General features: G+C 35.1%; 1 protein-coding gene across 1 annotated transcript; it reads right to left on the minus strand.

Annotated features, from left to right (window-relative positions):
* Window positions 1–37,771: 37,771 nt before the first annotated feature.
* Window positions 37,772–118,989, minus strand: ST8SIA4 (ST8 alpha-N-acetyl-neuraminide alpha-2,8-sialyltransferase 4). Its single transcript, XM_019727928.3, has 5 exons — window positions 118,555–118,989; window positions 111,022–111,153; window positions 100,920–101,177; window positions 80,416–80,709; window positions 37,772–38,734 (listed from the first exon to the last, which is right to left on the minus strand). Exons 1-5 carry the CDS (start codon window positions 118,665–118,667, stop codon window positions 38,452–38,454), a joined length of 1,080 nt encoding a protein of 359 aa, XP_019583487.1. The 5' UTR covers window positions 118,668–118,989; the 3' UTR covers window positions 37,772–38,451.
* Window positions 118,990–144,179: the final 25,190 nt, after the last annotated feature.

The following is a 144,179-nucleotide window of genomic DNA, read 5'->3' on the forward strand; positions in this document are numbered from 1 at the left end:
AAGGACAAAGAGGACTAATAGTCTGAAAGGCCAAGTTCTGAAGAGAGATTCTGAGAGTAACGACCCCCACCCCCACAGTATGCCATGCCTTCATAGAATGTTAGATGGAATACCTAGGCAAAGATCTTAAGCCAAACAAAGGAAATCTTCACAGTTTGGTCTTCATTTTCTGGATATTTTAGACAAATTCATTTCAAGAGGGCTGGGAAAGAGAACGGGAAAATGGACGGACTGTTCTTAAATGAATGGGCTAGCATAACACTATTTCGGAGTCCATAGCCCTGTCAGAAGGATAAAAGAAGGACTAACCTATCAGGATAAAGATGAGTGGGGACTATGTCCTTTCATGGAAAAAGAGTTATGGTTGCAAACTTTCCAGGTTAAAATCAGACAACCATTTGATTGTCCAGGATATTACGAAGTTGAGCCATATTACCGGCTTCTAAACATTGTGAGCATATACTATGCCCCAAGCACAGTTCTAAGCAGCTTACACGTGCTCTCTTAATCTATCCAATAACCTAGTGAGGGAGGTAGAATTCTATCCCTATTTCAAGGAGGAGAAACTGAGATCCAGCGTCTGAATAGCTTGTCATAGATAACACAGCTGGTGGTAGGCACAGGATGTAAACCCAGGACTTGAATTCAGAGCCTCAGCCCAGGTACCTCCCTCACTAACCTTCTGGACCCCTGTGTCTAATACTCACCATCTTCCCTGTTCTGATCTAGAATGCCTGAGAACATTTCCTTTCTCAAAAGTTATATAATTAATATTGGGAGAGCTAGAATCAGTCGTTAGAAGTACTTCTAAAGTGAGGGGACGCCTGCTTCTCACGTTTCGTTTTACCCATGGAGAAACAGGAGCCGCACTCACAGTCTAACACTGAGGTAAGTCACAGAGAAGGAAATAGGACCCAGGACCCAATCGTACCTCAAGATGCTCAGTGGTCCCTACACTTGATCCCTATCGATTGATTTTTATTTTTACTATTTTCCAGGCACGGTGTCAATAGAATATGCTTGATCTCATCACATTTCCTCTCAAAACACCAAGTATATCTTCAGACAAGCTTTATGCACTGTAATGCTTCATGGAAATCTCTTCATCAAAGAAAAGGAACCACGTTTTTAGGCCCATCATTTTTTAGAGCAGTCATCAGAGTGGGTGGATGGGGATCCTAGGTGGAGGGAGTGAAAAGTTATTGGAAGGAAACACACAAGTCAGTCTGGCACACACGTCTTGGCTCTTGCCTTGCTCTGACAGTACAGTCAACAGAGTTGAGATTCAATTTGATCCTCTTCGTTTCAATCCTTTTTCTTGCCTTCTTACTCTACCCTCTTTTTTGCAACAGCAATAAAATGTATCCAGAGTGAATTTTCCATGTTTTAAACATCTCTCAAAATACCCCTAATAATATAATCATCATGCCCCCCATTGTCCCAGTTTGTTTGTGATTACTGTCTTTATTGTATAATATTACATAGTTTCTCATATCCTTGAATAGACTAGAAACTCTCCAACAAATTGTTGTGATAGCATTATAGAATTTTCTAAATATACTATACAATTGAAAAGCTTGGGTATACTCACAGGTGTTTGACAGTAAAATATCTATTTGCACGATTGCCTTTTCCTTGACTTGTTTGTACCCCGAGGAATAATAGTCTGATGGCTTGGACTGAAATGTATTCATTTTATTAACTAACAATCACAGTGAATGCACTTGACATTAAAATATAAAGTAATAACTTGAAGAAAGCATATTGTCATTACTAGTGGAAAAATTACATTGATGTAAGTATTAAAAGATAAAATGCATTTTTTTCACAAGATTTCCTTTAAAGGAAATTGTTTCCTTTTTGAAAACAATCTTAAAAGCACCCTTTGGATTTTCTTTGTTATTCTCTTTGTTATTTACCTTTACAAGGTTCTTTCAGAAAGTACCAATTCTATTTTAAAGTTTTAGTCAATATTTCACATAGTGAAATCTTTTTCTTTGACACAATGAGTTATCACAGCATTGTTTCTTCCCCAGGCAGCAGCTTTGAGCTGTGACTGACAACAGGTCTCATGGATACTGTCCATGTCAAGATTAGATCAGACACCATGGGGATTCTTTTTCACATTGGTAACTCTTAAATCAGCATAAGCAACACAAATTCCTCCACTCGAAAGGTGAGTTTTCCTCAGCGGAATGACTATTGCTGATCTCATTTGACTTTTATTAATTAATAAACAACTTACAGTTTACAATTGGAAATTGTAACTGGGTATATACTTAACTGACTCTTTTCCTTTTCTTTGAAAGTAGTCGTCTCCAAAAACCACAGTTAGATTTCCTTCTAGATATATTGTTACACTTTAAATGTCATATGCAATTAAGAATTTCAGGTAAAAAATGTAGTCCTCTTTCTACACAAACTCCTTTCTTACATTAAAAAAAAAAAAAAAAAAAGGAAAAAAGAGGTGAATTACCAACTGCTCTTGGATGCAGAAGTGGCAACTTGGGGTGCTCTTTACACCTAAAAATAATTTCTCTCTCTCTTTTTCTGTGCATATTAGTGCTGTTTTCTAGTTAGACGTACCAATAGAAAGGTTTTTCTCCAATAAGACACTGAGAAGAGTTATGGTATCCTGGTTAAGTGCAGTCTGACATCAGACTTTCGTGGACTTGAATTCTGTCTCTGCCACTTGTAGTATTTGATGTGAGACATTAGACAAGTCACTTAAGTTCTCTGAGTCTCATTTTTCTTACATGTCACAGTGCGTGACTCACTGACCGGGTAGAAGGACTTAATGATATAATCCCCACAAGCACTTAACCCTGTTTTTGACACATAATGGGTGTTTTATATATATATATATATATATATACATATACATATATCAGCATCATTATTATTTATGTAGTAAGTCTGATGTGTACAGAGACAAAACATTTGCCTAAAAATGGCTCATACTTATTTAAAAAATGAAGGAGAATATATTTTCACCACATTTCCCTCAATTCCTGTCTTTGAGTACCTTATTAGTTTTTTTTGTTTTTTGTTTTTTTTTCCCCAATGAGGTTTAAGAGGTAAAATAATGTTATTTCCTAAAAGTAGAAAGCAATTGGGTTAAAATGAATATGACCTTCTGGGGGTAACATTTTAAACATGGATTCTCTTATGCAGCCAATATTCTTTTAATATTAGATAGCCTTAGACTTTTCATGATTTGAATATTCTGTGACCAGCCAACCAGAGGATTCTTAAAGAAAGATGCTGAACCTGGTAGGTTCCAAGAAAAATGGAGTTGGGTGCTGAGGGAAATTTGTTTCTGATTCAGTTAATACACATTAGGCTCATGTAAAGGAGGCAGGGGCTGTCTCAGTTATTGATGACCACCTGGATTCTTCCTTGCTTTGGAAGAATTCGGTAAGTTAAAGATGAAGTCATTTTCTAAATCTTGGGCTATTGCCCTGCATTCTCTTTTCACTCTGACCATTCAGATGGTGACCACATATGAGCAAGAAACGGAATGTGATGCTGACATGAAAAATGGAGTTAATTAACCACAAAGATGCATAATACAAACAAAATCATTTTAACAAAGCAGAGTTTGCATCTTTTGCTCCATAAACAATGAGTACGCACTCCAGAAATTAGCCAGCTTTTAAAGTTTTAATTAATTTGAAATGTTAAGTGGATTGTAGACATCTACTTTTTTTGTTGAAGCCTGGAGGGGAGTTAATCATCAATCGATCTTGTGGGAAAGGGAATTTTTCCACATCCAGGGAATTCTCATGCATAGGAAATTTTCATAGATGATTTTAATACTTTTGACAAGGGTCTAAATCATTCATTTACGTACTCCGATAATTAAGCCATTCTATACTATCATTTTCTACACAATGATTCAGAAAATATTCAGGGGAGTTACTGATATCCTAACTACATGAATGACATAAATCTATTTTTAAAAAGTATATAATACAAGTATTTGGAGAATTAAATGTGTATAGAGAAGGACTAAAAGGGTGTTTTAAGTAAGACCCCTATCTCTCCCCTGGCTAAAATTCTTCCCAGAATTTCTCTTCCATGGGACTTATTATATCCAAAGTCACACTTGCATTTTCTGAATGAAGATATTTCTTTAAGGATGTGCAAGTGTATTAGAGAATGGCCCTCTTTACTCACCAAAAGCCCCTGACACTACGGCTTATTCCTAGCATGCATTATCACCTGCAGGTGAAGAACAGCCACCTGTCCAGGTAGGTCAAGCCAGATGAATGCCACTCAAAGAGAAATTTTGTTTGATTCTAAACTAATTAACTAAAGACAAACTCCTAAGCTATTGGTAATCAGAAATTTGATTTTAAAAAACAACAAAAACAAGAAACAAAAAACTCTTTACCATTTGCCCTCATCCTCATCTGTCTGAAGAGTGTGTTTTTAATTTACAGTCTAAGGTCAGCAAGGTGATATCCTTTTATGGGGAACACATGCAAGTTTATGCCACAGGATCAGGTGCCCACAAAGGTGAGCAATTGCCTTCAAACTGTGATGCTAAAATGTAACTGCCATCTTCCATCTGCAGTTTTTCCCATGGAGACTGTTCTCAGAGAAATGTTACTAAAGCTTGGAGTGTAATGGCTTGTAAAAGAGATGTCCTGGAATAAACTGAAAAGCTTTTTATCCTCCTTGCTGCCAAGCATAACTATCACATTTTCTTAGTCGAGGGATAACTATTTTTCAACCACAGTCCACCAGCTCCTAAAAAAAAAAAAAAAAAAAAAAAAAAGAAAAGAAAAGAATACTACCCAATATAATGTTATGAATCATGTTAATAAAAGTTCAAGAATCGTTGTCTTCAATCCAAAATGTTATTTTGAAAATATTTAGAATAAATTACTAAGAGGAAACTCTAGATGTATAAACTTATTAAGTATTCTTTATGAGAGAGTATTATACTTTTATCTTTGAAAGAAAGGAAACCTTCAGAAATGTGATAGTATCTGATAAAGATAAATTTTTTATGGGCTTTTTGGTGTGGAACACATGTATTGAGGCATATGAGCAACTTCTCTGTGTATACATACAATGATATTGCTTTCAGTGTCAGATATGATGGATTGCTATAGCTCTGTAAAGTCATGCTTTGTGTCTTTGTGAAATGCATCATAAGTCAAAAAGCCAGTGACTCCTTTTTTTACACATGCCTGAAATTATAGTGACATGTTTGAAATATGGTGATGTGATGATGTTACATTAAAGGAATCTTGTATATTAAATAATATCTAATAACCATATATAGAAGATTCAAGTGTATATACTATATGTATCTTGGTATCTTACCTTTGTCAATATTTTTTAAGACATGTGCACCTCTGAGTTCATTTACTATTTCCTTTATAATAAAGTATGCTAAAGTTATAAAAATGCTAAAGTCCGCATAAGCAATGAGGCCAAGTACCTTTTAATTGGTTTGGAGATACTGGATTTTTTTAATTATTTTATCTGCAACCGGTGATGTGTTGGCATTGCTCCTTCCCTGGGTTCCTGCTTCACTGGGCAGCTTTCCTGATAATCATCTGCTAGGGAACCGATTGCTTTGTGCTGGTCCACTTTCACGCTTACAGTAGCATTTATAAAAACATATTATTTGCCATTCTACTCAGTCTGAGGGTCGGGACCATGACTCTTTTATTTATCAGTTTATACCCTAGAGACTCACATCATTCCTGGCACTTAGTAGGTGCTCAAAGCCTATTTTGAGTACCTAAGAGGAAGTATGAGTGCCACCCTGGTGGCTGATCCCTGAGAGGCCTACATGTCCCCCAATTTATGAAGAGGTTACAGAGATGACTTTCTTGCCGGCCTTGCAGCAGCTCCATCTGCCATTCCTCAAGTTCTTTGATTGCCATCCAAGAGGGAATCCTTCTGGTCATCTCTCTTCTCCCATATTTCAGCTGACTCAGTTTTGTATTCTCTTTAGCATGACACATCCTTTTTCAGCTTTCTGATTTCTTAACCCTCTGCTCTGACTTTTGAAATCTACAGTCTATGATTAACAAACACTCGTATAATCACAATCACAGTCTAATCAAAGAAAGTTATCTTCACTTGTTTCCTTTAACTGACAATGACTCTCCCCTTAAACCATTATTTTTCCTTTTAGATGGAGAACTGCAATATCACACAGCTCACCTTTCTCAGTGTTGAGAATGGACTAGATAGTCTCCTCATCTCCCACTTTCAGATAAGTACTCCTCCCTTCTCATTGAACACCTTTCATCTGTGGTTGTAGACATACTATAAAAGATTATGTAAAAATTTATGGTGGAAATCTCCACATGATTAGATTTTTATTTTTTCCCTCTGTAAATTTCTTCTTTGAATTTTAAATAATATGCATGTATTATTTTGCTACCCCCAAAAGCTACTTTTTCAGGTTTTTCTTCCGTTTATTGAGATATAATTGCACATATAGCATTAAGTTTGAGGTGTATGTGTTGAATTGATACACTTACATATTGCAAAACACAATAGTGTTAACTAACAGCTCTATAATGTCACATAATTACCATTTCTTTTTTTGTTGAGAATATTTAAGATCTACTCTCTTCTTGACTTTTCAGCACACAATATAATATTATTAATTATAATCACTATATTGTACATTAGATCTCTAGAACTTATAACTGGAAGTTTATACTTTTGACCAATTACTCCCCATTTCTCCACCCTCAGCCTCTAGTAAAAGCAACTCTACTCTGTCTTTTTATGAGTATAACTTTTTAGATTCCTTATATAAGTGAAATTATACAGTATTTGTCTTTATCTGATTTATGTAGCATAATGCCCTTAAGTTTCATCCACGTTGTCACAAATGGCAGGATATCCTTCTTTCTCATGGCTGAATAATATTCCAGTGTGTGTGTGTGTGTGTGTGTGTGTGTGTGTCACATTTTTAAATATCCATTCATCCCTTGGCAGTCACTTAGGTTGTTTCCATATCTTTTTATAAATAATGTTGCAGTGAACATGGAAGTACAGTTATCTCTTTGATATCCTGTATTAATTTTTGTTGGATATGTGCTTAGAAGTAGGACTTTTGGATCATATGTTCTTTCCATTTTCAATTTTTTAAGGAACTGTTTTCCATAGTGGCTGTACCAATTTACAATACCGTCAACAGTGTATGAGGGTTATATTTTTCTCCACATACTTACCAACACTTGTTATTGCTTGTCTTTTTGATGACAACCATTCTAACATGTGTGAGGTGAGGTGTCATTGTGGTTTTGATCTGCATTTCCCTGATGAGTAGTGATGTCCAGCACTGTCTCATGTACTTGTTGGCTATTTGTATATATTCTTTGGAAAAACAACTATTCCATTCCTCTGCCCATTATTTAATTGGATTTTTTTCCTATTGAGTTGTATGAGTTTTTAAATATTTTTTGGGTATTAACCCCTTATAAGATATATGGTTTTCAAATATTTTCTCACATTCTATAGGTTGCCTTCTTTTGCTGTGCAAAAGCTTTTTAGTTTGATAATGTCCTACTTGTAAATTTTTACTTTTGTTGCTCATGCTTTTGGTGTCATATATATATATATATATATATATATATATATATATATATACATATATATATATATATTTCAATATATATATATTGCTAAGACTAATGTCACAGAGTTTTTTTTCTATGTTTTCCTACAAGAGTTTTAGGGTTTCAGGTCTTATGTTTAAGTCATTAATCCATTTTGAGTTGATTTTTGTGAGTGGTTTAAAATAGGGATCTACTTTTATTCTTTTGGGTATGGTTATCCAGTTTTTCCAACACCATTTATCACAGAGACTATCATTTCTCCATTGAGTATTTTTGGATCCCTCATCAAATATTAGCTGCCTATATATAAAAGGATCTATTTCTGGGCTCGCTAGTCCATTCCATTGATATATATGTCCATTTTTATGCCAGCACCATACTATTCTGATTACTGTAGTTTTGTAGTATTGTTTGAAATGCAGAATTATGATGCCTTCAGCTTTATTGTTCTTTCTCAGAATTGTTCTACTTTGGTTTCTAGTCACTGCACAATCTCACCTAGGTGTGCACAGCAGTGGAGGCTGGGGGCAGGGCTCCAGTTGTGCTGGGGCATGCAGAGGCACAGCTGGGGGTGGGGATAGCTACATGTGAGTGTAGTGGTACGTGCCAGTGACAGAAGACAGGGCCTGATCCAGGTCCACAAGCAGCTGTGAGGTTCCTGGCTATTGGCCTGCTCTACTAGGGCTGCATGATTTCCCTTGGGTGTTTGCACTGCAGAGACCAGTGACGGGTATCATGCCAGTGGTGTGCAAGTGCACAGCTGGAGGGGCTAGTGTGCACGTGACAGCAGGGATGTGTCACAGAATTCTAGGTGGTATCTTATACCACACAGAGGTCTGAGCTAGCCACTGTGGTTCCTTGGTTTCCCAAACGGGTGGGAAGAAGACCTGGGGAGGGACTCAGGTGGCTGGAATCAGAGAATGTGAATACCTGTGAAGCCAAAGCTGGGGAAATCCACAGTGTGTCTTGGGCAGCTATGCTGGCACATGGTTCCTTCTGCAGTGGTGAAGCTGCTGGTTTGTCTCTAGAATAGATCACTGTGAACCACATATGCTCACACTGTGGGGCTACTATTGATAGCCCCTATTTTCCTTCCTTGTTTCTGGCTGTCTTTGTAAATCTCAGCTTTTTCTGTTTTGGGAATTAAAAGTAGTACATAGTTTTCATTCATTCAAAACCCCATGTACAGAGGGTGCCAAAAACATGTATACACATTTTAAGAAAGGAAAAAAACTATTAAAATTGTAATACTCAATATATACCAATAACAAAAGATGAATACAAGTCACGTTTGACTTCTGCAATTCCAAAAGGTGCTCAAAGTGGTTACCATCAGCATCCAGACACTTCTGATTATGGTGAACTACTGCTTGAGCAATGTTGACCAAAGTGTCCACTTGTATACATTTTTTTGGCGCCCCCGGTGTATGTAAAGAGCACCTATGTTATAGCAGGCACTATTGTAGGTAAAGGAGATCCAGTGGTGAACATGGCTGAAAAGAAAGTCTCACTTTCATGTAACACACATTATGATAGATAATAAATAATTTAAAAAATAAATTTTAAAATAAATAATGTTGAATAATGATAAGCGGCAGGAAGAAAATTCAAGCAAGACAATGAGATAGAGAAAATGCTGTTTTACATTAAGATGGTCAGGAAAAGAGTTCTTTGATGAGGTGAAGAGGCAATTAGTGAAGTTGTTCAGACATAGGTGAATACATAAGAAAGACACGTATGAGCAGACTTTAAACAGACTATAAGCCAAGTCCTTGATACAACTTGTGTTTTGGAGCTTCTTAGGACTAGTGGACAAGCACACAACAAGCAACCCTCACTCCCACCCTCAGAAAAACACCGACAAATATGATAGACATTACATTATTTTGTTTACTATAAAATTATAGACTTTATAAGAATAGGTCTATGAGCAAATGTAATTATTTATATAGTCTTTCAGCAGTCTCTGGTTTGTAGCATTTAGCTATGGAAAAATAATGCCCTCTCTGTCAAGACATTATTATATTTCAAGATTCCTCTTTCTTACCATCGCCAACAAAAACCCCATATGATTTACTATGATCAGTTATAATTCTCAGTAAAAAAAAGACAGTATTATGTTCTAAAATGGCCGCATATGTTTGACTATTTGATTCACCAAAAGAGGTACATATTAATTCCCGGGCAGTAATGCTAAGTTACATTTTAGTTATTGTAGTCAAACAGCATGAGTGTCCTTGGACAAAAGAGCAGAAACCAGCAAACCAGAAAAGAAATTCTGTCTAACATAGAGGGGAAAAATAACAGACATTGTTTGTCTTTTTTTATTTAGTATAGATTACAATTTGGCTTTAGACAGCCTCATTAATAAAATATTGTTGCAGACACGTTAGAAAGGTGATTTTCTGTAAATCATTGGAAAAATAAAAAAATGCTGTAACTACAGCTTCCATGCTTGCATTATATCATCTATATGCCAAGGGAAGCAAGAACTGATTAGAGCCCCTCTAAATGGGTCATTAGTTAGGCAGAAGGCATCTGGCTAGGAAAGCTGTTTATTATTTTTCTGGTAGAATGTTTTGTCAATGCGTGGTACAACCTAGGTGACACAATGGGGTAAAGCAAAGCTTTAAGATCTGTCATTAAAAAAAATAAAAAATAAAAAATAAGTTAAGCCCACAGTTATTCAGAAATAGTCTATCATAATCGTTAACTAGAAAGGGAAATCCACTAGCTAACAAAGAGATGCGCTAAATCCAAACTGATTACTTTATAAACACAATGTACCTTAAATCCTGAAAGAACAAAGGCAATTTTGTTGGATAAAGTATGCTTTCTTTCAGAATGATTTTTTAAATTGCTTCTGGTTTGACAGATAAATAGGGTGAAAAAAAAATCAAAACAAAAACCCTGATGGATTTGTTTATTAGACTTTCTCATAACTGCAAAAACAATAATAAATGTTTGAAACTGAATCATATTAGCTGTATTAAAGTTCAATGCACGCCTGTTATGGAAAAGTGTTTACTAGGTTATCAGGGCATAGTTCCTTTTTTTTTTTTTTAACTTTCAGATAAAAATACTTTTGGCATAATTCTAGTCAATTCAGTTCAAGCCAGAGCAATAAGCCTGGATTAAGTACTTATTCTTTATAAAGCACGGTACTACGTGAAATATGGGACATGAAGGTACTAAGACTTGACAGCAGGCCTCTAAGGGATCGAAATCTAGTGTGGGAGAAAGGAGTTTAAAGCAATTAACCATAAAGTAAGACATAATGTATTAAGTGCTATAATATAGATACCACGTGACAGGCGAGTAGAGCAAAAGGAAGAATTAATTCTGACGAGGGTAGGAAAAAGATTCCTGAAAGTGGTTTTTCAGCTCTTTCTGTTTGAAAAATTCATATTTTTATGGGTATATGTCTTCCTTCCCTGTTTCTCTAGCTATTCTTTTTTATATACAGATGGTGCCAAAAAAATGTATACACATTTTAAGAAAGGAAAACTGTATTAAAATTGTAATAATATATACTGATAACAAAAGATGAATGCAAGTCACGTTTGACTTCTGTAATTCCAAGAGGTGCTCAAAGTGGTTACCATCAGTGTCCAGACACTTCTGATTACGGTGAACTACTTACTGCTTGAGCAACGTTGACCAAAGTGTCCACTTGTATACATTTTTTTGGCACCCTCAGTATTTGTCCAGTCAGTCCAATCAGTAATGTGCTAGGTATTGTTTAAGTAATTTGGAGTACAACATTGACTGGAACATAACTGTTACTTATAGTGAATGGCTTGCAACGATCATATTTTATGACTTTAACTATCACATCTTTATGCTTAACTCTTAAATTATAGTTGCTAGTCCATTTCCAATTTGCTTTCTGGATGTCTCATCCTGGATGTTCTACTGCAACCACAAACTCAATATTTCAACATTAAAATTTATTTTCCCTTCAAATCTACATCACTAACTTTACAAATATAAAATAAACATCTAGCATACATCTTGTTGATGCAAAATCATTCATCTACTCATTCAGATTTAGCTTCCAGAGTCATTTAGCCTCTCATCCCAGTGAGAATCTCATCTGGGCTCCCTGTGGTCGTATACAGCACAGGATTGTTACCAATTAACATTTCCCCAGGTTTTTCACAGGACACAAGATCCACAATTCAGGACCACTTTTGAGACACCTCAATTGGCAGGATTTTTCTCTAGTCTTTATGGTAGGGCATCCTCTTACTCCCTAATTTTAATATTTGTCCTCAAAGGTACAATTTCTAATGTGATATTTTTCTCCAACACCATATTACTTAATTTAGGTTTGGAGATACACACAAGCCAGAGACTGGCTATTTCTTTTTCTCAAATCCCTTCCCAGGATGATGAACACATTTCTTGGTTTGGAATATTAAGGTAGAGTTTACAGGAAGGAAAAAAATTCTGCTAATAATATTGTACTCTTCCTGTATTTTAACCATTTTGTGCTCTACTTCCTCATTAATAAAATAAGAATAGTTGTATCTGCCATGATTATCGTAAAGATCAAATGTGAAAAATGAATAAACAACACTTATTAACTATTACCATTGTTTTTTCTGATGGTCAAAGACTTCACTTTTCACATCTAACTAGATCAGGCAGGGAATATGAATGTTTAGATAAAAATATCAGTTATGAGTAGAGTTGCCACAAAGATCATCACCAAAAAGCATCTCTTGCCATACATATTAGTGAATAGTACTTTCTCTGGAGCTGGGGGCACAGGTGATTCTGGGAAACAAGATGTTCTAAAGCGATCCTGGAGGACTTGTCAGACATCTTGATTCATTGCCATTTTTGAAGCAGAAGGAAGAACATCACAAAACCGTAAACAAACACCAGACTTCCCAGTCAGCACCCTGTCCACCAAGGTACTCAACTGTAAACTGGAGGTACTTAGTTGCCTTCTAAAATCGTCAAAGAGCTTAGCCAGCCAGCAAATGATTACAATAAGCAGCTAACCATGCATGAAACAAGAAATCAGAATTTTCTACTTGTATGCATGTTTCAGCTAGGAGAGATGTCAATGAGCTTAAAAAAGCAAAAAAAACAAAAAACAAAAAAACAAAACAAAAAAACAAGCAAACAACAACAACAAAATAAACGGAGGCAACCATAGGATGGCATTTAGAATCTCCATCAATATGCAAAAGATGCAGGAAACCTCTCTCAGTGCTTTATTTACATAGTGGAGGGAAGCTATGGCTCTGAGAAATGAGCTTCCTGCTAGAAGCAGGGCAATTAACCTAAAGCGGATTCTGGCTGCTAAGTGGGGTAGAAGTGCCTTGTTTGGTCAAGCAGAGACTTCCCTGGAGTGCTCCTGCTGGGATTGTTCGCACAAATTTGAGTTGCCTGAATTCAACAGCCCCTTCTTGGAAAAAGAATTCTAGAGGTCTCACTTATGTCGTTCTGAGTGCCCAGCTGTGTTGAGAGAACAGAGAGGACTATGGGAGTGGCTTGGAGAAGAGGCACCTCGCTCACTTGGGGAGAGTGGAGTGTGGCTCTGAGCCCTTCCAGATTCTGCATTTAACTCACAGTTCAATTATTCACTGAAAGTGAGAAACAAAATCATGTGTTTTAGCCATCGATTAAAGGGAAGATAATGTTTCGTTAGAAAAGTCAGCTGCACAGATTCAGTCTGAGTGTAGCTGCCACTGCTGCTGAAAGGTTTTGACGTGGCTAATCACAGAGGTCTTTTTCAAATACTAACTAAAGATTCCAAGCAGAACAAATTCATTCCTGATGAAGTCTCACAGCCCACAATGTGGAATAATTTGAATCACAGACCTGTAAAATTTGATCAGGAAGGAATTAAACGACTCTCCTGACGTGATTTGGCACGTCTGTTTTCACCAAGGCATTGCAGTGAAAATGGGTAGTCAATGAAGGGTCATGTTCACCTGCCGTCTTGATTGGTGTCCTGCTGCCAAAGGGATTCGGAGAGTCATGCCATGGGAATATGCTTGCCAGCCTGGGCCAGACCTAAAGATATAGCACCCCTTCTCTTCGTCACTTCTTCAGGGTGGTGATACTTTTACATTTATTGTCATATGAAATATATATTTCCCGATTTCTCTTATATTTTACACCTCATACAGTTTAAAGAGTATAAAATACTTGGAGAAAAAATTAGAAAGTAGCATAAAAACATCAACTCCAACCTTGGTCGATACTGACCCCAAGGTAGAAATTTTCTTGAAGTGGTCTTGGCAAAATACATTGACTAATTCACTTCTGTTCTCATAGCTTACTGTTCAGGCACTATCAGCTTGACCTTGTGAGGTTAGGGCAGGGGTGAGGGGATGGAGCCAAAGAGGAGACACAGACTCCTCAGATTCCAGTGTAGTGGCCGTGAATTCTGCTGTTGAAAAGAAGCAATTTGTACCATGCTGATAAAAGAGTTTCTTTTGTGTTTGCAAGAATATGTTAAAAATCAGTATTAGAACATTTTCCTACAAAAAGGTGAGACGTTTGAAAAGATTTCTTTTAATGTTATGGTCTCCTACTTTGTCTCTTTGATACAAGGCATGATGAGAGAAATTTCTGAAAAGGATATATAGGGCACAGCTACCGTAATCCAATTGTAGAGGTCCTGTGGTGATGAGGTGAGGATTCAGGATGGCAGTTGCTTGCAAAGGAAAGGAAAGTGGGGAAAAAAGGAGTATCCAAGATAGATAGCATAACAAAAAACTACTGAGAGTCAGAGAAATGAGGTGAATAGGAGATTTTTAAGAAGACTGTAAAGTGAAGGTGATCCAAGAAAACCCAGTATAAAAATTGTTACATTTTTGCCACAAGCATATTTTATTGATTCATCTTAAAATTTGCTAAATGCTTGGTAACAAAGAAAATATTATTGCTAGAGCCAGGAGTCAAGCGCTTGACTTCTCACAGTAATGAACAGGCCCTCAGTTCAAGGTATTTCTCCAATGGGATCTCTTCTGCGTGTTCGCTGAGATATGCATGGGGGACACGGTCTATATCTATGTTTTGGATATATATAGATACATATCTATATGTATCTATATCTATCTATCTATCTATCTATCTATCTATCTATCTATCTATCTATCTATCTATCTATCTATCTATATATCTATATCTATATCTATATCTATATCTATATATATATATGTATCTATGTATCTATCTATCTACCCATTTATATGTGTGAAATAGAAGACTCATACCGGAGATGCTGAATGAGGAAGTGTTTATTCTGAGTAATGTAGTATCAGAATGCAAAAATAACTTTGTCTCCTCTATAAGAATTCTATGTCAGCATTGATTAAAGGGAAAGAAAGATGCTTTTGCCAAGTTTGGAAGCAATTTTTTTGCATGTATTTTACTTAACAAATCAGTTTTTATTTGCTGCAATTTATTTTAAAAATAAATTCTGAAAAAATGCACTGAAATGAAAATCTTTTAGGCAAATTGGAAGGCATTCCAAGTACTATTCATATAAAACAACAGGCCCATTTTGTCTCTGATTTACTGAAACAAATATGACAAGTCACTTTATATCTCTGCTTGGGTTTATAATATCCAGCCGGAAATGGAGATACTAATTTTGATGCAATTTAGAGAATTACTAACATCTATAACAAATATCATGTATGTCTATAACATTTTCATTTACACACGATATCATAATGGCAAATTTTTAAAGAATATTTTGTTTTTATGATATTTTCAGGTTCAACCCAGAATTAAAGACATATTGATTATTAAAAAGGTCTTGAATCTTTTGGAAAAGAGTCAGTAAATATTTTGAGAAATATTTATAGACTTTACATATTCCTGGTAGATTGACTCTAACCTCTGTACTGCCTACAGTCATGATAAAATTGCCTGTTTTATGTCATCTATCTCTTCTCTTTGGTTTCTCTGTGGTGCTTGAAACTGTTCGCAGGCCCTTTGTTAAAACTCTCTTCCTTCAATTCCAGTGAAGTTGTACTTCGTTTTTCTCCCACAGACATGCTGTCTTCATTTCCTGTTTCAGCCACCCTCCCCCCTCCTGCTACACAAATGGGGCGGTCTGCAAAATTTCTGTTCTCTTTCTGTGTTTTTCGCTTATACTTTTCATAGACTCCTATGGCTTCAAATTTCATATATCCCTAGGGCTTCAGACTAAGTAGAAATTTTCTTAACCTATTGCTGTAGCAGCAGGCCTCTCTTATGATTCCGTTCCAATTTCAGCCCCCCATCCACAAGCTCCATAAATGTATCTTGTGTAATTATTCTGGCATCCATCCCTGTCTAATCATCTAGACTTGAGCAATATCTCTTTCTTGGTGCACTTGCTTCTAGATTCACCTCCTTAATACAAATCACCTCTCTAATTAGAACTTGTAGGCTCCAGATCAATACATGCAATATATTCAACTAACTCCTTAGTAGGTCTATGTTAATATAAAAAAAAAATCTATAGCAATTCAATTTATCACACACAGAGTTCTTGATTTACCAATCTCCCAGTCTGATCCTTTTCTGGTGTCTTTTGTCTCAGTGAATTGTCTCACTCCTCACCTTGTTTCACAAACTAGAAACATGGCACTATCTGTGACTCATCCCCATATGCAACAAAGTCCAACCATCCCTGTTGATTTAATCAAAGCTACCATTGTCTTTCCCATACTACCACCATGGCCTCCTAACTATGTTCTCCACATAAGCGCTGTTTCTTCTCTACTTTGTTTTCTTTACTGCAACAACAATCAAGCTTCATTTTCATTCTCTTCAGTTACCTGAAATTTCAGTGATTTTTTTTTTTAATCTTAAATTACAGTTGTCTTCTTCAAACTCTTCCATGATTCCTGCCAGCCCTCAAATTTTATTTAAGTTTCAAAGCAGCCATGTGATGGCAAACTATGTACTTTGGTTATACCTATTTCACAGGTATGGCAGCTAAGGTTTAAAATGAGAAATGACATACCCAAAGCCACCTAACTTGTTGGTAACAGAGGAGGACTTTGAAACCTGGTCTATGTGACTTAAAATTCATCCTTGTCTGCAATACCACCTCCCTCAATGTTGTTTTTCCCCCTAATACTTTAATGTTACTAAAATGACATTACTCTCGTGGTTCCAATCTTTCATATTCCCAATAAAACAAGGACATAGGCATGCAGGGCTGACATGTCAGATTTAACAAATAAATACCTGTCTCCCACATAAAACATCCTGCTTCAGAAGATCATAATAATTATTAACAAGCTATGAATATGCCCTATTTTGATTTCAACACTATTAATAATCTTCCTAAGATACAGGATTTCATGAGTTTAGTTATTGCAATCTTGAAAACATTATTGTTAACCATGATATAATTCAGGGTTTAGAAGATATAAACACATTCCTTCAAATAAGTGTCCTTAAAAAATACCCAGAGGTGCAATTTGTATACACCCTTTAAAATATTACGTAGATTTCAAAATAGATAATGTATTTAATGGTATGCATTATAGAAATTCACACAGTCCAGAAGTGCTTAAGTAAATAAATGTTGAAATTTGTGAAATAATAGGCATAGCTTTCCCGTGATTACTAGAAAGTAGGTAGTGGGTTCTGTGGCTCCAATGTTCAATAAAAAACACCACTGTTAACCTTGGGGAAAATACGGGGGCATGATATGGACTTCTGTATATTCTGGATGACATAAGCTCCTCATTAACCATTGCCCATGGGCAGCTGGGCAGAACAGATAGGAGTAATCTAGGTGCTAGGCTCAGGTAGGGGAGTATAAATTAGTTCAGAGTAGTTGGTATATCTGGAACTGTGAATCTCTCTAGGGAGGTCAATATATCCTCTATGGCCAAACAGTCCATGCTTCAATACTCCATAGTCCAAAAAAAAGCAGTCAGTATGTCCAGAGCAGTTATGTCTGTGCTGTCAGACTGTCACTAGTGGCCAACCTGTCCAGAATGATCTATCTGTCTGGGCCACATGTATAAATAAATAATGTATTTATTTACATTGGTCATTGCATTTGGGAGATGTTGTCCTGGTAATTCTTTCTTGGCCAAGGGTTATTTATGCCTTTGTGTTTGTTTTACACTTTATTTTGTTGTTGGGGAGACGTGGCTCAAAAGAGGCCCTTTCCTGTTTGAACATCAGTGTCAGGATGGAGGTGAGAGTACGTGGACTCTTTGACGCCTGTTGAGAATCTGGCTCAAGCTACATAAGCAACGTCCCTCAGATCTGGTCACTCTGATCCTGTGGAGAAATTGATCAACAACCATGGCAAAGGGATCAGATGAACCTGATCCCCGAATATCGAAAGGTGAGAATGGGAAACCAGGGCCACCTCAGGGATCATGACCCCGTCTGGGCTCCTGGTAACCTCTTTGGCAGATTCTTCTTCACCATCATCTAAGACCTTTCACAGATTCTCAGCCACCTACAGTCCTTTCTCTCTCTGACTCTTGCATCTTCAACTACTGTTCTTTGCTGTGCTCAGGCTCCTTTCTAAACGAGGCCTATAGAGTGAGCACAACTCATTCATGAAGGAGTGTGACCTTAGGACTGAAGCACGTTTTCTGCTTCACTCTTTGTAATGTAACCTCAGATTCCTTGTCAGTAAAATGAGATAATATTAATAACAAAGTCTTGAGTCATTGATGTGAAGCACTTAGCAGTAACATAGCACCAAGTGAACTTGCAGCAAATGGAAAGAAGTTATGTTCTTTCATTTTCTTTGAAAAATAATTTAGAGATGATTTAACTGTTTTTACTTGGGTATGGTTTTCACACACACACACACAAATGGTTTTGTGTTAATTGCCTATCATTAGCTCAAAACTTCTCCAGAGGTTCGTAATGTATCATAGGAAGATATGGAAAATGTTACAAGGAGAATGATATTTAGACAGTTTTGGGTGATAAACAAGAGTATGCAAATTGAAGGGATGGGATGCAGCATAGAAAGAGAATAAATAGCATGTGGAGTTGAGAGTGAATTTGGCACTGTTTAGAAATTACTGTTAGAAATATAAACATGGATTTCTGAAGGAGAAAACAAACTGCGGTGGGAAAGGTACTTGGGCCAGATAATGGAGGGTTTTGCAAGACAGGTTAAGGAGTCTTGGATTTTGTCTGAAGGTTACTGATGTTATAAACAAGGGGTGGACATAGCGTTTCCTTTGGGTCTGCCTCTGTGTGAAAATGGAGCAGTAGGGTCAGGGAGATAGGCATGAAATATAGTTTTCCAAAATATTAGTGTCTCAGACTATTATAATGGTAAAGGGATCGGAGAGCAATGTGTGTATTTGGGAGGTACTTGCAGTTCTAATGAATGACATTTGATTATTTGTGGGGACTGAAGAAAACAGATGACTGCATTTTGGCCATAGTAACTGGGTTGATGATGATGCCATTTGTTAAGATAGAAAACATCAGATGAAGAAAATGTGCAGGAATGGGGGAAAATGTTTAGATTTAAGTATGTTATACTCGCCAATAAGCAGTCGTCTATCTGAGTCTGGAGGGGAGGCTACAGGTCTGGGCTGAAAGAGCAACTTAAATATATTGGTATAAAGAAGCCGCAAAAGCCATGAGAGTAGAGGAGATTAACTGTGCGGAATTTCTAGTGGAAAATAGTCGAGGATTGCAGCTTGCCCCTATTCAGTGCATTGAACAGTGCGCCCTGCGTGTGGTGGATAATCAACAAATCCAAAATTAAGATTTAACAAAAAAATAAATAGAGGCTTCTAATTTTAATATTCTCAGTGCAAAAAGAGACTTCCGCAAATTAAAAATGTTAACGTTTCTTTGGTTGGTGCTTTTGATTTGCTTTGGTTTGTTCCTGCCATTATAAGTTAGCTGGTGATGGCCTGACTTCCTGCCATGGCTTTATGGAAAGGGCACTGTGGCTTTTCCCCCGTGGCCTGGGCCACAAGATCCTGGCAATCGGTATCTCCAGGAGTGGTTATTCAGAGAAGATCTGTCTTCCGAAAAATAACAAGCTTCCAATACACTTATTATATAAACCTTAACAGGAGCTTACTGACTAAATGGATACCTGAGAAATTTTCTTTTTCTTCTTAGGTACTGGAGTGGTGGTAGGGAAAAAAAGGAAAAAAAGAAAAAAAAAAGACCCTCAAAATTTATGGAAAACAGAGGAAAGATAAATTGTGTGAGACAGAAATGATAAGGTAAATAGGTCCCTTAGACCTGAAATAAAATGTGAATCACTGCCTTTGAGGCTATCCATATTTTAGCAATATTGATACCATTATCATAACAACAAATGTTTGTTTAGTTGTGATCCAATGCTTCATTGCACATTAATTTTAAACATAATTCATATTACCTATATATTAACGTCTTTTAAAATATTAGAAACCAATTAATATTTAAATGCTGCCAGGTTTATAAGTCGTCCTAGGACATGTGTGGCCTATTGATTACCCATCAGAATCACACCCTTCCCATGTGATTGCATCCTTTTTGACCCGACTCAATGCAGCAGAAGACCTCCTCCAAGAACTGGCTTATCCCCAGAGCGTGGCTAAGCAGTGTGCTCACAGATACGTCACCTACTGAAGGTAGTTTTACCTCACAGAATCACCTATTCGGGATCTCTCAGACCCTCGGGTGCACTGAGGTGTAGCTTTGAAAGGGTAGGTGACATTCTGCAGCTTATTGTGTTTTCACACAACGCAGCCCTCGATCATGTTGTCACTTCAGGAGACTCAGAGGACAACTTGACTTTTGCGGTCTTCTCAGCAATGAACAAAGAGTCACGTCTTGAATTTTCTGCCTTGATTGAGCAATATTTCACCTGGCTGCAAAGCTACCATATGCTACACACTTTCCAATTGCCTTTAGATTTGTTAAATGCATTTATAGACTGAGAACAAACAGAAGGAAAAAATGTGGTAGATGAAATGAAGTCTTTTTCACACTGCCCCTTTTATTATTGTGTTAGAAGAACCCAGGCTTAAAATAGATTGAGGTAGATTTATCTTTTAATGAAAATCGCCAGGAGGTTTGATGTCAAATATTCTTATCTGTTTCTCACTGTGTTTCCAATGCAAGACTCGTTTGCAGCGCTGACCTTGCAGTGTGGTCCTGGAGGGAGCTACAAGGACGTTGTGGACTGACTGCCTTCAGAGGGACTTTTAGAAGAGACAATGAAGGCAGCATGCCTCCTCTTAGGCTCCATTGTCCAAGGTTGTGCATGTCAGCTTTTCCAGAGAGCAAAAGGCTGAAAAGTTCAAGGGCATCACGTATGGCAGAAAGGAGCAACTTCTCAGGGCATGGCTAGGAAACTGGCCTCAGCTGCTCAAGGCCATCTGACGCACTTGCAGGCTTCGGGGCTCACCTGAACTGCAGGTTGGAGGTCAGGTGGGTTGATAGCCCTGGGTCCTTCCATACATTCCCACTGCCTGGCATTGTGCAGAGCAGCCCTGGAGGAACTCACTGCCACGGCTCCTCACGGCACAGCACAGCCACGCAAATGCCTCTTCTTCTGTAATCAAAGCCTCCTGACACCTGAATGGGCAATCAGAAACCTGGTTAGCAGTACAACTGAAGCTGAAGTAGAGACTAATATTGTATCTCAATTGTAAGTGATGCTGTACTCTACCTTTCTTATGCTGTACTCTACCTGTATATATATATATAGTCATGGGAGGTAGAGTACAGCATAAGGAAGATAGTCAGTGGAACTGTATCAGCTATATAAGATGTCAGAGGGGTGTTAGCATGGGCAAGGGGGCTTATCACTTTCTGAGAGGTGTAAATGTCTAACCATTATGTCGCTTTGTATACCTGACACTAGTAAAAAAAAATAAAAAAATAAAAAAAACAACACCTGTTTAGTGACTTCACCAATTGTTTCTTGTCTTAGCGTTTCATTACATAAACCACTGGGGTTTCTTTTTGTTTTTAATTCCTTCTTACATGAACGTCAAGGTTCATAACAGAGAAGAGGTTGGTGTTAATAGGAATGAAAGCAGAGGTAAGAAGTAAAAGTAGGCAAAGGAATGGCATTTAAAGAACAACTGTTGTCAGTCAGCATTTCAACAAATATCTGTAAAAAAAATCAAACTGGATAAATACAGTAATGAGGATTTAATGTAAAAATAATTGTAATGTTATGCTTAAATACACTCAATATTACAAAGAATTCTCTTAATCTTAATCAGGAAATAGGTGAGGGCATTTTAGTTTTATTCTATAAACTGCATAACTCCTGGAAATAACTGTCTTCCAAGAGCAATAGCTAATAGAAAAACATGATGGCATCAGATGTCCTGGAGAACATAAATAGCATCACACTTATTTCTTAATCTCTCAACTGGAGCAGTGTGTCAATCTAGCTGGTCGTAATTAAAATACCATATATCTATCTATTCAAATGGAAGATTTTCCATTTTATGTATATTACTGTACAGTCACCTTACTATAAATGGATTCCATGAGCAAGTGGCAAAGCAAGCTTGAAGAACTGACGTGGGTGAGTACTTTGTAATCTATTACTCCCGAAAGAAAGGCTCAATGAAATTGTGCACTGCTGAACATTTTAAGGATTTTTGTAAATCAGTGAAACAAATAAATCTTCTGTATAGATATGCTTGTCTGGCTTGTACTTATTGTAGTAAAATCTACCCCTACCTTACTCCCGCCCTCCTTTTTTAATGATTCACAGAACCACTTAGCATCCAGCCAAGGATGGCTGAACAAGCTGGATTAAATTTTAACTCTTTTCCACTCACATGAAACTGGCAGCCCCCACATCCTCTCAAAACCTACTGAAGCCTCCCTGAAACTCATCATTGTCTAAAGAAAAAAAGGTGCCTTTATAGAGATGAAAAATAATGTTTTCTTTCCTCCTCTTACTTTATTTCTTCCTATTCTAAGACACACTCTAACTTCAATGCAATTGTGCCATAAAAATTATGTTCGTAGCTGGATCTGGTTCAAAAAATGTACTTCTATCCATATTAGTTGAAAACATATGAAGATCTTTTCATAGTGAAAACTTAAAATCCAGAACAATAAAACAGAAACTAGAAAAGAAACGCAGCCAAAATGATCAGGCCGGGCACAGATTTTCTACCCGTGTAAGCTGGTGTGGAATGCAGCATGCATGCTGTCCCCAGAGCTGAGAAGCATGCTTGTGTTCTATTCTTTGGAGGCAGGTCTATTAACAGTTAGAAGACCCCTATATCTTAGAAATACATAAAGGATCAGATCTGACATTATGAATGAAGAAAATATAGGCATTGCTGAAGTTATCAAACTTTATTTTGTCTTATTTGCAGAGTGAACTTTTGTAACTAAGATTAGAAAGTCTACATTCCCCATTTGTTGTTGTTTTGTTTTAAAAGGTGACCCACAGTAAGCCAGACTGACTAGTGGCACCATAAGGTGGTTGTAAATGTTTGACACAAAGGCCTTTTATAATCCTATGTTAACAGAGTGAACAAATGAATGAATGGTACCTTGAATTTAATTTATGATTATGGTGTGAGAAATGTAAGAAAATGTGAAGGGTGAGCTCCACATTTTAAAGTTTACAACTTTGGATACTTTTTTGAATCAATACTCAACATTACACTGAATTCAAAGTACACAATTATGAGTTTTAGTCGTAAAGAATCGTTTGTTGAATTAGACATGGGACGTTTTCCCACTTTCATTTCTTCATTGGCATTCAAAATTATGGATTTGAAGATCACAGTAACTATGAGTCTTCAAATATTTTTTTAATGCTTCTTTTCCTCAAAAACTATTTTTGAGTACCTTCTGTGTGCCAGACACTGTTTTAAATGCTGAGAATATAGAAGTAAATAATGGGAGCAAGACTTTCCACCTTCACGAAGCTAACATTCTAATAAAGGAAAGCAGACGATAAGTAAAAAGTAAGTAATATATAGACATCAGACGGTGATGAGTGTTTGGCGACAAAAATAAAGCAGAAAAGAGATAGGTATACATTTAATATAACACAATTAGGAAAGGCCCACTGAGAATGTGACATTTGGAAAAAGAACAGAAGAGTGAGTGAGCCATACAGGTATCCAGAGGTAGAGGGAACACTAGGAAGAGGATACAGTAGTACAAAGACTGAAGCAGAAGCGTGAGTGATATGTCAGAAGAATAGCAAGGAGACCAATGTGACAGGAATAGAGTGAAAGAGGGGCATCATCACATGTGAGTGGTTCAGTGCTGCAGACCAGGTAGGGGCATGTTAGGACTATGTCAGAGTGAGATGGGAAGCTTAATACTCTCACATGGATACAGAAATTTTATTTTAGCATCAAGGCTTATTTGACAGTTACTCTTCTGGAACATGAGTTCAAAACAAGGATAATCCCCATGACTTCAGCTTTCTGCCTAAGTCAGGAAGGAGGGTTTTATTGTATTTTGCCATATAACTGTCTATATTGTCAAAAGCTCTGGGAGTAGGAATGTTTGATGAAGGGCACTGGAAATGTAAGTGAGGTCTAAATTGGGCCCAGAAGACCTAGATGTATTCCTGATCCTGAAAATCCTGAGATGTCTCCTCAGTGCAGTAGGCTGATCACAGGGTGGGGTGAAGAAGTGGGTGGCAGCCAATGCCTCTGTGTCCAGGCCTTCTGCCCAGAGCCAGAATCAGGGCTGAACACCTGGTATGTGAGTCATCAGGCAAATCGGAGACCAAGGGGGAGCAGCACTTGCTTGGTGGTGATCTAATAATTCCGAACAAAGGAGACCAGCACTTCCTGCCCACTGAGCCCCAGGAGTCTGGATCTTAGAACAGGGCTTTGCCAAGGGCCTCTGTGTCCTGGTGTAGCTACTAGATCAATATGGACTAGCAGTATTCTTCCTGAAAAGGAGGACCCCACACCTCCTCTTCCAATGAAATGATATCCATTCTGGACCATTTGAAGTTTCCTTTTTCTTTTCTTTTTTTTTTTTTCTTTTAACTCATAATTGCAAATAAAACAGCTGAGATTTAAACACATGATGAAACATCTGCTGTCCTTTCAGACAGAAATAACAATGTTTGTGGCCTGAGAATGTGTGGTCAATGCTAGATTATTCAATAGGAAGACAACAAGCCTGATAGAGACACAACATATTTTTTTTTTAAAGAATTTCATAATTGATTTAAAAATATAAACTCATCTTGGAGACTTGTTTTCCTTCTTACAATGATTTTACTACATAGTGGTAATTCTATTTTTGATTATATGTGGAAGGTCATTATACATTTTTAGGGTTAATGTCTCTAAAGAATTTACTTCTTGCCTCACTACAGCTAAGTCTCTTTCTCAAGCTGGAGAGATGTTCTTTGTGGATAACCTGGTGATATTATCATATAATGTTTATCAACAACGTATTTGGAGATCCTGCTGATCAAATTTTGGATTGCAGTAATTTGTGGTATAAGAACAAGCTAACGCAGCATGAAAGAAATAGTTCAGCAACTTCTCTTTAGAATAAAAATGTGACAGAAAGATTCTGGTCAACACTAATTTATGGTTAATAATTAATTTTCATATTAGTAGTATACTTGCTATTTATTAAATATCAAACACTACAGTGAAAAATAATTTCAAATTTCAAGCATTTTCATCATTAATTGTCATCTTTTTGTAGAATCAAATACATTGTAAGACTATTGTTTAGGTGAAATTAAAACAAAACAAATAATTAATTTATAAACACTACAAATGCTAAAGAACACTCTGATTTTAGAGATGTTAGAACATTAAAAGGTGTGCTTTAGAATCCATGAAACAGTCAAATTAAATACATTCATCCAACTAAAAGTATCATGGACCTACTATCTACCAGGTACTGTAAGAGACCCTCTAGTCATAACAGACAGAAGCAATACCACTGTGCTTCGATATGGGAAATATATATTGATGTTTGAACTGAGGCCAAAATGATAACTAGATGCTAGCCACATAGTATGCAGTGAGTGGCAGGAAGAGTATTCTAGCTAAAAGGATTAGGCTAGAGGGAATAGAAATAGAAGGGTGCTTTAAAAAATTTAGCATCGTCAGAGCATACTCTTTGGTCCATAAAGTTGAAGTGTCAAAAAATGCGATTAAAGAGACAAAGAGAAGGGGGGTGATAAGCAAAGAATACTGAAAAACTACATTTAGTCTATAATAGCTATCATTTGAATTCAGCCAGGATCCTGGTCACCCTGAGTGCACCTTCTCTTTTAGATATATCCTATTTCCTTGGGAATTAATAGAATTAAATATCTATGTTAAGGAAAATGTTTGCTTGAGGATCAACCTGTAATTAACAAAACTTTTTTACTTGAGACATACAGGTGTGCCCGTTGAGTAGTACCTCCTGACACACGCAGAGAAACTTGGGTTTTGCATCTGAAAAGCTGGAGGTAGGATGTGATCTGAAAATTATTCTTTCATCTGAGTATTCCAATAGCCAGAATTTTAAAATTTACTTTTATACAATAGAATACTAAATAGTAGTGAAAATGAATCAAATAAGGCTACGTGCATTGATATCAACATAGTCCATAAATATTATGCTAAGAGAAAACTCCAGTGGTAAAATGATACATAGAGTATGATTCTACTTTTATTATTGAGCGTAAGCCATGCATAATAAACTATATGTCATTTAATGATATAAACATGTGGTGAAATTATCATGGAAAAATCAAGAATTCTATATTGTACTTTGTTAAGAATATAGGGTAAATTTTCTGTAATTTGTTTGTTATGACAAACTCGTTCCTTTGCAACATTTCTTTTACCCTCAATACATAATATGTCACAAATTCTTCTCACCATTAAAATTATTTTCTATTACTGATTACATCTTCGTATATCAGACTTAAGAGGGTAATATTCTTCTCTCCAGTTAACAGATAATTTGAAATTCAGAGATTTTTTTGAAAATCTGAAAATCAGCAAAATAAGTTAGGGGAACCAGGACTAGACCAGGCCTTTTTGTCTGCAGCCCCGGGCTTCTTCCTGCATAGACGTAACCTAATTCTTGTCAGTAAAAGCCTTCCCACGCTCTATTAGAGAAGCAGTGTCTTAAGCTGCACTGCCCAAGTTAATAGTCATTAGGTTTATGTTGCTATTGAACACTTTAAACATGGTTCAGGAAAATGTAGGAAATCCATATTTTGGGAGGTGTCAACTTAGGTGTCCCTGATTTTTTTTTTTCCCCAACAAGGGAAAAAAAACAAGCTTCCTTGGTTGAGAGTTTTACCTTCTTTGGAGCTGGATTATTCAATGAGTAAGTTTTGGGCCTGGTCCTCTGCTCTCTCTGTCTTCCCATTTCAGAGGAAGAATATATGTATCTATGTGAGCTCCCAGGGAGTCTCTTTCTTTATCTTTCATATTGCTCTTCAATTGCCTGTTAATTAACAATAGGCTTTCATTATAGTTTTCTAGGGCATCAGTTGTGGTGCTTAATAATAGCCATTCAACCTAATTGTCCTTAAAATGACTATTTTTCCTATACCTGTTATATGGCACCCATATACCATCTGAATTCATTGGGTGACAATGGAGCCTAAGTCAGCGTAGGGTGCACACATAAGTTACACAAATAGGTGGCCCAAATTCCATGTCAACTACTTCTAGCGGACCTTTGTTTGCTTCTCTGCTCACATCTATGGCCTCCTAGGGGATTCCATAGGACCAAGTGACAGAGAGGGAAAATTCAGGTCTGGTTCTCAGATAGGTCAGCTTTATATGTTGATATAAGCTGAAAATGTATACCGGCTATACTTCAGCCCAGTGCAGGTATGGTCCTGTAAGAGAGCGGTGAAGGGAAATTGTCCCAGTTAGCAGAGTTTGGAGTAGTATGCTTGGCCATTCACTTTGTATCAGAGAGGCAAATGATCTCACGAGTTGAATAGGGACATAGACAGATAAAGATTGGAAGTTAGAAAAAAGGAAATCTGGAGTATTACATGCAGATGGATTTGGGAGAAGGCACAAAATTTGTATATTATTGTGCATCTCACATTAATGTCTGACAGAGACAGAAAATCTCTATCACAGAAGAAAATGTCAACCACTAGGGAGACATGATGGTCCTTGCTGCTGATGGCAGTCAGTTCATTTCTCAGCCAACACAGTGTTTGTACAACAGACCCGTGAACAGATAGTCAGTGGTGGCCAAGATGGAACTATGCATGGGCCCAACAGTGTGGGTTCCCTCTCACTAAGGCTGGGCGGGCTATTGTCATGGCTGAATGTCCAATCTGTTAATGGCAGCAACCAATGTGGACCCTCAATATGGTACCAACTCAAGTTGAACAATGTGGAAACATGTTGAAATGGTACAAGGTAAAATTTCTGTATCCTTTCAAATTAGACCCTTCCAACCCGAGAAGAGGCAGCAATTTAACCTTACCAAAACTAATATAATTCTGGATATGGATTTGCTTTCTTACACACAATGCTTCTACCAAACTTACCATGCAGGCTCTCACAAAATCCCTAATTCACTGGAATGGGATCCTGAAATTTTCCTCAGACTAACAAGAAAATGTTGTGGCAAACAAGGTAAGGCAATGGGTGCCTTACCAGTACTGTGGCTCATTACACACCTTATCACCACAAAGTGCTAACCTAATATGATAATGAATGACCTCTTAACTGCTCAGTAGAATAACAGCTCAGAGCCAAGATACACAGGTTTTGTATTCTGTCCTTTATGACGTGTAATATGCATTAAACCGAATGGCTAGTATATGGCTGTGTTCCTAATATCTAGAATTCCAATCCCCTGACTAACAAAGGTACCATTGGCTCTTCTTCCCATTTCTCTCCTCAGTCCATTTTGGAAATTTCTGTTTCCTGTATTCACAATTTAGACTCTGTTAGATTATAAATTCTGATTTCTAGTGGGGAAAAGGTTTCTTCCAGGGACTCAATAAAGATCCCACTGAACTTGGAACTAAGATTCCTACCTTATCAATTGGGGTGCTTATGCCAGTGAGCCAATAGGCAAGGAAAGGGGTTATCATACTGGCAGGGATAATTGACGCTGGTCATGATAAAGAGTTAGAGTTAGTGCTATATGATGGGGAAAGGGAAGAGGATGTCTAGGACACAGAAAATTCATTGGGTATCTCTTGGTGCTTCAGTGCCCAGAAATAAATCTGAGTGGACCACTGCAGCAATCAAGGTCTACCACAGACAAGTCAACTACGTTCTCAGATTCCTTGAAGATTTCAATCACCCCTTAGGCAAGAAACCCACACCAGCTGAAGTAAGGGGGCTTCCAGAAAGAAGGAGATGGTAAATACCAGTTATGACTTGAAATGAGAATTCACAGATGATGGGGCTATAGTTTCCAAACTAACTCTCTTATAGGAACTCTTCTATACATTTCACAGAAATCAACCAAGTTGGAGAGTTTGTTGTGGATTGGAATTAACGGAAGGCATCAACCTATGCCACTAGTGGCACTAGAAGAACCATATTACACACCTTAAGCACTGCCTCAACTTTTCTCTGCCTCACCCCTCATTCCAGTCACTGGTCCATCCAACAATACTGTGCAGATGGCACCTCATGTCCAGCTGCATTGCCTCTTTTGCACATTGCTTGGGTGCTTCTCTGGCACATGCTCTGGGATACCTATGGGAGCTAGCTTAGAATTCACATACATAACTCAGAAGTTCAGGGAATTTATGACTCATAGGTAAACTCTCAGTTCTGGATAGGGACTGATGAAAAATTGCTTCCTCTTACCGTCCCTTGAATCCTGAGACCCTTATCATAAATTTCCTCAGTTAGTCCACATGGGATTGAGCCTCCACTATTCACAGAAGCAGCTAATTTGAAAGCATATCTCTGTGTAGGCTTTCTCTCCTTTTATGTTATAGACTCCCTGTGTCTTAGTACATTCAGGCAGCTATAACAAAATATAAAGGACTAGGTGGCTCATAAACAACAAACATTTATTTCTCATAGTTCTGGAGACTGGGAAGTCCCAAATCAAACACCAGCAGATTTGGTGTTTGGTGAGAGCCTGCTTCCCGGTTCAAAGTCAGCTACTATCTTGCTGGGTCCCCACATGGTGTAGGGCGTGTGGGAGTGATTGGGGGTCTCTTCTATAAATGCACTAATCCCATTCATGAGTTTTCCACCTCATGACCTAGTTACCTCCTAAAGGCCCCACCTCCAAATGTTCTCACTTTGGGGATTAGGTTTCAACATATGAGTTTGGGAGGGGCACAGACATCCCATGTATGGCAACTTGGTTCCCCACTTCTGCTTTCTGGAAGCATTGTCCCAGTAGCCTATTTTCATTAAAACCCCGTCGAGCTGTGTTTTTGAGGGACTCTGAACTATGAGTATGACATGAATATATACCTGCTTCTACGAAAAGATTCCTTCATTTGATTATTATCTCCACCTGTCCATGTCTCTGCCAGTTTAAAAGCATCAGAACAGATAAGATATCTAGAATTGTGGAGATATAAGAAAACTAAAGAAAAGTCCTACAGAAACACGGTTTAGATGAGGACATAAAAGAAGGAATCTGCAGAGGAGATAGAAGATGTGTCATTGAATGAGAAGTAATATTAGAAGGTTAACAATCTATATCTTAGAAATTTGGGGCAGGTGCATTTTCAAATTCTCAGATCATCCCAAAATGAAACTTAAAAGTTATGACAATTTGGTAGCATGTATTAAAGTGACAGAAATAAATCATGTTAAAAGTCATTACTTGGAAGCAAGTCCAAGACATTTTCTTTTACGGTGCATTCCTTCAAGCTGGAAACATAAAGTAAATACTAAAACAGAAATATTTAGAAGTGAAGGATATTGTACAATGGATAATTTCAACAGGCCTGCAGTTTTGTGGTTTTAGTGGTAAGTGTTCGGGGTAGTCTAGACTGCAGTTTTATTTAAACTTGTAATTCAACAATGATTCAGGGGAAGTGTGGTCAGGAGTACATACGGGGGTGCCAAAAAATGTATACATGTTGCTCAAGCAGTAGTTTGCTGTAATCAGATGTCTAGATGCTGATGGTAACCACTTTGAGCACCTCTGGTAATTGCAGAAGTCAGATGTGACTTCTATTCGTCTTTCATTATCAATATATGTTGAGTATTACAATTTTAATACAGTTTTCCTTTCTTAAAATGTGTATATATATTTTTTGGCACTCTCTCTCTTTCTCTCTCTGTCTCTGTCTCTCTCTGTCTCTCTGTCTCTCTGACTCTCTCTCTCTCTCTCTCTCTATATATATATATATATATATATATATATACAAATATATATATATATATATATACAAATATATATATATATATACAGAAATATATATACAGAAATATATACATATATACATATATAAATACAGAAATATATATATATATATATATATATATATATATATATATATATATATACAGAAATACAGCTAATACCTGCTCTTTGGGTTTCATGTGTTAATGGAGTATTGCTTGCTTTCATTTTACCACCTGAGTACAAACCATGCTCTTTGTACCTAGTCCTCTGCCTGGCCTCCTCTATGCTCCCCTAACACTCTGTACACTCTAGGGACAGAATACTGTCACCAAAGGATATGATTATTTTCCTGTATGTGATTTCCATCTAAGTTTTGATAACTGTGAGGAAAGGTATTCTTCAAGTTTAATAAAGTGCCTAGTAGGTACTATTACTTTATAAATGTTGAATAAATGTAATCATTTATAAGGTGAAATATTTTTAGATTTTATATTCTATCAGGATTTGCAAATATATCCTGAAAATGAGTTTATACATTCATATAAGTAAAACGTGTCATCATCGTCTATAGAATTAAATAAAATTACCCCATAAATGAATACAGAATTTATTGATATAAAGTAGGACTAAGAATTATGAATATAATTATTATAACAACTCACAAGAACACTAGCAGTCTCAACGATGGCCATAGAACATCAGAGAGTATACTTATTTTTCTTTCGCTCAGCTCGTATTTTACTTTTGAAGAGCTCAGCAAATAAAGACTTATAAAGGCTCATATTTTTAAAAAGAACAATATTGACATTCAGAGAGCCTTCAGAGGCATTTCTGTGTATAAGCACATGGTAAATATCAAAATGTCGAGTCTGCAACTACCTTGTGACTGTTCTGTACCCGAGAGACAAATAATCTGTGTGAACACAACGACCTTCTGCCCAATCATGGAGATCAACTAACAGAGAATCAGAAGTGGAACAACTCCTGTGGTAGCGATCTTTCCTGGAAAACATCTGCTACCAGCTGAGTGTGTTTACGTTGTGGCAGCGCTGGCAGATGTGCTCATAGACAGCCCATCTGTGTGGTGATGGGAGGCTGGAGCTAAGGAAGCTGGGCTGGACCGACAGTGGGGAGAGAGCGCACTGTAATATACTGCGAGGTTCTGGAAATGCAAATTAGGACCTCACTGCATGTTTTTTCTTTTTTCTTCCTGTGCTATTAATGCCTTAAAGCTAACTAATCTGTGTGCACCGTTTAGAATGAGCAATAAAGTTTAGTTTTGGGACTATTAGGAGTTTAGCCATGGTATGATTAATATTTTAGAAAAGAGTAGTTGTTACTGTAAGAGTTACTATGAAAAGTTGAAAGAATAAATGAATATGTCAGTTTAAAATAATTTCATATTTCAAAAGATTGGGTCTACGGGAAAATAAAACACTGAATATAGTCAGCATCAGCCTTTCCAACGGAAGCTCTTACCTGTTTTCTTGTATTGTTTGTTATATTCAGACATGTTATCCAAAGTATGTTCTGTAGAACATAATTTCATACTTGATGGAAGTTATATACAAAATTATCTATGACTTTTTAAACAATAGAAATGTCTTTCTTTATTGCAAAATTTCTCAGATCGTTTTCTATGTCAGTATATTTTCTGAATCTCCAGGGGAGAGAAATACAGAATTGTTATCCTCTGAGCACATTTTTGTTGAGTATGTCCTGGATTGATATTCTCTTACGTTTACTTGAGAAATTCTACTTTGGTGATTGAATCAGAAATCAGCAGTCTGGAAACAAAAATAAAAAAGAGACACAGAGAGAGATTTTTATTGGTATTCAATTCTTTCACATACTTTCAGATTCCAGAAATTAAGCAACTCAACTGAAATCTATATTTTAGGAATGGATCAAACAATAATTTTATTCTTATATTCGAGATTTTTTTTTTTTCCCTTTCACAGGGTCCTGCAAAATGAAGCTAGTATATAAGGGCAAAACATTAAGCTGCCCCCTTCATTTGAAGATCAACTTACTCTGATTTTCATGAAGAGAAGGAAACTATTAGGTTGGTGCAAAAGTAATTATTTTTAACCTTTTAAACCACAATTACTTTTGCAGCAACCTAATGGTTTTCAAAAATTAATGTGAAATGGATGAATTTAGCCATCTGCATAAGTTCAATCTTAAATATTTCTGTAAATAGTTGCTAATGGAAATGATTGAAATACCCAAATTCAATAAAAATATCTGTACAGGAAACTCACAATTACACTTTATAATAGTTGTAATATAATAATTTTTGTGATACATAAAGTCAGATTCTAACACAAGCATAATCCAGCTTATATGAAAAAAATTAAAATAATTTGAGGCAACAATTGGCAGTTTATGCAGCACCATCAGGAGAAAGCTACTGACCTGGAAGGCACACATCTCATCATCAGAGATGATTTACTATTTGGGGTAGGGGTCATTTATTAGACTTTTCCAAAGCCTAAATTGTATATCTCTCCTAGATACTCACCTATAAGCTTGATCTATGCTCATTAAAATATAATGTATTTGCAAATTTAAGTTTCCTGGGGAATGTATTGCCAGTTAAAAACAGGCAGCATCAAAATGTGATGGGTAAGATAGAGGACACTGAAGTCAGCCTGCTACCTGGTTGCAATCCTGATTATCTCGCTCCTGAGTTGTGTGACCTTTGGTGCAAGTCACATAAACGCTCATTTACTCTCATCTCTAAAATTGGGATATTTTCAATATCCATTTCATAGGCTTATGATGAGGTCTGATTATATCCCAAGAATAGATAGGAATGACCAACAATATATGGCTCTTTGAAAGTAAAAGTTAATTATGCAAATATAAATAAAATCTATATTCATCAACCATTGTTAATGGTTCACCGTTGGTCTCTAGCAAACGTTTCAAAATTGCAGGATGCTAAAAGTGACCTCATGTACGAAATTTTGGAGAAAATAGTGAAAAGATTTAGAACGTCATTGAAGAAGATTTGAACATGTAGTTTTCCAGGATCACCTCCTGGAGGGTAAACTTGCCAACAATAGCCAGAGGATGTAATGGCAATTGAAATCGCAAAAAATCTAAGGCTAGCCTGAAGAATGTGCGGTGTGTTAATAAGCCATTGGCCTCTCCAGCCATGAAGCTGGTGTTACCACCAACAGCAGTCAGTAGGAGTATAAATTGGATACAAATTTGGACACTCCATTCCTTCAGCTACAAACAGAATGCACCACACAAATACATTGTTAAGGATTTCCTGATGTTCACTGGGCTTTTGATATTGTTCATATTCCTGTGCATACGCTTTAAATAATTTGCCAAATTGCCAATGGCTGTGGCTCAGAGGTAGAGAAGACAAAATCACTAGCCAAAGCTTGGTAAAGACTATCACCATACATTGATGTATGAAGTGGAGCGAGGGTTTGGATATAAGAGATAAGAGAACAGTTGAAAAAAAAAATTAGTTTATTTTACAATTTTACAAATGATAAAACAGTAACATCCAATTGCTATACATAAACAATAGGGAAACAGTGTTGAACAGAATGAACTTGACTGAATAAACCTCCTATGTCAATTCCACAAATTATATAAGAAATATTCAGTAGCAATTATTCTGTGCAGCAATCCTATCTCTGTAAACTCTTTTTTTTTTTTTTTTTTCCTGCTATATACATTTGAACCACTTGTGCTTTTGCCTACACGAAGAAACAATATGCATTAAAAGGTGCTACTCAAATGGGAGACACAGGACCTGGGGCCACAATCTCAAAACTGTATTTCAAATACATTGCTTGAAAGAAGCTTGAAGACATATTTTTTAATCTTTCTCTTTCTTTCTTTCTTTTTTTCTTTCTTTCATTTTTTTTTTTTTTTTTTTTAATGATTTGGTCAGACTGGACCCTTATTAGGTATGAACAATGTGGAATTCACTTTCAAAGTAGATTCCTCTTAAAGCACATTAGTAACTGAAGTCTCAAAAGAACTTCTTTACTCTAAAGTGGTCTTATCTCCAGAGTGCTTCACAGTGCAACCCCGGAAGATGTTAGCATAACACAAATCTAATGTGTGCATATTGCAGACCCAGTGTGTATACACACAAACACACATATACAACATTGTATATATGCATCACACATGTCTATTTGTACTATATAGATATACCTATAGCACATATATAATAAAATTATTTCCAGGTGGGCTTTATTTGGACTTTCTTTCATTAAATGTGAACAATAACCCTCTCTCACTCAATTTTTAAAACAATGGTATATTGATAATGTCTGTGGGGAAACTTTCAAACTTGTAGAGGTAACAACTAACTCTATTTAGCTCTTCCTACACCCCTTCCATAATTATAGCTACTCCCAATAACCACGTGAAAACAACTCTTTTATGAACCAAATACCACATTGTGTGCATTAGGACTAACTGGCTCAATTAGAAATAAATTATTTTGTTCACCCTTTTCCTGTGTAGTAGCTTAATAACTAGTTGGTATGTACACTACCCATAGCATTATTTAGAAGGCAGCTATGCTCACTTCTATACCACCAATGCAAACATAGCATTATTTAAATAAATTGCTTTTGTAAGCATGTATGCAGAAATTCCCATTAGCAATTGATCTACATTTTGTATGATATAGACTACATAAAGACATTTAAATGCCCCGCACCTTCTTTCAGATAGAAAAACTTCCACAGTAATTTCATCAGTCCTGTGGGCTGAATCATTAGATTTGCCCAGAAAAATATGATACTTGATTTTTTTTTTTTTTCAATTCCAGCAACTTAATATTAAGTATAGGACAGGCTGGGTAATTATGACGAAAATGTTTCCATGGCCTATTCATGTCAACAGCACAGTAACAATCACGTTTTCTGAAGGACAGGAATACTTCACAATCAGCTGCCTGAACATTGCCAGGTACCCGGTTAAATCGTAAAGAAAAAATAAAAAATTAAAGTTGTGAACATATAATAGTTTCAAAAGAAAACAAAACAAAAACAAAAACAAAAAACAACCCAGATAGTTCAAGTATGTATTTATAATTTGATTTCATCACGATCCCTTTTGCCCCCTTCTTGGTTAAACTTCGATGCTTTTCCTTATTCTTGCTGTTAGTTAGCCTTCAGTGCGCTCCCTGCCCCATCCCAGTGGGAAGGCCACCGCCGACTGTGGAGGGGGATAGATGGGAAGATATTCAACAAGGAATGAAATGATCTTGGACAGTTTGCGTTCTTTGAACACTAAATGCCTTTCATTGAATTCACCCTTGAGTATTGAAAGTTCCCTGAGATGAACAAAAGTAGTCTCAGTCGATACTGAAGCCCTTTTTAGATGCCAAACATTTTCAGAACTGGGCAACGTATTTAGAGAACACAAAGCACAGGGTAACAAAGCAATGTGAAGCTAGCAAGGCACTACTCAATGTGTCTATGAGATAAACTTCAACACACAGAACAGTGAGTGGCCGGGATGCCTTTGCTGTGGCCTTAAAATTGTTTAGACATTTGTTGAAAATGCAGTAAAAATGGCAAGGTACGTGGCTGCTGCTTTTAAAGACATACTTTGAATGAGTTCTGAGATGGATTTGCCTATAAGAATTTACTTGTGATTCAAACATCTATTAAATTCAAATTAAAGGCTCCTCAAAAAAACGTATCCCCAACTAATCGAAATTAAGGATCTACAAATTACCTACCTCTGACCTGTTAAGTAAATCAGGCTTTTCAGTTTTAAGTTCAAGATATATGCCCAATTCTTTTTAAAATTCCAGTAAATAAGAGATTAACAATTAAAGTACATCATGTTTTCTCCGTTTTTAGCTATGTATCTCCTTTATGCATTGTATTTTGTTTCTTAGACACATGAATTCTCAAAAAATAGTCTTCTCTACCCCATGATTTACCGTATTTTAAAAATAATATACATATCATTAATTGAGAACTGTACTACGGTGAAACCCTTTTGCATATATATATATATATATATATATATATATATATATATATATTCTCCATGTTATTTTTCTTTACTCAGATTGCCTTGCCTAAGAAATAAGAAGTCATCTAAGTTGTTTCAAGCCAGGAGTAGAAGTGGGTGCACAGCACTTCTGCTTTCCAAAGAAACAATTTACCATCACAATGACCTACCTATCATAAGTCACCAGAAAACTGGCCTATGGGTCAATTCATATATGCTAAAACATTTTAAATCACTTTATTAATAATTTCATGTGCTTCTTTGAAAACACATTAATATGATACTGTGAATAAATTTAACCACAGAAAAAATACTGGTCAGTTTAATCCATTCAAAGTGCAAAATACTGACAGTTTCACTGTTAAACCTCTTAAAGTGAACCATCTCTGTCATGGAAACAACACTCTATAAGTCATCTTATTTCTGCACTAAGAAAATTTACTGATGGCATGAAGAACATGCCAGTCTTTTCATTTGAATAATAAGGGAGACTATCAAAGAATTGGAAGTCATAGCTCAGTCCTACCAGTCAAACACTTATTCTAAAGGGCAAAATGCTTCCACAAAATTATTATGAAATGTAAAAGCCGTGAAAATTTTCCTTCAAATAAGAATAAAGTTTGAGTTTGGAAAATTTAAAATAGAGACAACGTTTCCATTAGTAGTATAATGTACGAATATACTATTTTCATGAAAGGAGAATGTTTTGTTGTGTAGAAACATCAGTATAATCTTTGGTACCAAAAGTATATATTTTTTCCGCTAATTTTACCATCTCAGATGACACAGGACATCTTTCCTTTAGAATGGCTCAAGATTACTGAGTAGTACAGGTTAGCTGGTACCTTCTACACCACTGGAAAAAAATCTGGAGGTTTAGAGTTGTGCAAAATACATTTTTTTTTTACAAAGTCATTGGGGTGATTGCTCTTTAAAAATATAAGAACTTTAAAAATGTTTACTTGAAGATCATTTGTCTGATTCACATGTGTCTTAGGATTTCTAAGCACCCCAATTCTCAAATCAAAAGATTGCAGAGGACAAACAAAAACAGGAACAGAAACATAAAATTCATGATCAGACTCAGAGTCCTGACTGAAGGCATTTACTTGAGTTGTTTAATCTTATGAGTTTCACTGCTCAAATCGTTTCCATCTTCATATCTGCTGACAAGGATGGTTAATGCCCCCATGGGCGGAGTTGTATTCCTGGGTTCCTCTTCTCATGTGCTTGTTGTTGCAGTGGCAGCCCAACAGCGATGAACATATTTGCTTCGTTAACTAATGACGAGTGCATTGTTGGATCTTGTAAACACTACTAATTATACATTCAAACTGTGTTCTTAGTGGAAGTGGCACTTACTAGGACCCTTGAAGTCAAAATGTTTAATTTTCAGAGCACTTTGCAGGTATCTCATCAGCTGGTAGTGGATTTCTCACGGATGTCCTTTATCACCTTTCAGGTAATTGGCGGATGCTGAAACCCAGTCTTGTTTTGGATCCTATTTTCAAATCTTAGGAAGCATCTTCAGAAAAGAAGTGCATATTCAGTTTGTTTGTCTGTTTTCAAATGTGCTTTATTGCTTTACACACTTTCCTGTTGTCAGTTTCAGAGCGCCTCTGTTATGCAGCACATTTAATGTTTTAAATTCTAATGGCATTCTGTGAGGACTTGCATTAGAAAAGTACCTATATTTTAAGTCATCATAGTAGTGATATTTGACAGCTTTTCCATTCAAATCCTTAGGGAATGGCCAGAATCCATACAGGTGAATTTCATCACAGAATCTCGTGGCAAGTGTATACATGAGGAGACCTGTGCTGGGTCTTTTGATGGGAACTTTGTTCGTCAGCCAGTAACTGGAAAAACACACACACACACACAAGGAGAAGAGAAAGATTTAGAGAAACATACCAACCACTCTACACCAAGTATACTATGTGGAATTAAAGTAAATAACATTTGAAAAGTATCTTTATGAACAACATTCAAAAGATTGCTGAAGACAATATACAGAGGGTGCCAAAAAATGTATATAAATTTTAAGAAAGGAAAAAACTGTGTTAAATCTGTAATAGTCAATAATGTGAATACAAGTCACATTTGACTTCTGCAATTACAAGAGGTGCTCAAAATGGTTACCATTAGCGTCCAGACACTTCCGATTACGGTGAACTACTGCTTGAGCAACGTTGACCAAAGTGACAACTTTCTTAAAATGTGTATATATTTTTTGGCATTCTCTGTATTTCTTAAGCACTCAGAAAACGTAATGCATTTATTTCCATTATACTCATTTTCTTGCTCAGTTTTGAGGTCAGATAAATAGCCAGGTCTTGGAATGTAGGGATATTACTGTATAATTTCATATTCATAATGAATTAGCAGTAATATTGATGTAATATACAGAGTAGACACTCAGAAAAGGTTAAATATGACTGCAAAAATCACAATAATTAGGCAGAAATTAAGTAATTCTCCTAGAAAAACAGAATTTGAAACTAAGCCTATAGTTTTTCAAAACTTCTAATATTTCGATTAAAAATGCAAACAAATATATGCTTTAGCTGTATTATACCGACGTGTTCAACTTCAGTTGTCCAAATCACATTGTACTTAAGTAATTAAAACTATTGCCTGAACCTATAGAAGAACAACATAAAACACATATATTATTTGTAAATAGTTCACCATTTAGGCAGTTTAATATTTTGTTAAATTGGTGAAATATATTTCAATGCTGATAAGTACTTTATGCTATTTATTTTAAAAGGCAATAAAATATTTCAAAATGTTCAGATCCATCATTGTTACCAAACTTTGTTCACCTGAAAAGCCTGAAAATTCAGAAGTTAATCATCACCTCTGACGTGAAAGGTGGTTTCCAATACTTCTTGGCATATTCATTATCTTATGTGGAAACTGCTAAAAGAGGAAGGGTGTAGGTTTTCTCTGACTTTCAAAGTTGTCCACTTAAAAACAGACTAAATTTAATAAATTATTATTTTATTTTTGTTTTTATTATTATCTTCTATTCAGGAAAATATATACCCTGCCATCCAAAAGTAAGGAGAAGATTATTACCTTCTGGTTCTTGCTGTATTTAAACACCTGCCTTAGATTTTACATAATCTTATTCCTTTTATAAAATAATTTATGAAGCTTTTCAGGGGAGACCAAATATATTGAGATTATTGAATATGCAACAAATACAATTTTATTTTATTTCATTTGGTAGAGAAATATTGGACTTTCAAACCTCACGACAAACATCTAAAACAGGGAACATATACTTAGCCATTATTATCCCCCTTTTTTTTCTTCTTCGTCCCCCTCCTTCAAACCAGGATTGATTGTTCACATTTTTAATTTTTTCTTATTGGGTGAAGACCACATGCTGAATATGTTAAACAATGTAAATACATTATTAACCTTTTGTTATGACAGTGTTCTAAGAAACCCTATTCTCAGTAAGAAGGGTCATACGGAATTTTCAGAGAACATTTATTTTTTCACAGCAAAAGATAGCTGGATGAGCCCAAACCAGAGCACACACATTGGTGACATCATGACAAAACCACAAACACTGATTCTGTGCTGGGAGCATAAACTACAGTTTGAAGGCCTGAAGCTCTCTCAGCTTTGAACAAGCAGATGTTCTTAACATGAAATGATTATTATTAGAAAGTCTTATGTTTGTGGTATGTGTGTGGTTACAAATGTCAGTAGATGCAGTTGGTTAATTTTAAAAAGCGCGTTTACTTTTAAATGTTTAAAGTGGGTGAAGTTCAAACTCAGTGGAAAAGTGTCTATTTTCATCAGGGAGTGTCAATGATTGGAAATAGTTTGACTGTATGAAGGTCGTGCTGAGTTATCTTACTCTAAGGTGAGAAAAAAATAACTACCAGTAAATAATATAATGCTATATTATTTGTATGGGACTGCCGGGTCACATTAAATGTGACTCCATGATGACATTATAAATAAATGCTTTCCATTTCCTAATTCTGGAGAGATCTGATGGAAATCCACTTTACTATGGACAGTCAAAGACAAAATACCAAAGCAACTTCAATATGTAATACAAATAAGCAACTCATGTTAGGAAAAATACAGAAGGGAAAATTATTGGCCTAAATATCTTAAAACAGTGTCAGAGATGTACAAATCACTCAACATTTTTAGACCCAGGAACTTTATGAGACACCACAAACAGACAATCAGTGAGGTTGTCTTCTTTTTACCCTCAAGTCAAGAATCTGATATCTAAATGCAGAGTGAGCCAATGAGCATTATGGACACATCAGCACATCTAGAAAAATACAATACGAAAATGCAATTCTTGTGACAATTCTCAACTCTGTGATAATGACTTCAGTGAAAATTTTATGGAGAAAATGAATGTGTGAATTTTTTAATAGGAAAGACATACCTAGGGTATTGATTAACATTAATAAAAATTGTGTTTTGAAAACTAAATCCTGATCATCTTATTTGAAAATAAAGGGTAGAGAGGCTTCAGAAACGTGTTGTATTTTAATCTATGCAGTTAAAATACTGGTATCAATAAACTTTAGCTTAGAAATGCTAATAGAAGAAATTAATCTTTGTGATGTTTGGATTGTAACAATTTGAATAATTCCAAAGAAAAATAAATTACCTATTTTTTTCAGGACAATTTTGGAGAAAAAGCACAAAGCAAATGTGATGTTCCCTCTTGATTAATAGAAAATCACTAGAAAACAGACCTTAATAAATGGCATCAATATGTAACAGAAAAATTGAAACAAAACCTTAAAGCAGGTCAAGAACTAAAGTCACAGGTAATACAGTCTGTGAAATTAAAAAAATATAGGAGCTGATGCAAATAATCAGTAAGGGTCCTCTATGTGCTTATTTTAAATCTAATGTAATTCTTGAAATTATGTCGGCCAACCTAAATGATCAGGATTCAGTATTTTTCCAAAAACACATTTTACATGTGAAAATGACAAGAATGGATATTCCTCTTAAATTATAGTAGCATAATCAGATAATATCTGTCAACTTTACAAGCCAAAGCCCAGAGTACAATTTTATTATCCATATTTGAAAGTATTTGTTTATATACCAGCTGACATTTAAAAACTATACACTTTTTGTGAAGAGTTTATGAAAAAGAGAATATTAACTTAAATTTTTAATCCTAATTAGGAAAATAATTGAATTGAAAAGACTTCATTGATAAAATAATAAACTACTTATACTCTAATTCAGAACAAGCTGTTCTACTTTTTATCTCAAATTCATACCTATTGTAGCTTAAAATTTAGTAATTTAGTTTTCAAGTCAGAAAATAATCTAGTTCTCATGTATGTATTTCTCTATATAGAAACTTTTTTTTATTATAAAATAAATTATAAAAGGTTTCTTGTAGAAAACTTGAAGAAAAAAATGAACGAAGGAGAAAAATATCCACCATATAGAGATAATTACTGTTATAATGTGTGGCATCTTTTTGTTTCCCTGACAATTTTGGATATTAATATATATTACAGTCATTCACAGATACACATAGAATATTTCTCATCAACTAGGCTGTTTTATTTCAGATATTATTAATCCCCTCTCTCTCTCCTCCCTCCCTTTATTTCTGCTTTAATATTGTAATACTCTGTCTTGTATGAAGCAAACTCACCCTGGAATTTATGTGTAAATTAAATATGTCCTTGTTTTTTTAATACATGCAATCATCTCACTACTTCTCAGTATAGAAGCTCTGATCTTGCTAAACAAGATGTCTTATCCACTGCTCCTCCAACATATCAATCCCGTTTCTTATTTCAGACAAACACAACACTTGGAATGCCTTTACTCATCAAATCAGTGTTCTATGGAAGGCCATATTTATGGTCACAACACGTGGATGTGAATCTGTGATACAATGCTTTTGAATCCTTGGGAAAGCTACTTCATTTCTTGGACATTGGGCAATGACATTTAACATACGAGCTTGTTATGATCATGTAAAAGAGACAGTAAGTGTGGAGGAATCTAGCATAGAGCTTAACACATAGTAAGTGATCGTAGTTGAAATTCAACATATCCCATATTCTTCAATCCCACTCATACATCCCACTTCTCTCTTGCCATCTTCTGTAACTACATATTGGCTGAGCAATTGAGGTCAGATCATTTAACCTCAATGGACATGTTCCCTTAGTTGAGAAACAAAAACATGTGATTGTATGGCTTTGGAGTTTCCTCTATCTATGAGATTCTATTGCTGTTTTAAATATTCTGTGTTTGTGAAACTGTACATTCCCTGACACACTCTCGGCCCTGCTCTGTTTCCTCCTTCCTATTCTGTTCCCTTTAACTTCTTTCAGGTTTGAACACATTGCAAAGCAAAGGACGTACTCAGTAAATCCTTCTTGATTTTAAAGCCAGCAATATATTAGATATATTAGATATCATAATAGATATTTAGATAATTAGATATCATAAATTAGATAATAATCACCTGATAAGCTAAAGTATGATTTCAAGCAACCAACATTTCAGAAATAAAGCAAAAAATGGTGTTCTCAACAGCATTTAATGTGCTAATGACAGTTCACACTCAACATATTCGCAAATAAGGAATATTAATTTGTACTTGTATTTAAACAAAGAAGTCTAAAAGTATAGAAGTAATATTACATTTTTTTCATATTAAAACACTATTCTTCCAACAATTGAACATGAAAATTTCTAGAAGAATTTGAATAGAGTATGGAGTCCCACTGTGCCAAGGTTTTTAACTCAATATTATATTATATGCAAAGTTTCCATTCACAAGCCCAGAAATTCTTTTATCTGGAATGTGAGATGAAGTACATAGCATAATGTCCTGTGTTCCCTTAGTTCAGAGGTGTCTTTTCTATTTCTCTTCTCATATTTAATCTTCCCACCACTGAGCTTTGTGTCTGATTCCACAGGAAGATTCTGTTAAGAGTAAATAAGTTGGCTTCTGGTTCTAAAACGCCCACGGGAATTTGAGATAGAAAAGAATAAGCTTTCTGTAATTCATCTTTACAGAAGATATCTGCATCTCCCCAATGCTATATTCCAGCCCCCAAAACCAATTCTTTTATAGTATCTGAATACTGTATATGAATTTTCAGAGATTCCATCCTCCATATTTGTCAATATGTTGGTTCATTCTTAGGAGGAGTGTACTTATACAGGTTATATAATAAAAAATTAAAAAAAATCATCCCTGAATATACTAAAATAGAACAGCTCTGCTGTTTTGTTTTCAACTCTTCAAATAGTCCTTTCATTGTATTCCCAGCCCGCAGTATGCTACATAACATGACTTCATTTATTTAACATGCATAAAACTTAATTTTTTAAAAACTGTTTTGGTAAAGTTCATGGTACTTTATGAGATGACTGTGTTACTACAAAAGTAGGACTGGTGAGTATTTCTTTTTTGAAAAATAATTGAACTTCCAGCACTGCATTACTGAAAATAATTCAGTCCACCAGGAATTAATCTTTATGTTATTCCAGAGAAGCAAAAAAGTGATAGGTCTTCAATTCACTTCTCGTGTGAGGAAACAAAGGGACAGAGGAGCATATTAAATGTGATTTGGCAAGCTAGGAATAAACCCAGGAGTAAAAACATACGCAATTTATTAAAAGGTAGCAATGATAACAATAATTTATTGAGTATTTATAATGAGCCAGACACAGTGTTAAGAGCTCTGGGTATGTTATTGTTGTTGTTTTTTGTTTGTCTGTTTTTTGTTTTTTTTATTTATCCTCACCACAAACTTATGAATATTTGTTATTTCACAGATGAGGCAGGACACTGCGGTTTGGGAAGGTTAAATAACCAGTTTAAGGTCATGGAGACTGTAGGTTATAGAACCAGGATTTAAGCCCACATTTATCTGGCTATGATGAATCTAATTTCAACCAAAAAGGAACTGAATTCTTTAGCTTCTCGAGAGCATTCAGCTTGGGATAGCAAGTCCTTGGGACCATTTTCAACATACAGTTCATGGGGGGGAGAAACAGAGATCTGATTAGTGTTTTTGTGATTAACAGTCTGGTGTGGATTGTCATGTGTTTTACGCATGGAATGTTTTTGGCTTTTTTGTTTTATTCAAAGGTAAATAAGAGTGGACCAGTATACAGGACCCAAGCTCAGAAGAGGATTTTGTAGTTTCAATATATGACTTACTTAACCACAATGCAAATGCCAAAGGCAGTGACATTGCATCAAAGGGTAGGGATTTCCATGCCTATTTGAACAAGGGTTCTAAAGTATTTGGAAGAGTCATAAAAGTGAAAGCGGGAATTTGTAAACTCAAGAGGTCAACCTGTCAATATTCTTTTTTCTATGTGCCCTTTGTATGCAGAGCTCTGTATTAAGTAGGTGATAAGAAGAAAAGAGGAAATCCTTTCTGCAGAGGCCTTCATAGCCTACATGCAGAAAATGTTTTATCCACCTTCCTAAGCCTAATTCATCAGATTCATAGAGGACTCAGGGCATGGGGAAAGGAGTTGGGGTACTACTTTTGGCCCAATAATCTCTGCATTCTATTTGGTACCTACTTATGTTATTTGATGTCTGTTATAGGAATCAGGCTGTGACATTAACTCTGAATTTCGTTCTTTTTCTTTTTGTCTGGCTAGGTACCTAGGTTGAGTGTAGATGTGGTGTTAAGGAACTCTAGGTCTACCTGTACTATATTGGTTTTGCCAAGTGTCTCATATTTTATTTGCAAACATATAACTCTCATTATTGTGATATTAGTAATTCTACTTTGTAGTCATAATTGCAAAGATTTTCACATGATCCTCATAAAATCCTGTGATATATGCTATAGTATATGTTGCCATCCCTATTTCACAGAGGGGACAGTTAGCAGCTCAAGAAGTACAATAGGCTTGTCCAGTTTTGCTCAGCCAATGCATTGTACATTGGTGTGTTGGTAAATGTTTAACGGCAGGCACTAACTAGGGGAGAGAGAAAGTCGCTAATTTGTAGCATTTGCCAGTTTCTGTGGTGCAAATATTCCCATAACATCAGTGAACCTGGAGATGGGAAGAGATGGCACGACCAGCTCTTGCAAGCCAGTATAACAAGCCAGCTCCAGTGCACCATGACTGCAGAAAATAAAAAGAAAATATTCCTCCTGGCCTGTAGCCCCCTATGGTTTACATGACAAAATTCAACGTTGAAGAAACTTGCCTTCGAAAAATTTCCAGGTAGTTGTTTATTTTTACTCCATTTGTAAAGAGAGAAGATGGGGGTATAACTTGTATCTCTGTAAAGACAGCTTCACTACATACTCATAGAGAAGTTTAACATTATATAATAAAATAGAAAGAGATGAATCTATTTTTGATGCATATCTTAGCATAGTAGGCACTTAATGAGTCCTTACTTAATTTATTTTTGCTGGCATTTTAGAGATTTGTAGTGTTAATACAATGGAGCACACTCATGGCTTTGCAGTCTCTGAGTCACAATATTCAATAGTGGGAAAGCCCTGGGAAAGCTGGAGTCTTGGCTTTGCTTTACCTCTAGCTAATTATGTGCTCTTGGATAAACCACTTCAAGTAATTTAGACTCAGATTACTAGCCAATAAAACGAGATCCTTAACTTGGCTTCTACTACATCTAAAACTCTCATTTATAAAAGGTTGCAAGTAATCTGAATTCAGATTGAGGACATGAAATTTCATCCAGTTGTAGCAATAGTCTAATCTTTACATTTTGCTTGTTATTATTTATTAACTACTATTACTTTTATAATGTATGATCTGACATAATATGCAGCATTGCCCTTCAATAAGATTATAGAGCTGCTTGATAAAATCATCCATGCTGAAAATTTAACATCATTTCTAGTTTTTTGTAATATTTGAAACAAGAGGTCATGAAATTTACTTCTAAATTCATAATAAATTGATTTTTGATTATATAAAATTAGAAAATTATTTATTATAATTTCAAAGATAAAGCGAATGAAAGAGAATTATATCGTAGGAAAATGAAATTGTTCTGAGAAGTGAGAACAGTTAAACAAAAATAAACAGAGGACTCCTTTAGAGTTTATTTACCATGTCAGAAACCTGAATGAAATTTAAATGGATCACACCAAAACTACATCACGAGTTAGATTTTGGTGAAGGAGAACTAAAAAAAAAATATATATATATAAAATATATATATATATATATATATATATATATATTATATATATATATATTTATAATTTATATATATATATATATATATATATATATATATATATATATATATATATAATATTATCCTATATAAATGGCTTCTAACTATTTTGGAATGTCTCAGAGATAATGCCTAACTTGAACTGGTGCATGGAGGCTATGGCAAAAATGAAGTAGATTTGATGCCACAGGTTTTAATGACTTTCTCTTTTAACCCAATTGAATTTTGAAAGACAACTGAAATTTATAACTTAAACTCACAAAATGATGAAGTGGTGACATCCAAAAGGTGAAATACTGGAAACATAGAGGGGGAAGGTCTTTTGTAGCATGAGGAAGTTGTTAAATGAGGTTAATGCTAATGTGCCTTTTGTATGATCCTTCGAATGAGATCATATTGCTTTTGGAAAATCAACAATTATGAAAACCTTACATTTTCCCTATTACAATTAAAAGGAAGCAGTGAAATCATTTATAATAAGACATGGAGTCCTACACAAAAAGAATTAAAAGCAAGTGGGGGTAGGTAATCCTAAAACTTAGCAGTAATGGGTTAGATATTGGGAAATAAAAACAATAGTGGTTTTACTCATGAAAATTTTCCATTACATAAACATTTATGCTAAGGAGGCAGTTACAGATGACACTTCCACATTCCCCAGCCAACATAAGAAGAGTTTCATGGACTTTTCATAGTAAAAGTCCATTTTACTATGATAACAAAATGTAAACACCTTTTCTAGTGGTCTGATGATCTTATTTTAGCTCGATTTGGACTATTTTCAAATGTATATGCTCCAGTTTACATCAATAAATCAAGTTACATGAAACTTCCAGATAGGAAGTGTGCTAAAATCTATTTCAAGAGAAGGACCAACAAATGTGATCTATAATCCATTCAATAATGTAAAGTACAAACAACATCAGCTGATGATCGGAGTTCTTCTCAAAGCCCAGTGAAGGAATGGAATCAAGATAGTCATAAGCAAGTTCAAAGTAGTTCTTTAAAATTTTCCCAGCAAGTTTCAAAATAATAGCATATGGGAGCGTAGTAAAATTTAGGTCATTATTCCTGCTATAAAGAGTGTGATGCTGAAAGGACTGCCCATTTTGGCAATTGCCTTGTTCTTGGCATAAATTTATTACTCAATAAAGGACTTTCTATGAGTACGTAAGTTGAGAAAGGGGCACTATCAGGGATGCAGGCTTTGGGATCTGAATTATATTCCAAAGTAACCTGTCACTAGAAATGCTAGTGCTGTAATTCTACTGCACAAGATAATTAAGGGATTTTTAAAAAATTTTTATTTAAACTTTAAAGGGCTCTAAGGTAATATATAATATTTTTCATTAAGTCACATGTCAATAAATACTTGTCTTTTTTTCCCCCTCCAGATGTCAATTTTTACTTGATGAAAGCCCAAACTAGCCCTTTTCTCTTTTTGAGCCTTACTTAATACTGATCCCTTCAACATATTCTTAATATATAAATCACATTTATAAAATGGCTGCCGAATGGAAGATCATTAATAGAGTATTTTTTTGAAAAAAAACAGAATGTTCCTATACTTCTGAAAATATAAAACAATTAGAAATACAGCTGTAAAGATAATTACATTATGTAATATACTATTCTTTGCAATGGAAAAATATGAAAGTGAAAACAATAATACAAACTCAGGCTATTGTATAACAAACTGCACTTTGCCTGAGACTTCTTACTGTAATGTATGTCATAATATTTAGTTACAATGAAATGTTGAAATAATAAAATTGGACCCCTTCTTCATACCCTTTGCAAAAAAATAGCTAAGAATGAATCATAGACCTAAATTGAAGGGTGAAAACTCTAAAACTCTTAAGAGTACAGAAATAAAATGACATGACCTTAAGCAAAGCCTTCTTAGATATGACACCAAAAGCGTAAGTGACAAAAGAAAAAGTAAACTGGAGTTTATCAAAATTAAAAATATGTGTGCTTCAAAGGATACCATCAAAAAAATGAGGAAGAAAAAAACATAGAATGAGAGAAAATATTTGCAACTCATATCTGATAAGGGGCTTGCACAAAATACATTTAAAAATACTCCTTCAACTCAATAAAAAGACAAAACAAAATAAACAAACAAAAACAACTCAATTTAAAAAAAATAAGCAAAGGAAAAGAATAGACATTTTTCCAAAGAAGATGTATAAATGGCTAATATGCACGTGAAAAGATGGTCAACATCATTAGCCATCAAGGAATTGTGAGTCAAAACCACAATGAAATACTTTTTCACACCAACTAGAATGGTTATAATAAAAATGACAAATAATAATGCGTTGGTGACAAGGTGATACAATTGGAACCCATCCTTTGCTGGTGCTTGTGTATGAGAGTAAAATGATGTGGACCCTTTGGAACAAGTTCTAGAAGTTCCTCAAAATGTTAAACCGAGAGTTAAACCATATGATGCAGCAATTGCACTCCTAGGTATGAGATTCTCTCCTCTACCAAACTTTAGTTTGGCTCGTCTGAGCCCTCTTGTCAAATAGGTCTCTACTTTGGCTTTCTGTGTCCATCTATGCTGAGTCCAGTTTTAGCAAGAATCCCTGCCGTGTTAGTTTAAGGAGAATCCCCACACTTTTGATATCTGATCAAATTCCTCATCTCCCAACTTTTTTCAATTCACTTAATATAAATGTACGTACAATTAAAATGTAATACATTATGCTGATGCAATCATATTAGGAAAGATCACTCAGATCACCTGCACACATGTCCATAACATTCAACTCCACTAGTGAATTTGAGTTCAGTTTAGTTATTGTTTTTGTTTATAGAATGTGATGAATTATTGCCTGTATTATACTATTAGGGTTTATATTACTAGGAAAACAAATGGACAAACAAAAATCCCAATAGTTACTTCTTTTAAACTTGATAAATTTTAAAAGGCAGGGAGAAATGATAATTAGGTTTCCACCTAGAATGTGAACTATACAATTCAACTGAATACAGCAATCACAAAATCCCCATAAATTTAGAGGCACTGCCTAAGACAACCATTTATTTCATACAATTTGTTTTCTTTTAGCTATACTAATATTATAGAAATTCAGGAATGACAATAACAAAACTTTTTCTCCAGACTCTTTGAATAAGAATGTTAAGTTGATGGAGATGATTAGCTCAGACTTCAAGACAATAAACTTATCAAGAGGGTGAAATATAACTTTCTTTAAAATGAAAATATAGTCAAAATGCCTTTTTGTTGTTGTTGTTCAAGAGGACTATTTCCATAACAAAGCATCTAAGATCACTTTCTGATGATAGATTCTACTTGGGAAAAATATCTGAATGCAGGGCATATGTGGGAGTTGGCATACGAAACATGTGTACAGTATTCTTGACCATCTATTTCTCTTTGTGTTAGTGCATTCATGTAATATTGTTTTGTATACTGACTCAAATTTCATTTATAAAGTTTCTTAATGCACGAAACACCCATAAAGTGCGGAAAGCAAGAGATGAATCTGGGAAATACACAGGTTCAGAAAAGGAATATGCACTATTGGAAAATAAATCTCATTTAAATTTTGGAATAAGAGCAATTAGGTGTTATATATTAAGAAATCTCATACTGGTCTAATGGTCTTACTTAACTAATAAAGACACCTCTAAAATGTCTCAGTTGCTATCTTAATATTCATTCTTTCAAATGAAGACGATGTATGAAATGCAACACCAAAAAAGCTGCAAATCATTAAAATTTGTGGGCACTCTGGAAGATCTGTGTAGAGAGAGCTTAATTTTGTACAGGCGTGAAAACAATCTTTTTTGTCTTTGGCCTAGCAACTATGTATGAAAACAAACTCAAGGACTGAGCTATATATCTAAGGAACAATAACTTATAGACTCTAAGAGAAAAACAGGAGCCAATGTAGGCCAGCCAGTAGAGTGCCTGATTAAATAAGAAAATATACGAGGTAAGTTCCTCAAAATGGTTTCTTACATGACAGACTTTGGTAAATGAGATCCTTAACCAGCTTATTAGGACCAGTGATTATTCACGGTGAAGAAGGTGAAACAGGTAGCTCTCTGGAGTGGAGTGGAAGTAGAAGCATAATGAATGTTATGATTGTTTTGATCCAATTTCAGTCATACTACTTAATTTATTTTGAAATTCCAAAAGAAGTGCATGAAATTTCATGGTTTTCAAAAAGGGCAAGGTTAAAAAAGCTTTGAGGATTATCTGTGGATTCTACCTAAAAATATTCTACAATATTAACATTAAAAATTCTAAGTCAGTGATGTTGAAATGCAGTAATGAGAATGGAAATAATAAGTGCACTTATGGCTATCTTTGATCATATTTTGGTTATTAAATTCTGTCTGTAGCATATGGAGTTTCCAAATTCTTAAGTTTTCAATAATTCAGAGTTATCTAATCTAGACCAGTTGCCAATTAGTTTGGTCTCATAGACCTTAATTTCAAGAAAGCTAAAAATATTCACTATGATGGTTCTTTCTACAGCAAGAATTGTCAGGTTAGAGACACGCTCTGGAAGTGAAGCGCAGTGGCTGAACTCTATTTATCAAGTGGCAACTATTTACGATAAGGAAAATAAATCACATTGTATGCAAATGGAATACCAATGTATACATAAATGTGTATTTTACAGCTATAGTATTAAGATCCATCTTAGGTAGATTTTTTTTTTTTTTTTTTTAAACAAAGAGTATCTAACTAATTTAGAGCCTGTAGAGAGCTTTCCCTGAAACTGAATTGCCAGTAAGTCTCAATTTAAATTGAGTATAGTAAGGTCAAAAATATAATTTGTATAATTTATAAAAATTAATTTGGCAGAATAAACAAATCCTCATCAGAAGAATTGTACATTTTCTTCTCTCTTCACATTTCATCAACAGTTTCTGAATTTCCAGAACTCTAGTTCTTCAGAGTATTCTGACCAAAGAGAAACGGAGGCAATATGATGTGTGTGTATGTTTGTATGTATATATGTATATATGTAATATATATATACTAGTTAAAAACTCTCTTTTCAAAATGTGATAGAAGTTTTGTTGGCTTGGAATTACCTTTTTTTATATGTGGTTCTGTAGACTAAAGAAATTGGAACTACACTGCAATATTAAGTGATGATCTCCCATATTTTATTGAATCTGGCCAGTTTCCCTGTTCCCTATCTCTTGACCATGTTTAAGAGCTGACTACATATTCCAATGTGGGAAAACACTACTCCTTTTCAAACAGAAGTGCTACATAAGTTTCAATTTCCAGTTGATTCATCAAAACAAAGCTGGTTCAGAAAGGGGAAAAATTACAAATTGCTTACATCTGTTCAACCTAAAACATTATTCATACTTTGTCAGTGATGATGGCTAAGCCATCTGGGGAATATGATAAGTGTTCAGGGAAAAAAAAAATCTGTCACAGTTCAATGAAGAAATGACATGTGTGAAAGTCTCAAGGTTACCTTATAGTTCAGTGATGGCTTTCAGGTATTTGAAAAGAGATAACTTCTCAACTTATATACACACAAAGTATAAACACTTATCTAACTAAATGATTTTACATAGTAAGCATGGACATATTTGTTAAATAAATTAACGAATTATTACAACCAAGAGTTCCTGAGATAAACAAGTAAAACAAATTATTACAGGTTATGATTAGGAAATAGGACATTTCATTCTAATTAATAAAGTGAATATGTATCGTAAACATACTATTAAGTATGGCTATATAATACACAGTTATATGTCACAGGCATTATATTTATATATACAATTATACATAGTACATTAATATGTGGAGAAACATATGCAAACAAACATAATAATGTATATGTAAATCTGTACCTCTAGTTTGCTATGCAAATATATAAACACACAAACATTCCATAGGTATCTAAATATCAGAATGCATAGTTGACAATATTGCCTTCAAATCAAAAATAGTTTGAGATAGTAGTCCTTTTTTAAGTGTAGTGTCAGTTGATCAAAGTTTCTCGCAATTCCTTTTTGGTTTTAGAAGGAAGTCTTTTGGTTGACTATGCAGATCTTTAAAATTCCTGATAAAACTTTGCCTTAGATAAGGCATTTCTATATGAGACTTATTTTAGTCAGTTTCAGCAATAAAGTATCAAATTCAAACATAAGTTTGATACTTGACCCTGTTTCGTTCTTTTAAGAAACTTTTAATATGAAAAAAATAATAATTTGCTCTAAAATTGATTTACGGCCACCTATTTGGACACACCTGAGAGACCATGTATGTTAATTCCCTATTACAAAAATACTTAATAATCACTAATCTTACTCACTGACCTTCTCTTGATATTAATGGTACAAATTAGGAAATTTCAAATTCTACTATACATTTTGGTGTTAGAGTTATAAATTGATAAAAAAAATTGAAAATAATTCAGTACCAAGGAATTGATATGAACTAATTATTTTAAATCTGGTTTATAGAACTATCTCTTTTTCAAATATTTCATTGAAATACGTTGGGCGATCTATAGCAATTTTGTCTTCATTGAGGAAAGAGAAGGACAACACATAATTTAAATCTATATGGCTTCCAAATAGTCTGCACCTTTCTCAAATATAGACCAAGAAAAATATTGAATCAGACTGCATGCAGAAAATCTGCAGCAATCAAAGATGAGAAGAGGTATGGGATCACTTCCAGTCAGGTGCATATTTAGTATAGGCCATCCTGTTGAAAAGATCACATTCAAACGTGACTGGAACTGTGTATTTGTATTCATTCTACCATGGAAACAGTTTGAATGCTTTTCTCTAGAGACTTATGTATCTCAGTGACAGCTGCATTGCCACAATATGCTGAAGTGGCTCATCCTGACAGGTCATATCCTGGATTTCACATTCTGAATGGCAGCTGGGATGCCAGAGAGTTTTCTCACAGTGGGTGAGCCCTGTATTTAATCAGGCCCTCCCTAGCTTCAGAAACAAGCAGCATGTGTGGTTACAGGCCACTCTAAGAAGTCTAAGATGCACCTTTATCACTCTAAATAGCAGTGACATTCAATGCAACAATCTCAGCAGCTCTATTAGAACGATGCAAAGTGCCTTGTAAGTTCACAGATTCCCTGTGTCCTATTGTAGTGCTTTCCCTGAGGCCACATGCAGCATCAGCACCATATACACTGTTGGTAAACACTGGTTAAGTGATTCCAGTTTCAAACTGAAATCCAAATCTACATCCATGTATCTGTTTATAGACAGATGCATAAACTGAATTAAAAATAAAGCACCTTAATTTACAGTTTTGGGATATCTCACCAATCAGAGCAAATCTGATTGTAATAAGAAAACAAGAGTCCACTCCCATTCACTGGAAAATGGATTACTTGTCTAAGGTGAGTCCTTGCTTCCTTTCATGGGTGTATTTTCAGTTCTCAAGTTCATTACCAAGTGCGGCTTGCACAAACCTATCACTGTGCAAAACCCGAATGAGCTGAATGGCGATAAATGAATACATGCTGGCATGAGGAGGATTTCCCTCAGCCTTTTGGAACTCCTCACTTGTGCCAGACAAGCAGCTTTTCAGGGCATTTGCCCAGAACACCTGACAGAGCAACTCCCTGCTACACCTTTTGCAAGCTTGAAGCTCCACTTTACACCGCTGAGACCTCAAAAAGCAATGCCTTTTTGAAAACCTCTCTGAAAGCGGCTCATAAAGAAATCAGACTTTCTTATGTTAGATGGGAACATAGGTTGACTTTAAGATGTCTAAGCCCATCTTTGCAAAAAAAGACTTCTCTCAGGCCAAAAGCCTAGATTGTGTCCTAGATTTTCTAACTTGCGGGATGCCAGAGACACCTAGGTCCATGTTTCTTTAAAAAACCTGCAGTTTACTTGTCAAAAATTTAGACAGAAAGCTCTAGAATTCTAATAAAGGAAGCTCAACAGTTTGGATGAAGTGTGGGAGATCCTAGTCCACCGGGGTCGATTCAAATCAAACAGGCAAAGGCCTTCAGTTAAAATGACTTCCTGATTGAGCAAGGGAAGAGTTCAGTTTTTTCAAAGGCCCAGATTCCTGTGAAATGTTCTCAGCAAGTCGGAGACTGAGAAGAGTTTTCATTAGCTTAATTATTACAGTCAGGAAAAGAACAAAGCCGTGGCAAGTGACTTTCTATGAAAGTCTAGTGTAGGCAGTGTTTGGGCCCAAAAGACAGTGCACTGATCCCCCAATGGAGGGTGTGGGAATAGGGACTTGCTGGTATAGGAATATTCCCAGGTCACAAATCTTTACCTATGAACTATGAATATCCTGCATGTTGAAATATCAGCATATGCACTCACACTTTCATTCACCCCAGGGCCCTGCTATGCTCTGCCTTCTCTGGATAATTACCAAAAGAATTCCAGTGAATAACAGAACCCTTCAAACAGAGAGCTGTTTGAAGCTAGGACTTTCTCCAAGCAAAATCATCTTTAGACCTGCTGCCCTCTCCTTTGTCCTTTTTCCTCTCATGGGTTAGAAATTTAACCTTAATCCTTTTTCAAACATAAGCATTTACATCCTTTTAGATCCATTTTCCTTGACTCCTCCAATGATTGCCCAAATGCTTTGATACATCTTTTCATTTACTTGAAGTTTTTCCTTGCCTTAATTCTATTTTAGAGTTATAAAGAAAAAGTTGAAAAACAAAGAATACTGACAGTGATAGATCTATAATAGAGATAGGAAAGTCATAAGTTGAACAGAAAATGGACATAATAAATTACCTGTGACCTTCACCTCTACAATGCTTGAACATATCCTTTAGAACTTCCATGATGTTTCTATCTAGCACACGTTTCTCCTCCAAGTAAAACTGAATTTTCTGAAGTACAATGAAACAAGATAAAGCGATATAAACTTTGTCTATTTATTATGTATGCCTACTATGAAGAGTGCAATCTTAATATCTTTGTAATCTTTGGCGATGAATGTGCAACATTTAAGATAAGGGGCTTGTGTGGCCCAGTCTGAGAGTTAGCTCTTTATGAAAAGTATAGAAATATTGTATAATAAGACCTGTTCCAAAGAGCAAACAAGTGAAAGGCAGCAGAGTTTAGCAAGATGTACCCCTGTGCAGTAGTTACGGGCACATTGGAGCCAGACTGATGGAGTCTGGCCCAGGGCTACCACTTACTGTGTGAGCATATAAAAGACGTTTAACTTCATCGTAAATAAAATGAAGATAATCTTTACTTTATAGGATTGTTGTAAGACGAAATAAGTCAAAATCTGTAAGGTGCTACATACAATGCATGGCACACTGTAAACACTATACTGCTTATTGCCGAGTCAAACAGCCACCAAGAATGCAAATTTTTGAAGCTTAATCCATTTCTAAGTTAGAAACTGCATATGCAGCAAACATCTATCTAAAACAAAGATTTCATTCTTCTGAAGTCCTTCAATCCCTCAGTAGACCTATTTTATGTCTTGTAATATCTCTGGATGGTAAAATATTAAAATATTGCTTGTGAGTTTAGGCAAGCTGTCAAGGACACTTCATCAAGAACAATATGGCAAATCATCACTATGTTACTTAGACAAAGATATCCCTCTGACTGGTTACATTATATTTGTCTATGTGTGAATACATGTGTGTGCATATGTGTATAGATATGTGAAAAATGCATGTATGCATATACAACTAACATTAGTTGCAAAAAAGATACAAATGATGTCTACAGAGGGTTAAGTAAATAGTCATATCTATTTATGTAGCCATAAATTGTGTATGGCTTCAAATCTAAATATTTTTATTATATTTACTGAGTTAGTAACTATAAGTAGTATTTTGATAACAGATTTCTAAAATAGAGCATGGCCAATACATTAGTTCTTAAAATTTAGACCTATAGTTTCTCAAAACAAATTCTACTGTGAATACATAAAGATATACCTTACCTGTCCAATGACAACTCTCTTTAATAGCATGAGTTGAAATTAAAGTTGCTGGTTTTACCAGTGGATCATTGCAGTACATTATACATTTATCTACATAAATTAATTTTGGAAAGATTTCACCTTTTTAAAAATTTATTGCGGTCCTCCAGCAACCACTTAGTTTTGAGGGTCTCCTATTTGCTGGCACTCTGCTGGGGAAAAGTGCAGAACAGGACAAACACCGTTTGCCACCCTGGGGAAACTGACAGTCTCCATTCCCTACATGAGTGCCCAGTGAGCTGTTTAGAAGCCAAGACAGGGAGTGTATGGAGTGCCTTGGAAGTGCCAGGTCAAGAAAAGCCCCAAACCGTGGCTATACAAACACTAGGATTGTATCATACGGAATAAACCCTTCCCCAGTTCTACAATTTCCTACTGGATCCTGGAACAAGTTTCTTACTCTTTATCAGCCTCAACTGTTCTCGTCTGAAAACCTACTTGTTATGAGGATGACATGAGGAAAGAAATGTTTGATAAGTGGAGTTATTCTTACTGCCATTGTTCTTCCTCTTGAGCAGAGACACACAGCTATCCTCCAGAAGACAGAGCTCTTCTCTATCTTGCCTTTTCCCTCCTGCTTCAGGACATTCATTTTTTCCTTCATTCTCCACTACTTTTGATCCATAACTTAACCTTCCATGGGAGCTGGAGTCCAGTTCTTAGCTAGATGATGTTCTCCTAGATGGTTTGACCTGATCATTTCATAGTGGGCCCCAAAACAAATCACTTTATTTTTAAAATTCTCCATATCTGACTCTTGATCTAACTTTTCTACAGTTTTTTTTTTTTTTTTTTTTTTTTGGGGGGGTGAGTGGGTGGGAGTAGAGGATGGATGGATGACATGAGAGTTGAGACAAGATAGGAATCTAGACATATGAGTGGATAATAATTGAGCACACTTTCAGAACCATAACTTTGTTTAAAACATTGATTCTGAAAAAGACAGAATTTATCCATCAGTTCTAAATAGAATCTAGTTTAGTTTAAACACAACATTATTTAACTTTCTCTAGGCAGATACTGAATATCAATAGGAGAGATTTCATATCTGAATAAATTAAATGTGTTTTATTCATTTATACTTAAAGTAAGAGTTTTGATACAAATCAGTCCACACTTTAGGTTTTATCTACTTTTTGTTTTTTGAATCTTAATTCCACATGGACTAGTTTTTCATTTTGGGGCTCTGTTGGGGCACCATGCACAGTTTTTGCAATTAGACCTAAAATGTAATACTATATATCTGGGACATATGCTGGAGGGAAGCCTTCCCAATTCTTAAAAATCATTGAGGATATTTCAGTATCACAGATGTTTCATTATTGAAGATATTTCAGTTTCACAGATATTTCATTTTTAAGCATGCTTTGAACTACAGCAACTATAATAAGAAGAGGAATGATTTGCTATTTCCGTCAATGAAATGAAGGAATTGTTCTTATTTTCAAAGTGTGACTCTCTTTCAGTTAATATAGGTTAGCGCGCTAAAACTTATTGCAGCATTCTAAAAATTCAATATACTCTTAGCTAACTTACATGTCTTTGTTTCCTTCTCTTCTTTTATTGGCTTGCTTTAGACCATCATTAATTTGCACACACTTGAACGAATTAGTTTCTAAAAATATTCTTATAGGCTCGCTACCCACTATGACACAAATTTTATGAAAGTGCAGCTCTGATCTTGTCACTTCTTGCTCATAAGCCTCTACTGAAACCTCCACTTTCAAAAGAATAAAGTTCCCTGTTACATCATTCAAGGCTTCCTACAATCTTACACTAGTCAAAGTCCTTAGTGAATTCTCTCACTGTCTTATTTATTTTTCTACTCTAATGATTTTGTTCAACTTTTATGTGTTAAGAAAGTTGCATTTCCCCTGCTCCTATACTATCTTCCATTAAGGAAATCCAATCCATTCTTCAGGGCTCCAAAATGCCTCTTTTTAATAAATTTACATGATTTACATTGATGGAAGTAATTCTTCCCTTTATAGCACATTGTTGCAGTCATTCATTCCATATTTAATCAGGTGTTAGACACTGTGCTATGAATTAAAAGGAAACTAAGGCAAACTGTTTGTCCTCATATCCTACAGGTGTCTTTTCGGTTATATTTGTCACAAGTTTTATATATGCTTATTAGCTAACATACTGTATCACAAAATCGAGAACTGTAGAGATTAAACAAATTGATCATATGTCCCTGCATCCTAGCAGGGACCTATGCATGTAGACATAGACAATAAATAATTGTTGAAGTGATTTCCTAATCTGTTGTGGACTTAGGATTCATAGTAAATGACACACAGGCTTTCTGGTGATTTATATTATTTTAGCTATTGCAAGTTGGTCTCTAAAATTCTTTTACTTGTTTTATTGGGATCGAAAATGAATACCTAGTATAATAAATTAAAATTTTACTTTACTACATTTCCACTGTAAAAGGCACTATGGAACTGAGAGGAAGAGCACAGACTCAAGCTGCTTGGCTTGGATTCTGGTTTTGCCTTTTCTAGTTGTATAAACCTGGCAAGTTCCTTCATCAGTTTCCTCCGCTGTTTCCTCATGTGGAAAATGAAAGTAACAACAGAATTAGCTTATGAGGTTGTTTACAGAGTATGAAAACAACTTGTAGTAAGACCAGCACATAGCAAGAGTTACATGAGTGTTAGCTAATATGAAACACTATGATGACTGCAAAAAGGCATCTGTCTTTACACATGTCATTTTCTCTGCCTTAAATACTTCCTCCCAATTTGTACATTAACTGAAACATCAATTTCTTCAGTAGGTCATTTTGTTTTAATCAATTCCCCATTCTCACTTCTAGAAGTGATTCTCCCACCGTGTACTTTTCTCCCCCATCATAGCACTTGTTATACTGTAATTTCCTAGTATTGATATAATTACACAAGTGAGGGTGAGAACTGTGTCTATCTAACCCAAATTTGTACCTCAGACCTAGCAAAGTACCTGGCACATAGCTCATGTTCAATAAAAGTTGAATGACAGATGAAGTTACTGAAGAAAATTGAAGTGTAGGGAAGTCCTCTTCATCATGTTAGTATTAATATAATAATAAGGGAGAATGTTATAAATGCAATATAAGTAATACTATTGTATAAAACGTATATGTGTATATGTAATATTGAGATTTATTTCTAATAGAATTGGAAAAATCAAAAAATGAAACAATAATAATGGAAAATAAAACATAAAATCCTATAATGATAAAAGGAGCAATTGTTAGTTTGTGGGGCATGAAAAGAGTAGAACAGCTAAGGATTTAGCATTTCTTAAAACTTCACTTGGATGTTAGATACAGAAACCTCGTGGTTATCTATCTCACACACACCCAAAAGAAATGTGCTTATTTATGACAATGCCCATAATTTGGTACCTAATAGGGATACTGAAACATAGTTGCTGGAAGGAATTAATATGTGACATTTTAATTTGATGTTTTTAAATTTCTATTAGGTTGGTGCAAAAGTAATTGCGGTTTTTGCAATTATTTTCAACCTCTTAAACTACAATCACTCTTGCACCAAACTAATACATGCTTAATTATATTTTTTCTGCCTTAATGTTTTTTTTTCCTCATTCTCAAGTTGACATTCTTGATGAAATACACCCATCCTTCTTGGATTATTATTTTATTTCTAAGCTATAAAACAAGGGAGAAATGTGAAGAAGTCTTCCAATTTATATTGTAACATTTATAGCAATAGCACTTTTGCAGCCCAGACATAGTATTTTGGTCTTCTCAACTTGTGCACAACGTTCTCAATCACAAATTCTAAAGGGACCCATAGGTTCAGATCTATTAGCAAGTGGTCATTTCCTTACGTATAAAAAGTGACATTTCTCTTTTAGATTATGTGGTATAATAAGAAATACATTTGGTCTTTGTCCGCAGTCCCTGACACAGAGCTCCCAAAACACTAGAATTTTTCTGAGTGATAGGATGTCTTTTGTTAATCAGACAGTCCCTTTCAATTACACCTGAGTTTATACTAAAGAAGTGACTGAGGGTAGAGCCCCTATATACCTCAGGACTGGGGCTGGCGATTAGAAAGGCCAACTGATTACAGAGTAAGAACTTTCAGTCCTATTGCTGACCTCCAAAAAGGGAGGCGGGCTTGAGATTGGGTTATAAAAGCTCTTAAACAAGGGGGATCCAGAGAACTTTCTGGTTGGTATACACTCCAAGGCACTGGAAGCTCCTAGCCATCCCCCTTTTCTCATCAACCCCCCCCCCCCCCCGCCATAGTTTGCCATATGTATTTCTTCCACTTGGCAGTTCCTGAGTTATATCCCTTCTAATACACCAGTAATAGTAGGTAAAGTGCTTTCCTGAGTTATGTGAGTTGGTCTAGTAAACTATCAAACCTGAGAAAGAGGTGAGAGATCCTTGACTTATAGCCAGTCTGCCAGAAATGCGGGTGGCCAGGGACTTGGGTTTGGTATCTGAAGTCGGGGAAGGCATATGGGTTTGAGCCTTTTAACCTGTGAGAGCTGATGTTAAATCCAGGGGGATTGTGTCAAAATTGAATTGAATTATTGTACATGGGTTGGTATTCAGAGAATTGGAGAATTGGTTGTTGGTAGTGCAAAACACTGCAAAGATTGCCATATGGGGTGTTATTCAACTGTTCGTGGAAATATTTGATCTTCTGACAGTCATTCATGGTTCTCTGATTTTGAAAGATGTTGCCATTTTGTATTTTTCAAACATACCCTAATTATGTGGGTAAATGAATAGGAAAATGCATTGGAAAAAAGCATTGAATTTTCTAAATCCCCCTTTTTTTTTCAGTCACCATAAATGTGGCCACCTGAAATTGGAACGTGTGCACTGTTCTAGAAGGTAAACATTAGGCACTTTGCATCATGCAATATTGATAGCACTGGTAGTTGAACTAAGTTTCATACTCATTCACACCAATGGCTCATCAGAAGTTATCCCCTGTCTTTTGAAAGTTCTCTTCATTTTTATGAAAGACCTACATTAGTACTTGTTTTCATTGACTGGAGGAAAGCCAAGGATTTTCAATTTATGAAAAGTGAAAAACTAGCATTCAGCATCTGTTTTGCAGTGAGCATTACACAGGCAGCATGTGCCACCCCCTGCACATGCTCCCAGCAGTGAGAGTGGAACAGCCCAGCTCCTTTCCCGGGAACTACACTCAGCATCTCAGCATCGAGCTGTCATAACTTTGAACTGTGTCCGTGAGCATTTGTGCTGTATCTCCATCTATTTTGTGCATCCGTTAGTAAGATGTGTCCTAAAATAATTGCTTATTTCCTTTATGTCATTTTGGCTTATGCAAGGAACACCCTGGGATTGTGGGGTAAACCTGAATCTGGATTGAAAAATGAGCTTTTCTTAATTACCCAAAGGGTAACTTACTGAACCTGATTTGCAGTGATACATTAATTAGAGCTAAGCCTTGTTTAGCTCCCCGACAATGTGCCAGCTACTGTTCTATGGTTTACATATAAGTCAAATGATCCTCTCAGCAACCCTATTTGGTAGATACTCTTACTAACTTCATTTTACAGATCAGAAACCTGAAGCATGATGAAAATAAACAGCCCCAAAGTCATAGAGTTGGTAAGCTGTGGAACTGGGGATTAAAAAACAATCTCCCTCCAGAGTCAATGTCCTAAAAATTATGTTTGCATTTTATCTCAGTAATGCTATTAATTTATCCATACCATTTAAGTTGGCATTACATTTATTTCAACTTTAAAACTTAAATTGCTAAAAGGTAAACTGTGACTGAGGGTCCAATACTTCATTTTATAACTTTTTTGGGTATCATCCTGAGGTTAGGTGTGTTCCAATAACTGACAAACAAACAAACAAAAAAACACAGAGAAGTAAAAAAACCTTTCTTAAATCTAATGTAGAAAAGAAGGTTAACATGCTTTTTTCTCGGTTAATTCTATGGTACTCCTTATTTAGCATAACCTGGAATTAAACAACTTTCATTTTCCCATGGCAAATAGTAAATCACATGTTGACTTCTTCAACTTGTCAAATCAGTTATCATTGCTTATGTCTTAGAGGGGACAAATAATTTTTAGAAATAAAAATAATTTAAAACAATCAAGTTGAGCTATGCATAATTAGAAATGAATTTCTAGAAAAGTGTTTTATCACCTCCAGATTCTATTTTTACTTATATTTGGCAGAAATAACACTGATACTTGGAAAATAATAAAATACATCAGAGAATTGCTATTGTTCTGTGCTGACATTAAAATGGAATACTTTGGAGAGGTACTTCCCAATTTTTAGGGAAAAATACTCCCATACCAGCTATTATTACTATTGACTTTACTCATAGGAGCTCTAAAAAAGGTCTAGGGAATTTTCTTATTAGTGCTAACAAACACACACACACACACACACACACACACACACACACACACACACACACACAACCCAAGGGAAATAAGAGACCGTTCTGATTATTACCTTTACTTTCCACTTGTAAAGTCTGTCATCATAACTATAAGAGGTGCTTCAGGGAGGATGAGTGGGTTCAATGTTGAACTGGTTTTCCAAAAAGGGAAGAAAGTAAAAGATAGATGACAGACAGACAGACAGACAGACAGACAGACAGATAGATAGATTGATAGATTCCTGCAGTTTTATTTTCCATACCACACTCTTTCTTTAAATTTGGAGAAAACACATATAACAAATTAATAAGCCAATTTATATCTTAGTCTTTTGCACCCATTTCTACCCCCAAATTCTGTCTAGAGGATAATTTTAGAATACTAGAACACAGGATTTTTAATTTTCTCTTATGTTCTTTTTTTCTTTCATACATTACTCACCCCAATCTCAAAGTCCTAACTTTCTGCAAACCATTGATCAAAAGAGATCATTTCCATTAAGTTATGGGTGAAGAACATAAATAACAGAGAATAGAGTTCAACAAGTATTCTAAGTGATACTCCCAGCACTCTCACACATACACCCTTTCATTTTGACAGTCTTTTCACAGACAAAATAAAATAAATAGCGTTCATAAGTCCTGCGAGCAGCAACTTTTTACTAGTATTTGCATGTTCATCTCGAAATCTTATCTTTCCTTGCTCTTCTTAAATCAAATGTTACATTTGCCTATTTTCTTATTGCTTTTTTCATGCCCATAAGACAAGTAATAGAAACAAATAATACAGATTCAGTGTCCAACATATAATAATTCTGTAGCACTGGGCAAATCATCTTCCTGAGAGAGGGGTGAAATGTTTTAGATGAAATGGTTACAGTGGAACCACATTTCACTATGGGGATGAAGATAAGAAGTTGTAGGTGAAACATGGCTATGTTATTTTGCCAGCACAGCTTTATAAAAATCAGTTTTCTTAACAATATCATTCTCTTCAAATATAAAATTTTAAATGTTAGAAAATAGAGAAATGATGAACTGTGTACGAACTCACATATTCTAAAAGGTTTGGTTCTAATTCCTTTTGCTGACGAGATGTTTTTCGTTATAGAATGAGGAAGAAACAATGTTTCAGTTTCTTAGCCTAAAATATCTCTGAAATAGATAACTGAGTTATAGTAAAACATCACAGATAAAATATTCTTTTTTCTGCAAATCTGAATGTTACTTTGCACTCACATATTTTTCTTTTTAGAAATAAATCTTAATCTGTTTTAACATTTAGTTCAATAAAATATGGCATTAGAGTTCTGGAATTAGATATAGAATCGGATGCATATCAACTGGAATACACACACATAAGCACATATATAAAACACGCATAAACATACTTATTATAATATTTTGATCATGCATTATCTAGTATTAAACATCTTTCTGTTTCCGGTATAAATTTTACCAAGGATGATTGTTTTCTATATACTTAGTCATGATTAAGGGAAATGACTTAATATAATTCACTTTCTCAGATCAATTATTACCATTTTCATTAATATCAAGTTGGTTTTAAGGTTAAGATGTTAAGAAATCTTATTTTACCAGTTATGTAAGTAAACATGCTTCATACCTGTGAGAGTTAGTGTCAAAACTACCAAGTTTCTAGAATAAAATGGAAAATTTTAATTCATGTCAAAATGCTGTCAAAGATTTATAATAGAGAAATTGTAATATAAGATTTTTGCCATATAAAAACCATTATTGAGAAGATAAGGAGTTCTTACTTTTTATTTAAAAAGATGAGCATATAGGTAAATAATAATAGGTTTAGCGAAATATTCATTTCTGACAAACATCATAAAATTTGAATGTCATTCACAAGCATTTAGCCAGGCCAAACTCAAAAGCAGGGTAAAGAATTCGAGTACTTTCTCTTCAGTCAGTAACATTCAGAGACTCTACTTTAGGGACTATTATATAAAATATCCATTATACATGCTTATATTTGGTTAGTATAATAAACTAAAGAGAAGAATTATATAAAAGTTACTGATTTTACTTTTACATATATCATTGTAGTCACTGCATTTGCATTAGCCAATCTAAACTATAATAAGAGATATAATAAAAAGAAAATATCCTAATAAATGAGATAGACATTTTTCATAGTGTTGTCAGTGTGATAAGAAGGATTTTATTTAATAAGCTTGCATGTTAATGGTTTGAATTTCTCTGTGAAATACACAACTATCCTGGTGGATTGAAGCTGGCTCTTATTGATTCACAAGAGCTATTGTTAAATTTTCTTGAATTTTATAAGCTGGTTGACATTTCATCAGTAGCTCTTAAAATTGGCAATGGTGGGAGTATTTACACTATGGATGTCAGCAAATGCTATAATCCAGATTTGTTTGTCTTCCTAGATTGCTGATTGTTAAACATTTATTAGCACACGCTGCCTGGAAAAAAAACAAAACAAAAAAAAACCCAACCCTCCACTGGTGAAATGCTGAGTAATTTTCTGCAAATATTTCCACCATCAGCTTTTCAAACTAGTGAAAAGAGCATGGCATTTGGTGTCAAAAGATGTATGTTTGAGAGCAGGCTACTGTGTATAAAGTCTTATTAAGTCGCTTAACCTGCCTAAATGTGGCTTAATGTCATTATTTTTAATGAGTTTTTTGATGAGACGATATACAAAGTCTTCTCCAGTTCTAGGACTGTCTGAATCAATTACCATATATATTTATACCTCATTCTGCTCACCAAAGGTAGTAAACTGAAACTAATGGCTAAAAGCTAGACAAAACAGAAAAACAGGATGTGTGAATCAGGCTGACTGTCAGGATGGAAAAGACAAAGGGGTATGTCAATTGTGAAGAACTGGATAACAATGCCTACACTACAGAAGACAGAACAACTCAGCTTTGGCTCATAGTTATCAACAAGAAAGAAAGGTCCAGTACTGAAAGATATTCTGATTTTTTTACAGAATCAACAATAATTCAAATTTTATTTAAAAGCTCATGGTTCTTAAATGTTGGCAACAAATTTCATTTTTACATATATGTGTTGGTAAACAGGTCAGTAGACGGACATCAAATTGTTACTCATAAGTTTGCTACCCCTATTCTGTCATCAGGAAGAGGAACAGAAATAGCAATATGGTGTTTCTACAAGAGAAATGAAAGAAATCAGGGATTTTAATGAAGACCAACATGATATTACTGATACTTCTAACTGGTAAATGCCAAATAGAAACTTAAAACATATTTTTAAAATGTGTCTTGACCATAAACAATATTTCAATTGTATTTTTATCATTCCAGTCCCAACATTAGTAATGATGCTGTTTGGAACACTACAGGGGACACTAGAGAAAAAACAAACAAAACAAAACAAAACAAAACTTGTTAAATTAAACATTCAATTAAAAGTCATAGTACTACAAGTCATTTGCTTATTTATCTATAAGAATGAAATTACTAGTTTCATCCAACTTAAAAATAAATGCTTCAAGACGAGTCCAGAGATGGAAGTGTAAGTCATCAACATTATAATTACTTAGGATACATTCTCCGGTACTTTTCTCAAGTATATCTTCATGAATATTTGTTTTGCACAGAACAACAAATGTGTACAATAGAAAACAAAATTGCCACTGGGTAATTTCAGCAAATTGTGAAACAGTGACATTCTGATTATAATACTGTGTCATCCACATTAAACTTCTCAGCAAAATTATTTAAACCCTGCTGACAAAGCTTGCTTGTAAAAACAGATTATTATTTTTTTTTATTTCAACAACCTTTCATCAACTCAGAATGTATAAAAATTGTTATTTAGTAATGATAAAAATTGCACTTATTTTCTGGCTAAATACATACTTTAAAGTTCTCTATTGTGTTTTAAATTCCATTTAAAATAAAATATTTCAAATTTAGGTGGTTTGAGCTTTACAAAAAATATGACACATCATAAATTTTCTAGAAGAGATCCTGATTTTGCTCTGCAGATGTCAGCTGTGTAGATAAATTAACTTAAATTTAATAAAATGCTACAGAATCCAGCTATTGGATTTGTGTTATCTCTTTTAGAGTTGGGGAAAAAAAAAAAAAAGAACATTGGAATTCTATTTTAGAATTACTTAAAAACTTGTGTCTGAAGTTTGAGGTATAAATCCTTAGTTCTATATACAGTTTATTTAGTTGTTTCCTCTTGTTGTCTATGAAAAATAATCTTTTTATCTCTGGCCAGAAAACACAAGCCAGAAACAGCTCAAGATCTGTGATAATTTATATAGAGGAATGAATTAGCTATCTGAATATAATTTTGGCAGAGTATAAAGCTATATAAATTAATGGATTTTATTATATTGAAAAACAAATATTATAAAGGAGTGATAAAAGGGTACAAATATCGTCATACTAATATAAAGTTACATTCCTCTATAGATACTGGTGGAAAGTCAGCTGCTCCTGGGATTAGCAATTGCGGCTCTGCCATTGACTAGCTGGTTTTGGATGAGACCCTGGACCTCAACAGCCTGCTCTGTAAAACGAGGGGTTTAACTAGATGCATCTAAGGATCACCAAAGTCTCTTTGATATATATTAATTAGCTATGCACAATATATAAATATATTTATAATAATTACATAATTTTAATATTGTCATTACACCTAAAATATTTTCTTAACTCTTCCTGATCCTAAAGTTTTATGTTATACTCGTATATGATTTTACCAGTGAGAAACTGAAAAACTGTTTGATGCATAAAATGAGAATTTTCCATGCTTTTCAAATGAGTCTAGGTTTTTCTAATCAGTTGTGAATTTCCTCACACCTTTTTCAACACTTTCTAATTTGTTTTCCTTGTTTCAAGGAGGTTTATAGTGTTATTTTTAAAGACATTCAAAGCAGAGGATGCAGCTACTTGATGAACATATATAATACATTAGAGCTTCCTTTAGGGTGAAAGATGGGGGATTTTCAGAGAAACTACAAAACCTATTTTCAGTGCATTACTATAATGAAATAAATAAGCTATTAAAATGTCCCCTGATATGATCATCAACCATCAGCTTGGTTAGAAAGTCCCTAATCAAACCAGAAGATTGACGGGGAGATGCCAGGTTCCCCAAACAATTCATTTTATCGTGAGTCACAATGCTTATGCAATGCAGTCATTTCTTAACACACTAATGACCTGAGAGGAAACCACAGGCCTCCACCACCCCCTGACCAGTAGGGGCAGTGTCCCATTGGAATAGTTCAGTCTGAATTTGAGTCTCTTTTCCAATCAACCTAAGCTTGCTATTGTAACATTCCTTTCCCCGGGTTACTTAAGGATATAAGAAAATCAATTTCCAAAAAACTTTTACATGGATGGAATAATAATAATAGTAAAATAAAAAAATGCAGATAGTTTGTCTAGTGAGTCACCTGTTTCTTTTCTAACTGCTTCTTCCTGTTCTATTCTCGAGTAAGGCCCCGCCCTCCTATTAGTCTACGGGGCAGTCACAGTATGCTACTTACTGGCATATTCAGTGTCTCACAGGCAGGGAGCAAGCCAAGGACTAGTTCCTGTGCACACCAAGTTCAATGACAAAAACAGAATACGGGAAATATCAATCTTATCACATATGTCACGGTGGAGAAAGGGGAGAGTTTCATAAATCTGTTTCAACATAATTTCATTCTATCACCTTGTATCATTTCTAAACAGGTAACTCATTTCAATAGTTATATAACTGCTTCCTTTTATTACCTTCCATCCCTTTCTAAAATAAATTTTAGTATTATACAGTCATTGGATCCTGAAGCTCTTTTGTACAAATTGGGACTCTGATTAATATTCTTTTGTCTTTGTTTTTTTTTAATCAAGCAATAAACTTTTTGAGTCATTATATTTAGTTCTCTGAAAAGAAGACTGTTACGCAGTATATAGCTATGATATAACTTGTGACTAGGCACTACTGTAAATTCTTGATCTATACTGTTAGCTGACCTTTATTCCTGCTTGAAAACTTTTCTGCATATCTCTGTTCACTGACCCTGATAACATATCCTACTGGATGGATTCCAAGCATTTGTCAAATTCCTCGGGCTAGCCTTCTCAGATTAACTCCTCCCTTCCTTGTGTCAACCTCTGGACTAGGAAGGTGGGGATTCCATCACTTGAGGAAGCCCACACGTTTGTTATCTTCTTTGCAGCTTCAGACCTAGCCCAACTGCTGGCACAGGACACACTCTAAAAATGTTGTTAAAGGAACGAATACTCAGAAATGCATGTATTCACATTTCCCAAATGTGCAATTTTGTGATATGAAGTATTTTGCTGTCAATATAAACATTTTTTAATGAAAAACTCTGTACTTCATTTTCTATCCAGTCTGATAGGAATGCCATGTTTTGTGCTTTATTGACATATTTGTATGAAACATATTCTGTGTTAATTATTTCCCATAAAATAATCAGCTTACGAATTTTGAAACTAACAGCAATTCTGTTGCAGGCATCTGTTTCAGGGTTGGGGGGAAAGAGAAAATATTTGCCAGCTGAATAAACTACAAAATGTGCTTTTAGCAACACTGATTCTTCCTGGTGGTGACTATTAATGGAGAACTGCAGGTGGATTATTTGGCTGTAACAGATATAAATTTTACAAAGTATCAAGTTATTTTCTTCTTCTTCTTTCTTTCTTGTCTTTTCTTTTCTTTTTTATTTTATTTTATTTTATAATAATGACTATTTAGAAGCAAAAACAAAAATGAAAGTTTTAGGAAAGTGCCTACATCCTATCCAAACACAGCTTCTTCAATTTTTATTACTTTAAAATAGGTGCTGTCAAGCATCAATGATAACTATACAATTTTCTCAAACACTACTGAGAAATAGATATTTTAATATAATATCAGCTTGCCATCTTGTGAAAATTTTATATAGGGCTATGAAATAATTTCTGCAGAAAGTTTACAGAATTCTATTGAGAGGAGTAAGATCATCAATGGAATGAAATGCAAAATCATAACTTTAGCTGCGAGTGAAACTTTTACTTTAAAATCCAATGGAGCAAAGGAAAAAAACAAGAATTTAGTTCTTATTAGACTAAATTATCAAAAATATTAATAATGTAATATAAATCCCTTGTATTTTAGATTATGTAAGAATATCCAGATGTCACATGATAGTTTTAGATATTTAATTACATTTAAGTTTGTAACTGGTATAAGTATCATTGGATATCTAAAACAAGGCGCTGAAACTCTGAACTCGGTTCCTTGATGCTACAGCTTAATTAATTTTGGCAAGCTTCTCTGAAATTGTTATACAAGCCAAGGAAACTCAGTCCATATCACTCATTCAATAGAAGCTATACAAACTAAGTGCCTAAGATTTCCTAATTACTATATTAAACTGTCACTTTAGTTTTTAACAGGAGAAATGGATTCTGTCACTAATTTTACCATCTCTAGAGAGACATCAAAAAGCAATGTTTCTTCAATAGTGTGCTATAAATGAGGAATTAGGGAGTGGGGTCAGGCCCTATGGACCATACTTTCATTATGAAAACAACTTGTGTTGACAATTAAAATGTGTACTGCCTAAAACAAAACCAACTTATTCTTGGTAAGAAATTAATAATCAGATAGCAACTTCCAGCCCAATCTTTCCCTACAACACATTACGTTTGACCCCTAACACGGTCCTTAGATGATGGTTTGGAGGATAAAAGTGGAACAGGATAAAATTAAATGATTGTAAATGAGTTCTTAATATGCTACTATTGGCCTGATATTCTCTTCGGGAAAATTTAATCAAGGAATATAGCTAAATAATACCATTTATCTGAGGTAATGAGGTCAGTGTTGGAAACATATTAAAACAAGAAAGCAGCAGGCGTTTACTTAATACAGAGCAGTGATCTCTCACTCGGTTTTTTTGGTGCTGAATTTAACCACGGCACCTGACTTTATGATAAAGATGTAGAGTAAGAGCAACATGAGCATAGAAATCAGCAGTACTGCTGTTCCCACATCGTTTCCACTTACTTTTTAATCCCCAAAGTGTATTTATCAGGACTTTATGACTTCTTCCCTTTAATTCCCAAAAGATATTTGCCACTAAGCATTACTTATCAGTTATGTATACTTTACTGTTTATGTAAGTTATTTAATATCTTTCTCCTGAATATTTGAATTTTAGCTGGTTATTTCTTATTGAGACTAAAATCTGTTCCAAATATATAGCAGTAAGGTCTTTTAAGGGAGCAGGAATCCTTCATGGCACATACAAAAATATTCTACCATGCAAACAGGATCCTAATTTGTCAACAAGTAGTAACAATGGTGTATTAGGAGCCTAAGGTTCTTAAGGTATGATGAAAAATATCCTTTCTTAGGAAATAAAAAAACTACTTTAGGATTTTGCTTTCACTTAGGCCCCTGAAGTAACAGCCCCAGCATAAAACCAAATAGAGGAAATGATTGTGACAACACTAATCTGTAAGAACTTACAACTTATATAATGTGATTTGATTGCTTCTTAAACTATTGAACAACGTTTCCCACATGTTAACAAACATATATTGTATTTAAATGTAGTCTTCAGAAAACAACATTGAATCACTAAGTCCCTAACTTGAAGGCAGAGAAAACTCACTTATCAATACATAAAAAGGAATGTCATTCAGCGTATCAGTGGGGAACAGAGAAGGACCTGGGTGTTTGCCATGCGCGTTGATGAGGGCAAGCTGGGAGTGGCAGCAAAACTCATACAGCTGCTATGTGGTTACCCCTCCTACCACTGAATATTGGTTGTTACTAGGACTACATAATTTTCATTCTTCTCTTGTGTTTGTGAATATTCTTCTTGACTTATTTCATCCATGGAATGTGAAAATATGAATGTCTTATTTCTGAAAAGTCAATCCCAGTTTTCCAGCTCCAACTGGAATCATTAAGAAACAGCTTCTCGTCGGCACCTGGTCAATGTGCTTTCCTATTCTTGCTGTTGATATAACCACGGAACCAAGAGAAATTGTTAAAGGATTTTTAAAATAAATAACAGTCAACATCCTTATTCTGATACAATATGCTAACTTGCTCACTCAAATAGTCAAGTGGTTTTGGGGTAAGACTATCAAGAAAAGAAAAAAAGGAGGAGAGATAGCTATTTCTTTGATCTCTTGGCAAAAGGATTCAGGGTGTGCCAGCACATGGGCCTTTGAAATATGCAACAGACTCTATCAATAACTTGTTTCCTAGATGAAAATTATAGTTGGCAAGCCCTAATCCTTTGTCTTATTCTTTCTAATGTATTACAGTAACTTCATTTGGTATTTCAAATATCTAAAGCCATTATTTGGAAGTCGTAGCCTGAGGCTGTGATCCTTTGATATATATATATATATATATATATATATATATATATATATATATATATGTATGCTATTAATACATTATATTATACAATTATATATAACAGTGCATTATATTATATATATTTGTGATTGCATATAAAATATTAATAGTAGATTAAATGTAGTATATGTTGTATGTATATATATATGTTGTATGTATTCTATATATGTATATATGTGTATATTTGTATACTACTTTTATTTTTCATATATGCAACATATACCACTCCAGATTTAATTGTCCATAATTTGCATTTATAAACAGAGCTGTGCTTTTTAAGAAGTTTAATAATTGCAGAAATCCAAAGAAAGAATAAATTCAATAGAACAAATGACCCCATAACATATATACCTTTATGTTCTGCATCTATCTATTTATATTCATATATATACATCCACACACACACACACCACACACACACACATCCACACACAAATGTGTATGGATGTGTGTGTGTGTGGTGTGTGTGTGTATCTTTTATTATCAATAGGAAGCATTTAGGTGAATGTGGGTTAGTTAAATTATAGTTTTGAAGAACATGAAGAATATTTAAATTCCAAGAGAAATGACTTTAAAGCAGGAATATTTTAGGAAGCCACCTCCACTATCATGATGATCAAAAGTTACATGAACTTCCTTTAGGTTACAGAGAAGACATTCTTGAGGATGTTTATGAAAATTAAGTACAAATGTTTATTGTGGTGGTTTCAATATTCTCTTCAGTAAGAACAATTACAGTAGAAAACCAGTAAAACTTGAAGCCCAAAGGAATCTAAACAATTACTTACGTCAATACCCACATTTTAAAGGATACAAATCTGAGACTCAAGGATATAGTCTTGTCTATAGTCAGAATTTTTTTAACCTTCCTTAGAAATCTAACTCCTAAATAATTATTGAAAATTCTCTAAGCAAATGTTCTCAGTTTGGATCAATATAAAAGCATGTTCTAAAGAGAACAGGAACATTTTCTCAGACCCTGCGAAATACATCTGTGAACTCTAATTTGAGAAACACTGCTCTAGGTTATGAGGGGTATATCAAGCATTTCAAGTAAAAATTTTAAATTCCAAACAAATTTAAAGCAGTCATATGGTCAATTTATCTCAAACTTGCACATTTTTTTGTAGTTGTTAAATTATCCTTCAAATAAAAAACATCTGGAACATTTGTCAAATATAAGGGTAGCATATGTATTCTCCACTAAAAGATAAGGAACAAAAGTCAAAAGTAGAATTCACATAAACATTTTAAAAATCTATATGAACTGAATTTATATTTTCCTAAAAAAAACATATTGGTGAAAATGTTTATTTATAAAATTGTTGAATAGCTTTATAATTATTAACTATGAAAGTGACATCACAGAACATATGTATTTTTATCAATCTCAATAATCACCAGTGAATCTTTAACCCAAGTGTTTATCTTGATTCATACAAAGCATCAGCTTATAAGAGTCACTGTAATATGAATATTGATATTAAAACAAATTAATAATTAGAATGTGGTGACAAAAGAGGAAAAATACATAATTTTGTTATAGCAGAATTAAAATATAAAACTAATGGATCACATAAATTATAAAATAATTGACTTATTTTATTTTTAATTTAAATATTTTAATAATAGTTCATAATAATTGCCAGGGGGCAAAGGATTCAAATATAAATGTTTGAATATTTTATCCAGAACTGATTGTAAAAAAATATAAAGCTTAAATCAATTTAGCTCTTAAATATAAGTATCTGAAGAGCTAAGAGTATTATACTAAGAAATAGAAGAATGGAGATGAGAACTATAAGAGCAAACTCCCTAACGCGCAAATTTCAAAAAAAAAGTACACAATACTTCATATGATTCCAATCTAGAACTAAAGATTTATATATGTTTAGTTATATAAAACAATGTTAAAATCTCTCTCTCTCTCTCTCTCTCTCTCTCTCTCTCTCTCTCTCTCTCTCTCTTTCTCCTTCTCCCTCCTGGGAGAATTCTTAAGAAATTATTTATGGTAGTTCGTAGTGGAACTGAGGATCTACTTTTTACACTCTTCATTTTTCTTTTTCACCATGTTAAAAGATAAGAAAATAAAGTTTAACTATCCCACTCAAAAAAAAACAGCACTTGGCTATTATAAATCATATTATAGTAATTATAAAAATAGGATATTTTGCCTAAAACTAAAATTTCATTTATATATATATATATTTGTATGTTATATATAATAATTTAAAATTGTATATTAAATTATGTCATTGGGTTAAATTTTTATTTCAAGAGTTTTTATGTTGTACATTGATTATCAATGCACAAAGAGAAAAACTTTGATTTTTATATTTTGTAGCCACATTTTAAAAGATTCAAGAAGTGATTTTATAGTTTCAAAATTTCCTCTTCAGTCTTAAAGTCTTATGAAAATTGTTCCATTCTTCACAAGAAAAATTACAAAATAATAATAAGTATGTGAAGACATGTGGGGCTTCTGAAGAATACCAATGATTTGTGCAATCCCAAATCAGTTTAATACATTTATGTATTCTCTTTAATTTGTAATTATAGCTTTTATTTGTCCCTATTAGATCACCCTTTCATTATTTTGTAAGATTGTTTTAGAATACAGCTCTATTTTTTTTCTCCTGTTTCACTTAATATGGTTTGGGAAGAATGACCATACATTAAAACAATTTAAGAATATCTTTGAGTTTTGTGATTGATAGTTATATTTTCACAGCCTTAAAAAAAGAAATCTATAAATACATGGAAGTTTGAAGTTACAAAGCCATCATAATTTTCAGAGAAAAAAGTTTACATAATGAAATCTGACAACATGAAAACTACCTAAATGATTCTCATTGTGTTCAAGACCCTTTCACTTCCCACATCACTTAAACTTTCCACTCGTAATTGCCGGGCTTGGACAGGCCTTCACATTTTAACATTATAATTCCGTGCACCCTAAAATGTATGTTCTGGGGGCTCTAAAACTTTCATCAGAGACAAAAAACTCCAGTAATCAAGAGAGGAAATGAAACTTTCTAAACTATTTTTCTGAATTGTATCAACCACAGGGTTTCAGAGAGATGTCAAACAGATACTTAAAGAACAGATCTTTGGGAACTTTGCTCTTGTTTTCATATCATGTGACCTTCTTTCACCAGCATTCACACTTCCCTATTTCAAGTTATATGGGCTTGTGTAGAAATGCTACATTGCATGCACTCGTGCATTAATGTCATTAATTCCGTAAATGACATTACCTTTCACATATACCATGTGTACACATTTCCAAAGTATTTCAAAGGTTAAAGGCATCTCTGCAAACACATTTCGTATTCTGGGCCACGGTTTAGAAGTCAATCACTTGACATTTGAGGGGGTATATACAGATACATGAGCAGGAAAGTATCAAGGTAAGTTCATTCTAGAGAATTTAAAATAAGTCTTGTCAAAAACACCGAAAGCATAGCAATCAAAAGAAAGCATGCCATTAACGTCACCAGTGATCAGAAGTTTGGTCTTGTTGCTCTTTAAAATAAAATGTTTAGGAATTAGTGAAGTAGTTTGTTTTTATAATGCTTGTGGAAGAAAAGTGGGTAAGACAAAACGTGAAGGGAGAGTACTGATGCACTAATTATAAAAGGCTGTGTACTTTCTATGTTTAATATATCTGTAAAAAGCCTATATGAATTCATTGCTGTTAATAATACATAGTTCTATCTGGATTCTAAGTAATTGGAAATGCCCTGTTTGAACAATACCTCTTATTGTGCGTCTTGCTATTGATAATGAATAGAGAAATATAAACCAGAATCAAAAGTAGGTAACAAAAGTACTAGTTCCAAGGATTACATGAAAAGGCAAAAGACCCAGAATAGTAAACACCATATTGATGAGGAACAAAGTCAGCAGACTGGAACTATCCAATTTAAAGAATTCCTATAAAGTTACAGTAATCACGGCTGTATGGTGTTGGTGAAGAATAGACAAATAGATCAACAGAACATATGCAGAGCCCAGAAATAGAGCCACATAAATATAATCAACTAATGTTTGAGAAAGACACAAAAGTAATACAATGGAGGAAAGATAGTCTTTTTAATAAATGGTGCTGGAACTTCTAGACATTCACAAGCAAAAAAAAAAAAAAAAAAAAAAAAAAGAATCTACATAGATCTTATACCCTTCACAAAAAACTAACTCAAAATAGACCACAGATGTAAATGTAAAATGCAAAACTATAAAACTCTTAGAAGACAACATAGAAGAAAAATCTGTACAACTTTGGGGTGGGATGCTACATTAAAGGTACAATCCATGAAAGAAATAATTGATAATTTAGACTTTATTAAAAATAAAAAAAAATATGTTCTGCAAAAAACAATGTCAAGAAAATTAGAAGACAAGCCACAGACTGGGAAAAAATGTATTTGCAAAATATACAACTGATAAAGGACAGTTATCCAAAATGTACAAAAAAATACTCTTAAAACTCAACAATAAGAAAACTAACAACCTGACTAAAACGGTGCCAAACTTCTTAAAAAGCATCTCACTAAAGAAAAGATACAGATGGCAAATAAGCACATCAAAAAACACTCCACATAATACGTCATCAGAGAAATGCAAATTAAAATAACTGAAATATCACCACATACCTATTAGAAAGGTCAAAACCCAGAACGCTGAAAACACAAAATACTGATGAGGATGTGAAGCTACAGGAATTCACATTCATTACTAGTAGGGATATAAAATGGTACAGCCACTTTGGAAGACAGTTTGCAAATTTCTTACAAAACTAAGCATACTATTATCATAAGACCCAGCAATCGTACTCCTTGGCATTTACCCAAATGAGTTGAAAACTGTGTCTACCCAAAAACCTACACCGATGTTTATAGCAGCTTTATGCATAATTGCAAAAACGTGGAATCAATAGGTGAATGGATAAATAAGCTGTTTGGTTTTTTTTTTGTTTTTGTTTTATATTTTTATTTTTATTTTTTTGTTGTTTTGTTTTTTTCAGACAATGGGATATTACTCAGCACTAAAAAGAAATGAGCTATAGAGCCATGGAAAGATATAGAGGAGCCTTTAAAGCATATTACTAAGTAAAAGAAGCCAATATAAAAGGGTTGCACACTGTATAATTCCAACTATATGACTTCAGGGATGGCAAAACTATGGAGACAGTAAAAAATATCAGTGCTTGCTATACGTTAGTGGGGAGCGGGGGATGAATAGGCTGAGCACAGAGGAGTTTTAGGGCAGTGAAACTACTCTGCATGATACAATAATGGTGGATACATGTCATTACACATCTGTCAAAGCCCACATAGATTGTACAAACTAGGAATGAACTGTGGTATAAACTATGGACTTTAGGTGATAATAATGTATCAATGGAACTTCACCCATTGTAACAAATGTATATCTCTAGTGTGGGATGTTGATAATGGGGGAAGGTATGCGTGGGGTGGGGGCAGAGAGTATATGGGAAATCTCTGTACCTTCCTCTAGATTTTGCTGTGAAACTAAACCTGCTCTAAAACCAGTCTATTAAAAAAGTACTAATTCAGAGTAATACATTTTCTAGTTAGTCTCACATACTCAAAAGTATTTCAAAATATTTGTTTTTGAATCTTAATAAGTTATCAATGGAGCGTATGTGTGTATATGTATGCACATGTCAGAGAGTGTGTGTTTGTAATATAGGACAGAGTAATATCATTAAGCTTTTCTCTGAATCGAATGACACTCAGCAATGATATCTCAAAAAGTAGGATGTGTTCTTAGCACAACATATTACAAAGGTCCCCTCTATTAAAAACACATTATTTTTCTCTGTCAAATTGTTATTACCAGGAATCTTCTTAACTAAAAAAATACTTATATTCCAAATGCAGGTACAGTATCTTACTTTGTTGAAACTCTGTGTCAAAAACATTAAGAGAATGAATGGTGAATAACTATGATGTGATTATAAGAATGTAATTAAATGGTGTGCAGAATAATACAATCCAAGAAACTGTATGGAGGTTTAAACAAGAAAACTATAAATCCTTGAAGGAAAGTATCTCAATACAAAACCAAATGAAAACCCTTTAGCCCAGTCTCAATTATACGAAGCAAACTATTTTTAACTCTGGGCTTGGAAACATTTTTCTTTTAGGACTTTAAGCCACTGTTTTTAATTGATCCCCTGAACTTGCCCTTCCTCTCCATGTCCACTAATTCCGCTCTACATATTTATCATCTTAGGAGTAAATTAGTCAAAAAGCTTAATTGGCCTTCATTCTCCACACCTCTCCTAGCCAGTGCAGTCGGCAGTTACAAGATTTACACTCTTAAATTAACACAGCTAACTGTGCTTAACGCAGGCTAACACAGATTCTCTTCCCAACCAGGATGCAAGTACTTTTCCTAACTTTATATTACAATGCCCCACAATGGACTCCATTACTCCACAAGTTTACTACTAGTACTGAGTTCCTGCTTCAGTTTGTGCTAATGATGCAATACCATTTTCTTCTTGTTTCTTGTCCTCTCTCTCTCTCCCTCTCTCCCTCTCTCTCTGTCTCTGTCTCTCTCTCAATCTCCGCCCCCCCCCATGATCCTTATTCTGTTTTTAAGATCTAGTTCAAATATTAGACTTTTAAGACTCTTTGCCAACCCGAGGGACACATTCTACTCTTCACAGTATACCCCCTTATCATTTGTTTATGCTCTAGCTGGTTGTACATGACTCTGTTTCCACTGTAAAGCCTATGCATTCCTTTAAAGCAGTGACCACCTCTTCTTTGTTTTTGTGTCTACAGCATCTGACACTCAGGAGATATTCAATAAATAGCACATTATCACTTACCTTTGTGTTATATATTTTACACACAACTATATGACTGAATTTGGCCTTTTGGTCATTACCACTTTTAAACAAGAGTCTATTTCTTGGATTTTTCTTCTGAGCTTGAGTTAATAAGAAGGAAATGTTGACTTAATTCATAAAAATAGCATCTGTAACTTTCACGGGATGCATTAAGGACTATTATCTCAACCCACCTTCTTTATCACTAGTAAGCCTCTTCACTACAGATGGGTCTTAATTGCTCCTTAAATATATTTAACACTTATGCATCTACAATATTGCCCACTAGCCTTTTAGGACTTCTCTTGGTAGTTCTCTTACCCCAAATTCATCAATTTTACTATAATTCGTATTATTCTTTAACACAGAAAAATATCAAAATCAGTAGTTTGTTTATGACTGACATAAATAAGTGTCAAGTTCAAATATTTGCTTTTTCAAGAAAGAGTATGAGCTAAAACACTATAGCACACAAATAAAATTCAAGTTGGTGACTAGAGTAGCCATTATAAAATAATGGAAATATATATTCATTGGGGGTTTTTTTACCAAGGCTCCTTCCTGTCTGGGAAAAATGTTTCGTTATACATTCCACTGTGCCAAGGACAGACTGGTCATTGCCAGACACTTACCCTCTGACTGCATGAATAAGTCTCAGTGATGGATAGGCAGTTCGCACTTTCAGTTTATTCTTAAGGATTAATGCATTAACCCACTCCACGTGCTTCTCTCCTCCTTTGACCATGAAAGCAGGGATCCAAAGGACACTGTCATTCAGCATGGAAAGTCTATGCACAAATCTTTCTCTGTCACTCTCATTCCGAAAGCCTCCAAATGCTCTTTGTACAACTGATGGGTTCATGGTAATAAAGTCTGATTTTGTCCCCACGTCAGCAGCAAACTCTACCACAGGAGCAAGGTTACACCTGAAGGGGTAAAAAATTAAAGAGTAAATATGAAACATTCCCTCTTAAGATGGTGTGAGTGGAAAGAAGAATGAGAAACAAGCATTTTGTTTTGTTTTGTTTTTAACCAGGTGGAAAAAGCTAACGATAATCTGGTAAAATTACATTTTTCAGTAAGTCATTACACGTTCAGGAATATAATCTTCAATAAAGATGTGGCCTCCTAGTATTGAGCTCAAATTGTCATTTGTATTAATTCAATCTGTTGTCTAAGAACACTCTTTGCTGTTATCTTCATAAAACCACAGGATATGAATTTTTAGGTGAATTGATGATGGTAAATCTGGCTGCTGTCATCCGGTAGGAAATCTAAAGTACATGGTGACCTATAAGTAAGTAAAACACGAGACCTGATATTCCAGTCTGCGTGACTTGTCAAGCTTAGGGCATTTCAACAACTTTATAAATATAAGTGAAGATGACTTTTCTGTATCCTGAGGTTGAGGGAAACCTATAATTCCTTATAGCATTTTCCACAAACATATTTGTAATTGTCTTCTAGAGGCCAAAATGGGAAATAAAAGTAAGAAAAATGGAGTTATTTAATAGGCCTTTTTGAGGTGTTAAATGATGCAGGAAAGCCCTGATCATAGGGTCAAATATCTTTCTGTTCCTTTTGAGGACATCCTCAAAAAGCTTGTTTTCCCTGCTAACAGGCCACACGCCCTCTGTGGAGGAGGTTCAGAATTGGATTTCCTGTTCTCACCACTGAAGCTCCAGAAACTTCCAAAGTGCCTGGGCCTGATTTCATTCTTGTATTACAAGAAAGCTTTGGAAAGCACCTTGAATTTTGTCTTCAACCAAAATGTGATGCTGCTTTGATTCTGTCATGTAAATCTTTGGATACTTAAAAAATAGCCTTTTATTTTACAATATTTTAACTTGATAAAAAGGCAAATTTTAATATAGTTGTTAGTGAAAAATTAGAAATTTAACAAACAAGAATGCTAATTTGGAAAAAAAAATCATTTGAACCTATGCGATCTACACCTTCATGAAAATGCATGTACACACACACACACACACACACACACACATACATTTCGTCTTCTTTGTTTTTTCTTTTTTTATATCAGCCTTTCATGGGGAGGGAAAATAAACTGATTTCCTCTTTCTGCATTTTGCAGGTTTGTTGCATTATGGAATATTCTCACATTTCTCTTCCTTGTGCATTTTGCCTCATTAATTAAAATCTCAGACAAGTTAAATTTAATTAAAAAGTAGTGTGCTTTGCTATTAAATATACTGGCTTGCATATCCTTCCTTATCTCTCTTAATTAATACATCTTATTACTTCTTAGATCTTTAAAAACATTTAATACCACAACAAATATCTTTCATCTCACATAATTAAGTAAAATATGTATTATCTACAATGAGCTACTGAGAGAAAACAAATAAAAATTAACATATCATGTTATTTAGAAATACTCTTTTAAAGTTATATATAATTACACCCACTATAGTATATGAGAGTAGTTTTTTTTTTTGTCTCTATCCATGTGCTATTTCAGAGTAGATATTATTCATTTCCATCATAGAGTATTATGAACAGGATTGCCCCAGAAGGGAAGAGCTACATGTGAATGGAAGCCAAAGTGAACATTTTATAGTGGAACTCATAGAAGATTGAAGATGGAATAATTTTGAAGTCCTAAAATGCACTCCACACCAGCTTTAAAAATAGTCTAACCCAGCTGATGATAACATGCATTTAGATAGTGTGGGGAAAATGCATTCTGAACATCTTTATTACACACACTTCTCCTTCCTCAGGTAAAAAATAGACAACATGTGTTAACATTACAGTTATCATGTTCTTGTCAGGGGAGATGGCTTCAGATATATCGTTCTGCTATAACAATTCTTCAGCAATTCTTTTCAGAGGGTTTCCACTATAGAAAAACAATATCAACACTTCATTTTCTCTCTACTTGTAAAAATAATCTGAGCCAACCCAGCTAAAGAGAACAAACATAACATTCTACTGAATTATTTTTGTAGGAAAAAAATCACTTAATTACTTTATGCTTTGCATTACTTTTTCTTATCACATACTTAAAAGCTCCTCCCATAAGTGCTAACATCCACTCTTTTAGGATTGACTCAACATGTTTCTGGAGCATGATTCTCTGGCCATGTGTCATTCAAGAGCTAAAAGGACACTCATCAATAAAGTTGGGTAATGAAAGACAGGTACTTTCCACCTTGGAAGCAAAAGGAAACTAAGAGTAAGAATATTTCTGGAGAATAGGAGACAAACTAACATATTTGATTCACTCAAAGAATGCCAAATGACTGTGGTGTTAACTAAAGGGAACTAAGATATCAAAGAGTAATTAATCCAAATGAGCTTTATTGCAAAGTGTTTATGACCTGAGCATAGCCCAACCAGGCTTTGGGAGGGATGGAAATAGTGGTACTGAAAATAGAATGACAGAAGGACACCTCCTAAAATACTATCTATGCTGGCTCCAGGAGTCTGGTTTGTTCATTTTCCTCGGAGTAACTATGTCTAATTTTTCATTGGAAGGAAAGATTAACATCATGTCCACATGTGGCCAGTAAATTAACTGCTCTGTGGTTGAGTCAGATATTTAGTCATATAATTAGCTCAATGCCGCATAATCAGGCAAGCATTAAGAAAGCCAAAATAACTGGCCAGCTGTGTTACAGTCCCACAATTCCATAGAATTTTGAATTTCATAGCTATACTAGTAGCAATACTGCTGACTGAGCAAGATTATGAATAGATTTGCAATCACACATTCTTAATCTTCCTTTCTTTAAATCTTCTTTGGGATTAAATGTTCAAAAATACCCAGAATATGTAGCAAGCATTTACGAAGTAACACTCTATTCTATACATTATTCTTAATCTCATAAAATTAAAGAGTGGCCAATTTTTTAAATGATGGATTTATTTTTTTGAGTCAAAACTACTGAGTGCATAAGAATATTTCATACACCTAAGCTCTAATTCTTAGCCAAATTAAATTATTTGTACTGTCCAACTATTTTTGACATTTTAAAAACCTGAAAACATATACACAGAATTAGATATTTTGGCTAAACTCCTTGTTTATTCTAAGCTGCCCAATTTTCAATTTATATGTGTTTATGTTCCATCGTTGATGAAAAATCTGCAGAAATGCAGCTGGATCCTCTCGCTCTTTAGACCTCTATAATTTCTTCTGTGATCTCACACCAAATAGGAATGCCTTTCAACATTCCTTTTATGTAGAATTGAAAGTACTTTCATTTATTTCAAGGCTATATCATTTTTAAAAATAATTTTAACATTAATTCATTTATTTTTTGAAGGACATAAATGCTTATTTCATGTGTAATATCTCAAGATCACAGAATTCCCTAGGAAGACATAGCTCTTAGATTTGTCAATATTCTCCGCATTTCCCATAAGTTGTAGCTAAACAGTCTAAGTAAGTAGGAGGTCCCTCTTTCAATAACTCCACAGATTTGTCTTGAGAATGCATTGTACAAATACTACACTACATGCACGGAACTTTTTGTCCAACTATTTTATTATTTGTGGTACTTCACAATGATATCATCTGGACAAAATATAATCTTGACAGTTATTATTAGTAAGATCAGTAATATAGTGCCCGTTCATTTAGCCATGTGTTTATTCATCCCATAGTGCATGTTGAACATTTGTGTTAGCTATAGGACTAGTCAGTCATCCATGACACTGAGATAAAACAGCATGTACTGTGATATAGGAGGTTGCTCATTGTTTCTTTACACATATAACATAGATGAAGTGAGAAGAAAACAAGACTAAACTCTTCTTTCTCACCATTAGTTAATGTTCAGACAAGTTCCAAACACATGATTAGCATCGCTTTTCTCCTTTGGCCAATCCCACTGTGTGTTTGAAATCCCTCAACCCAAACCATCGTTACCGACGGAAATCATATTTGTTAACCAATCACGAAAAGGATGTAGCCTCTTTATGGCCCCCAGAGAAAGCTTAGGTTCCTATCTGCTCTCATATGCTTTTGAGCTTGAAGAACAAAGAGAACAAAGAATCTCTGATACCTGGGTGTTTTAGGTTTTGTGGTTACCCTCTCAAAATGTCAAGTTAAGCAGAAATTTGCAATCTATCCATCTCTCTGACTTTCTTGAGGTGAGAGTTGTAGGCCCCAAATACACTTGAAACCAATAATTTTTGCAATACTTTATGGTAAGGAGTAGTATCACCTCCAATTTAGAGATGACAAACTAAGGTCAATGTGGTTAAGAAACATGCCCAAGGACATAGTACATACAAAAGAAATAAACGCACAGCTACTCTAGGATGACTCCGGGCACAAATTTTAAATGACACTATTTACACATGTGTTTTCTTTCAGAATCAGAGGAAAATGTCTGTGTTCATCCTTCACCACAACCTTCCTGTAGGAGAAAGAGTACTTTACCATTTAGTTTTAGGTTTTGGTCTCAGACTCCCAGAACTTAAGCATATTATCCAAGGTCACTCAGCCATGACATTTCCCAAATCCTGAGCAGTTATTAAAAAAAGGGTTTTAAGAATATTAAATATGAAAATAATATTTACGCATCAGATGTCTTGAGGGAGAGGATTTTCAAAATGCTGGTAAAAGGATTAACTGTCTAATTGATGTGACTTTTTGAAATATGAAGCATAGGATTAACAGTTGATTTATATATGGTATACCATTATGTAGTAAACAAAGTATAAGGAATAGAGATGAAACTCTCTATTGGAGATTTGCATTTTCAGTATGATGGATGAACACAAAAATACACACATCACATTTGATGTTTGCTAATAGACAACAACAAAATCTTAAACTTGATAAAAATAAATAGTAATGACACATACCATGAAAATAACTGACTAAACAGAACAGGGAGTTTTTCACAAGCCAGATTTGTTTACATTACTGGCAAAGTTAGGAAGAACAGGGAAATCACATAATGAAAAATAAAAACCAAACTCCCTCTAGAAGACAAAGATCTGAATACCAAGAAACATGTTAGACTATGTCATTCCTACACTTGAGTCAAAACCAAAATAGAGTCATTGGGTACATTTGTTACAACTGCACAGGTATTATTTAATAACTTAGTTTTATTGATTTATTTGGCAGGGGTGAAGAGGAAGGTATGCCAAGGAATGGAATGTTGTGCTTAAATAAAATGTTAAATATGTACCTAATAATACCCAACTTTGGCTTATACTTTAAGGAATAAAAAGTAGTGAGCTTAGTTTCTGCCCTTAGGCATATTTCAGTATAGCTATCTGGGAATTGCCATTCACATTCCAGTCGACGTGATCTCAGTTAAGTTACTTCATCTCTGACATCTAACTTTTTCTGTACATGACACTATTAATACTGATTGCAATGCAATTGTAAAAAAAAAAAAACAAAAAAAAAAAAAGGAACAGAATATCTGAATATCCTCTCAGAATTGTTTGCTTAGAGTTGGTAATAAATATTAGTTGAGGCTCATCTTTTTCATATTCTTTCCGTTTACAACCTATTGTGAGAGGCAAAAGAAATGCATGCAGGAAATTAAAGAACATGTCAAATAGGGAGAAATTACTGACCAACAGTGTGGAAAAAAGAAAGATTTATTTATAACACATTTAATAAACCATTTTGTCTAGAATTTGGACACCTCCAAAACTAACTGGGGCTAGAATGGTTGATTCAATGGTTGATTGCAAACATCTTGAATATTAGAACAAATCTGACTCCATAGGCAATGTGAAAACTTTAGAAGCTCATAGACATGGCCAAGTGTACTTAAGAAGAATATAACATAAGTGTACAGGACAATAAAGCTTTACGATAAGAACATTGAAATACTTCATATTTAAGATAGTGAAGGCCTTTTATTAAGGCATTAAGAAGAAGAATAGCTAGGTTTTATTAAGCACTTATTATATGCCAGAAACTGTTTTATTTCCTTTGCATGTAATATTATATGAAACTCTCATAATAACCCAATGTGACATGTACTGCCATATGCTTCCCCATTGATGAAGAAATCGAGTTGCAATAAACTGTACAAATTTACATAGCTCGTAAGTAGTGTAGTCAGGTTGGTTTTAAGCTCTTAAACATTGCACACCAGTTAATCCTTGTGAATGAAAAGGAACAACAACTCCCGGTCCCCAAACAAATTTAGAGAACTTGGTCACAAGTTCAGTTGCTTTGAAATATGATACAGCTATGGCTTTTATCATCTCATTGATTTCATTGATTTGAATGTCTGGTCTGAAGGTCTGGCTGGCTAAGGTGGAGGTATTATCCTTCCTCATTCTCCTGTAAGCACTCCTCGCCAAAGATGGGCTTGTGGATGGAAGAAGATGACAATCCCAGATGTGGAGGTTCACTCCTAGGCAGGAATATATAAAAAGCTGTGCTACTCTAAAAAACCTCCAAAGCAAACTTTCATGGAAAGGGATTTGAAGGAAAAGAAAAGGTTGATTCTGAGATTATCCACCAGTGGAGGATGGAAGAAAGGTAGGATAATTAAAAGTAGCTGGTAGATATCACTTACAACGATAGGAGAGTGGGAGAGGGAAGGAGGGAGGGAAGAAAGAAAGAAGGTAGGCAGGCAGGCGGTAACATTTAAAAGTATAAGATTAAAATTCAAAACACGTGAATTCAAATCAAAACTCTATAGTAAAATTAGTGGATTACATTCTCTTCTCTAAAATAAGGAAATTGTCCTAGGTGAGAATAAGAAGAGAAGTCTACTCATTGAGTTTAATTTTGAAATAAATACATTTTATTTTTCTTTTCTTTCTCCTCTGGAGATTTATTTCTTCTAAAAACTGTTTGCCCATTATGAAAAACGACGTATGAACTAACAGTATTGCTGAAAGGACAAATCTTCTTTAACATTGGAACTCAGCTCTTAAAATAATGAGAGGATACTGAAATATCTCAAAATAGTAAGAGAGTACTGGAAAGCTATTAGTAACTTTAATGATTTTAAATGCAATATAAAATGTTAGGTTGGTGCAAAAGTAATTGTGGTTTAAAAGGTCAAAAATAATTGCAAAACCACAATTACTTTTGCACCAACCTAATACAAACTCTCTTCTCTGATATAAAGCAATGGGATTAAAAGTAAGGCCTAAAAGTGCAGAGTAATTCCAAAATTTCAGCTAAGGACAAGAAATTGACTCCATAGGCCTCCGCCTTAGACTCCCAGGATTAACTAGCAAATGAATAGGCAAAAGCTGGGGAAATCAGGAGAGGTAGTTATAGTCAGAGTTTTCCACTATGATGCCACATTTTTAGTTGAGCTCAGACTTAGCGTGTACCAGTTAAGTGGAGCCCACTTAATTTTGAATGGTATGACTACTTACAAGTTATCACCCATGTTTCAAAAAATAAATAAATAAAAAAAATAGAGGAAGGGCTAAAAGGAATAATAGGAGGAGTAAAAGGGAAAAGGTAAAACATCAAAAGGATAATAATTTGCAAATATATGTTTCTCAATAAAACTAGTCTCACAGCCTCTGGTTGTCAGTGCATGATTGTGTACACTAAGCAATTTAGAAGATAGGAGCTTTAGCTGTTGTGTTCTATCTGGGGCTTGACAGTATATTTGTAAAGTTGCTAAACTTCATGAACATTGTTAAAAACTTACTGTTACACTAACTTAATTCTCAAAGTTAATATGACCTATTCATTTCACTCTTTGTCACAGTTAAGAACTTGCATGTGGTTGTTTTCTTTTCTACAAGTGAATATATGTATATATATATTCACTTATATACAAGTGAATATATGTATATATACTCACTTATATGTATATATAAGTATATACATACATATATGCACTTATATGTATATATGTATATATGTATACATGTATGGGTACCAAAAAATGTATATACATGGCTTGTATTCATCTTTTGTTATCGATATACAATGAGTATTACAATTTTAATACATTTTTTTCCTTTCTTAAAATGTGTATACATATTTTTGGCACCTTCTGTATGTGTGTGTGTGTGTGTGTGTGTGTGTGTGTGTGTGTGTGTGTATATATATATATATATATGCAAGAGCAATATTATTTGATGTTATAAATGTCATGTTTCTCGAAATTACATATAGAATGAATACTAAACATACCCTCTAAATCTTTCCTTTGTAATTAAAAAAGTAAAATCATTTAAATTTTTTTGAAGGAGGTGTAAAGAGAAATTCCTGACAGCTGTTGTAGAATTCCCTGTTCAATATCTTGCTAAAAATCCATGATGGATATTAAAGACAAGAGGGTAGGAAACCAAGCAAGAATTCTTAGAATTTACTGTCAGGCACTCTTGTCATAATAAGGGAACTGGACTATTCCATTGATCGTTGATTGCTGAGCAGGTATTACTCTGTTTTACAGAGAGAAGAACTGATTCAGCATGGGTTTATGTTCTGAAAAATTATGTTGTGCATTAAAAAGAAGGAAATAGAATTCATGAAATATTATGGCTGATACTTTAATCATCCATGCCAGAAAACCAAGGCAGAGAAACAATATTTTTTTATCTGTGCAAGTCATGATGTTAATAAACTATATACAATGGGGCCATTACGGTGTCTGTGGGAAACATAGCTGAGTTTTCTAACTTTTAGTGATTACACCACCAGACTCATCATAGTACCATTGTCTTGATATTCAATTTTCTTGTTTAGTAGAAATTTTAAAAAACGAAAATATTTTCATTTGTCATTATATATTATAAATATGTTTTATTCTTTTTATTTTTTATTTTTTTTGAAAGTACAACCCAATTGAGAAATGATTTGTAACTTAGTACATATGATTTATTCGACACTTGATCCCAGAAAGACAGTTGGTGTAATGGCCAGAAGATTTAGGCATTCTGGTAAGAATCAAGCATTCAGAAAAGTATGTCATGAGTAGATAAAATGAATGTTTTATTTTCTGATATTACAGGTAGGCCAAGGCAACTTCACATCATATTTATTCTACGTGGATCTTTCTCATGCTCTGTTTTAGTAGTAAGCCACATTTGGGCTTGGCTAAAAGGCCTTGATCTCTGTAATTCTTTTATCCTCCATATCTGATTTAATACAAATCCCTGAAAATTCCTATCATAAATTTTCTCCTGAATTCTCTATTTCTATTGCTACTTTGTCAGTTTAGGCACCACCACATTTCTTTGAACAAATATTGCAATAATTTCCAAATTATTTTTCACATAATTAATTACTTAATTAATTAGACACATTGGTGTATCATTGATTAAGGTGGCCAAGGCAAGTAAAGTGATCTTCAATAGACGATTGGAAAAAGAAGATATGGTATATATGCATAATGGAATATTACTCGGCCATAAGAAAAGATGAAATACTGCCATTTGTAAAAACATGGAGGGATCTTGAGATTATCATGCTAAGCAAAATAAGTCAGACAGAAAAAAGTCAGGAGCCATATGACTTCACTCATACCATGTTTCCCCGAAAATAAGACCTATCCAGACAATCAGCTCTAATGTGTTTTTTAGAGCAAAAATTAATATAAGACCCATTCTTACTTTACTGTAATATAAGACCTGGGTCTATAATATAATATAATATAATATAATATAATATAATATAATATAATATAATATAATATAATATAATTAATATAATATAATACCCAGGTCTTATATAAATTTTTACTCCAAAAGACACATTAGAGCTGATTGTTCTGCTGGGTCTTATTTTTGGGGAAACAGTGTATGTGGGATATAAAACTGAAAGCAGCAAAGAAACAAGACAAACAAACAAAGAAAGAAAAACTCATAGACAACAGTTTAGTGATTACAAACTGAGTGGAATGGGGAAGAGGGATGGTAGAAGAGGAGAAAAGAGGTCTAACATATGGTGATGGCAGGAGAACTGACTCTGGGTGGTGAACATACAATGTAATATATAGATGATGTATTATAGAAATGTACTCTTGAAAACTATATAACTTTACTAACCAATGTCACTTCAATAACCTTAATAATTTAAATATAACCTTAATAATTTATATATATATATATATAAAATCTTTATAATGGCAAAAAATTCAATTTTGGGTCACTGATCAGCAATTTTTAACAAATAAAAATTAGGATTAGAATTGATAATAATAGAAAATAACAGGTGTCCTTGCACAAAATTTTATGAAAATTTGTTTCATATTTATGTGTGTGAAATAATAGGAATAGTGGAAGCAACAGTAGGAGTATAGTAGGAGTATATCCGGATGTCAGTTTGTTTCCTACTATGCATCTGTATTGAACAGTTGAAATAAATTGCTCTAACCAGTTCTTTCACACAAGGACAGAGACTATATCACTCTCTGTTTCCAGAATGGGATCATCTTATTAAAATGCACATTTGATGATGCTACTATCCTAACCAAAAATCTCCAGTGATATCAGTCCAGGTTTGTATAACTTGTACCGGCCCTGACTTTCCAGAATTTTATCTCTACATGCCCATTGCTTATGTTAGATCTGAATGGCATCAAACTACTCCATGCACTTTTTTGTGTTCCTTTATTTAGGATGATGTCTTTGCCTGAAATGACCTTCCTCTTATTTACACTTCTAAGTCTCCTTCTAAAAGGCAATCACTGTTAACATTTGATACCGTACTGACTGTGATTGTTCTAAAAAAGTTTCCAGTAATGGCATAAGTCAAATAATACACTAAAAAGACTGCTTTCTGTGGTTCCAAGAATGTCAGTGGTTGCCAGTAAAGTAGATATGGGAAGTGGGAGGTCTTATCTCCCAGAGAAATGTCATAATTCTTTCCCCAAAACTATACCAAATGATGTTGACGTAAAATAATTTCTCTCCCTTTTGATAATACTTGTATTTACTGGTTCTTCTTTACATAGTATTTTGTACATACCGTGACTTCCCAAGCTCCTGACCTAGTCACATTTACAATAATCTGTGTGAATCATTAAAAAATCATTCTTGTTTTTCTTTGGCTAAGAAGTGATACTTCTCTCCTGATTTTAAGTCTTAACATTTGCTTGTATACATTAGAAGGAAAAGCAGTACCCCCCTGGACCAAAGGAAACAAATAGCCAGAATGGAGGATGTAATATTAAGTGGAAAATGTCATTTCTACAAGTTGACTGATAAGGAGGAAATTTATTCATAAAACTTGGCAAACAGAAGAAAAGAAATTCAAACAATAATGCAAGTTGACAGGATCTTTTCCAAAGGTATCTATTGAATCATAAGAAACTAGAGTTATGGAGTTTTGTATACAGTAAGGAATTCATGAGTCCATGTAAGTTCAACTGCCTCATTTGGCATATAGGGAAACTAAAACCCAAAGTAATTTACATTTTCTATTCAGTCACACAGCCATATTTAGTGGCAATGCCAGTGTGGGGATCCAGGTTTCTGAACTCTCAAATAAGTATTATTTAAATTATATTTCATGGAAAAATATGTACTATTTATCGACAGTGGCCGTTTAACTGCAAATACTTACATTTTCTGTGGACATAGGTCACACACACTATTTTCTCACCATGAATATTAATCCTACACCATCAGAAGGAAGAAAAATTTATATTTCTTGAATAACTATTTTGTACGTGGGTTTATACTACACGCTTTCATACATATCATCACATTTTATTTCTATACCAACAGAATAGAAGAAAGGCTTTATTTTCTTCACATTATATATGAAGAAACTAGGACTTAGAGAAGCATATAAATCACTTAAGAATGAATATATATATTAAATGGAAAGACTGGGACTAGAAATCAAATATGCCTGACTTAAAGATGTATCTCATTTGATTAAGGTGTTAGCTCCCTTGAGAGAATAGGTTGTCTTCTGCACACTTATTAGTTTTTAGAATATTTTGACATACTCTTGGGACACAGGAAGTACTTGATAAAAAAATTCTCTCAGATGGTCCATAAACAACTGGAGAAACTGCTCCATGTTATAAAGTCAGCTTGTTTATTTCATTATTTTGTATTTCTTTGATTTTTAATTGTTGTTTTCCAGCATTATTGAGATAGAATTAACATACAATATTGTGTAAATTTAAGCTGCACAACACGATGATTTGATATACAGATATAAAACATATATTGAAATGATTGCCAAACAAGGATAGTTAACACATTTATCATCTCAAGTAGTTACCACTATGTGTGTGTGTGTGTGATTTTACTTGTGGTTCAGTTGATTTTGTTAGCCTAGACTTTGAAGAATGGCTGGGACCTTGTGGAAATATCAGACATTAGAATGGCATTCCTTCTTCTATCTTTCATGCTACATCATCAAAATTTGAAATGTACCCTAATTAGGACAATCTCTCACTGCTCTTCATATTTCACTGTACACATGCAACTAAAAATCTACCAATCTAGTGCAGCACTGACTGATATTTCTAATTAGAAAAGATAAGTTTTTCCAATCTTAATTTGGAAATAAAGTATTGGACTTTGAGTAAGAGGAAATAAAGTCGTGTTGTTGCTTCTTCTCCAATTTATTGTGTACACTCAGAAAAGTCACTCAAAACCGTGTTCTATGGAAAACTATAGTTTGTTAACCTAAGCCTAACTACCTCAGAGGAACCGATGGAAAACAATTAGAAGTCTTCAATGTCCATTTTCTGCGTTCCAAAAAATGTTACATTTTAAAATGTAGTGTATTTATATTCATTATCATTTGCACATTCCATTTATTATACAATTCATATTGTTCCTTGATTTTCCTAATTTTCCTTCTTCATTTATCCTCACTGTCACTATCTCACCTTGCCATTCATTATCCCCACCTTTAGACTCTACAGTATCACCATCTTTGTCTAAATTATTTATCACCTAGAAATCTTCCTGAAATTTAAATTTGATCATGTTATTCCTCTCCTGAGTGGCTCCACAGACTACCTGCAACTTTAACCCTCCTTAACAAGGCATACTGGACCCTGTGTTACCTATCTCTCAGCCTCCCTCTTCAGCCTCATCGCTTCCATGCACCTACAGAAACTTATTCCAGCATGCTGAAACAACTTAGACTGGGAAAGCCACTTGTTCTCATGCCCAGGTCCTTTTGGGCATCATAGATCCTACTTCGACTACGACTCACTCTCTTTTCTCTCTATATTTACCTCCTCAGTCTTCATGATTCAACTCAAGTGCTGCTTCTCTCAGAAAATTATCCTTGGTCATCCATTTATGTCTCCTCTCTGTCTCATTAGCACTGCCTACTTCTCTGTGTACCTCTAGTAAAGCAATCTACACATTATTATGTTGGTGCAAAAGTAACTGCGGTTAAAAATAATTGCAAAAACTGCAATTACTTTTACACCAACGTAATCGTTCATTACTTTATCTCCTTTACTAGATTGTGATCATCTCAATGTAGAGACTTGTTTTCCATTTCTATATCGCCACTTTCTGATAAATAGGCAAATAAAAAAGTGAAGGAGTGAATGAATAAATTATAAGAAAAATCAAAGCTATGCTATGTATTACTAAAAGCAATAAATATTGAAAAGTGTGTATTTGGTTTTGGAGTATATATTTGGGGCCTACGTCCATTTACATATGAGTTTGGTAGCTGAAAAATAAACACTTCAAGCCCAAAACTGGAGCCATATTTTGAAATCTATGGAAGGACTAATCAACTGCCCATTTGCTAATGTTCATTTGATATCAGGGAAGGATGATCTCTACAACATTCTACATTAATATAAATCATACCATCTAAACTTGGTTTATCTGGGGTACTCTGGTTTAGTCTGTCCTGTGACTTGGAATTCATCATATTTTGCTTCATCTAGTATTTTCCTTATTGAGTGCTCTTTCTCTTTCTTATCTTTGATTTATTTATTATCACGGTCCTTCCATCTGCAAATACACTCATGCTTCCGTACCTCTAAGGGTGTTCCTCTCCTGCTTATAGCAACAGTAATAAAACCCCAACAAGAACAAACAAATATACCAGCAAACCAACAAACTCTCGGGGCCTTTCTTGGTCTACAGGATACTATGTAAATTCTTAATATGATGTAATGATCCTTCATCATTTAAGTCCATCATACTTTACCGTTTCCCCTTCCACATTGTTGCTCATAATGAACATAATAGTAGAGTGGGCCCAAACTCTGTCTTATGTTAGCTAAGACTAAGGAAAGCATTTGTTCTTGTGCTTACTTGTCCCTTCCCCTTAGATTCCTCTTTTCCATCTGTTGAATAACTAATCGTCCAGAAGTACAATGTACTTGTCCATTCTTGGGCATTATAAAATGCTTTTTTTATTGAATTAGATATACTGGGGTGACACTGGTTTATAGATTATATAAGTTTCAAGTGTACAATTCTATAATACACTATCTGTAAATTTCATTGTGTGCTCACCGCCTAGAGTCTAGTCTCTTTCTGTCATTTTTGTAAAATGTCTTTCTTCTCAAACAATTGTTCACATTTGGGTAGATTCCTAGAACTGGAAATAGTGAATAAAGAAATACACTATTTCTAAGGCTTGGTAGACATTGTCAATCTGATTTTTGGAAAAGTTTTATGAATTTACAATTTTGAAAGCATTTTACAGGATTGCCAATATCATTGCAAGTTTGCACTGAATATTAAGAATTAAAAAAAAAATATTGCTAGATTGATAGATGAGCAATTTGTCTGTTAATAATATATTGTTTTTAGAAAATAGAACAAGCATTTTAAAAATGTCTTAGAATTTAAATCGTTTATCAGTTATTGTCATTTACATTAAAAAAATTATCTCCTGCAAATAAAATATTTGTATCCAAGGAGAGACATTATTGAAGGAAAAAAGTTAGAGCTCTACTTCACAACACAATCCATAATTAAACATTTCATATTTAGTTTTAAGTTAAAATTTTAAAATCATAAATAACTAGAATAAAACAGAAATTTTGATTTCTACCCAGAATGTACATTGGATTATTAAAGTCAATAGAAATAATAAAGATAACTACCTTTAAAAACTATAAAATTTCACAGATCAAAAATATGAATACTATGTTAAGTAATATTAAGTAAAAATAAGTTAGAAAATATGTGTAGCAAATACCTAAAATATAAAGTAGTTATTTTAATCAATAAGATTCATTAAAAAAAAAATTCTAATACCCTGGACCTGGATTCCTACCAGAAACTTAGTTGTTTGTAGTTAAAACATTTGAATTAAGGACAAACATAGTCTCTGTGAGAGTAGCTGGGAAAGAATTAAGGACATTTTGTGAACACATAGAAAAACAGGAATATATTTTCTCTCCCAGAAAAGTCTATTTTATTATAAAAGAGTTAGCTTTCATAGAAGGTCAAGAGGATGATTTAAAGTTTGCCGTAAATTACCCACCAGCAGAGAATGAAAAATTGATTGAGTTACAAAAATGCATTGTGTAAGTCAAGACAGGTCAATTCTTCCCTCCATCTTTTTCTTCTGTGAACTGTATCATCCCCTTCCCTTAAGAAGCTGGATCATCATAAAGTAAAAAACATTTTTTATCTTTGTAGTTTCCTGAAGAAATATATATCTTCACTACAATTATTTCTAATTTTACGTACTCACATTTTATAGACACCTCTGTCTATCTACAGAGGGTGCCCAAAAATGTATACACATTTTAAGAAAGGAAAACTGTATTAAAATTGCAATACTCAATATATACTGATAACAAAAGATGAACACAAATCACATTTGACTTCTGCAATTACAATAGGTGCTCAAAGTGGTTACCATCAGCATCCAGACACCTCTGATTATGGTGAACTATTGCTTGAGCAACGTTGACCCAAGTGTCCAGTTGTATACATTTTTTGAGCAGTGTTCCTGTGCTGCATTTCATATTTTCTAATATGTTATTCAGTGTCAACTATATACACATTTGATAAACTGGGGAAAGTTTGTCTTTTTGTTTACATCAGAAAATAAGAATGTGAGTTTCTAGTCAATGACCATTGTTATCAGGAAATGCAGTGACAAATTTAATTTTCAACTACAACATTTAACTCAAACAAGATGTACTTTAGAGTCATTCATCATTAGTTAAGCTTTACAGTTTATGCATTTCTTTACTATATTTTCCATCTGATGCTTAGGAAAAAAAAACTTTGAAATAATAGGCTTATCATTATTAATTTCACCAGATAGTGGAAATAATGATGTCTAGAACCTTAAGACATTTGTCCAATATTATGTTTCAGTAATTGTCAGAAACCCAGCTTTCTGATCCCCAATATCTAGCACATTACACTAACTATTCTTTGTATTTCTGCATTTTCTTTTTCATTATAAGGGTTTAAATGATTTTTACTTATATATGACTCCTCTTATATATTAATTTTGGAATTCAGCGTTGTGTAAATTCTAAGACAACAATACATGAACACAAACCAAATTTTTCTCAAGTCCTACATTATTTTTTTCATTCAATAAATAAATAAATAAAATGAGTGAATAGAAGAAAGTGGTCTTAATTGCAGAGTCTGAGATGGGCTGCATCTAATGGGTTATAAATATCCCAATACTAAAGCTTAGAGGAATGTAGAAACAAGGAATCAGTCACATTTGAATCCTGTGTTCCTCCAGTATTAATCAGCTTTTAAAATTCTCTTCTTTCCATTGCAACAACTTCTATTATACTCTAAAATTTTTACTCCTTTATTTAACCTGCCCTTTGATTTTAGACTCTGGAAATTCTAGATGTTTTACTTTTTCTTTAAAACCATACTGGACACAGACTTCAATGTTTGAAGCTCATTACTTCCACTTCCACTGTCATTTCCTTATCAAATATTTTTACCTCCTCTTTGGATACAATTTTGTTTGTATATCTACATGTTGACAGGGTTTTTTCTCGGTCCAATCAATTTAAGAGTTCGTGTTTTTAAAGGCTCAACTGAAGTCAAATGAATCTCTGACCCTGCATCAAACTAAGAAGAGGTAAGCTAATAAGGCAAAATGTTTACTTATATTCATTGCTGTGAATTATATTCACCTCATACTGTTATATTATGATTTCTCTTAGCTATTATTGCTTCTTGAAAAATTTTTGCTTTTTTATAATTGATACTTATCAATTATATTTATCTTTAAGACTACATATCAAAAAGATTTTTTCAGGAATATAGTCAATAATATTGTAGTAATTATGTATGGTGTCAGATGGGTAGTTTCACAGGCTAGATTCCAGCATATTCAAAACTTCAGGTTATTGGAATTTCCGGTCAAGATGGAGGCATAGGTAGACACCGTGCTCACCTCCTTTCAGGATCAGATCAATTATAACTAAACCACACAAAAAACTACCCAGCAAAGCTATCACTTGGAATTGAAGGACAGATAAAAATGAGAAAAAGCTAAAGGAGTTCATCACCACAAAACCAGTATCATAAGAAATCTGAGAGGTACTTCTTTAAGACAAAAAAATAAATAACTAAAAAATATGAATAATAAAATGGCAATAACTACATATCTATCAACAATTATTTTAAGTGTAAATGGATTAAATTCTCCAATCAGAAGATAGGGTGGCTGAATGGAGAAGAAAACAAGACCCTTACATGTGCTGCTGTCAGGCGGGGTCTCTAGTCCCACTCCCCACTCCCCCGCCCCCGCACAAGAACACAGGATATGGTGACACCAAAAAGGAACAACAACAGAGCCATAGACATGGGAGTCATACCACTATATTCTTGCTGGTGGCTGGGTTGGAGACACAGGAAGCAGGAGCCGCCAACCAAACCCGCTTGCTAGCTGCTATCTGCCATCCACTTCTCTGCCAACCAAGCAACCCTGCAGCATAGCCACAGCAGTTATATTAGTGGCTAATGGCTAACTGGTTACAGCTGATTGCCACCCAGCCATAGCAGATGGCCGTCTGATTACAGGTGACGGCCATCTAATAACTGAGCCATCACCTTTCCATGTGAGGCCGAGAGCCTGGATACTGCTCTCCTGGCTCTGTCCCCACAGCTGCCTACAAGAGACTCACTTCAGATCAAAAGATACACACAGATTGAAAGTAAAGGGATGGGGGAAAAATATTTCATGAAAATGGAAATGAAAAAAAAAAAAAAAAAGAAAGAAAGCTGTGGTAGCAATACTTATCCCAGACAAAAATCGACTTTAAAACAAAGGCTATAACAAGTGACAAAGGACCCAGTAATCCCACTTCTGGGTATTTGGCTGAAGAAATCCAAAATGCTACTTCGAGGGGACCTGTGTGTCTATATGCTAATTACAGCATTGTTTACAATGGCCAAGATGTGGAGGTAGCCTGGGTATCCATTGATGGATGAAGGTATAAAGAGTAGGTGATATATAAGGGAATATTGCTCGGCCATGGAAGGGAATGGGCTCTTGCCACCTGCGATGGCATGGATGGACCTGAAGAGTACCATGCTGAATGAAGTATGTCACACAGTGAAAGACAGATACAATGTGATGTCCCTTATATGTGGAATCTAAAGAATAAAATAAACAAACATAACTGAAACAAGTTCATAGATACAGAGAACATTTTGATAGTTGCCAGATGGGAGGGAGATTGGGAATGGGTGAAAAAGGGGAAGGGATTAAGAAGTACAAACTGGTTGTTACATAGTAGTCATGGGGATGTAGGGTATAACATAAAGAATATAGTCAATAATATTGTAGTAATTATGTATGGTGTCAGATGGGTACTAGATCTATCGGGGTGATAGATGGGAGGGCGTCGGGGGACAGGGTGGAAAAGGTGAGGGCCTTAAGAAGTTCAAATTGATAGTTACAAAATAGTTACAGGGATGTAAAGTAAAGCATAGGGAATATATTCAATAACATGGTACATAACTGTATAGTGCCAGGTGGGTACTAGACTCGTCAGGGGGATCACTTCTTAAATTATATAAATGTCTAACCACTATGCTGTAAACCTGAAATTAATATAAAATAATATTGTATGTAAACTGTAATTGAAAAATTTAAAAAGTGGTGGGGAAAGGTGAAGGGAATAAGAGGTTCAAATTTCCAAGTATAAAATAAGTCATGGGGATGTAATATACAGCATAGGGAACATAGTCAGTGATACTGGGATAGCATGGTATGGTGTCAGATGGTTGCTGGACTTACGGTGATCACTTCTTTAAGTATATAAATGTTAAATAACTATTGTGTACACCTGAAACTAATGTAATGTTGTATGTTATCTATATTTTAATAAAAATCTGAAAAAAAAACAAACTTCAGGTTGTCAACATGACAAATCACATACTTTTTTTATCTATATATTGCCCTGTTTCATGTTTCAATATACATATATCACTCATTTAGCAAATTTTTCTAAAGAACTAAACAAGCCAAAAATTCTGTTCTGATATATGAATTGGGAATTAAAAATTGTGATATATATGATGCCATCACAATACTATTTTTACTGTTGTGTTTTTATCAGTTATTTAAAAGTTCACCAAGCACATGACTCATCAAATATCTGTTGACCATCAATGAAAAACAAATAGGTATATTTAATTATGGGTGAAAACTCAAAAACTAAAATATACTATCATACACAAATACCACATATAAAGGCAATTTGGCCCAAGGTAGCAAATATAATCTTGTTAAATTATATTCTTAGAATCTGCTAAATAATTATCATAAAAAGTAAACTTAACTTACATCTATTATGTCATTGCATATTAATGTTTATATTTATGAATAAATATAATTTAATATAAAAATAATTATGACTATAATTAATTAAGTGAATTAATTCATTCACTAATATAAATGATTAATTATTTGTGTTAGTGAATAAATTAATATTAAATTAATGAATATTAAGGAAAAATATTAAGAAAAATAGTTTCCCTATGTAGTATGAAAACTAATAAAATTGCCATTTGGCAGAAAAAGAACCACTGATGTGAATCTTTTCTTTCAATGATGCAGTAATTCTAAATTTATATTTCAGGATAAATGTAAATTTGGATGCTACACAGAAAAAGATATAGATAAATATGTGTTTGAGCTTTCACTAATCCTTAATATTGATGTGAGATTTAAACATTTCTGCCAGTTTTCCACTTCTAAATTAAACATCTTTGACGAAATTACAATCTTTAGGAACAGAATAAAGCTTACCTTATTACGAAATTGTGACTGTCAATCTCCTTTCCACATTCACTATCTAGCAGGATGCCAGAATTTCCAACAACTGCACAGGTCTTAAATCTACGGTTTTTCATTGGTGAAACTTCAGGTAGGAGGCTATGCAGATCCTGAGAAATATTCAGTGTCCGGCGCCTGTCAAGCACGTAGTGTATGACATCACCAGGCTTAAAACTGCTCTTGACCACTGAGACATCTCGTTCTGCATCTAAGAAACGAAGAATGTTCTTCCTATATTTGAAAGAGAAACAAATATTTCCATTAATGACAACATATCTAAGAACTGGTGATAATTTTTCTTTTCTTTTCTTTTCTTTTCTTTTCTTTTCTTTTCTTTTCTTTTCTTTTCTTTTTTTTTTTTTTTTTACCAAATTCCATGTGATGAAATGCAAATTGGTAAATTATTAACCTTAAACTGTGGGATGGTAATTAAACAAACCAATTAGGTAGAGTCCATAGGGTATAGAATATATTTTTTTAAAAATCATTTGCACAGTTTCTCAATTTACTGTGGAGTGAAAAAAGTCCCCCATCAACCAAAATATATTTTAAAAATGAGTTTATTAAATAAAATGCAATTTCCATGACGTCGCTTTGCATAACTAGATATTCTGCTAGCTTTAATTTTCTATGGTCATCTATTTTGTTTAATGTTGTCTAGTTAAGATGAATAAAAGTGACTTGAAATTGTTTGGGATTACACCTTAGTTAACTCTATTAAAATGATTGAACTTTCCAATAAACTTACATATACATTTATCCAAATCATGTGTATATTATAATTATTTGAAAAAGAGTGAAAACTATATAGTGCTGTATGTACATGAAAGCTTTCTTCCAAACTCAAAAATCCAGGAAGTAAGATGGGTACATTAGAGGAAAAGATGGACAGATAGAACAGTAGACTCATGCATGGCAGAGATGGCTAATTGTTTCTTAGTGTTCTTTCCTCCCTTCTTCCTTTTAGTATTTGAATCTTCTAAGATTTGATTGGGCACATGGATGCTCAAATAGAACATTTTCAAGTTTTCAAACACCAGTGCAGCAGGGTTTGGTCACATGAGTCGATTATCTTAAATGGTACATGAATGGATCGTGTGCATGACTTGATGAGAGAGAAATAAACTTCTGCCTTGTTTCAGTCACTGTATTTTAAGGTCCCTTTTATATGGAAGCTTAGCCTATCCCATAACTAATAAAGGAATTGATAACAGATGTGAGATGCTACATAAACTTATATGCATATGTTGTCAGATGATAGCTGATGAGAAAATAAATAGAGCTGGCCGGACAGTTATGGACAATTGGCATGCTATAGCAAAGCTCATGATAAAACTGTGTGCAACAATTTGGGAGTCATGCTCTATAATAAGCCTGTTGTTCTTCGAGAATTGGTTTAAAAGTCTTTGTACATTGCTTTATGTCTGTTGCTCCTTTTAGAAAAGCCCTAAAAAATTGGCAAAGTTAGGCATGAAACAGCCAAGTTGCAAGCTGAGATGGAAGGAAATATCTCTGGCAGTGACCTATAATCCAAACTGTATGAGAGTCCAGTAATTGGGACCTCCCAAATGTTTCTAATAACCCAACGAACAAGAGATGCAACTATAAATCAGGGTCATCACAGCAGCAAGAGTGATATTGCCTTCCCACCTAAGTATATCAAATATCAATTCAAATGACTTAAGATTAGCTGCCATTAAATTGAGGGAAAGGAGGTGGAGGCCAGAATAATTAGAGGACAGTCAAAAGACTGAAGAGCTGTGTTCATAAGAAATCTTCAGGTGGTGTTATTATACCAGGAACTAACTACAGAGAAGTAGTCTAGGAGCCTAATACATTTTTGAAGGAATTATATTGCCTAAGAACTATGAACCTGGTCTACAAAGTCTGAGATGGCTTGATCCTTAAGCTACTAAACATACAGCAGCTGGAAATAATCTGAGAAAGCTCTTTTCTAGGTAGAAAGTGGGATATTATTTACTGAAGTGCTGTTATTGCAAGCTTGTATTTTCAGAGTGCTGAAAACAATGCCATTATTATAGCATTCAAGATATGACAGACATATTTTTTCCTTTAGTGCTATTATTGTTTAAGTTCCATGACAATTTGTACATTTTATTACTGAGCACAACATATGTCCTCCCATCACTCTACCAAAAGGTCAATTCTCCAAAACACACTTATAAGCCAGAAGCAAGGAGGCATGGAAAATAACTAACGCATATTATTTCCTTTTGTTTCCTCTAGTTTGGTTTGCTTTAAGTACATCCCAGATTAATGTGTGGTCTAACTAGAAAAACAGGTCATTTAAAACTTTATTTGGCCAGATTTTACCTTGGATATGTCCATCAGCTCTCTGAAAAAGAATACTTTTTTTTTTTTTCTCAAATATTTAGAATATCAGGTTTGTAATGAGTGGAATTTGTACAGGACAACCTGTATAATTGCCCTACAAAATGACTTAAAAGAATAATAGAAATACTATCAGGCACCATAACATTCCATCTTAACAAAGTACAGAATATAAAAGAAGAGAATTGCTGGTGAAATCAGCAACTATAGGGCATATGAATTGCAGAAAATGAGAAGTCCTTCATTATGCTAAGCAAACAAATATGATTTTTTTAAAAAGTTAACAACTAGCATCAAGAGCAGCAATCCATAGAAACTTTTGTACATACTTATTAACTACCATTTATTTGTTTTGGGAAAAAAAATTTGAGTAATGCCCGCACCTGTATTTCAACAAAAAAAATTCATTTCCTGTGAAAATGACAAGGTTGGCTCTAAAATAAAGACTGCAAGGATGTGGTTAAATCATCAAAATGGATGGTATTATCATTTTCCTTTGAACATAATTTGAAGAGGTTGCAGTAGATATTTGAAGCTATACCTCTCAAGTAATGGCGTGTTTGCAAGCGTACAGTGAATAGGTTCCAGGTCCAGAACTGAAAGGAGATTCTTTAGCTTGGAAATCCAAAAGGGACAATCCCTTTACTCATGAAAAAAAGTTAACACTTACATGTTTTTCAACTGATGCAAAGGGGACTTTCCAATAACAGCATCTTTGCTGTGTTATAGAAAGTTAGCAGCAAAAGTATTTTCAAACATTAAGTTTTCTAAATTCCTGAGTATCATAGGACATCTTTAATTTATTCACTCATGGTCAATTGATATAAAAAAGCGGACTGAGTTCAGAAAAGTTTTGAAAGACATCATACTGTCCTACTCTTAGGAGAACATAATGCTTACTGAGAGAAATAATTATTAAGTGTAGATGATACTATTGTGTGTATTCTTCCAATGTTGTTATAGGTGCAATAGTAGTTTTGTTTTTTTTTAAACGGCAGCAGTTTAAAATAGTAAAATTGCCTTCCAAAACAGAATAAAAAAACAAATTCACATAGATTAATCAAAATATAGAAATTTAAGATTTTAGGCAAAATTCAGAGATTGTTACTATAATATTTGCTGTTTTAAAAATGAAAAGTGGTGGAGGGAGGAAACCTTCAATGTATCCAATATGTTTATTTTTTCTTACACTGAACCGAACTTTGAGTTACTCTTCTAGGGCTTAAATCTATTCATGTATTCATGAAAAATTATCTGAGCTAAGATTCCTGATGTAGGATGCAAGACAGACTGAAAATAATTACTATGAGTGAATAATATTGTGACTTCAATGCTTAAGGGTTTTTTTTTTGTTTGTTTGTTTGTTTTTCTTGTTTTTTTTAACAATTAGGAAAGGTTAGTTCTTTATGTTTTTTCCTCCCTAGCAGGCTGTGGGCATTTTTTACATTATAGATGTAATGGACTATAGAAAGTTCTGTGAATTTGCTAAGTTTAGCTGTTGTTCAGACTTTAGAAAGGAGAAAACGCTTAAATATAATTAAATGTCATTAGATGCATGAAAAACTCTTGTACTTACACTGACCTTAAACAACACTTTAAGTATCACCAATGAGAATAGACATGCTTTTGCTCAGAAGATAATTGATAGCAATGAAAAGAACAGGTTAAACAAAATTACTTCAGAATGAGAGTAATAGAAAACTCAGTTTAACTTCTATGCTGTAAAAAAACTTGAATCAACAAAAACTAATGTTTAATATGCAAGCTGAACCAGTACAGTAAGTCCTCATATAATGTCATAGATAGGTTCTTGGAAACTGCAACTTTAAGCAAAAGGACATATAACAAAACCAAGTTTGCCATAGGCTAATTGATGTAAACAAGAGTTAAGTTCCCACAATGTATTTCTGGTCACCAAACTTCTAAAGACCCCAAACACTTCAAATGTGAAACTTTGAATAAATTTGAGCAAAACATACATATAAAAAAGTTCATCTTTTATTCATAAAAGCAACTAAGAGCATTCTTTTCCAATCCCTTATTCCAGTTTGGGGTCATGGGTGGCCAGAGCCTATTGTGGTAGCTCAGGGTACAAGGTGGGCATCCACTCTGGACAGGACGCTCTTCAAACACAGGACACACTCACACCCATACCCACACTCACTCAGACTAGGACAATTTAGACATGCCAGTTCACCTAATGTGCACGTCTCTGGGTTGTGGGAGGAAACTAGAGGACCCAGAGAAAACCCATGCATACTTGGGAAGAACATGCAAACTCCACACTCAGTGGCCTCAGCAGGTTGTAGATTTGTTTTTTTGTTTTTTTTGTGTGTGTGTGTTGTTTTTTTTTCTCATCAATGTTATAACAGAATTACATTGAATGAAACCACATTATTCGAGATCCTGCTGAACAAGTTTTCCTAAAATGTAGTCAAGTTATTACCGGATATTTAAAGGAGGGGTGTGTGTGTTTTCCGTGTGACTTAAAAGAACAACAACAAAAAAGGATTCCTTATATGTCTTTAACCGTTATTTTGGGAGGATACTGTAGCTTTTTAAACTCCATGAGATAAGAACACACCTACATTCAGCAACTATTTTAATGATAAAGATAACTGAAAGAATCCAAAAACATGTTTCACTTTCAGTGAGACTGAAAAAAAACGTAGTCATAAAGATCACTTTTTTTTTTTTTTTTTTTTTTTTGGCAACGTTGGCTTAAACTGAAAGATTGGTTTAGACTGACTGTTAAACTGACAAAAATAGATTCAATACAGAAACTTTTCAACTGAATTTTCAACTAGAACATCCCTTTTAACATCACCCATCACTTGAAGCAGCAGCTGCACAGGCCTGGAGAATTAATTTACTAAACATTGTTTTCACTTTTGAAATGTTAAATATAGCTAACCTATCACGAGGCGCCACTCTTTCTTCTCTGTAGTTTTCTTGTCAACAACAAGCATACGTGCTGTGGCAACTAAACTTTAATCTAGATGACATTGTGGACTCCATCAGCAAGTATTGCAAGACAAATCTTATGGTTGGAATGCATCACGAGTTGAGAAGTAAATTAGGTTCTCAACTAATGATACATATATTGGGAATCATTTTTTGCAAACTTTTGACCCAGACACATATCACTGAATCAACTTGATTGTTACTACATGGTTTACTTAAAAGAAAAAACAAAGTTTAAGAAATGCTAACTGTTTCGTTATGCCTACGAAAAGCAGAAAGAACACACAATTTTTTTGTCTGAAAATATTATTTCCATGAGGCAGTGTGCCTTAATGCTCTGAAAGAATGTGTAGCTTGTGAGCACTTCTGAGCTTAGGGTCCTTGCTGTTATGAGAAAGATATTCTAGTATCAAAAGAAAAATCCCCAAAACAACCAAACGAAAAGGCATAATTGCCTTAAAATGCTTGAAGAAAAGCATTTTTTTAGTTTAATTTACACCTCAGGTGGCCATTTAATATGTGGCCCAGCATTATTCATCCCATAACACTGTATGAATAATATATGTTTTAGAGCAGATAAAACCTGTGTACTTCATAAAGATTCATTTAATAGTAAACATTTCAGGATTAAAATATAGTGAGACAGGCCTGACACTGAAGCTTGACTCTGCCACTAAGAAGCTATGTGACCAAAAATGTGCTCTACTGGTCACAAAATAAGTGGAAGAAGTGTTTGTGGGCCATTTTCTAAAGTAAATCATTGCAGGCAACAGCAAATTCATTTTTACAGGTAAGCACATATAAATTTGCAATTATATATAGTTAACCTGCCAGCCTTATCTGTTTAAGAACTTTGACATATGATGATAATAAGAAATGAAAATATTTTTTTCTAACTGAATATGAGATCCTTAATCTGTCCTGATGAGTAGCTGAGCTTGTACATTTCTATACACCCATATTTGGTATGGTAATTATTCAGGTATTTATTCAACATATGAAGAAGAAAAAAAAAAAAGGAGGACAAGAAACAACCCAAAGATGAGGGGGAAAAATCAAGTCATAAGTGTTGGACATAACCAAATAAGTTCTCAGTACAATGTTCATAGATTTGCTCACATCTGATGCATCTTAAATGTGTCATTTCTTAGCTTACAATAATAAAGAACAACCTAGGACCAATAAAATCAAGCCTTTAACCAAGCTAATTATTTTAATTATGAAGTTAGTTGTAGAATGCATAAACTCCCCTATATCATGATGAATCTTGAAAGTACAAGGAACTGATACATGAAACCATCTCTCTTAGTCAACTCCCCAGAGGTTCAGTTGTTTGATGAAAATATATGAATCAATTCTTGATAGGCTTTTAAAAGTAGCAGATTACATATAGGGCTGAAAGAATTAGTATTAAGAAAGAAAATCATGTCTATAAATGTAGGGAAAAACAATTTATCTTCAGTGACTGTTTCACATTTTAATGTAAATAGATAAATAATTTACTAAGAATGTCATAAGAGCATTATAAGTTTAATGAGATTTTTAAAATAAGAAAGATTTTAAAGCACGGTTCCATCATGTGAGATCAAAAATGATTAGTTGTAATGTCTTGATCAAAAACTTCAAAGAACAATTTTGAAAACACTTGTAAGATATGCCCACACCCACTCACAGACAAAGTACTATGGTTCTTTATAAATGTTATTAATATGGGGAAATAAAAAATAAAAAATCCAAAGTACAATTAGCTTCAAGTATGACTTAAGAAAAACGATAGCTAAGCTAATAATCAGACATTTTTGTGTTCTAATTTTTTCATTACAGGTGTCAAACTGATTAATACTCACTAGTCACTACTGCTATAGGCAATTATAATTTTAATGAACTGTTTGCATATTGTGCAATAATGGTTTTACAAATTATTATTTCCTTGTAAGGAAGTGACAACTTTGTATGTATTATTCAATATTTGCTCACTGTTTTACTGTTTACTTCTTTATCTGTTAATGACAACCATATGAAAAGAAGACTAACATTTCACAACTATTATCATCTGTTCTAATTGAAAACAGATCACCCTCAAAGATATGAATGAAAACTTCATTAATTCATAAAGTTGCAATAGTAAACTGTTTGGGTCAATGGTTAGCTTGAATATCTCACAAATACCAAACATGGCAAACTAGAGAGACCTTGGCTAGTGTTGGCTTCAACCAACTAGTTCTTATGGGAAATACAGATGCAAAATGTCAAAGTTTTGAGTTTCTCAAGAGTATATGAAAATCTATACTTTTATAAGGAATCTCCTAATTTTTAACATTGGTGTTAAGTTTTTGTTCCCATACAGTTGAAAAAAACTCTTGCTTGCTAACCATATTCTACCCCAAAGATACAATTTATGAACACAGTCGTCAGACTCAGCTTTGCATTCTTGTACTCCACCTACAAAAATATAGTGTTCCACCTAAATTAAAAGCAATCAAACATAACACTACTTGTCACTGCCCTGATTTGATTCCTGTTTCCCTTTCCAGTCACTTCCAAAGCTTTAAAATAATGTGGTCTAACTAACCCTGCATTTCCCTGACCCATCTCTTTAATTTCCAGATAGTCTTTCAAGTATATATTTTTTTAAATTAAAGTTTATTGGGGTGACAATTGTTAGTAAAGTTACATAGATTTCAGGTGTACAATTCTGTATCACATCATCTATAAATCCCATTGTGTGTTCACCACCCAGAGTCAGTTCTCCTTCCATCACCACATATTTGATCCCCTTTACCCTCATCTACCACCCCCCCCCCCTTACCCTCTGGTAACCACTAAACTATTGTCTGTGTCTATGAGTTTTTGTTTCTCATTTGTTTGTCTAGTTTTTTTCTTGTTTTTGGTTTATATACCACATATCAGTGAAATCATACGGTTCTCTGCTTTTTCTGTCTGAGTTATTTCGCTTAGCATTATAATCTCAAGATCCATCCATGTTGTCACAAATGCTCCCATTTCATCATTTCTTACCACCAAATAGTATTCCATTGTGTATATATACAACAACTTCTTTATCCATTCATCTATCGAAGCACATTTTGGTTGTTTCCATGTCTTGGCCACCGTAAATAAAGCTGCAATGAACATTGGAGCACACGTGTCTTTAGGGATAAATGTTTTCAGATTTTTGGGGTAGATACCCAGAAGAGGGATTGCTGGGTCATATGGTAATTCTATTTGTAATTTTTTGAGGAGCCTCCACACGGCCTTCCATAGCAGCTGCACCAATCTGCCTTCCCACCAACAGTGTATGAGGGTTCCTTTTTCTCCACAGCCTCTCCAATACTTGTTACTATTTGTCTTATTGATGACAGCCTTTCTAACTGGAGTGAGGTGATATCTTACTGTGGTTTTTATTTGCATTTCTCTGGTGATTAGTGATGTTGAGCATTTTTTCATATGTCTATCAATGAGTGGGACTATATCAAACTTAAAAGCTTCTGCACAGCAAAAGAAACCATTGACAATATAAAGAGAAAACCAACTAAACGGAAGAAGACTTTTGCAAACAGTGTCTCCGATAAGGGGCTAGTATCCAAAATATACAAGGAACTCATGCAACTCAACAACAAAAAGCAAACAACCCAATTGAAAAATGGGCAGAGGACCTGAAGAGACATTTCTCCAAAGAGGACATACAGATGGCAAGTATATTTCAATATGTAGGGGGTGCCTTTGCTACAATGAATTCTATGAAGTGCTATGCATATCTAAAGATGAAGGTGTTAGATTCTTCCTTCAAGTTCTTGGTAATTACATTATATATAGGTATGATCCAAAAAGTGAGTAGTAACCTAAACAGATCAGCAGTTTACCCTCTAAACCGCTAACTGCTCTTGAAAAATCTAAGTTAATATCCAATCATTGAATAATTAGCATTTTGCCAATACTAGAAAAACGCAGTGATTTTACTATGTAAAGGATGGTTATTCTCTTGAACTTTTAAATAGTTCTGATTTACCAAAATGTTCCGATTAAACATACCAAGCAACACAGCATTGTAACTATAGAAGATAAATTATCTGCTTGCTTCCTCTATAATTAGGGAAGTCTGGTCCTACCTTTCTTACTAGTAATAGGAGTATAATTGAAGAAAATAAGACATAATGGATACATATAGGCAACAACTTTGATTTCAACTTTGATTTAGCTTATTTCAGCTAAAATGCCAAATTCCTACAAAGAATAAACCAGTACTCTAGAAAGTGTATTTTCTGATTTTTACCTGTTTAGGACATGATTATTGAGACTCTTATTACAGGAGCTCACATAAAAATACCCATAGATAGAGTAAGTCAAATGTATTTATAATTGTCAGAAAAATGGGAGTTGAATAGGCTCTGTTTTCATCTAGTGCGAGAAAAGACAAGATCAGTATGAAAACTTAATAGGGAAGTTAAAAATAATTCTCAAAATATATGTCTGTCCTGAGAAATTGAGTGAAGAACAGTATGTTAAATATTAGTACTCTCTTGAATATCTCATTCCATTGGTATAAAGACTCAGATATTCATCCTTAAATTTCAGACTGCGTGATTTCAGTTTTATGGTTTCATATTCTTCAGTGAATAACAATAAGTAGAGCTGATTCATTCTTTTATTAAAATATTCATAGTTAAACTATAAATCAAGCATTCAATATAAGTTCGCCAAGCCCAACATATTCAAGAACACGATGTGAAATGTATACTGTTTTATTAAAGAAACTCACCTTATCTCCAGGACCAAAGAGGAATTGATTTTCCAACCTTCTACAGAATGCTGGAAGATTGAAGAGCCAGCCTTTCGAATGATTTTATCAGAACTATTGACAAGTGATCGACTCAAACACAGTTCACCATCTCTGAAACAAAGTAAAAATGCCATCTTTGTGAAAGTAAGAAGAATTTTGTCTAAGTTCTATAATATGTAATTTGATTTAGATTCGTGGTGATAAATTGTAGATATAACTTTTTCTACATGCTAGAAGAAGAGGCATGATATGAGCATGATAAAAGGTATTATAAAGATAAAGTGAATATAACTTTACCAGGATAATCATTACATTTATTCTTTTTTAAATAAAACCATTTTCATATAAATAAAAGGCCTTTGACAGCAAAGGAAACCACCTACCAAATGGGAAAAGATACTTGCAAATCCAATAAAGGGCTACTATCCAAAATATGTAAAGAACTCATATAACTCAACAACAACAAAAACAATTAAAAAATGAGCAGAGCATCTGAATAGACATTTTTCCAAAGAAGACATACAGATGGTCAACAGGTACATTGAAAGATGTTCAACATGACTAATTATTAGGGAAATGCAAATCAGAATCACAATATCAGCTCACATCTGGTTATAATTTAAAAAAATGACCAATAACAAGTGTTGGAGAGGATGTGGTGAAAAGGGAACCACTGTGCACTGTTGGTATTGTAAATTAGGGTAGCCACTATGGAAAACAGTATGGCAGTTCCTCAAAAAATTAAGACTAGAACTACCATATGGTCTAGCTATTCCACTTCTGGGTATTTATCCAAAGAATATGAAAACAGTTATTAGAAAAGACATGCACCCCGATGTTCATAGCAGCATTATTTAAAATTGATAAGATATGAAAACAACCCAAGTGTCTATGGACGGATGAATGGATGAAGATGTGGTACACACACACACACACACACACACACACACACCTGCACACACACAATGGAATCCTACCAAGCTATAAAAAGATGAAACATCGCCATTTGCAACAACATGGATGAACTCTGAAGGTATTATGCTAAGTGAAACAAGTTAGATGGAGAAAAACATATACCATATGATTTTATTCATATGTGGACTAAAAAAAATCCAAATGAACAAACAGAAAATAAAAACAAATTAATAGATGCAGACAAGGGATTGGTGGTACCAGAGGGGGAAAGGATGATAGGTGCAATGAGTAAAAGGGGTAAACTGTATAGTTACAGATGGAAACGAGACCTTTGGTGTTGAGCATCCTGTAGTGTACACAGGTATTAAATTACAATGTTGTACACCTGAAACTTATATAATGTTATAAACCACTATAAACCATGGTAAACCAACATAAACCAATGTTACCTACATGGGGGAAAAAAAGAATTCTGGAAAAAAATAAAAAGAAAGAAAGAAAAGGACTGTGGTATTTAAAGAAAATAATTATCATCCAAGTTCTGGTCCCCTTTAGCCCATCCCTTCCTGCTGTGTTTAGACAATAGAGACAGGATGTTTGGCCAGTCCTTCTGCATCTGTCTAATTGTGACTGCCAAGATTGTAACTTTATTTCCACAGAAGGCATATAGACATAATGGAAAGGCCTTTTGTTTAGGAATAAGAAGACCCTGGAATATCAGGTGAACTGGACATGTTGGTGATTCTATCACTTGCCAGCCTATATAACCTTGGACAATATTCTCTTTCTAGACCACTGAGGATTTAGCTTACCTTTGAAATTGTAGTAACATTATCTAATCTGCAATGAATTTGTGAGTACTGAGTGGGACCCTGTATGTGAAACACTATTGAAGTGCTAATTTCTAAAGTTATATTGAGTCTCAAAACACCACAACAAGAGACACTTTCCTGATAATTGGTAGAGGGAGAGAGGGAGACAAAAACTGTAGTGGGGAGTAGCCATTATTATTGGTATTTTCTTTTATATCAAAAGAATTGACTGTGCTACTCCCTCCATTCAATAGTGTCAGGCAAATACAGAGTGTGTCATGGCAGTAGCAGGGATACTGGAATAACAGTGATGGTGACAGATACCTATGATAGTACTCATGCCATTAGAACATCTATAGCTGAACCAGATCATTGTTCAATAGACTATTTTCTTGGTACTTTATAAATATAAACCTAGCATCAGAGAATTGAAAAGCCACCTGTTTATGGCATAGCCCTGTCAATGCATTTATTTCTTTACATGTGAACTTTTAATGTTCTAGAATCTCAAAAACATAATTAAAAAGTAACATGATGATTTGCTCAGTCACAAAGTCTAAATCTGTGTTTATTATATAGGCAATCCTCTCCTACTATCAATGGAAACACTGCTTGTGAAACAGCTGTTAGATGAATTCTGTAATTGGAGACTTATAGTGTGGAATTTTGGTCTGCATTCTTTTTTAAACATGTAGTTCCAATTTGAAGCAACTCAAAGCATCATATGCAACTACTCCTTGTGAAATTTAGAACTCTGTAAAAATTAATATTTATTCTACCCTACTGATGAAAATGGTACATTTGTATGCCTATGCATGGCTAATAGTAATAATTTTATAGAGGTCATTTAGGATGCAAGGAAACATGGGGAGCAATTTACTACTCAGTGGCCCAGAAGTTAATTTTTATATTACATGTCTAATGATAATAACTACATATGAATGAAAATGTGGATATACACAGATGTTAACCTTCACACTTTTGGAGATATACCTTTAAGAGTATGGCACAAACTCACCATTTCTAGGGGTAGGGGTCGTTCCAGTCGTCATCTTTTTAATAACTGGCCTGTCAATATCATCTCTTTCTAAGCACAGATTGCGATAATTATAATAATTACTTCTACCATCAATAATTTTTTATAGGAGAAGTACAAATATACAGGGGCTGGCATTTTTAAATACCTCTAGAAGACTGCTTTCCTGATGTAGATACAGATACATTTTTATATGGCAGAATGATTGTTATGATATACCTATCTATGGAGCCATTTCAGAACCTCTAAGATTTTTAAAAAATATATGGTTTAAAAGTTTTAATCAGTTTTATATAAATGAAATGCTGCTATATAACTCTGCTCTTTGAATTGCTTTCATTTAACTAGTGATAAGCCAAAATTTCAGACTCTTATCACTGGAAAGGACTTGGAATGAAAACAGCTACAACTAGTCACACTTGTTGAAGTCAGTGCAATTCCTGTGTGAGAAGGCGAGGCTTAGTGCGATCTGAGGCTCTGGAGCAAATTTCTTTGTATTAAGTTAAATGGGTCCCAAGGAACTTTGCACTTGTGATCTTCATAGTATCCTGTCTTAGAAAAGGCTTTCCCTTCCCTTGAATGCAAAGCATGAAGGATGTTGCCACACCCTACTAGTTTTCCATTCCAGATTGGAAGTGATGGATAAACAGCTGCACTGAAAACATTTCTTGCATAGGGCTATTTACAGAAAGACTCAATATGTACTTCTAAAGGAAAAAATGTAAAACACATCAAGGAAATAATGCAGCATAAAGCAATATATATTATAAAGTATTCCTGCTTATATGGAGATAAGGAAAACCCACTTAGATGCCCATCTATGCAATACTAGTGACAGAAACTAATCATTAGTTATGTTACTAATAGTTACAAATATTTTTCTATTTGAAATATGAGTTGTCAGGCATCACTACAATTTATTCTATTAATTTTGCAGTACATAACAAATATGATTGATTTTATTCCATGAAATTAGGGCCCAGAAGCCCTTCATTCAACCCCACTGAAAAGTTTTCATTACTTGGTCTGGAAATGAATGTGTTTCCTTTGGACTAGGTTAAATTTCCTCCTGAATATAAAACGAAAGTCATGTAAACGAAAAGAACTTGTATCCAACTAAGCATGAAAACAAACAGGAGACAGTTTTGTGTTTTCATTGCCTAAGTGTCAAACAACTAAAAATAAAGATGAGAGATGTGCTACCTTACCTTACTGCTTTATAGTTTCTAGCAGAATTTCAAATATAACATATGAAGTAAAGTGCAGATTCTTGGTTTCCTGTTTTACAAGTGTGTTCTACCCTAAAACAAACTAGAAGAAACTTTACTCACAATGGTAAGTAATACTCTAAGTATGAATGCTTATCTCCACTGTCAATTCTGTCATAAGTTTCAGAACTAATGCTGGTAAGACAAACTAAGGTACACAAATTAAAAAAGATCTCTAGATGATAAGAAAAGTAAATTAAAGTCTCATTTGTGGTCAACCAGACAAACGGTATATGGCAAATTTTAATGACTGACAATCAGAACAAATATTTGTATGTTATTGAAGTTTATGTTACACTCTCAAATGCATTATCTCATTAAATGAGCATACCCTCATATTTTTATCTGTAGGACCCTTAAGTTAACACATTTCCAGTTATACCCGAAGAGCACACAGAGCCAGTGACATCATGGGCCAATTATGAGGCAAGTGCCATTTTTCCCTACAAAGAAAAAATGTCAGTCAAGAATAGACCACTTCATACCCCCAATGTTCTTTGAGTTCAACTTTATTAAGGAGTCATTATGCCAGGCAGTGAATAGGTTTGCATGGAAGGAAATATCAGTTAGAAATGTCCAATAATTACTTGACCTATTCTCAGAGAGTCCCTTATAAAGAAACACACCACTAGTATTCCTGTGGACATATGAGAATGTGGATGGTTGGTAGGAAAGTTGTGCTATTCTTTTTCCTTGTGCCTGGAATGACTGCTCAACATTGTGCCTAAGAGTAATACTGCACTGACTCTAGATGGACTTTCAGTTAAGGGAGGGAGAAAGTTAATGGACAGAGAAACTGTCTGCCTATTGCAAAATGGTAGCAGGGAAGCTAAATATGAACGTAGGGGTATGTTCTAAAATAAGAGGACTATGGAAGGCTCTTAACTGAATGGACTGCCCACTCGCACACAAGGCATGCGATGCTCCCCAAAGGTCAAAGACTACCTCTTTTATGTCACTTTCGAATATTGGCCTGGGCCCTGTGGCCAAATCTCCACTCTAGTTTCCCCATCTCAAAATTAGCCCCTTCCACGTGGCTTAGGTAGAGAGTCAATGAGACGATCGTTTGATGAGTCAACTCCTCCACCAGAAGGACTATTTGGGAGTTGAAACGAAATCATGAACAATCATCACAAGCTTTTCCGTTAAACGGTTTATCCTGATGAAAAACGGCAAGAGTGCTCAGGGAGACCCGCCGTCCTTGCATTGCTCCTGGCAGCGCCAATTGCACGGTCAGTGGCGGCCGCAGCTGCCGGGACACTGCGGGGCACAGTATAAGCGCGACGCCCGCAGCAGGCTCTCTGCCTGGCCCCACTCACACCTGTAATTGTGGGCTTTAATTAAGGAGGAGGAGCCCGGCTGCTGGGTGAGCAGGAAAGATATATATAGAGAGAAAGGGGTTCTGATTCCTACGATAAAGCCTTCTCTGGTCTCCTCACTCATTCTTCCGCCTTCGCCAACAGCTCTCGGCAGGAGGGGTAGACCCCACGCGCACCTCGCTCCCCGGTGATTAACTCAGGCGCCCACCCCAGGCTTTCTCAGGCGAGCGGGGAAGAACCCATAGCTCAGCCGGAAAAGAGTGCGAGCGAAACCCGGCCGGGCCAGCCCAACCACCGCGCCCATACCTGCGCCGCCCCCTCTTCCCTTGCCCTCTGGGCAGCGCCTACTGACTGGGGCGTCCAGGAAAGGGCCACAGGAGGAATGTCGCCCCTGAAACATGGAGCGTCCCAGGTCTGTTATTTTACCCCAGAGGGACTTGCCGTGAGCGCCTCCTTCCTGCGGGTGGTTAGGGAGGCCCAGAGAGAGCGCCTTGGCGGCATGTGTCGCCTCCCCTAGCCTCTCTCGTTCCGCCCACTCCTGCTCTCCAGGGTCTCGAACCACGGGCCCGAACCCTCAGAGTCCTGGCGAAGCTCGGTCGCTTTGTCTGGGCTCAAGATTGTGTTCGGAGCCCACCAGCCGGAAGGGAACAAAGAGCCTCGACCCCCACGCCCCAGCCTACGCCTCTCCCCCACGCGCTGATCATCACCTTCCCACAGACCCCTTTGTCTGCCAGGGAAGCACAGACAGGTCTGCCGGGGATGCCCACGCCCCCACCCAACAGCCTTCTTTCTGACAATTGAACTAGACTGCATTTGCAACCCTGTGTAAAGGAACTCGTCGTACAGTTGGGCTCCCCACCCCCCAGAATAGACCATTTATAGATTTGTTGATACATAACGACCATCTAGCCCATTCCTTATTAGGTTTTTCATTCTCTTCCAATTCCTTTCTACTGTACTTCTGGCTATCTTCCTTTTCTATCAAATAGCAATTCCTTCTGTAAGGATTAAGACTGCCTGTTACTTAAATGCTCATTACTTAGGGAGGAGCGAGGTATATTAAGAAATGGAGTGCATGAAGTTCCTGTGTGTGCACATTTTAGCAGTCCTATGCCACATGCACACGCGTGGAGAGAGAGAGAGAGAGAGAGAGAGAGAGAGAGAGAGAGAGAGAGAGAGAGAGAGAGAGAGAATTCTATCTTCGCTTAATAAATGTCAAGGAAAATAAAAACCAAGCGGGCATCTCTGGCAGTGAGGAGTTTCCGAGAGCGGAAGCCTCTGGATGAGGGAGGATTTCCGAAACAGGACTTTGAACACAGTTGACAACCAGGTTCACATCCTCAGAAAACGCTTCCAAGCTATGTAAGCAACACAAAGTTGCAGCCACCTCCTGCGTAAACTTCAAAGACACAGAGGCCAGGGGGAGGGAGGAAGGAAGTGTGATATTTAGAGAACTTGCTAGGGTGGGGATAGATTCTGAACTCATCTAGAAAAACTGAAAAGAAAAAAAAAAAAAGAAAAAAGAAAAAAAAGAAAAAATTTAAAAGGCAGAAATATAGTCTATGTGAAGCTACAGTACCCAGTTTCCAAAACTGTAACCATGACGCCCATGCGTTTCACCCACGAAAGAGCAAATAAGGAAGTATCCTTGGTTGTGCTGGAGTTTCTGATTCAAACTAAGACACACAGATCTACCCAACGCCGAAGAAGAGTAAAGAAACAGTGGGGACTCGTTTCCTGTTTTCCGGGCTTTAACTTTAGCCTTTTAGAAAGCCAGTTTTCTCTAGCATTTCCTAGAGTGATAGGGTAGAGACAGAAGGAAGGGCAACCAGATGGTGAATAAAGATATCTCACTTGAGTTCTGCCCACGGATGAAAAGGACAAGGGCACACGTTCTTTGTTGACACTTCTGCAGTGACTTCCCCCTTTGGCGTGCGAGCCCCGGCGCCGACACAACTGTCAAGACCACCGCACAGGGACAAGTTGAACTCTTATTGGGAACACGCCTCAACAACTGCCTTTGTTATTTAATTCATGAGACTAAACACACACCAGCTTATAGGAACACACATACTATCCCAAACCTCATTCTATCGTCTATATTCGCATATCATTTATGACTTGACTTTTTGTAATATTCTGAAATTAAGCTTTGCATTTACCCAATGAGTTGCGTCTCCTGGTGCTCCTCAGTTCTTGCTATTTCTTTTGTCTTATAAAAGATCAGGAGCAGACTTATCGTGCAGATCGTCCACCTCTTCCTAATGGAGCGCATCTTGGGTGCCCGGGAAAGTCCTGGTTGTCCCAGCACCGGCACCTTCTCTGGATATAAAAGCTCCGTTTTGGGAGATATCGTCTCGGGGGATGGGGAGGGGGAGCGGAATCCGTAAAATGCGAGGAGAGCGTGGAGCCGGGATCTCAGGAGCAGGTCTCGAGGGTCCTCTGTGGCAGAGCTCCCGTTGCTGCTCCAGCGCTGCCCAGCGCTCTCCCTCCCAGTTCGCGCCAGCCCTGCGGGGTTGCTCCGCGCCGCCTCCCTAGGGCTCAGATTTCTTTAAAGACACGACACCTTGTGCATTGGAGGTGTCGGCCGCTTCTGCAGCTGGTTTGGGGGCGTCACTGGTCCTTCCCTTTTCTTAGCAGGGAAATGATGAGCAAACCCAGCCAATCACCGGACTGGGGAGGCGGGGGCTGCTGCTGTTGCCTCGCATATAGCTCGGGGCTGCTGAGAGAGTAATGTTGCTGGCTCCGAGAACAGAGGAAGCCTACAAGCTCACAGCCGTGTACTCACTCACTCACTCACTCACTCACTCACTCACTCACAGGAACCAGCACCCCAATACCCCGGGGAAAGCTCAGCATTTCAGGAGGAAGTCAGGCAGCTCTCCCAGAACACCAAAGCGCCAGCTCCAGGGACAGAGAAGCGCCGAGACAGTCTGTCCCCATCAGCTTGAAGAAGGCACTTGTGCTGCGGGCAGATTAGGGACGTTTCTTGGTGGAGCAATTCTTCAGATTGAGCTGGAGATGCGTAACTAGAAGGGTCGCTTCTTCCAAACGCCTTTGCTAAACATGCACGTGCGCGGGCGCACACTTATCCACAAGCCATTCCAAGTAGAGTGAATCAGAAGGAGGGCGAAGAGGGCGTTGTACCATCCATGCAGAGCTCCAAAGCACAAGTACACGCATGAATCGATTAGCCTATCACCCACTCAGGGTGAGTGGTGGATGACAACCCGGACTCAGAATCCTGTAGGTAACAAGTGATGACAGAAGTGTCATTAGGCACTTTATGGATATTTATGTTACTCTCATTACCATTTGGAAACTACTCACGCTGAAGTCAAGGAAACTCCAATCCCACTTACACTTCACTGAGGAGAAACAAGATTCTCAGTAAAAGCAGTCACCAAGGCCCTTCTTTTTATGCAAATACACCCACACACACGAAAAAAAAAAATAGAAAAGAAGAAAGGAGGGAAGGAAGGAAAGAAGGAGGGAGGGAAAGAAGGAAAGGACATGCTCTTCTATAAAAGTCTCAATGATAGGTATTTGTCCTCTCATTTTCACCCTTTCTTTTTTCCTATTGTTTCCTCACTTCTATTGTATTATGTGGCAGGGGCCTTTTTCCAGTCCTGGGTTCCATTCTTTAGTCTAAGTACTTCTCCAGGGTCCCTTGGTCCCTTCCCTCACCCAGAGAGAAGCTTGATGCTTTGATTGTGCCCAGCCTTGGTTTGGCTCTCCACCAGGAAGCTGTGGCTATGAATCCCAGAGGCACCCTTAGCATGAGACAGTGCCTGGAAGCCAGGAGTTCCCCCACGTACAGACGCTGGTCCCAAGTCCTTCTCTCCACCCCACCCACAACTTCTCAAAGAAATGCCTTTTTCCTTCAGATTGAGCACTGGTTTCAGATGTCATCATCCGATCTTGGCCCCTGGGGTTTACATCCACATAAGTCTGGGAAACTGTGAGGCCCACCACCAATCCTCCAGTGGAGGGGGGCAAGAAGCAAGAAGGGAGTTCTCAGTTATTACTCCCCTGAGAACTTAAAATAAGGATAACAGCCAGCTCCATTGCTAAAAAAAAAAAAAAAAAAAAAAAAAAAAAAAAAAAAAAAAACCACACAAAAAAACAAACAAACAAAAAAAAAAACCCGAGGTCCCTGCCAATGTTTGACATGCTTCGCCTAAGGTTTAGGAAGTTAAGAACCTCTCAGCTCTGGAGCCTCTATTCACAGCAGAGTGAACTAGGGGGTTGGATCTAAAATGCTCAAAGGAGCAAGTAATTATGAGCCTTTATTGACACTGCAAGTGGCCCACTGGGAGCCTTTCAAGTTTATTGATGTCTAGGCAAATCCTGCTTGCATTAATGCATCTCTATCACACTGACTTCTCAACTTGCAGAAACTGCAAGAACAAAACAGTTTAAGTTAAAAGGAACTTGGAAGGGAGGAGGTGAGCAATGCATGGTTAGGATACTAAATTCTCTAGGATAACTTACGAATTTTAAATAGTTAAACACATGTATTTTGGATTTTAAATAAAACACCACTGGCTGATGACAATGAAGTAAAATGCATCACTTAATTTAATTTACCCAACACTTCTTGAGCAATTACTAAGGGCCAGGCAATGTGTGAGGGCTTGGGAACACAGTGATGAGTAAAAAACAGCATTTAACCAGACACGAAGTTTACTCACTCAGAGTGTGTAGATTGTAAAAGACGTAAATTGCAATATGGCACCATGAATCTAAGAAGTTAGGAAGGCAGAGGAATGATAGAACATTGCAAGCAGAGGAAAGAATATGTGTGATTTCAGAGAAAATTAAAATGGGGAAATTTGAAGTAGTTCAGTTCTTTAGAACAGGAATAGGAAGGAAGAAAAGTGGGACAAAGGTTTCAGAGTGATCATAATATTCTACAGCTACGCAATGCCAAACTGTCTCCTCTAAAGGGAAAGTTGTAACAAGAAAATCTTCAAGAGGAAAGTAGGTTTCATTCCTATATTAAGTTTTAAGTTAAATTAGGGGGAATTGTTCATCTGGCCCAAACAATAAAACAAACACAATAGCAAAATAAAAACACACCAAGAACTAGTTATGGGAACATACTCCTAGAAGACATATTTAAACATCTAGAAGAGAAAAAACGAACTCCCCAATTGTATAATGCTGCTATTTACAAATTCGATAAGCATAGCACTTTTATTATGAGGTGGAGCTTCTGAATGATTGATAATGGTTCAGTGAGACTCAAGAGATTCCTCTACCCATATTTGAACAATTTAGTGTTTAGAGTGTATTTTAGTGTCACTTGTTTAATATTATTAGATTCATGAAATATGCATCCATAACAATTTGCCAAGTTAATAAAAAACATACAGGCCAACACTTGGGCCAAATTGAGGACAGTCTGGTTATTCTCAATATGCAATTAGGTACAAGAACCATAAATACAAATATTGAGTAAGAGGCCTTATCCACATAAGAGTCTTTTGGACTGACTTCCTCCCATTAGAATGCTGTTTTGATGATCCTGAGAAATTAAAGTTGTTCCTGAATTTCTATTCTATCTTTGGACTGTAAGTTCTTCAATAATGAGAACACATTTGTCTTTATTCAGCACAATTCTGCAATACACAGTATCTAATGAATAAATAATGCAAGTAATGGCAGCTGCTTTTAAAATGCTACTTTATCCTTTAACTTAATGTAAATCATGTTTTAATTGCTGGCTGTGACCTCAACTTTAGCTAGAAATAAATGGATAGACACATGGAGTCTCATAGAGGGTTGTTTTAATGGCCCATGACAGTTTTTAATAGACCATTTTTAGAGCGGTTTTAGGTTTACAGCAATATTGAGCAGAAAGTACAGAGACTTCACATATACTCTTACCTCCAAACATGCACAGCCTCCCTCTCTATCAACATCCCACCCCAAAGCAGTTCATTTGTTAAAATCAATGAAACTACCATGGCACATCATTGTCACCCAAAGTCCATAGTTTACATTAGGGTTCACTCTCCATATTGTACGTTCTATGGCCTTAGATAGATGTGTAATGACACGTATCCACCATGTATCATACAAAGTAGTTTCACTGCCCTTAAACTCCTCTGTGCTCAGCCTATTTATCCCTCCCTCCCCACTAACCCATAGCAAGCACTGATCTTCTCTACTGTCTCCAAAGTTTTGACTTTACCAGAAGTCATATAGTTGGAATTATATAGTATGCAGCCCTTTTATATTGGCTTCTTTTACTTAGTAATTAAAGATCCCTCCGTATTTTTTCATGGCTTAAAAGCTCATTTCTTTTCAATACTGAATAATATTCCATTGTCTGGGTATACAGTATTTATCCAAATACCTACTGAAGGACCTCTTGGTTACTTCCAAGTTTTGGCAATCATAAAGCTACTATAGGGGTGGCCGGATAGCTCAGTTGGTTAGAGTGCGGTGCTCTTAACAACAAGGTTGCCGGTTCGATCCCACATAGGCCACTGTGAGCTGTGCCCTCCACAACTAGATTGAAACAACTATTTGCCTTGGAACTTATGAGTCCTGAAAAAGCACACTTAAATAAATAAAAAGTTTAAAAAAATAAAAAAAATAAAGCTACTATAAATATCCATGTGTAGTGTGTGTGTGTGTGTGTGTGTGTGTGTGTGTGTGTGTGTGTACATAGTTTTCAACTCATTTGGGTAAATACCAAGGAGTGTAGTTGCAGGTAAGATTGATAGTAAGACTATAGCTAGCTTTGTAAGAAACCTGAATAGTCTTCCAAGTGGCTGTACTATTCTCCATCCCACCAGCAATGAAAGAGAGTTCATGTTGCTCTACATCCTCACCAGCATTTGGTCTATTTGGTGCTTTGTCTTCTGACCATTGTAATAGGTGTTTAGTGTTATCTCATTGTTGTTTTAACTTGCATTTTCTTGATGACATATGGTATGAAACATCTTTTCATACCCTTATTTGCCATTTGTATATCTTCTTTGGTGAGATATTTGTTCAGATCTTTTGTCCATTTTCAAATCAGGTTTTTCATGTTCTTACTGCTCAGTTTAAGAGTTCTTTGTATATTTTGGATAACAGTCCTTTTTCACATGCTTTCTAAATATTTTCTTCCAGTCTGGGGCTTGCTTCTCATTCTCTTGACAGTGTCTTTCATAGAAGAGATGTTTTTAATTTGATTAAGTCCAGCTTATCAATTAATCTTACGTTCATCATGCCTTGATGTTAAATATAAAAAGTCATTGTCCACCCAAGGCCTTCTAGATTTTTTTCATATGTTGTCTTCTGGGAGTTTCATAATTTCCCATTTTATATTTAGGTCTACTATCTGTTTTGAGTTAAATGTTGTGTAGAGTGTAAGGTATATGAATATATACATTATTTTTACATGTGGTTTCCTGTTGTTTATGGACCATTTGCTGAAAAGACTCTTTTCTGCCTTTCCTCTTTTGTTAAAGATCAGTTGAATATACTTGTGTGGGTCTGTTTCTGGGACTTTATCTGTTCCACTGATCTGCTTGTCTATTCTTTCACAAATATTCCATTGTCTTGATTATTGTAGCTTCCTAGTAAGTCTTGAAGTCTGGTCCTTTCAGTCCTTGGACTTTGCTCTCCTTCGATATTGTGTTGGTTATCTTTTTGTCTTTTGACTCTCAATCTAAACTTTAGAATCAGTTTGTCAATATCCTCAAAATAACTTGATGGGATTTTGACTGGAACTATGTTGAATCTGTAGATCAATTTGGGAAGAATTGACATCTTAGCAATGTTGAGTTTTGCTCTCCATGAACATAGATTATCTTTTCATTTATTTAGTTATTCTTTGATTCCTTTCATCAGAATTTGTTAGTTTTCATCATACAGATCTTGTATATATTTAGATTTATACCTAAGTATTTTTTTTTGAATGCTAACATAAATGCTATTATTTTTTCATTTCAAATTGCAATGCCCCTTGCTAGTACCATAACAATTTAATAATGGAAATGTTGGTTTATTACTAAAGAATCTCCAGAAAAGCAAAACCAATAAGATATGTGTACATGCAGAGAGAACGAGATTTATTTTAAGGAATAGATCATGTGATTGTGGAGGCTGGCACTTCCCAATTTTGCAGGGTAAGGTGGTAGGCTGGAGACCTGGGAGGAGGGAAGAGTTAATGTTGCATCTCAAGTCTGAGGACATCTGGAGACAGACATCATTCCTCCTTTGGGAAGCTTTTTCTCAAGATCTTCAGCTTATTGAATGAAGCCCACCCACACTCTGGGGGATAATCTGCTTCACTCATAGTTCATTGATTTAAATGTTATTGTCATCTAAGAAAAAACCTTCACAGAAATGTCTACATCGTTGTTTAACCAAATATCTGAGTACTATGGACTATTCAAGTTGGCACATAAAATCATCACAGATGGGCTGAAGTTCTTGTTAGTGACCTTGCAGTGTAGTGAGAATTATTCATGCAAAGCCTTTTACCTATGAATCAATGATCAGGAAAAACAAGAAGCATATTAATGAGAAAATTCAACTGTTCACCACTAAGCAACTCACTTTTATTTATTTATTTTTTTTCTGGACAAAATATATAGCTTTTAAAAATTTATTCTAAATTAATTCTTTTTGCCCATGTAAATATGCATAAAAGCATCACTGATTATTTTTCTATATGTATATTCATTGTCCTTCTGTTACTTTCAGGGTTTTTCTTGTTGATATATATATACATATATATATACATATATATATATATATATATATATATATATATATATATGTATGTATATATACATATATATATATATATATGTATGTATATATACATATATATAATACATATATCATATGTATTATATACATACACACACATATATATATAATATTATATATATTATAACATGGAACTGTTCTATGTAAATTAAACTTTGTGAAGCAAACATTTTTAAGTGATTTAGTAATGTTTATTACTTAAATATTTTAAAGAAAAATAATATTGAGATTGTTATTAACTGGCACACTAGTGATGGACATAGCGTGCAGAAGACTTGTTTTCCAGAAAAGTGAATTGAAATTAAATACACACACACTTTGTTGCCAGTACTACAAATTTATTTTCAAAAATGTGATAAGACTTGTTAATACCTGACTCACCTACTCTGATAGTAATGATTAGGAGGCATTAAGTAACAGCTGTTTCATCTCTCTCTACATTTTTTGTTTATTCCAGAATGTTCTATTCAGTTATTTTATCTACTTGGTCCTTGCATGCATTTGAGTTTGCAATCCTTCAAGTAAATATTTCTATTAAAGGATACATAATGCATGGTTTATCTGTGAATGGATTGAAATTGTGATAATCTCGGCTTTTGTAAAGAGAATAGTTGAGCAAATAATTAAATAAAGCCCTTATGAACTAAACTTTTGAATGCCAAGTCTAGAGATACCTAGTCTGTCAGCAGGAGAAAGTTTCTGTGAGAAAATGAATCAATAGATACTTATTGGAGGGACCCTGTCAGAATAAAGGAAAAATAATGAGTCTAATTCACGTCTGACCTGTGCCTTATAACATAAATAACCTGTCTTCTGTATTACCACAATCATATTTCCCTACATTCTACCAGAAAACTTTATGTAAATACCCATGGTTAACATAGGTACTGTGGTGAAACACACTCATAAATTCATAGCTTATACAAATTACGATAATTTATATTGGTTACAATTGTACTACTATTAGAAAAACAAAGAAGTACATTTTAAAATTCTGTTGGGAAAATCCAAAATATCTGGGGATATTAACACCTCTTGTGCGACTTAAATGTAAAACTATTTATCTTTTGACCACATGTGTTAGATGGAGATATGAAAAAGAAAGTAGATTGGGTTTATCTACTTATAATCTTTTTGAGAGAGGGGTAAATTTACAAGGAATTCTCAGGATTGAATGAATTATTGTAATATTTCTAATGTGAATTCCAGTGGAGACTAACCTAGCACCCATGAAGATTTTGAATGTGTGTCGTTGATATTATATTATAGACATTGTCTTGTCTGTTGAGGTGAGCAGAGGTATTTGAGTCATAGATAATTCTTGCCCATAGATGTTGAATTCCCTTTGAAGATTAAGTCACCTATAGGAAGCGTCAAAAAAACTAGGCTTATATCATCAGTTCTCTGATGACAAATGTAGACCAAATTCAAAAAGACACTTCAAAGTATTTGTTGGTTCAACCACCCACTTAATCTCATGGTAGTTATTCGCAAACTATAGTCAAGAAGTTAGAGATGGGACAAGAATCCCACAAAGGACTTTGAAAAATGTGTACTATTCCCTTTTTACTCTATAGATTAAAAAAAAATGAACCAGAGTGTTATCTAGTGATTTGTATATGATATTTATTCATTTATTCATTAGTCAACAAATATTTATTGAGTACATATTGTTTGCCAGACGTACCTTGCACTGAAGATACAGCAAAGTACAAAACAGACAAATGTCCTCCTCTTGAGTTTAGTTTCTAGATATAAAAATACATGATAAAAGGGGGAAAATGGAGGCAATTGCATATTCTGACTAGTGCTATGAAGGACTCAACAGGGCAACGTAGCAGAGGGTAATAAAGTAGTTCCTTGAATAAGATGGTTATGGAAGGGCTCTCTGAGAAGGTGACATCTGAAGCAAGACTTGTAGAGTATGAGGGAGCTAGCAATGCACAGAGCTTCAGCATTATAGGCTGAGAGAACAGCACGTGCAAAGACAGACCAGGAAGTAAAAGATGGCTAGGCGGAAATGTCAGAAAATAAAGAATACAATGGAAGCTATTATATTGTGCATGCTCAATTAAGCAAACTAAAAGACCAAAAGCGAAGATATTTGTTGAAAGCAAATTTTGAAATAGTTATACCAAAGCCTGGGAAAGCAAAATTATTGAGGACATGCAGTATTCTTTTTAGGCAGTGCTACTTGTCTATTTGAGGCTTGAGCTCATGAATTAAAACAGACTTGTCAGCATGATTATATAAATATTTCCAGTTGCGTTGAATTATACAGCTTTTAGACACAGAATGTATATACCTGAGTTCAATGAGGGTTGAGATTTTGCCAGATAAATATGGGGGAGAAAAAGAAAACAAGAGTTGAAAGTGCTTAAAAACTCATTAAAATGATGAAACATCTAATCTAAGATGGTAAAAAGGGGAGTGAAAACAGAAGAGGATAGATGCATAAAGTCTACAACTCAATGGATGAATTCTCAATATAATGAAGTAATTTTAATTGGCTACTAGAGATAGTAAGCTGAAAAGATGATGGGGCACAGAGGCTGAGATACATGCAATTTGGATTTCAGGGGAAAATAAGTTAATGGCTATGCAAGATATAAGAGTTCTATGGGAATCGGAGACTAATGAAAGACTAAACTGAGGTGACACCAAATTTTGTTGGCTATGAGAAAGACAAGAAGTGGAGAGAGACTAGAGTTTTGAATGGATTGCCCATCTGATTATTTGAAGTCACTAAGTGTTATGGACAGGAGTAAGTACGGATTATGAGTTGAGCAGGACTTTAATTCCTGGGAATGAATAGGTGGCATGTAGATGATAGCATAAGGGGTGACAGATGGAGACACCACTGATGGCATTAGATCTAAAGGAGATGGAGAGATATTTTGTATATGTAATGAGAACCCAGAAGAACATCCTTCCTGTTCCAGGCCATGACTTATATGACAAGTCAAAAGAAAAACAGTTTTTACTTGCGAGGGCCTGCTGGAGAAGGAGAAATCGCTCCTCAAATGCTCAGAAGTGATCATTAAGTGATGAAAATATTAGTTAACTTAATCTTAAATTATTACAACCAAAAGACAAAGAAACTGTTATTTTTTCAGTTAACTCTGTATCGCAGATGCCTTCTTATTTAAATATTTTTAATTTTGTATTAATGTGAATTTTAAATAACTTTAATCTTATTTTTACTTTTGTTTACGTGGCATCAGTCTTATTTGACACGTCATCTAAAATGGGTTCAAATTTGCAGTTCAAATTTGCTGTTAAAATATTTCATTTTGATTATTTCCTAATCCAGCAAATACATTTTATGAGCTTTATTAACTAAAATAACCCCCCAAATCACACTGGTTTACAACGACAGACATTTACTTCTTGTTCATGACAGATTTCAGTAGCTGTGGGTCAACTTCTGTAGATCTGCTCTACGTGTCTTCTCATTCCAGATTCCAGACTCAAAGAGCAGGCCTTATTTGGGACATCGAGAAAAAGAGCTGGCAGAAAATCCTGATGCATCCTAAAGTTTTTCAGATATTTCTGTAAGTTTCCTCACATTTCTTTGGCTAAAGCTTTTATTGTGACCGTAATGTAGCACCTCCTTCAGGAGGGCCCGGCATGTTACATGTCTGTGAATGAGGAAGAGAAGAGAGCAAAAATTTAGCAGCAAAAATAAGGTCTACCACTGGAAAGTAGCACTGATACCTCACATAAGATAAAAAAGTTATAACAGATAAATCATTAAGAGATTAATACTCAGGAGATAGATCCACACTGGGAAGACAGACAGGTATCTTTCATGGGTAGAATCTGTAGGGTCCAAAGTGATGGAAGATTTGAAGACAAGAAGTGGAGAGAGACTAGAGTGTTGAATGGATTGCCCATCTGATTATTTGAAGTCACTAAGTGTTATGGACAGGACTAAGTATGGATTATGAATTGAGCAGGACTTTAATTCCTGGGAATGAATAGGTGGCATGTAGATGATAGCATAAGGGGCGAGAGATGGAGACACCATTGATGGCATAAGATCCAAAGGAGATGGAGAGATATTTTGTATATGTAATGAGAACCCAGAAGAAAATCCTTCCTGTTCCAGGCCATGACTTACATGACATGTCAAAGAAAAACAGTTTTTACTTGCGAATAAATACCAAGAATATTTTGCTGTAAAAATCATAGAAAATAAAAACAGGTAAAGCAATGGGAATAGTGCTGTTAGAAAGGAAAAGTTAGCTAGTCCATATACCTAAAACCTTCAGAAAACAGCAATTCTCCTATGGCAAATTTTTTATGATCCAATATCTGGCCATCAAAATTTACTGACTCAGATATGTGATTTTTATCATTACTCCACAAATGTTCCATGTGTCAAAGGGCAGACTCATGTTATTAAGCTCTTGATGCTAATAGCTTGTTTGACTCATTTCTGCATAAGGATGGTTTTGCCAGTGGGCTAAATGTATTGTATTTGAAAGTCGATGGCCAAAGCACTTTCCAAAGGACTCTGGTTGGCTGGGAGCGGACAAAACTCATATCTTCAACTTTTCTTTTTGTTTTTGTTTTTTTTCTGTAGTATTTGGTGTAATCTTAATCCTTACTGATTACATTTATTCTTTAGCTTTCTTATCCATACAGTCAGTTTACACTTATGTATTCATAGCTATGTAGCTATTCTATCTCCTTTATATAGCATGTATCTCTACTCTTTCATTTTAAAACTTCTCTCTCAAGAGGCAACCATTACCCCATGCTATTCTAAAAATTTAGAGGGTTTACCTCATTGTAATTCCAGAAAACTGACATGACATACACATATTTTTGAATATTAATCTTGGAGAAAGTTTTCCCTTAATTATATCACCTCAATAAATTAATAATGTTTATATTTGAAAGTTAGGCACCAAAACTCCTGAATATCAAACAAACAACCCAAAATATTTATCTGCTCAAGACAGAAAGAGTTAATTAAACAAAAGAGAGATTAACTATGGGAATATAAATATTTACAAAGGTATAGCAATAAATTTAGCTACTTGTCTCATTTTCGACTATGGACTTTAGCGAGAGTCATTTTGATTTTATTAATATAATAATTTACATTCAGTGAAATGTACTTTTCTTAAAGATGCTATCAGATGAGTTTGGTAAAATCTGTAAGCAATAACCAGCAGTCTGCTCACAGCATAGAACATTTCCAGCAGCCCAGACATGCCTTTTGTCCCTCTGCGTAGTCAATCTCCATCTGCTCTATACCATGGTTCTTTATTATTTATCTAACCAAAGATTAGTTTATCTTGTTCTTGAGCTCCATAGAAAAGGACTTATGTGTACATACCTTTTTGTGGCTTGGTTTTGAAAGTTTTCAATGTTGATAATTTGCATATTATACCCTTTTTCTTTTTACCCTCAACTTATCTTTGCCTGTATACTTAAGGAGAATTTGACAGCATATACATATTTTTTAAATCATGTTTTACAATTTTTTAAAATTTTAATTGGAGTTTTTAGCCTTTCTAGTTTTTTTTTTTTTTTAGTCTAATTACAGTTATTAATACATTTTGGTTTAAGTATACTAATTTGATATTACTTTTCTATTTGATTCATTTTTTGTTCTTTTCTTCCTCTCCCTCTTTTGGAGTGAGTGAGTGGGGAGTGAGTGTGAAGGCCTAGGACATTACTGTACACTACTGCAGACTGTATAAACACTATACACTTAGGCTACACCACATTTATAAAAAAAATATTGAATTATAAATTAACCTTAGCTTACCGTAACTTTTTACTTTACACTTAATGTTTTTAACTTTTGACTCTTTTTTAATAACATATTATACAAAAATATTTTCTTTCTTCATATCCTTATTCTATAAACTATTTTCTATTTTTATTTTTATTTATTTATTTTTTTTACTTTTTAAACTTTTTTGTTAAAAACTAAGACACACACACACTTAGCCTAGGCCTACACAGGGTCAGGAACATCAATATCACTGTCTCCCACTCCACATCTTGTTCCACTGGGAAGGTCTGCAGGGGAAATAAGAGGCACGGAGCTGGCATCTCCCACGGTAAGAATACCTTGTTCCAGAATACCTACTGAAGGACCTGTCCAAGCTCTTCTCAAGGAAGTGTCACTCTTTTCAGAAATATGTCCATGGTGGTTTGCTTGGTTTCTTTTTTGTTTTGTTTTTTTAATTGTTTGTTTGTTTTTTCATCAAAGATTTGCCTGTAAGCAGATAATGCACCATGAACATTTCTATTAATGAAAATCTTTTGGTGTTGGGATCCATGTTTTCAAACTTTTTAACGAGCTTGTTGAGGTCTGCAAAAGCTTCTGCTATCTCCTTCACTGTGAATTTTCTTGGGTGTTCATCTTTTTCTTCTCATGCAGTTCCTTTCCTCTTGCCTCTTCTTCAGCTATGTATTCCTGTTCCAGTTCCAACAACTCCTCTTTATTCAATTCTTCAGGAACCACCTCCAAGATTTTCCCAATGTCGCCTTCATCCACATCCAGGTTACAGTTGTTTGCCATCTCAGCTACAGCCTTGTTGATTTTTATAACTTTTTCATCCTTGGCAAATCCTTTCAAGTCATAGAGGAGCCTCTTTAGTGTCTTCTTCCAGATGCCATTCATACAACCCTGGTGACATGAGCGCAAGCCCAAGGAAAGTTCTTGTGTAGCCATAGATGTTGTAGTCCTTCCAGAGTTGCATCAGTGTCTTCTCAGTGTCTTCCTCAGTTGCAGCCATAGCCTGGGCAAAGGTCCTCCTCAGCTGGGAGGCCCTAAAAGCTGCTATAGCTCCTTATCCATTGGTGGGATCAAAGAGGTGATGTTTGGAGGGAGAAACACCACTTTGATATTGGGATGAAGATCACCAATAAAAGGAGGATGTCGGAGCATTATCAGCAACAAGCAGAATCTTGAAAGGTGTGCTATTCTCCAAACAGTACTTCTCTATATCGCTGGCATGGTGATTCAAGACGGCATCTTAGAAGAGGAGCTGGGTCATCTACGACTCCTTATAGCTCCTGTGGTACACTGGCTGTGTGTGTTTAGTGAGATGCTTGAAGGCCCTGGATTTCTCAGTGCCAGATCACAAAAGGATTTCAACTTGTAGCCTACATCAGTGCCCCAAGGAAGACTTATCCTGTGCTTAAAAGCCTTGAAACCTGACATTGACTTGGCCTCCTTTGAGGCATCCGTTTCCAGAATAGGAAGGTTTCATCCATATTGAATATTTGCTCAGGCAAGTAATTTTCCTACACAATCAGCTTGTCTAAAATTTCTAAAAGTTCTTCAGGCGCCTTGACATCAGTACTCGCAGACTCACAACTTGCTTTTACATTAGCTAATGAATAATGATTATTGAATCATTTAAACTACCCAGAACTAGTATTAAGTACCTGCAGAGCCCAAGCTTGGATTCAAGGTTACCTCTGTTTATAGGGATGAGGCCTGCATCTGATTAGAAGAGTCATCCCACCTCCCTTGGCTCTCTCCCATTTTTTCCTCATGAGAATTCTTCCTCCAATAAATTTTTTGTTCATCTAATCCTATCTTGGTGTTTTACTCTAAAACAACGTGAAATAAGGCAAGTGGTAGCAAGATTAGTTCAATGCAATGGTGAAGAAGTGACAGGAACCATGAACAATGTGCTAGAGACAAAACAAACAAGAAAACATGCTGAATTCTAGAGTTCGCAATATTTCTTTGAACTGGAAATCGGTTTCATGTTCTTAGAGGATGATGAATGCATGACTGGGGGTAGGGAAAGGCAACAACTAGGTCACAATATAGGATATTGTCTAGGAAATGGCTTATCCTTGAGAACTGTAAGTATCTATCCAATACTTCATTGTGTCAGAAATCTCCCTCTGCTGTTTAATTATGACCACCATGCTTCATCATAAATAAGGTATTCCAGGTATCCAGGAGAGATTACTAGGAATAGTGACTTTATGCTGGATCAAAATTCTAGCTTCAATTCCTCATCCCTAATATTATACTAGAAATGTCTAAGCTTTCTTGGATTCAAACATGTAAGTTTGGATTATCCTGTTGTCCAATGAAGGCCTAGGTGTTTGCTGAACTAAAGTTATTTGTCATGTTAATACAGGCATACGTCGTGTTATTGCACTTCACAGATGTGCTTTTTACAAATTGAAAGCAAGACCGTCCCCCAGTAAAAAGATTACGGCTCATTTTATTGTGATACTTTATTGCAGTGGTCTAGAACTGAACCTGCAATATCTCTGAGGTATGCCTGCACAGCTGATAAAGACTTCAGATTTTCCTTAAGGAGTGTGCATGTTATTTGGTACAAGAATTGGACTCTGAGATGAAGATTTGCATGTAGAAATTTTTTCAGTGCCTTTGATGTCAAGACCTGTGTTGGAGTGAAGGAAGTAAATTTGGGTGGAGAGAAGGTGAACTGTGATTCAGTCTTAACGCAAGTCTCACCCTGTCCACTCTGAATCTGGGAAAGCCTGTCAGTGTCATCCAGCCTTGAGGCAAGGGGTAAGGTGTAATATCTTTATACTGACAAGTCATGAGATGTGGGTTGCTTCAGCGTAGAGCAAGGCAGCTCTTTTTTGACTGAAGGCAACACATAGAGAAGGACTCAGCTGAGAACCATTATCTTCTGACAGTTCTGAAGTGTGGTCTCTGGGTTGTGCATCACAACATCCCCTGCAGCCCCACCTTGTGCATTTTAATCCACTTCCACCCTGTAATAAATCTTGAACCTATTTTATATGATTTCCGTTGGACTTTTATTCAAGAGAAACTTCGAAAAGGAAGGACAGCAGGATGAATTATCACCTCTGCAAAAGTAGGTGGTCCTAAATCTGAAGCTGTACCATGCAGAGGACTTCCTATCATTGTCACCTGTCAGGGCCACTCCTGAGGGGGGCTGTAGTTCAGCAGCAGATTAGCCTCCACCTCCTCCAACAGCCCCTCTATGGTCATAAATGCAGGCAGAGAGAAAGGTTCTGGTACAAGGGGTGTGGGTGTAATGAGGTTCTAGGCCACTTGTTCCTGTAGCTTACAGTTTCCATCCGGCCCTGCACATTTCTGATCTTATATGTACCATTTCCATGTACCATTTCCATGTTAGAATGCATTGTCCTCCTTGCTTGTGACTTGAAGGATCTGTCTTACAGAACTCAGCTAAAAATTGGCAGTTCAGACTGCATGATAGCTCAATTCCCCACAGTTAGGTATTCCTTCTACACCAGAGCCTAGTAACCTGCCAGAAGCAATTTTTTTTCTTTTGAATAGTGTATGATTCTCCACTGAAAATGGTACAGTCGTGTCCAGAAACCTTGTGATTCTCACAATGGAGTTAGCCATAAAAAACAAAAAACAAAACAAAACAAAACAAAACAAAATAACAACAACAACAACAAAAACAGAAGTAATCATTTACCATTACACAAACCTCTAATACAATATAGTCTGACAGGTTGTTGTAGTTTTTACCTATTCTGTCTTTATCTGCTACAGAACACTTTCCTCCTGGGCCCTCCTCAGAGATGGCAGCCTTGCATGTCACAGAAATATTCCTGCATAAATATGGGACTTCTTTCCTTCTCTCTCTCTCTCTCTCTCTCTCTCTCTCTCTCTCTCTCTCTCTCTCTCTCTCCACACACACACACACACCCTGCCCTCCCTCCCTCCCTTCTTTTTTCTCAGTGGGATCCAGGCATGAAAAATGTCTGAAATTCAGAAGCTGGGCTAGTAATTATGACATTTTATTGAAGTGACGGCTTTCAGACTACTGAGCATCTACTTTTAATTTATTTTGATTTTGCACATGGAGGACTGTCTTTGTCAGCTGCTCGTAGTAAAATGCTGTGTGCTATTAACTTCTTCCATGACTCTCTGAATTAGCACCTATGATAGTCACTCCAGTTTTGCCACTATTTATGACAGCTGCACCCACTTTGCTTCTGATGGTTAGATGCTGCCTTTGGCCTCTATCTTTTCAAGATTTTATCATCCTTCTTACAATCAGAGAACACATTTTTTACAGCATTGATTACCCTGAGCCCTACCAACAGAGGGAAGCTACAGATGAGCTCCTAAAGGATGATGCTATGTCTCTCACCAGTACATTACTACTGCTTTTGTGTATGGGGCACCTTCCAGGCTCTCTCAGAACATGGTTGGTTAATTGATAGGTTTTCTGGACTTACACAGTAAATCCAGTAGCTTGGCCACTCTGCTGAATTTTTTAAATTAATTTTCTTATGTCCACCATGGCATTTTTGGCATTTCTACTTTACTTATTATGGGCTAGCATTTTCTCCAAGCCTGCAAGAGCCATCTTAACAGTGTATGGCCACTGTGGTCTGAGGTTTTTGCCAAGGTGTGTAATCCTTCATCCTAGGCTAGTTCTTCCTTATCAATAAACTAAGGAGGCTTTATTCAGTTTTATATTCTACCTTTTTTGATACAGGACCCTCAGGATGTAATCCCAATCATATTTTCCCAAGTCCTCCTGGTGTATATTGACCAGGTCCTGCAGAACTCCCTTGAAGTTTATTGGGAAGTGACTTCAGGAGCCCTTGGGGGCATAACCCCTTATCTTAGTGTGCCTAGCACTTCCACACTGGGAGGATAAAAGGGTACTACGACCTGGTGCTGAGGGGTGCTTACGATGCCATGTGAGACAGAGATCACTGCCTCATTTTCAAGCAATGGAGGCATGCCCTCCTTTATTAGGAAGAGGTGAATCTCTTCTTCAGTCCCAGAGGATTCAAGGGATCTGGAGTTAATGGATATGAGTTCATCATCCCGAATGTCCCCAACTCAAGCCTCAGAGTCTCACTGTTTCCAACTAGGGATCTGGCATAGTCTTTGTGGTAAAAACTGACAATTCAGTGTTCTCTGGAAGGCTCTCTGCTATTATAATTAATTCTTTGCCAGCTGGCTGCTAGGGCATCCAACTTTAATATCCTGTATTAAAATCTATCTATTTAGACCACTGCTAACACTAACTGCCTTAAATCAGTATCTCTGGAAAGGAGACTCTAAGAAGGAGATTTGCATGTGTGAAGTATTTGGGCAGTACTCTCAATAGCAACATTTTGTAGGAGTAAAGGCACCAGAATTAGGCAAAAAGAAGAGCTGAATTTCAATGCAGTTACACGTTGAACTCATAGTTTCATGGAAGCCCTGGAGTTGAGATGGCCCTTTAGAGTTGTCTTTTCTTTTTACTTGCAAAGTGATAACCCCCTCCCACAATCTACTACTCCTCTGACATCGTATATAGCTGTTACAATTCCATTGACTCTATTCCCTATGCTGTACTCCATATCCCATGACTATACATATATATATATATATATATATATATATATATATATATATATATATATTTGACATACAATATTATTCAGCTTCAGCTTCAGGTGTACACTGCAGTGGTCAGGCATCTACACCATCCCTGATGTGCCTTCCCTAATAAGACAAGTGTCCATCAGATACCTTACAAAATATTTACTATATTATTGATTATATTCCCCAAACTGTCTTTCATATCCCTGTGTCAACTGCTTTGAGACAAAGGAGCCACGACTTTACACTCCTGTGTAAAGGAGCGAACTGCAATTCAGTTCTTGAGGAGGTGTCACTCTTTTGGGTAGGACATGACTCAAGTATAGGTGCTCTCTTCAGCTAAAGTATATTTCTGGAGATGGACTCAGCTGCAGAATTCCCAAAAGGTGCAGGAGTGTCTCAATCCTGCAGGGGGAGTCTGGGAGGCACATTACATTATCCATCACAGAAAGTGATTGAGAATGACATTGTGATGGTTGGTCACACCTAGATTTTGCATTTATAAAGATTTTAGAGACATTCTTCCTTCCTGTTTCTACTATAACTGGGAAGTATGAAGTAAGTTGGTTCTGGTTACATTAGGTTTATTCTGTACTATGATCAATGTTGATGAACGTGATGGGTATTTTAAGTGATATATGTTGGAGTGTTGTTACTTAACATTTCTATGAGAATTACAATATATTATGCATATTTTCAGGAAACTCAGGATTTTACAGCAAAAAGGCAGCTTATCTCTGACATCTTTCACAAAGGCTGCCTTCAGCAAGTCCAATATCTCTGCAAGCTTTAGGGGGAAAAAATGGGCTATTTAATTAATTTTTGTAGGCTTAAAGGAAAATAAAAAGGGAGGAAAAAATAAATACACCTACAATCTTCAGTGAATTTTGTTCACTTTACTATTTAAAGCAGCCCATTGTTCATTTTGGAAATCCTTTACCATATTTAACTTTCAGATTAGCTTTAATGCCACTGAGATTTATTGTCTGAATGAAAAAATAACAAATAAGAGACAGTCATATAAGTGGCAAACACCTATGCTTTGCTTTCTCTTTGCAGTGGAATAATGAAGTTCATGTCCATTGATCCAGGCACTACTGTAGAAGAGCATTCCATGGCTCATAGCACAAAATCCCAAAGATGGTATGTGCACGAATCATACTCTAGTAGGATATTAAAAGCCCCATAGTAAAGTGATGTATAACATTATGGTTTGAAGAAAGAATATTTTTTTTGTGTGAGAGATTGCACATTCAAACATATTGAATGCTCAATGTGGCATTTATTTGGATGGGCAATGAAAGATTCATATAAATGTTCATGAATAACCACACGGATGCACATAATATTCAGCAACACTTCCCTGAATGTTTCATATCGCCATGGGATAGATTCACATACAAAACCTGAAAGTGCACATTTGAATGTAGAATTAATGAAAATAGATCTAGTTGATATTATTCTGGCATCATCTACTCTATCGAATGTTTACATAGGTCCTTCTATTGTTTCCAAATATAAAAATAGGAAAGCTGTACGAATATTTCATAGGTTATTCTGAAATAATTAAGAGGCTTTTTTATTTTTTTTTTCACTGACTAAAGAGAGACAGTTTTTGAATAAGTGTTAAACCTTGTGAAAATGGTGTCTCAATTATTTTTGAGTATTTGGAAGAGTGCTGTTTTTGACACAAAAGGCACAAGGTTCTGCTTCTTCTCTGTTTCACCCAGTGTGACTGCACAGCTGAACCAAAATATCCCTTATCATTGGAGAAAGCATTTAGTTTTGAGGGTGGGGACAAGAATCAAGGGAGCATAGGAATTTTACCTACTCTAAGTATCCTGGGAAAAGAAAAAGAAAGAAAATAGTGTAGGTCGGGAGAATTCCTCACAAATAAGTCAGAAACACACTAATTCTTTGGTTTTTGCCTTAGGACCAATAAGAGAGGTCCAAGAGGATATATATATATATATATATATATATGTATATATATATATATATATATATATATATACATATATATATATATATATACATATATATATGTATATATACATATACATATATATATATGTATATATGTATATGTCTATGTCTATGTCTATGTCTATGTATATGTATATGTATATAATATATAGATATATATTTAAAGGAACTCTTTTAACAAAGTTTAAGTATGTTATTATTGCTGTGAATAATACCGCTTTCTCTTTAGGAATGTTTACACCAAAAGCTAAGGCTGAAAAATCACTTACCCCTTGTGTGATTAAAACTGCTAATTATCACACTAATTATAGGGTTTTCACATATGATCCTTGAAGTATCTGACATTAGTACTCATGAGTCTTCACAGCTATCCTTATGTGCCACTGGCATGTAAAGCCTTCAGCATAGCCATAGACACTCTAGAGATTTAATAATAGAATACAAAAAATATACTGTTTTCCTTTATCTAAACTTTCTGCATGTTTCACATTCAATGCCTTTTCTACAGTCTCTACCTCCTCCTCCTCCTCACAATACCTCTTCTCCATTACATAGTATAAAATGAGCATGTCTTTGTTAGTTTATCAGACATAGTCATTGTTAGTTGTTTTCTTCTTATCAGTATTTTACTATGGCCTAAGGAATTACTATAAATGCTATTGCCGTGGTTAATTGAATGTGTCAACTTGGAGGGTGTCTTTGGATGAGATTAACATTTAAATGGATAAATTTGGGGTAAATCAGATTGCCCTATATAATGTTGGTGTGTCTCATCAACTCATTGGAAGGCCTGCAGAGAACAAAAAGATCAGGCTCCTTGAGCAAGAGGGAATTCTTTAGTAGAATTCCTTTGGACTTTGCTCCATTGGCTCCCCTGTGTTTTGAGCCTAATGGTTCACACAGAAGATTTTGGATTTGCTAGCCTCTATAACTGTGTGAGCCAAATTCTTACAATGAATCTCTCTCTCTCTCTCTCTCTCTCTCTCTCTCTCTCTCTCTCTCTCTCTACCTCCATAGAGAGAGAGAGAGAGAGAGAGAGAGAGAGAGAGAGAGATACAAATATCAGTATCTATATCTGTATATCTAACCAGATCTGTTTCTCTGGAGAACCATGACTAATACAGCTATCATGTAAATGAATATTCAAATTATATAAAAGTATATTTTAGAAATCTAACCATGATCACATTGTTAGCATCTCTCTTAGTTATATCTAGGTCCTTACATTCTCCCTGCTTGGATACCAGATATTGCTTAATGAAAGAGATTACATCACTAATTGCATTGCCAGGGCAGGTTTATGATGCCAGCTCTCTCTTTCAAGAAAGTGACAATAAAAGCAGCTTATTTAATATTTGAAATAACAAAATATAACAATAGCAAATGGAAGAAAAAGAAAGAGTGAATTTAAAATGACTAAAAATATTAAAATCATCTGTTTCAGAAAAAAAAAGTGACAATATGTAGATACAGAAGAGTTAGATAAAGCAAAACTCCTAAAGTCACTGTTGAAACTTAAATTTTCTTTCAAAGTTTCCTGCTTAACACCTTTCTACCTGAGAGAATCAGTCAAAATATGTAATGAAATTTTAAACTTTATTTTATTTATTTATTACATAATTGTGGTGGTAATTCTCCAAAAAAGCAACATTCAAACTTAGTATACAAAAGCATTTTTCGTTCTAATAATTGTTGCTAAGGTATACTTCAAAAGCAGGATGCTCCCATCTAAAAACACTGGAAAACTTCTACTGTCCTTTAACCTCTTGTAGAATACAAGGAAGAATAGTAATGTATCCTTTTTTTTTTTTTCAATAAGTATCCAAAAGTGTTCCTCAGGGGGGAAAATGTGCCTAGGTAGAGAGTTTTTGATAAAAAGATCTTAATAAAAACTACATAGAGGACTAAAGCTTCTGGGTAAGGTCTGTCTTCCCTCCATAAACAACTAGAAAATTAGACAAAACATGTTTTCAGATAGTGGACAACCATCAACACAGGACTGTTAGATGATAGAAACAAAAGAGGTAAATGCTCTCAATCACTGTGCCTTTCTGCCTGAAGCAATTTCTAAATCCTGAAGCAGGGAGACCCAACTCAAGGCCTGTGGCACACTTTTGACAAGAGGAGTTTGGAGTGTGGAGAAGTTGAGGTGGCTGGAATAATTGGAAACAGATAACCAGTGAGGAGGGAGTTACAGAGAGGCATAGCTCTAGAAATATGCACAAGGAACCTCTGGAGTCTATGGTGGAATACCAATCTGCATGTGTAGAGTGAAACTCCATGAAACACAAAGAAAAAAATCTGACGAAAGAATAATTACCAGGTACCTGTAAGCCAAACAATTGCTGTTCCTCAAACAGGGCCACAGACCCTTCCAAAACCCAGCAATCAAAGTGAAGAAACCTCATTAAATGCATGGGGCATTTAGTAGATACAAGAAAGGCAGGCTTTAGTAGTTGGTCTGAACTGCTTCTGTAGAATAGATGACTCTAGATCAGGGGTCAGCAGAGTAAGGAGCAAAGCTCACTCACGGCCAGATTCAGTAAATAAAGTTTTATTGGAACACAGATCTTCCCGTTCATTTACATGGTATCTGTGGAGGCTTTTGTGTTAAGACAGAGTTCATTAGTTAACATAGAGACCATATAGCCTGCAAAGCTTAAGGTAGATACAGCCTGGCCTTTTATAAAAAGTTTGCTACTTCCTCCTCTAGGCTCACCCTGATCAAAAAGGCTTTTCGTGCAACGTCCAACACTGTTAAAAGTCAGACAACAAAATTCAGTAACCAACAATTTAAAATTTACAATGTCTGTCATCTAATCAAGAAAATACTTGGCAACACAGGAGGCTCTTGAACTCCCTCTTTCCAGGGACAAATGGGTGAATAAGAGAATAGTCACAATGAAACAGGTTAGGAGAGACTGATACCCCCATCTTGCCATAAACCCCATCCCAGGCACAGTCCATACAATCGGGAAGGAACTTCCAACACCCAGCTTCACTGAGGCTTACAACCATAGACATACCAGACTGTAGCAAACAAATGAATACACTGGCATTCCCCCTGGCTATGGCTACTCCCTTACAGCTGAGTGTAGAGCCTGTAAGCACAATCACCCATCTCCTAGTCTTTCCCTGTAAGGCATCCATCTTCATGCTTTGAAAGACTGCTTGAAAGTTAGGCTTCAAATTTAGCCCAACATCTAGAGATATAAATACCATTTTGTTCCTATTTTTATCTTTATAGTTCAGAGGTTTTGTGATTTTTATTGTCATTTGTATGTTCTATTGTGATTTTAATGGAATTTTGGAGATAGAGATGGAGATACTCTTAGTAACCTGGTTTATAGTTGAGAGATTTACCATATGTATTTTTGACAATTGTTATATTCAACCACTGTTGTTTTAAATTTAATGGCTCCAGTGCTATATTCATCCTGCTAAGAGCTGTTCTCAAGTTAATTAATAAAGTCAACACACTGAATAGACAATTCTTTTTAGATTTCCTTCCATCTGCCCATGGTATGTTGGAAGGACTATATACTTTAGCTGAATATTATTATCACAATTTTACTTTTAGGTAGTTTAATACACTTACAAGATTAATTGTATTGAGTTTATATTTCAATGTAACATTGTGACTTTCACTGGATTACATGGGTCAGGAACTCTTATCTGAAAGTTTTAGCTGCTTATATAGACTATAAGCTTTTGTCATAATTTTATCAACACAGTGCTGTCTGTAAAAAGTTCATGTCACTTAACTGGAATATTATACATTAAATGACACTAGACCCTGGAATGAAAGACATTTTTTGAATCAAGTTCTATCATTTTGTTTGAGCTATAACAATGCAAATTATAACACTGTACTATAGCTCTGAGAAGTACTAAAAAAGTAAGAGACATAACACTAATTGTGCCAGGTGGTACATTTCCTTTGTAATGGCAAAGCTTATTACTACACAAAATGAGTTTACTGTAAAAGAATGTTAAGAATCTCTCTAACACATCACCAATTTCTTTAATTACCCCCTGTTAAAGTGCCATCAATAGCAATACATGGTGTTGACAAGCTACCCAGAATTAAATATTTAAATGATATTGTGCATTTATTAAAGGAAACATATAAATAAAACAAAAAAAACTTTATACCTAATAATTCTCAGTTATGTGAATGAAGATTAAAGCAGCACATATTCTCTCTTAGAGAAGTTGATAGTAATTGTTGAGTTTCTTTAATAATGAAAAATTGGATTTAACAAAATATAAAAATACAAATAATCATATGTGTAAGTCATTCAACATTTTAATGTGTTAATTACCTTCAAAGATATATTCTGCCTGAAACCCTCCTTACATGCTGAGGAACATATTGAGGAATTATAAACATGTCGTGTAAAATATGTTGTCATATATTCTGCAGTAACTGGGTTTCAGGAAAACCTGCCCAAGGCTTAAGAAAAAAGAAAAGAGTTTAAAGTATTATCTGTCTACATCAAAAGCAGTAGTTTATCAGTTAAATTATGGTAACCTTGTGGAATGTCGAAATTAAGATACATCTGTGTAATAGGATAATGTGCAACCAGTAGAATAGTATTTTATAAGAATATTTGAAGTTATTAAAATGTTCATGATATATTAAATAAAATGCAGTTGTGATAGAATGATATGTACCTTATGATAAAAATAGTGTGGGTGAATGTAATATGTGTGTGTATACATAGGTATATAGGTATACAAGCATGCATATATAGTGTGTGTGGAAAATGAGAGAGACAGATAGACAGACAGACATTATTCTGTGGAAAATAAGGAAAGCTGTCAGCATATTGCAGAGCATCTCAGATGGAGGCAATGTCTGTGGAAATCAACTGATGTAGAGTTTACTTAAAGTGAACTGTGTTTTTTTACTGTTTTGAAGGCTAAGCATTTAGGGGTAATTGCTCACAAAATTATTGTCAGAAAGAAAAGGGTCAGCAGAGTAGAAATAATTTAATTAAATTCAATTAAAGAAATACTTATTAAATTCTTACTATATTTTTATATCACTGCTGTGATGCTGGGAACAGAGTAGCAAAGCACAGAGAGAAAAAAAATAAATAAAAATAAAAATTCTGCTTCATTACTGATGATAAGCATTAAGGAAAGAGAGAAAAAGCATGGGAAAGGAATAGGTCATGTTGGATGGAGTTTGAGATTCAAATAGGATGAAGAAATGAATAGGTGATATTTAAGTTAATAACTGAATGAGTTGATGGAGTGAGCCATCTAGTTATCTGGGGGAAGAAATGAAGGATGAGTTTGAGAAAAGATTATAATAGAGATTTTATAGGGATTAACCTGTGTTAACATTTCTTTGCTTCCTTTGTGAGATGAAATGCAAAGCTCCTTACCTGGCCATGCCTTACCCACTGCTCATTGTTCAAACTCACTTGCTAATCTCGTGTTGTTATCTAGTACTGTACCACATTTGCTGGAAAGACAAATATTACATCATGTCACTCATACGTGGAATGTGAAAAAGTTGAACTTAGAGAAGCAGAGAGTAGAATGTTGGTTGCCAGGGGCTGGAGGGAATGGAAGATTTTGGTCATAAGGCACAAGCTTTTACTTATAAGATGAATAAGTTCTAGACATCTAATGTACAGTGTGATAACTATAGTT

Source organism: Rhinolophus sinicus, chromosome 3, assembly GCF_057876585.1.
Source record: "Rhinolophus sinicus isolate RSI-liver-muscle chromosome 3, RSI-T2T, whole genome shotgun sequence".
NCBI lineage: Eukaryota > Metazoa > Chordata > Mammalia > Chiroptera > Rhinolophidae > Rhinolophus > Rhinolophus sinicus.

What these genes read in the sequence shown, in the direction of transcription:
- ST8SIA4 (XM_019727928.3), bottom strand. Translation starts at nt 118,667, where the DNA reads ATGCGCTCCATTAGGAAGAGGTGGACGATCTGCACGATAAGTCTGCTC. An exon ending in TCTTTGGTCCTGGAGATAAG is followed by an intron (nt 101,178 to 111,021) that starts GTGAGTTTCTTT and finishes TTTCAAATATAG; the next exon opens with GAAGAACATTCTTCGTTTCT. An exon ending in AGTCACAATTTCGTAATAAG is followed by an intron (nt 80,710 to 100,919) that starts GTAAGCTTTATT and finishes TTACCCCTTCAG; the next exon opens with GTGTAACCTTGCTCCTGTGG.